This window comes from Stenella coeruleoalba (genome assembly GCF_951394435.1).
Source record: "Stenella coeruleoalba genome assembly, chromosome: 19".
Taxonomy (NCBI): domain Eukaryota; kingdom Metazoa; phylum Chordata; class Mammalia; order Artiodactyla; family Delphinidae; genus Stenella; species Stenella coeruleoalba.
The window spans coordinates 53,842,546-53,963,338 of record NC_137165.1 but is presented as its reverse complement, the minus strand read 5'-3'; the positions used below and the strand labels follow the sequence as shown (position 1 = coordinate 53,963,338).

General features: G+C 54.5%; 5 protein-coding genes across 7 annotated transcripts; 4 read left to right on the top strand and 1 right to left on the bottom strand.

Annotated features, from left to right (window-relative positions):
- Positions 1-6,701: 6,701 nt before the first annotated feature.
- MYO15B (myosin XVB) lies at positions 6,702-38,772 on the top strand (the record flags this gene model as incomplete). The annotated part of the gene is given in 64 exon segments (XM_079905246.1): positions 6,702-8,740; positions 9,120-9,183; positions 9,418-9,527; positions 9,682-9,756; positions 10,084-10,257; positions 10,349-10,546; positions 10,671-10,732; positions 10,735-11,012; positions 11,128-11,289; positions 12,011-12,124; positions 12,238-12,296; positions 12,372-12,504; positions 13,618-13,713; positions 13,965-14,096; positions 14,852-14,977; positions 17,843-17,920; positions 18,110-18,225; positions 18,315-18,360; positions 18,499-18,623; positions 19,062-19,179; positions 19,420-19,577; positions 23,166-23,259; positions 23,925-23,981; positions 24,273-24,330; positions 24,524-24,654; positions 25,903-25,998; positions 26,102-26,337; positions 26,422-26,600; positions 26,815-26,887; positions 27,326-27,487; positions 27,727-27,827; positions 27,924-27,988; positions 28,114-28,198; positions 28,400-28,498; positions 28,647-28,768; positions 28,867-29,101; positions 29,253-29,435; positions 29,534-29,634; positions 29,679-29,971; positions 30,066-30,156; positions 30,271-30,490; positions 30,955-31,067; positions 31,291-31,350; positions 31,913-31,988; positions 32,122-32,240; positions 32,434-32,552; positions 32,623-32,764; positions 32,970-33,081; positions 33,171-33,325; positions 33,737-33,858; positions 34,027-34,090; positions 34,181-34,253; positions 34,653-34,729; positions 36,042-36,115; positions 36,217-36,332; positions 36,425-36,519; positions 36,621-36,698; positions 36,834-36,930; positions 37,110-37,255; positions 37,420-37,535; positions 37,795-37,928; positions 38,110-38,243; positions 38,349-38,489; positions 38,657-38,772. Coding segments are annotated over 64 exon segments (9,567 nt in total). The 3' UTR covers positions 38,717-38,772.
- Positions 38,773-39,110: 338 nt separating this feature from the next.
- Positions 39,111-77,157, bottom strand: RECQL5 (RecQ like helicase 5). Its single transcript, XM_079904464.1, has 20 exons — positions 77,023-77,157; positions 76,382-76,518; positions 75,420-75,541; positions 73,290-73,807; positions 72,588-72,691; positions 71,937-72,048; positions 70,376-70,538; positions 61,667-61,746; positions 43,482-43,700; positions 43,131-43,230; positions 42,960-42,996; positions 42,781-42,839; positions 42,620-42,693; positions 42,165-42,258; positions 41,773-41,907; positions 40,902-41,443; positions 40,650-40,743; positions 40,227-40,445; positions 39,930-39,999; positions 39,111-39,841 (listed from the first exon to the last, which is right to left on the bottom strand). Exons 2-20 carry the CDS (start codon positions 76,506-76,508, stop codon positions 39,741-39,743), a joined length of 2,970 nt encoding a protein of 989 aa, XP_079760590.1. The 5' UTR covers positions 76,509-76,518; positions 77,023-77,157; the 3' UTR covers positions 39,111-39,740.
- Positions 45,748-52,934, top strand: SMIM5 (small integral membrane protein 5). Of its 3 annotated transcripts, none has more exons than XM_079904465.1 (3): positions 45,748-46,124; positions 51,779-51,939; positions 52,387-52,934. In XM_079904465.1, exons 2-3 carry the CDS (start codon positions 51,813-51,815, stop codon positions 52,494-52,496), a joined length of 237 nt encoding a protein of 78 aa, XP_079760591.1. In that variant the 5' UTR covers positions 45,748-46,124; positions 51,779-51,812; the 3' UTR covers positions 52,497-52,934. The 3 variants fall into 3 exon arrangements, with proteins under 3 accessions (XP_079760591.1, XP_079760592.1, XP_079760593.1); XM_079904466.1 differs by lacking the exon at positions 45,748-46,124 and adding an exon at positions 50,393-50,679; XM_079904467.1 differs by lacking the exon at positions 45,748-46,124 and having other exon boundaries at positions 50,913-51,939.
- Positions 77,158-77,331: 174 nt separating the features above from the next.
- Positions 77,332-112,070, top strand: SAP30BP (SAP30 binding protein). The gene is made up of 11 exons (XM_079904086.1): positions 77,332-77,479; positions 78,917-79,026; positions 81,447-81,494; positions 98,017-98,059; positions 103,949-104,037; positions 106,164-106,255; positions 107,085-107,145; positions 107,526-107,577; positions 108,977-109,035; positions 109,846-109,930; positions 110,200-112,070. The coding sequence occupies exons 1-11, from the start codon at positions 77,374-77,376 to the stop codon at positions 110,379-110,381; spliced, it is 927 nt and encodes a 308-aa protein (XP_079760212.1). The 5' UTR covers positions 77,332-77,373; the 3' UTR covers positions 110,382-112,070.
- Positions 83,486-88,281, top strand: LOC307177511 (deoxycytidylate deaminase-like; the record flags this gene model as incomplete). The annotated part of the gene is given in 2 exon segments (XM_079904699.1): positions 83,486-83,725; positions 83,729-88,281. Coding segments are annotated over 2 exon segments (534 nt in total). The 3' UTR covers positions 84,023-88,281.
- Positions 112,071-120,793: the final 8,723 nt, after the last annotated feature.

Here is a 120,793-nt window from a genome sequence, read left to right as displayed (position 1 = left end):
CCGGGTGGGGGGCAGTGGGAGGCCCCTAGCTGCCCCTGGCTGGCCTTCCCTTGCTGTTAGGAGGGGAAGATGTACACAGTATCTCGGGCCCGATGGCTTCTTCCGGACTTCAGGGGAGGACTGTGGGGTGCTGCTGAGGCGTGGGGGGCAGTTAAGGTCTTTGTAAGCCCGGGGTTTGATTCAACTTGGGCTACATCTTTATTCACCTGTCTTCACTGAGCACCAGCTATATGCCAGGTGCTTGGGGTTCAGAGGTGGCCAAGACAATGTGATCCCTGCCCTCATGGGGTCCTTACAAGTGCAGGAAGTGTTAAGATGAGGGACATCTCGGGGCTTGTGAGAAATGTGCCTGGGGAGGTGACGTTAAGTGTGACGGGAGAGGTGACCAGGAGCTGGCTGGGCAGACTGTTCTGTGCAGAGGACTGGGGGCGGGGAGGTACAGCAGCACGAGAGGGAGTGTTCTGCTCTCCGTAGAACGAGTGAAGAGCTGAGGGTGGCTAGCAGGAAATGAGCTGAAAATGCCAGGGCCAGTCCAGGAGCCTCGTGAGGGCGAGGGCACCGCCACGGGCTGCAGGAACCCACCCTGGCCTGAGTGCGGAAAGGGCCTGTTGGAAGGACACGGATTACTCGGGGAGCAGAGGAGGAGCTGAGGCCCAGGTCCCAGGACGGACACACCGTGGGAGCATCCTCCGCACCCGCCCTCCGGCCCAGCACGTCCAGCTCAAGAGTCGCTGCGTTTTGGAACTTGGACCACTCGAGCATCCCTTGTTTCTCCTTAGAGGAATAGTGGGGGCTTACTGAGATGGAGCCCCAAGAGCCGCGAGGAGCGGGAGGGACAGCTCCCCAAAGGAAGAAAATGCTGTCCCGGGAAGAAGTGGAGAAAGGATGCTGGGCAGATAAAGACAAAGCCACGGGCGTGGGGGAGGTGGGGAGAACTGCACCCTCTGCAAGACAGTCTGGACTCCATCCTGAGACAGCGGAAGCCTTTGAAGGACGTTTTTCTTCTGCCGCGCTGCGTGGCACGTGGGATCTTAGTTCCCAGACAAGGGATCGAACCCACGCCCCCTGCAATGGAAGTGCTGGACCGCCAGGGAAGTCGCATCTGGAGGGCTTTAAGCAGGGAAGTTCCATGAGATTTATTCTTCTAAAGATTACTGTAGCTTCAACTGCAGCTACAGCAACTGAGTGCCACTCAGGCAAATTACTTACCTGCTCTGCATCAGCTTCTCCTGGGAAATGGGATAACAGTATTCCCTCGTGATCTGTTGCCAGGTTCCTATGAGACCTCGAGGTCAATGGGCTAATGATGGGGGAGGCCCTCTGTCAGGGTCAGGGAGAACATCTTAGAGTTTGATGCATCGGATGTCTTCTCTAACTCGGGTTGGCACTGGGGTCCTCAGTCTGTGGGTCAGAGGATCCTGCGCCAAAAGTGGGTACCAAGGAAGGAGTGGGAACATCACACCCAGAGAGCTGGGCTCCCCACCTAGGGAGACAGGTATGGTTTTGTGACTGCCAGTTTAGGGGGGCTTCCATGTCTTTTATCCAGTTGGCCTAAATTACCTCACACTAATGGACAAGCGACACGAAGCTTCCTGCCAAGAAACCAAGACTTGAAGATCACGGTAACGATGCAAACGCCAACAAATGAGAAGAAAACGGCAGAGCCAATACCTCCATGGCTTCGTGGCTGCCGCAATGATCCAGCTAATCGGCTCGAACAAGAAGTCAACAAGCGCACACACGCACCTGAAAATACCAAGAGGGCTCTTTGAAAGTGGATTTACCCCGCGCACATTAAGGACGAGATTTGCCTTAAGTACACTGTGCTCTGAAGCGTTAGCTTACATTGGTGGTTCAAATAGTTCAGAAGAAAAGTTCTCATATTAGGAGTGTGAGACCAGCCATTTTTATGGATAGGCGTGCTCTAGAAAGAGATTGACGGAAGCTGGGCTGGCCCCGAGGGAGAAGTGGGGTGTCCAGGGAGAGGTGATGGGAGTGGTGAAACGGACGTATTGAGAGGTTGAGTTGACCAGGATGGCTGCTAGATAGACCGGTGAGTGAGTGGGAGGGGTCACTGCCAATTCCAAAGGCCCTGGAGGGGGCTTCCCTGGTGGCGCAGTGGTTGAGAGTCCGCCTGCCGATGCAGGGGACACGGGTTCGTGCCCCGGTCTGGGAAGATCCCACGTGCCACGGAGCAGCTGGGCCTGTGAGCCATGGCCTCCGAGCCTGCGCGTCCGGAGCCTGTGCTCCGCAACGGGAGAGGCCAGAACAGTGAGAGGCCCGCGTACCGCAAAAAAAAAAACAAAAAAAACAAAGGCCCTGGAGACGTACCACAGGCAGCCAGTCTGGAGACTTAAATCTGAGGGCCTTCGGCATCCAGAGGTGGAAGACAGTGTTCACCTACATCTGAAAGTCGGGCGGATCCAACCCTCCATCACTGGCTTTGCCTGTGACCGGCTGTGTGACCTTGGATAGATGACCTCACTCCTGCGCCTTTGTTTACTTATCTCCAAAATGGGCTGTGATAACAGGGCCGACCTCAGAGGACTGAAAGGATTAAATGAGAATCTGTAACATCCCACAGCAGCTGGCTCCCAGTAAACACCCAACCAAAGGAGGTGAAAGTTACTGTGAGGTGGGTGAGGCCAGGAGAGGAGGAGATGGATCAGGAGGGAGGGAAGGAGTGTGGAGTGGAGTCAGAAGAGGGCTTGCACAGACCGGAGGAGGAGCTCACAGTCCTCGTGAGCAAAGCAGATGAAGGAATGAGTGGGAAGGAGGAGGCAAAGGGGAGAACTGGGCTTGGGGCTGGGGCCCCTCTGCCCTGCTATCAGGTTTGTCCAGGGGAGTTCCCCAGAGATTGTTGGAAATCACACAGCCAGGAAGTGGGACGGGGAGGGACCAAGCCTGTCTGGTTCTGAAGCCAATTCTCAGCAGAAGTGTCATGGAGCAGAATAGCGGGACCCGGGCTTCCCTGGTGGCGCAGTGGTTAAGAATCCACCTGCCAATGCAGGAGACATGGGTTTGAGCCCTGGTCCGGGAAGATCCCACATGCCGTGGAGCAACTAAGCCCGTGCACCACAACTAGTGAGCCTGTGCTCTAGAGCCCGCAAGCCAAAACTAGTGAGCCCACGTGCCACAACTACTGAAGCCTGCGTGCCGATAGCCCATGCTCTGCGCCAAGAGAAGCCACGACAATGAGAAGCCCGCGCACCGCAACGAAGAGTAGCCCCCGCTCGCCATAGAGAAAGCCCGCGTGCAGCAACGAAGACCCAATGCAGCCAATAAATTAATTAATTAATTAAAGAAAAAGAATAGCGGAACCCTTGAATTGGGTCCCCAATTTCTCACTTACTGGCTGTGTGTCCTTAAGCCACTTACCCTCTCAGAGCCGTTTCCCCATCTGTGAAATGAGACCATATCTCCCTCCTAGGGTTTTGGGGGGTTTGAATGAGATGAAGCTTGGGAAGAGAACTAACTGAGACTCAGAGGATCAGAAGTGGCCACGCCCACGGAGCTGAGTGAGATCCGAGCTCTGTCCTGGATCAACCAGAGGGAGAGGAGGGCAGGGGAGAAGGTAGGAGATTAGAGACAGGTGTGGAGCTCTCCCTCTGCCCCCAGAGCTCACAGGACACATTGTAATGGGCTGGACAAATGGAAGTTCTGTGTGTAGCTGATGGTAGCTCCTCACACATGTTCTTTTGCCAGGTCTTGGGAGCCAGACTGCCTGAGTGGGCATCCCACTTCTTTTTTTTTTTTTTTATATATAATAATATATTTATTTTTGGCCGCGCTGTGCAGCTTGTGGGATCTTAGTTCCCCAACCAGGGATTGAACCCAGGCCCTCAGCAGTGAAAGCACAGAGTCCTAACCGCTGGACCACCAGGGAATTCCTGGCATTCCAGTTCTGACACTCAGCTGTGTGCCTCAGTCTTATCGTCCATAAAATGGGAATCCTTACAGCACCAACCTCTCAGAGTGCTTTCAAGAATTAAGTGAATTCAGGGAATTCCCTGGCGGTCCAGCGGTTAGGACTCCGTGCCTTCACTGCTGAGGGCCTGGGTTCAATCCCTGGCTGGGGAACTAAGATCCCACAGGCCACAGGGCGTGGCCAAAAAGAAAAAAAAAAATTAAGTGTAGTGCTTAGAACAGTACCTAGCACATCATCATCATCATTATTATTAGTCCAGGGCAAAACAGTGAGCTCTTTCTCTGTTATCTTTTAAATTGTAAAACGCATACAGAATAGCACAAGTCGTAGGAGTACAACCTGATACACCTCCACCAACTGAACAAACAGTATCACCCGTGGAGGCTCCCTTGTGACCCTTCTAGTCACTACCAACCTCCCACCCCCCACCCCAGGCACGACTCTATAACTAGCTCAGTTTCCTCTTTTCGTACTTGATGTAAATAGACTCATACAGTGACTCTATAACTCTTTCTGGCTTCTTCACTCACCATTACGTTTGTGAAATAACCCATGTATGTTGCCGACAGCGCTGTGTAATTATCCACTGTGTGAATACATCACCCCACTTCCTGCTTTCTGCAGGTGAAACAAGCCCTATGAGTCTCATCGCCCTTTGCCTTGGTCAGTATTGGTGGTGGGGAAGCACAGCTTACAGACTTTCACAAAGGCACCAGTTTTATGAGCTCCATGGTAACTGATGTTACCCATGAGCTTGTGTTCCTTTGGGACAGCCGCTTCCTTCACTAGAAGGCTGCTTCCTTGGCAAAGGCCAAGTCACTTTCAACTCCTTGCTCAAACCAGGCCTCTGGGCTGTGAGTGGCCCTCCTGGGTAACGTGAGTGCTTGCAGCAGCTCCACACGGGTCTGAGGCTGGCTCCAGGAGATGTGCAGAGAGGTGGGTACAAGGCAGGTACAAGCCAGCTGGAGAGCATACCAAGGAAAGGGCCACAATCTGGAATGTTACCTCCCCCACTCTGATTCCGGGCAGGGCTGCTGGTGAGGAGAGGCCAGAGTGAGTGGTCAGCAGGGGCACGGAGGCCTGCGGGGCAGGCCACAGGCTCTGGCTGGAGATCTCATCTGACTCCATCTTGGGTGCCCCGGAGCCTACCCTGCAGCAGCTGCCTTGCCCTGGGGCCATCCAAAAAGGGCTCATGAATCCTGCCTGGGTTTAACTACAGTATAACCATCAAGAAAGAGATCCGCATCAATAAAAAGATGGGTAAAGAATGAGAAAAGACAGGTCTCAGGAAAAAGAAAAAAAGGCTGTAAGATGGAGGAAAGCTGCTTATTTTCACAGAGAAATGAATTTAAAAGACACTGAGATTTGTCACGTTTCAGAGTGGCAAAAATGTTAGGTAACACCATGCCTCAGTGCCATGTTAAAATGGGTGGTCTCCTATCTTGTTTGTGGGAGTGTAAATTGATACAGCCTCCGTGGAGGAAAATTTGGAGCACTCCAAATTACAAATACACATACCCTATGGCCCAGCAGTTCTACTTCTAGGAATTGATTCTGCTTGGACACAGGTGGAGTCAATGTTGTTTGTAACTGAAGCAAAAGCTGAGCTGAAGGCGTCCTCCGTTTCAGATATAAAAGTCTGTTAGCCTAAAGCAATTTTTAAAAGTCAGTTATTTTACCAGGAAAACAGGTTTATTCAAGAGCAGCAAAGAATTACAACACAGGATAGCAACTATGGCCAGCAACACGCAACCCTGCTAAAGCAAAGGAGAGGAAACTTTTTTATAGAGGAGAAGGGGAAGTTGGGAAAGGCTGTTATAAACAAAAAGACCATTGGAGGAAATTCGGAATTTGAAGCACAGTGGCTTTTCATTGTCTTAGTTTGACAGTTTCTCATTGGCTGAGCTGTGCCAGGCAAGGAGAAAATCTTTTTTCCTCCAGCTGGCTGTAGTACAAAGTACATTTCTTTCCCTTGGGATCTGCATTGAGGTGGAGGGGTAGGCGTGTAAGAGCTCCCCCTTCTGGCCTCTGGACTCCATTTTAGTAAGGTTTCCCTTGATTAATTTTCACACTATCAATAAAGAATTGGTTAAACTATGGCACGTTCATTTGCTGATTATGCAGTTGTAAAAAGAAAAGAAAAAGAAGATCATTATGTACTATTATGAAATCTCCAAGTTAATCTGTTAGATTGGAAAAAGCAGAGTGGAGAACCATGAGCTAGAAAAGCTTCCACCTGTGCTCAAAGGGAAAAAGAATACTTGCTTTTCTGTGCGTGGATAGCTCTTGAAGGCAATACAAGAAATGGGTAACCTGGACTTCCCTGGTGGCGCAGTGGTTAAGAATCCGCCTGCCAATGCAGGGGAGGAGGGTGGATTCCCCTAGAGACCTCAGGACGAGGAGGACGGTTCTTTTGGCACCCCCTCACGCCCTGCTGAAGAAGCAGTGAGGCGGGAGCAGAGCATGGGCCCCCTCGATTTGGCGTGGTGCCAGGCTGACCTGGCCGGCAGCAACTCCAGGTGGCACGGTTGCCCTGTCCACGGCCTTTGTCCGCAGTTGCAGCTCCTCTTTCCTGGGCGGCCTCCACTCTATTGTTGGCCGAGGAGGTCAGGACCCGCAGCCACCTGCATTATTGATGCTCACGCATAAAGCGGGAGATGCGGGGGCGGGTAGATTGAGCCTGTAGCCGCAACCTGTGATGTGCTGCCGAGGGCACCTGCGGGCAGCCAGCTCCTAGGGAAGAGGACAGGAGGGAGACGCCGGGAAACAGACCATGGTCAGGAGCAAGGGCAAAACGCCCCAGCGGCCGGAGGGACCCGGGAGGCCGACCTCCCGGGAGCAGGAATCCGGGTCGGCCAGCGCCGACAGCGCGCCCAGCCGGGAGCCCCGACAGGGCCGCGGTAAAGCCCACGGGGCGAGACCACTCTTGGAGCCCTGCACCGCGGGGGGCCAGGAGACCCCCGGTGGCCGCAGGAAGCCCACCGTAGAGGAGAACGGCGACTGCAGACGGCCAGAGGCTGGGCCGCCACCGGAGGCTGCGGGGAGACGAGGCAGCGCTTGGCGTCGGGGATGCGGGCCTAAGGAGAACCACAAGCCTGGGGACGGCCGTGGGAGACGCCTGGAGGAGAAGAGTCTCCTCGGAGGAGGAAGGACACGCGGGCGCGACCGCCGCAGGAGAAGAGGAAAAGGGCGGGGACGCTCGGTTCAGCGGGGCCGCCAAGAGACCCGCAGCCTCAATGGGGACACGTCGGATGGAGACGCGGCCAGCTTCTGCCCGGACAGCGAAGCCCGCGAGGCCCTGGAGAGCGGCAGCCAGAGCGGTGGGGCCCCAGAGCGGCGGCCCAACTCGGAGCAAACGGACATGGGCTCGGGAAGCACACAAACCGGTCCGGAGTCAGCGCTGGAGGCGCCGAGAGAACGCCCGAGCAGCGACGGCCTGGGCAGCGACGGCAGAGGCGGTGACAAGCCCCCCGCCGGGCCCCGGAGCCCGGAAGGATCGTCGGGGGCGAGGCCCCAGGGAGAGACCGAGGATCCCGAGACGGACACAGACTTGAGCCTTGAGGGAGCCGGGCCTGGACGGAGCCTACGGGCAGCCCCAGGAACGACAAGCGGGTCCACTGAGGCCGAAGAGGCTGACCCGGCCAGTAAAGCCGCGGCCTCCAGTCCCCTCGAGGGCAGCCGCGCGTGCGTTCCCCGGAGCTCGCGGGCTTCTCGAGACCCCAGGCCGGCCCGGGACGCGAGAAACAGTGGGGTGCAGCCCGAGGCTGAGCCGAGGGGCCCCGAGGCCGTTAGAGCCGAGGCCTCGACCGCCCGGGGTCAGCGTACACAGGTCGGAGAGGGGGTGGGGAAGGTGCAAGAGGAGGAGGGCGTGAGCGAAGCGGGGGCTGGAGGAGAAGGGTCCAGGGACCCAGCGCCGCTGGTCGCCCTGGTGGCGCTCGGCAGGCTTCGCGCGAGGCCCCCGCCAGGGCCCGCTCCCCAGGCCGCGGGTCCCTGCCGCTCGGGCCTCAAGGACCGGCTCCTGCGGGTGGCACGGGGCCTGGGCCTCCTGCGGTGGCTGCGGCTCCGGCCGCGGGCGGGCGAGGCGCGGGGCCGCGGGTCGGGGCTGAGCCGCGGTCTAGTGCTGAGCCTGGCGGGCGTAGAGGGGCTGGGCGGGCGACCGAGGGCTCCCCCTGCTGGCGGCTCGAGTTTCCCGCAGGTTGCGGAAAGGCCAGCCCCCGACGACCCTTCTGAGGACGCGGACCCGACTCCTGATCCCAAGTTTGCGGTCATGTTCCCCAGGATCCACAGGGCAGGGAGGACCTCGAGCAGCCAGAGCTCAGAGGAAGCGTCCGCGGACGCCCCCGCTGGGGAGGGGCACTTTTCGTCTTGTGCGGGGGCTTCAGGGGACAGTGAGGGGCGCAGGGCGAGTGGAGAAGGGGTGGCCGGGCGCCGCCACGGCTCTCTCGGCCCGACTCCCTCCGACGAGCCCCCACTCGAGAGAGGCTCCAGCAGCGAAGCAGAGCCGGAGACCTTGGGAGCCGAGGCTCCGGTGCACTGGGCGCAGGGCGAGGACCCCCGCGAGGACCCTGGGTTTGGCACCGAAGCACTGCTGCCCCGACTCATCTTGGAGACCCGCCTGCGGCGGGAGAGGAGCCCGAGCCCCTGCAGGTTCCTGAGGGATCGATGGGAGCCGGAGGATGAGACCGAGGAGGCGCTGGAGAAGGACCTGGAGCTGAGCCTCGGGCCGGGCCTGGAGGCGCCGCCCTTTCCCGGCGCCGAGGACAGGAGCCTCGGGGAAGGCCTGGAAGACACCGAGGACCTGGCCCGGCTGCGGTGAGCGGGCGCGGTCCCAAACCTGCCATGCCTGGGTCACACTTGCTCGTATCCCATCCTACCCCCGTTCTTTTATGAATTGTATCCTTACATGGGATTTTGCCATGCAAGGTCGTCTGGTTGGAAGGGGCAGGTGAGGGGTGAGAATCAGGTGCTCCTTCCTTCTCTAATTGGCACGAAGCTTCCCTCTGGGTCAGCAGCCTGGTCCTGCTTGTAGCGCCCACGGCGCTGGTAATTTGCTTAGCAGCCGGACCCCTGTAGTATGGACCAGCTCGGAGAGGGTGCATGACTTGGTGGAAGTGTCTCTGCAGCCAGTGGCAGCGCTAACCCAGGATCTTCTGCCCCCAACTCCCTGCTTCTCCACCCTGCTTCCCTACAGGCCGGTGTGCGACAGCTCCGTGCTGCTGTGTCTCAAGAAGAGGTTTTACCTGGGCCGGATCTATGTACGGGGGACCCAAGAGGGGATGGTGGGCCGGGATTCCCTTTCCTCAGGGATCAGAGGGCCCTCCGGGCACCCCTGGAGAGCTTTCCCCTCCACCTTTCTCCTCCCTGGGCTGGGTGCTGAACCCTCTCTGGGGTCCTGCAGAGCGGGGAGGGGCCGGGGGCATCAGAGCTCCACTCTATTTGCATCACCTGCTCCCTCCATGTTCTGATGAGAGCTTCCACTTTCCTCCCAGACCTTTGGGGGGCCCCTCCTGCTCGCTCTGAACCCCCGCCGGCCCCTGCCTCTCTTCTCACCTGAGGTCCTGGCCAGCTACCACCCTAGGAAGACCCCTAACACCACCCCGTACGTGAATTTGCCCCACCAGCCCTCTGCTCACCCCCAGCATGTCCCATTGACTGAGGTCCAGGGCATGGCAGGCACGACCTGCCTACGCCCAGGAGGCCCCAGATGCCCATCTCTGGTAACCTTCTCATCTGCTTCCACCCTCCACCCCCAGACACATCTTTGCCATCGTGGCAGCAGCCTATAGCCTGTCTCAGAGCACCGGGCAGGGCACCTGCATCCTCCTGGGGTGAGTGGTGGCTGCCCTGCTTGGCTGAACCTTCAGGCCGCGCTGAAGGCCAGGAGGAAGGGGATGTGAGGTCTGCATTTGAAACTGCCTGTCTGGTCCACTGCTGGGCAACAGCTCTGGACTTCCTGAGACTGTGCCCCTTGAACGAGGCATCTTGGGGACTTTTTTCTGTTTGGTCTCTATGCCCCAGGTCTATGTTTCTGCATTTCTGGGAGTCTCCTTTAGGGCAGGTATCACTTCCAGGTGGGCATATCCCCACTTTCGGGCTCGATGGGATTGTCCTATGTGCCCCTTCCTGGAGACCCTGCCAGCCTCTCCCTCCTGCAGTGGGCACAGCGGCTCTGGGAAGACAGAAGCTTCCAGAAAGATTATGCAGTTCCTAAGCAGCCTGGAGCAGGGGCAGACAAGGGACAGAGGATGTCGGGTGAGGGGCAGCTCGCCATTTCCCAGGGATCCAAGAGGGACCATGCTACTCCTTTGGGCCAGAAGGGTAGTCTTCAGGCCTCTGGCTTCCCCTCAGGGTCAGCCTGAGGCATTGCCTACTGCGGGGACAGGGAGGGCTGGGGTGACTGACCCCTCCATGGACCAACAGAGCTGCCAGGTACATAGTGTCCTCGGCCGGGATACCTGATCAGTGGGCACCACTGCTGCTCCCAGGGGTACTTGAATGCCCCTCCCCCATCCAGCTGGACGACGTGCTGCCCATGCTCAGCAGCTTTGGCCACGCCAAGACAGTCCTCAACTCCAACGCCAGCCGCTTTGGCCAGGTCTTAGGCCTCTGCCTGCAGCAGTGAGTGACGGGGGTCCAGGTGGGCGGGGTCACCCAGGATCAGTTTCCCTTACTGGGAAGCTGAGGCTGCTGCCCTTGGGTCCAGCCCACGGTGGGTCCCTCACTCAGTGTCCTGTGTCCACAGAGGGGTCATCCTGGGAGCCTCTGTGTCACATTACCTGCTTGAGACCTCGAGGGTGGTGTTTCAGGTATGACCTGGCCCGCTGCTCCCAGAGTGGGAAAGAGGGAGGGGCCGCTGCGAGCGGCTGTGGTCCCTCAGCCCCCAAGCCTGCCTTCCCCAGGACTTGTCCTTGCTCCCCTGGGGCACAGGACCAGGCCGTTGCTCCCCCTAAGCCAGTCCTTCTCCCCTGAGGCCCAGGCTGAGCGGAGCTTCCATGTTTTCTATGAGCTGCTGGCGGGGCTGGACCCCATGGCACGGGAACGGCTCTCCCTACAGGGGCCGGAGACCTACCACTACCTCAACCAGGTGGGGGAAGGCCCCCTCGGTGCTGGACCACGGGGACTGCCCAGGGGAGGGTCTGAGGAGAGGGAAGCTGCGGGCGGCCAGACTCCTCACCCCTCACCCCTGCTGTGCTCTGCAGGGCCGGGCCTGCAGGCTCCGGGGCAAGGAGGACGCCCAGGACTTCACAGGACTGGTGAAGGCCCTGCAGGTGCTGGGCTTGGGCACCGAGGAGCTGACTGCCGTCTGGGCTGTGCTGGCTTCTGTCCTGCAGCTGGGCAACATCTGCTTCTCCTCCTCAGAGGTGAGCTCCCTCTGAGACACTAGGTTGGTGGCGGCTTGTTTGCGTCATCACGAGGGCAGAAATAACAATGCCGAACACTTGTGTGTAGGAGACAGTAAGGCCCTGGGCCACCATCAGGGCCTCACCACTGCCCCCGAAAGCAGATGAACTCCCACCATACAGATGAGAAAACTGAAACCGGGGTCTTCTGCATCTATACCGATCCTGTCCCACTAAAGTGCCACCCTAAGGAGGATGCTTGGCATTAATTGAGCAGCTATTATGTACCTGGCACTGTGTAGATCACTCTACATATATTTTCTTTTTTTTTGGCCACACCGCGCAGCTTGCGGGATCTTAGTTCCCTGACCAGGGATTGAACCCGGGCCCCCGGCAGTGAACGTGCCGAGTCCTATAACCGCTGGACCGCTGAGGAATTCCCTGCATATATTTTCTAATTCATTGCTCCTGAGAACACCATCACATAAAAATTGTTCCGCCTTTAACAATAAGACAGTGGAGACTCGGAGAAGGAAAGAGGCTTGTCAGGGCCGCCAGTTAGTGGAGAGGTAAAGTCAGGATTCACACTCAGGCCCTCAGACTCCGGAGCCAGCTCCTACCTGCCCAGATCTACCTTTGGGCAACAGGGCACCTTGCCAGGCAAAGCAAGGCCCTGCCCCTGCCCCATGGGAAGCAGCCAGTCCACAAGCAGAGCTCTCCCTGCCCCCTCCCGCCTGTCCAGAGGGAGTCACAGGAGGTGGCTGCCGTGTCCAGCTGGGCTGAGATCCACACAGCAGCCCGGTTGCTGCGGGTGCCGCCCGAGCGCCTGGAGGGGGCTGTCACCAGGAGGGTCATGGTGAGCTCGGGGGTCCTGGGGAGGCGGGGGCCTGACCAGTCCACCCGAAGGCTTGGGGAGCACGAGTGTGGGCCTTGGGCCTGACGTACCACACGCACATCCTCTGCCCTCAGGAGACGCCCTATGGCCGGGTCTCGAGATCCCTGCCCGTGGAAAGTGCCATCAGCGCCAGGTGGCCCTGGGGACAGGAGAGAGCTGTGAGCAGGCCCGGCCCCTGCGGCACGAGGCTCACTCCCCATGCCCACAGGGACGCCCTGGCCAAGGCCCTGTACTCGCGGCTCTTCACCTGGCTTCTGAAGAGAACCAATGTGCGGCTGGCGCCCCCCGGGGAGGGAGGCAGCGTGGTCACTGTCACTGTCGTCGACGTCTACGGCTTTGAGGTCACCCCTGGGGGCGGGGCCCAGGACGGGGTGCCCACCTCATCCTGGTTATTTCTGGGGACCCCAGCAGCTTCCCTTTGTGGGGGCGCTCGTGCGCTGCCTGCCTTTCTGACCGTAAGATGGTCCACGAGACAGCTGCGTGCTCCATAGGTACAGCCACCTGCCCTGTCCAGCCCTGCCGTCGGCTCTGGAGAGTTCTGCCTGCTTGGCCTTGCAGAGTCTCACAGGAGCCCTTAAGACGATGAAAGACCCTCGGATGGGTCAGCCTCGCCTGCTGTGTACCCAGAGGAGAGGGAAGAGAGGGAATCCCCCAAATCACACTGAGTTTTTCATAAGCTCTTCACCCCTTTCCAGAACATCCTGTTTCCTCAAGGCAGGGAGGAGGGGCGAGAGCAAGAGGAGGTGGCCCCCACCTCAGTCCTTGGATGGGCGCTGTGCCCAGTCCCCTGCTCTCTCCTCCTCTCCAGTGTGTCCTTGGTGACTATCCGCTCTCTGAGGAGGGGATGACCGTTGCCCGTGTGTGTGTGTGCGCGCGTGCGTGCATGTACGCACATGCGTGCTCTTGTGTGTATTTTAGAACATGTCAAAACTCTGTGCAAAGCTACACGAAGCGGGGGCTCTGCTGGGCTTACTAGGAAAGTGCTGAGGGGCACAGAGGAAGGAGCCTGTAATTCCAACAGGAGGGATGCTGGAAGGCTTCTTGGAGGCGGCAGCCTGGAGCTCTGCTTACGAGGATGTGGCATTCTGATAGCCAGCGAGTTAGGCTGTAGCAAGAGGTGTCTTCTAGACCACAGGATGGCTATGATCAGAGGCCCGAAGGCTCACAGTGGTGCTAAGGCAGAAGGCAGGGGTGTGGGTCGTTGGAGGGAGGAAGCATGATCGAGGCTGGGACTGGGCTGAGGCGGCCTGCATGCTGTGCCAGGATCTTTGGACTTGTCGCTGGAGGAGGAAGCATCAGCCCTAGGGCACCACTCCCGCCTAGTGCTGGGGAGAACGGGGGCAGCTGTGGGAGGGGGATGAAGGGAACCAGGCCTGTGTGCTAGCCCCCCGACCAGCTGCCCTGTGCCCCCACCTCGTGTGGGTGCCCACCTCACTGCCCACGTGCCCCCCCAGGCACTGCGGGTCAACGGCCTGGAGCAGCTGTGCAACAACCTCGCCAGCGAGCGCCTGCAGCTCTTCTCCAGCCAGATGCTTCTGGCCCAGGAGGAGGTATGGGGAGCTGGGCATGGAGGCGGCAGGGGGACACCCAGCTGTATCCCAGAACAGAGGCCATCCCTGGTAAAGAGAAGGCACTACACCGAGAGCTCCGCCCCAAAGCCCCCTTGCTATGGGCCGTCTCAGTCCTTCTGAGGCTCAGTTTACTCATCTGTAAAGTGGGAGGGCCATCCTTGCTCTGGCTCAGATGAGGTCCCCCCACGAACATGGGTGGTCTCTGTAAACCAAATGCTGGCTGTTCCCAGGAGGAGTGTCGGAGGGAGTTGTTGCCCTGGGTGCCCATCCCCCAGCCTCCGCAGGAGTCCTGCCTGGATCTCCTGGTGGACCAGCCCCACAGCCTCCTGAGTATCCTGGATGCCCAGACATGGCTGTCCCAGGTGAGCCCCCAGTGTCGGGGACAAGGAGTGGGGGCCCTGGTGGCCAGGCCAGAGCCAGCAGGAACTCCCAGGGGAGCAATAAAGTGCTGAGGTCCTGGGACCCTGCCCACAGGCCCTCAGCACAGCTTGGGAAAGCAGCGGCCACACTGGCTTCAAATCCTGTCTCTGGGTGATCCTGAGTGAGATTCCCGACTTCTCCAAGAGTCCTCGCTGCAGAGGGGGACAGTTGTGCCTGAGGGGCAGGGTGGTGGGGACTGTGCAGGCCCCATGAGGGGCTGTGAGCCTTTCCCCAAGTATTTGTTGTTATAAGTTCCTTAGCACTATAAAATAATCTCTTACCGGATGGCTTTTTAAAAGTATCTTTGAAAGACTTGTTCAGAAACACGTGTAACTGTGAGACCAGACTCCCAGGAGTGATGGCTAAATCTGCCTTAAAGTTCCCCTAGCCCCATTTCTTTTAAATGATTTCGTCAAGGGTCCTCTAAGCCGCCAAATCTTATTGACTGAGGTGTACAAGGCTGCTGTGTTTTTTCTCAAATGGGAGCCAATTGTCCAAAATAGTCCCTGGGATAGAAGCCGTGCCCTTTCTAAGGACTCAGATGTGGAGTGACTCTTCCTGAAAGAGAAGTTTGGGGACCAAAACCAAAGCTCACCTTCTGTTCAGTGCGTGTGGTTTTGGGGGGCAGGGGAGGGAAGCACAGTCCCAGCAGGGGAATGGCACCTGCAAAGGCCTGAGAAGCTCTTCCTCTTCTCAGGCCACGGACCACACCTTCCTGCAGAAGTGCCACTACCACCACGGCGACCACCCGCGCTACACCAAGCCCCAGCTGCCCCTTCCCATCTTCACCGTGCGGCATTACGCTGGGACCGTCACCTACCAGGTATCAGGGTGAATCAGTGAGGGCAGTGTGACCCTGGGGAGTCACCTGACGGGTGAGAGGGGTAGGTGTGGGGAGGCCCCTTCCAAGGCTTGGCCATCTGTCCCCACCTGGGCCCTTGGCCTCACCTAGTGCATGACTTACTGAGTTCTGGGTGGGCATTATGGGGTGGGGGGGGGTCAAGGCCTTGGGACCTTCCAGTCCAAGAGGGGCAGAGTGTATGCATGGGACCTGGCTCTGATAACCTCAGGCAGTCTACTCCTCCTTCTGAGCCTCCATTTCCTCATCTGTAAAATGGGAATGGGAGTCCAGCCTATAGCATTGTCCTGAGGATTAATGCAATTACATGGAAATGGCGGGTCAGGTGCCTGGCAGATACTAGGTGCTCACTGAAGGGATTCTCCTCTCCCCTTTATGAGTTTCATGACTACTGCACACCTACCCAGGAGGAGAGCTGCTGAGGGGAGGGGGCCTGGTTTAAAGGCTAGGACCAGGTGACTGGTTTGAGGTGGGGCAAGTCAGGTAAGGCTTCCTGGAGGAGGTGACATGCTCTGGTTGTAGAAGAAAACATACAAACTACACAGGAGTTATCCACACGTGAAACACAAGGAGTATATGTCAATTATACCTCAAAAAAAAAAATCACATCTAAAAGAAAAAAGGAAGAAACAGAAGGAGATTGACTAAAGAAAACTATAAAATTGTATTGAAGGTCACAAAAGAAGACTTAAAAATGGAGGGAAAAGCCACATTCCTGTTGGGGAGCCCTATAATGTTCACTCTTTCCCAGTTAATCTAGAAAAGTCATGTAATTCCAGACAATACTCCAATGGGGCTTTTATGAGAGAAGGAGAGGTGGATTTTAACAAAATGATTCTGAAGTATTATATGGAAAATAAATGCATAAGAATAGCTAATAAGATATAAAAAGCAAATGATTATGGAGGCATTTGCTCTATCAGATATTAAAACATATTTTAAAGCTCTAGCAATTAAAAGGTTATGGTATTGATAAGGAGCAGACCCATCAATGAGACAGAATTGAAAACCCAACAAACAGACCCAAAAGTGTAACAAAGAACTGGGTATGTGACAAAGGCGGCCTTTAAAAAAATGTGGTAAAGTATACACAACATAAAATTTCCCATTCTAACCATTTTTAAGTGTACATTTCAGTGTCTTTAAGTACATTCACAATGTTGTGTAACCATCACTGCTATCCATTTCCAGTACTTTTTCATTATCCCAAACAGAAACAACTTACCCATTAAACATTAAGCTCCAATTCCCCCTTCCTCAGACTCTGGCAATATCTAATCTACTTTCTGTGTCTATAAATTTGCCTATTCTTATGTAAGTGGAATCATAACACACACACACACACACACACACACACACACAAAATCCTTATGTGTCTGACTTATTGCATTAAGCGTAATACTTCCAAGGTCCATCCATGTTGTAGCATGTGTCAGAATTTCCTTCCTTTTCATGGCTGAATAATATTCCGTTGTATGTATAGACCACATTTTGTTTATCCATTCATCTGCTGATGGACATGAATTGTTTCCACCTTTTTGGCTATTGTGACTAACGCTGCTGTGAACATGGGTGTACAAGTAGCTGTTTGAGTCGCTGCTTTCAATTCTTTTGGGTGTCTGCCTAGGAGTAGGTTTGCTGGGTCACATGGTAATGCTATGTTTACCTTTCTGAGGAGCCACCAAACTCTTCCTCAGTGATTGCACCATTTTATAGTCCCACCAGCAATGTATTGGGGGTTCCAGTTTTTCTACATCCTTGCAAATACTTGTTATTTTCCGTTTTTGAAAATTATAGGCATCCTAGTGGGTGTGAAGTGGTATCTCATTGGGTTTTTTTTTGTTGTTTTCTTTTTCATTGTGGTTTTGATTTGCATTTCTCTAATGACTAACGATGTCAAGCATCTTTTCATGTGCTTCTTGGCCATTTGTGTCTCTTCTTTGGAGAAATATCTATTCAAGTCCTTTGCCCATTTTTGAATTGATTTGGTTTGGGGTTTGTTTATTTACTTTTGGCTGCCTTGGGTCTTCGTTGCGACACGCAGGCTTTCTCTAGTTGCAGCGAGCAGGGGGCTACTCTTCATTGCGGCACACGGCTTTCTCACTGTGGTGGCTTCTCTTGTTGCGGAGCACGGGCTCTAGGTGTGTGGGCTTCAGTAGTTGTGGCATGTGGGCTCAGTAGTTGTGGTGCATGGGCTTAGTTGCTCCGCGGCATGTGGGATCTTCCTGGACCAGGGATCGAACCAGTGCCCCCTGCATTGGCAGGCGGATCCTTAACCACTGTGCCACCAGGGAAGTCCTGAATTGAGTTGTTTTATTTTTTTGTTGTTAAGTTGTAGGAGTTCTTTACATAATCTGCATGTTAAACCGTTATATGTGATATTTTCTCCCATTTTGTAGGCTTTTTACCCTCTTAGTACTGTATTTTGATACACAAAAGTTTTTCGTTTTAATGAAATCCAGTTTATCTATTTTTCCTTTGTTGCCTGTGCTTTTAGTGTCATATTCAGGAAATCATTGCCAAGTCCAATGTCATGAAGCTTTCTCCCTTTGTTTTCTTCTAAGAGTTTTATAGTTTCAGGTCTTACATCTGGGTCTTTGATCCATTCATTTTGAGTTAATTTTGGTACGTGGTGTGAGATGAGTCCAACTTCAAAGGGGGCCTTTGTAAAACATTTTTTTTAATGAAGTATAGTTGATTTACAGTGTCAAAGGTGGCCTTATAACTCAGAGGGGAGAGGCTGGATTATTTTGCAAAGGGACTGGCTTCCACACCCAGCCTTCTCTCCTTGGCTCCCCCCCCCACCCACGCCCACATTATCTCTTGCAGGTTCACAAGTTTTTAAACAGAAACCAGGATCATCTTGACCCTGCTGTGGTGGAAATGCTTGCCCAGAGCCAGCTCCAGGTGCCCCTGCCAGCCGCCCTGTCCCCCCATTCTGCCCTCTCCACCCTGACAGCCTTGCCCAAGGAGCTGGTCTTCAAGCCCCTGGCAACCTGAACCTTTGGCTGGCCCACCCTGGCTCCCCGGGGGTCGGGGTGAGGGGCAGGCTGGACAGGCCCAGGTGAGCTGGCTTGGCCCCCTCTCACCCCACAGCTGGTGGGTAGCCTGTTCCAGGAAGCAGAGCCCGAGTCTGGGGACGGACCAGGCAAACCCACACTGACCTCTCGCTTCCAGCATTCCCTGGGGGACCTCCTAGCCCGGCTGGGCAGGTGAGAATAGGGCCCCCCGCACTCAACCCCAGGGAGTTTGAATGGAGGGACCAGTCTGTGCTCAAGTGACCGCCCCTTCCACCCACCAGGAGCCATGTCTATTTCATCCAGTGCCTCAACCCCAACCCGGGAAAGGTGAGCTCTCCCAGCACCTGGCGCCAGAGCCCTCCCACCCCTGGCCGCCCCCCTCAGCCCTCCTCGGCCCTGCCCCACCTTCCCCACAGCTCTGAGCCCCTCAATTCAGCTCTCCTTGGCTCTGCCCCGTGGCCACAGCTTCCGGGCCTCTTTGATGTGGGTCACGTGGCAGAGCAACTGCGCCAGGCGGGCATCCTGGAGGCCGTGTGTACCCGCAGCGCCAACTTCCCCGTTCGCATGCCTTTCCAGGCCTTCCTGGCCAGGTAGGGGCCCAGGATGTGGGCAGCCCCGGGGCGCAGGCACCTCAGGGCCAGGGCTCACTAGGAAGGCCCCTGGAGTGGCTGGCGGACCTGGGGCTTTTTCGGGAGCGGGGGATGGACACACTTTCCCAGGGACCCTGGGCCTGACGTCCAACCCTCCCTCCTTCCTTTCTCTCTGTCTCTCCTTCTCTCCCTCCATCTGCGTCTCCTTTCACTGTTCGTTACCCGCACACCTCTCCACGCCTCTGTGCATTCACCTGCCCCTCGTCCTCTCAGCAAAACTCTCCTGAGTGCTTGGCACATAGTAGGTGCTTTCCAAATCATTGTTGAATGACTTATAGACTGAATAGACCCCGAGGGGTTCAGGGGTCAAATGAGTGTGGAGGGAGGTCCCCGCTGTGTTTGTTCCGACCTCCGCAAGATTCTCTGTCCTTGGGGCAGGTTCCGGGCCCTGGGGACAGAGGGACAGGAAGAGCTCTCTGACCGGGAAAGATGTGGCACCATCCTGAACCAGGTGTTTGGGGCTGAGTCGCCCCTCTGTCACCTGGGAGCCACCCAGGTGGGTGGTGTGTATGAGCAGGGAAGCAGCAGGTATGGCTGGAAAGTGGGAGGAACATTTTGGGACCAACTCATGATTTGGTGGTCCTTCTGGGTGGTGGGGAGATGGGGTGGGCCGGGTGTCCCGGTCACCCCAGTAGAATCAATAGTTTGGCAGAAAGGAGGAGGCTGAGGCCTCGGGAGAAGGGCAGGGTGGTCTCCAGACACCTGGCCTGCCCCCAGCCCAAACCTCTGCCCCCAGGTGCTACTGCAGGAGCTGGGCTGGCAGCAGCTGGAGCGGCACCGGGCCCAGCAGCGCGCCCAGGCCCTGCTCACCCTGCACCGAGGCCTCTGCGCCAGCCTCTCCTGTCAACGCCTTCGCCTCCTACCACGGATTCGCGTGCGTGGGCTCCAGGCCAGGTGTGCAGAGTGGGGCGAGACTGTAGGCCTCCTCACGGTGGCGGGGCAGGGTCGGGGGGGCGTAGGGCCTCAAGGCTAGTCTGCCTGCTTCCCATCAGCACCGGACTCTCCTTGCTGGCATCCCCACCATGCCGTCTCTGCTTGAATACCCCCAGCCACGAGAAGCTCATTACCTGCTAGGCCAGTCAAACCTGCGGTCTTGACTCCTTGACTGTTCTTTTCTCTAGTCTGTTCTCCACTCTGCAGCAAGAATACCCTTTTAAAAGCGTGAATCAGGTTGTGTGAGGCCCCGCCTACCTCTCCAGCCTCGACGTAGGCCGGACTTTTACACTCCAGGCTCTTTGGGCTTCGTGGTCCTACGATGCTCCCCTCACCCTTCTCGCCTCATTAGCTCCAGCCCCACTCACCCTTCACTGCCCGTCTTCACTCATCCAACAGCTGTTGGTTGACCATCTTCTCCATCTACCCTGGGCCAGGTGCTGGCAACACAGGGAGGAAAGTGCAAGCATCTTCACACAGGCACAGAGATGGTGCCTTCCAGGCTAGCTGGGGAGTCAGATGCAGACAGTAAACCAGCTTCCAGTCGCCCCAAAGGGGATTGTTTAAGGACTGAGAACAAAATGAGGGCAGTGCCATGGACACCAGGGAAGCCTCGGAGAAGGGGGCACCCGTCACCACTATATGTTTCCAAAACGTTTTCATCACCAGCGGGAACTCTATACCCATTCAGCAATGATGCCTCACTCTCCCTTCCCTCCCGCCCCTGGTAACCTCCAGTATGCTTTCCATTGCTGTGAATTTGCCTATTCTAGATATGCCGTCTAAGTTGACTCATACAAATTCCTTTTATACCTGGCTTACTGCACTAAGCATAGCGTTTTCAGGGTTCGTCCCTGTCGTAACATGTGTCAGAACTTCATGTCTTTTTTATGGCTGAAAATTGTTCCATTGTGTGGACGGACCGCATTTTGTTTATCCACTTACCTGTCAGTGGGTTGTTTCTACCTTTTGGCTTATTGTGAATAAGGCTGCTATGAACACAAGTGTACAAGTAACTGTTCAAGTTTCTGCTTTTGGTTCTTTTGGGTCTCTATCTGGGAGTGGAAATCCTGAGTTATATGGTAATTCTGTCTTTACCTTTTTGAGGAATTGCCAAACTGTTTTCCACAGTGGCTGCACCATTTTATATTCCTACCAGCAATGTGTGAAGGTTCCAATTTCTCTGCATCCTTGCCAATACTTGTTACTTTCTGCTTTTTAAATGATAGCCATCCTAGTGGGTGTGAGGTGGTATCTCATTGTGGTTTTGATTTGCATTTCTTTAATGACTAATGATGTTGAGCATCTTTTCATGTACTTCTTGGCCATTTGTGTATCTCTTTGGAGAAATATCTATTCAAGTCCTCTGCCTGCTTTTTTTTTTCCTTTGGGAATTTATTTATTTATTTTTGGCTGTGTCGAGTCTTCGTTGCTGTGTGCGGGCTTTCTCTAGTTGCAGTGAGCAGGGGCTGCTCTTCGTTGCGGTGCGCGGGCTTCTCATTGCGGTGGCTTCTCTTGTTGCGGAGCACAGGCTCTAGGTGCGCGGGCTTCAGTAGTTGTGGCACACGGGCTCAGTAGTTGTGGCTTGCGGGCTCAGTAGTTGTGGCTTGTGGGCTCTAGAGCGCGGGCTCAGTAGTTGTGGTGCACAGGCTTAGTTGCTCCGCAGCATGTGGGATCTTCCCGGACCAGGGCTCGAACCCGTGTCCCCTGCGTTGGCAGGCGATTTCTTAACCACTGTGCCACCAGGGAAGTCCCCCTCTACCTGCTTTTTAATTGGGTTGTTTTTTTTTTTTCATTGAGTTGTAGGAGTTCTTTATATGTTCTGGATATTAAACCTTTATCAAATGTGTGATTTGCAAGTAGTCGCCCATTACGTGGGTTGTCATTTCATTCTCTTTTTTAAATTAAAATTTTTTAATTTATTTATTATTCATTTTTGGCTGCATTGGGTCTTCGTTGCTGCACGCAGGCTTTCTCTAGTTGCGGCAAGCGGGGGCTACTCTTTGTTGTGGTGTGCTGGCTTCTCATTGCGGTGGCTTGTCGTGTTGTGGAGCATGGGCTCTAGGCGCGCAGGCTTCAGTGGTTGTGGCTCGCGGGCTCTAGAGCGTAGGCCCAGTAATTGTGGTGCACAGGCTTAGTTGCTCCACGGCATGTGGGATCTTCCCGGACCAGGGCTCGAACCCGTGTCCCTTGCATTGGCAGGTGGATTCCCAACCACTGCGCCACCAGGGAAGCCCTCTTTTCATTCTCTTGAAAGTGTCCTTTTATGTACAAAAGCTGTAGATTTATTTATTTTTTTATTGAAGTATAGTGATTTACGATGTTTCAGGTGTACAGCAAAATGATTCAGTTACAAATATATACATACATACATAATACATATATATACGCTTTTTCAGATTCTTTTCCATTATAGGTAATTACAAGATATTAAATATAGTTCCCTGTGCTATACAGTAGATCCTTGTTGTTTATCTGTTATGTCTAGTAGTATATATAGATTTATTTTTAAATATTTATCATGCTCAGGGCTCCTTCATTAAGGAGTCTGGTCTTTCTTATATCTGGAAAATTCTCAAAGATATTGTCTCTTCCGGGATCTCCTGTTAGACATCCAGTGAATGTTATTTTTTCATTTTTTAGAAGTTCTGCTTCTTAAATAATAATATGCCAGACTCTGTTCCAAACACACCTTTTAATTCATTTCATCTTATTGTGGGGCAGGCATTACAATACTTCTCAATTTAGAGATGATGAAAATAAAACACAGAGGTAAAGTAGGGAATTCCCTGGCGGTCCAGTGGTTAGGACTCAGCGCTTTCTTTCTTTCTTTCTTTTTTTTTAATACATTTATTTATTTATTTATTTTTGGCTGCATTGGGTCTTCATTGCTGCGCGCAGGCTTTCTCTAGCTGCGGCGAGCGGGGGCTACTCTTCCTTGTGGTGCGCAGGCTTCTCATTGCGGTGGCTTCTCTTGTCACGGAACACGGGCTCTAGGCACGTGGGCTTCAGTAGCTGTGGCTCGTGGGCTTTAGAGCACAGGCTCAGTAGTTGTGGCGCACGGGCTTAGTTGCTCCGCGGCATGTGGGATCATCCCGGACCAGGGCCCGAACCTGTGTCCCCCGCATTGGCAGGCAGATTCTTGACCACTGCGCCACTAGGGAAGTCCAGGACTCAGCACTTTCACTGCCAGGGCCGGGTTTGATCCCTGGTCGGGGAACTCAGATTCCACATGCCATACGCGTGGCCAAAAAACAAAAGCAGATAAATCCCAGAGAGGTAAAGTAACTTATCCAAGACCGCAGTGACTAAACGGCAGGGGAACGAGCCCGCGTGGTCGGCGCCAGAGTCCCAGATCTCGATCCTCGGGCACAGCAGCCTCTCAGTTTACCTGCTGGTCTTTCGAAGTGTCGTGTCCTTTCCCTGTTGCTTCCCTTCGGCAGCCGGGGGCTTCACTGGGGTCCGATTTTACATTCATGTCTTGGCTTGGAGGATTCAGGTATCGGGTGTGAGTTTGGACTCCTCACCAACGCCCTTCCCGGCCTCCAGGAAGTGGTACCTCCGGCGGCAGGCAGCTCTGGGGCAGCTGAACACCGTCCTGCTGGCGGGCCGGCGCCTGCTCTGGAGACAGCGGAGAGGGCAGGTGAAGCACATGGATGGGTCCTGCCCAGGGCAGCTCAGGGGAGAAGCCAGGCAGCCTTGCCGGCCACGTTGGCCAAATCCCGACAGTGTCCACCCTCCAAGTGCAGCCGCACGAGGACCGAGGCCTCGGAGACCATTGCTGGTGGAGCTCCTTCCGTCCCCCTCTGCCTGGCCAGGGTAGCCTGGGGCCTCCAGGAGGCTGTCGCCTTCCTTCATGCCTGCCCACTGCCAGGGCCTGGCTCTCCCCTGCTGGCTGGGGGTGCCTCCCATCCCCTCCAGGCCTCCCTTGGACTGTTCCCCTCTTGCCCTGTGACTCCAATCTGAGGGCCATAAAACAGCTCAAAGGTCAATGCCCACGTAATGCCCCACTCTCTGGCCCCTCCCTGGCTGGACTTTGTCCCTTGGGACCATTCCTTCCCTTCTTCCCTCCTCTTCCCGGTGCCCTGGCAGACGGGCAGAGACAGCCACAGCGCTAAGGCTAGTGAGGGCTCTGGAGGGCTGGGGGCAGACAGCTGGCCCCCTGGGTCTGCACCCCTTCCTCCACTGGTGTGGGGTCCTCCTGGGAGGAGGAGGGGCAGCTGGACTGCTGCGCGGGGGAGGGGCCTCTAGGGAGCTCCCGGTGGCGCCTCACGGGGGCATCGTCTCCTCCTGCATCTCCCCCAACAGCTTGGGCATCGGTGCAGCTGGCACGGCGTCGGGGCCTCCAAGAAGGGGCCAAGCATGGTAGGTGGCCTGGAAGCTGGGTTGTGAGCCCGCTGAACCTGGCCTGGCTTGAGGGGGAGCGTGGGGTTTCAGGGGTGCCGAGATGGGTCCTGTTCCTCAGGCCCATCCATTGTCCCCCAAGAAGAGGCCTGGGGTGCTCTTGGGTTCCCTCTGGGGGCTTTATGTGTTTGAGTGTCCAGGACTAGAATCCTTGGGCTTTGGAGGAGAAGCTTACAGCCCTGGGGGTGAGGAGGGCCCCCGAGTTCCCATGCCCCTTCCCTTAGTTCCTGGTCAATTGCTCCTCCCTGCTAGGAGCTGGGGCACTTGGAGATCCCGGCTGAGCTGGCTGTCATGCTGAAGACAGCGGAAGGTGAGTCCTGATGGGCGTTGCTCTTGCCATGACCCCCTCCTGGGCGGAGGCTCTGTCCCTGTGGTCCCTCCCTCTGATGCTCTGGGTCCCCCCAGCTCACTGCCCGGCTCCCTCTGCACTGGAGCTGGGGGCTGATGCTGAGAGGTGGAGGCGGCGCCAGAGCCAGGCGCCTTACCTGGGCGTTTCATCCCAGGCCATCGGCACACCCTGGCCGAGAGCATCACCGAGGCCATGCCCCCGGAAGTTCCCGCACGGCCCAGCCTGACCCTCCCACCCGACATCGACCAATTCCCCTTCTCCAGCTTCATCTCCATCGGCTTTCAGGTGGGCCCCCAGGCCTTAGCTCTACACGGCTGACGCCCACATCTCCCCAGACGTTAGCCCCCGTCAGGCAGAAGCTGTGTCTGTCCTTCTGTCTCCAGTCCCCTCCTCCCTCTCCTGTTGCGGGGCTGTGGATGCAACTGCGTTGCTCGGAAACCGGAAACGGTTGAACCTCAACGTGCTGCTGGTTACTTATCTGCAGTGCCACACCTTCATTACACCTGTGGCACTGCCCTGCCATTGAAGCCATGTCGTTAAAGCATGTTGAATGACAAGGCAAAGTGTCCAGGCTACAGTGTTGGCGGCAAAAGCGGGATTCAAAACTGCACGTAGAGTACGATCCCAATTTTGTTAACAGGGAGGGTGGGGAGATGACGTGTGTACCTACACGTAGAAAGTAAGATTAGAAACAAAGAGGCAGAAAATGTTAACTGTGGTTTTGTCTGGCAGTGGAATGTTAATGGTGGTTTTTATTCTTCATCCTTTTCCGTGTTTTCTGAGTTTTCCGCATGCACGAGCTTTAGTTTTCTAATCAGAAGGAGTGATTGAGAGTTGTTTTTAAATATTTATTTATTTATTTGGCTGCGCCGGGTCTTAGCTGCGGCACACGGGATCTTCGTTGCCTGTGCAGGATCTTTAGTTGGGGCATGCGGGACCCTTTTTAGTTGTGGCATGCAGGATCTAGTTCCCTGACCAGGGATCAAACCCCGGCCCCCTGCATTGGGAGCGTGGACTTTTAACCGCTGGACCACCAGGGAAGTCCCAAGATGTATTTTTCTTTTAATAAATTTATTTATTTTTGGCCGCATTGGGTCTTTGTTGCTGCACGCGGCTTTCTCTATTTGTGGTGAGCGGGGGCTACTCTTCGTTGCGGTGCGCGGGCTTCTCATTGCGGTGGCTTCTCTTGTTGCGGAGCACGGGCTCTAGGCGCGCGGGCTTCAGTAGTTGTGGCTCGCGGGCTCTAGAGAGCGCAGGCTCAGCAGTTGTGGTGCACAGACTTAGCTGCTCCGCGGCATGTGGGATCTTCCCTGACTAGGGCTCGAACCCGAGTCTCCTACACTGGCAGGCGGGTTCTTAACCGCTGCGCCACCAGGGAAGCCCCCCGAGATGTATTTTTAAGATGATTTTCCTCACTAGCCCCTCTCCCTCTCGCAGGGCGCGTGCTCCCTTGGGGCTCCCCCGCGGCTGTGTCTGGCAGGTCAGCACACAACAGCCCCTGCTCAGGCACCGTGTCGCCCTCCTTCCTTGCAGGAGCCATCCCTGCCCAGACCTGGGCAGCTGCTGACCAAACCCCTGACCCGGCTGGACAGTGAGAACCCTCAGCATGCCCTGGATATCAACAAGGTGGTGAGTGACACACTGGGGAGGGGCAGGGTGGGCCCGTGCAAGGGGTGCTGGCCGGGCACCGGGAGCCCCGCACGTCCTGCCTCCCCTCGCTCTGTGTCTGCAGATGCTGCGGTTCCTGGGGGACGCGTCCTTGGAGCCCTGGCAGGAGCAGACCATGGGCCAGTACCTGGTGCGGCAGGGGCAGCGCCGGCCGGGGCTGCGCAACGAGATCTTCAGTCAGCTCGCAGCCCAGCTCTGGCACCAGCCGGACGAGCAGCAGAGGCAGCGCGGCTGGGCCCTCCTGGCTGTTCTGCTCGGCGCCTTCCCCCCAGTGTCCACCCTGCAGAAGCCGCTGCTCAAGTAAGGGCCCCGGCAGGTGGGGGCCCCGCGGGTGTGCTCAGCGGGCCACCCCATACCCACGGCAGCCCTGTGCTGTGCCCGCAGATTCGTGTCCGACCAGGCCCCCGGGGGCATGGCAGCGCTGTGCCAGCACAGGCTGCTGGGAGCCCTGCAGCAGACGCAGCGGGCCCCTGGGTCCGAGCGGGCCCACCCACCCACCCAGCTCGAGTGGACGGCCGGATGGAGGCAGGGCCGCATGGTGCTGGATGTCTTCACCTTCACCGGTGACGCCTGCCTCCTCTCGGGCCTCCCCAGGCCCACGCTGCAGCCTGCCCGGCACTCTCGCCCTCCCTCGGCCCCCTTCCCTCCTCAGCCCTCCCCACGTGACCCTGACCTCCCTGCTCTCCTGCTTTCGGAACCGCCACGGGACAGTATTCCCTTCCCGTCCGGGTGGACCCTGCTGTCCCTCACTCTTGCCCCTACCCCTCGTCCCTGCAGAGGAGTGCTTCTCGGCCGAGGTGGAGTCCTGGACCACAGGGGAGCAACTCGCCGGGCGGATTCTGCAGAGCAGGTGTGCAGGGCCTGGGATGGGCGAGCGCAGCCCACACTGGCCATTGTCCCGTCCGCCTCCTGGTTTTCCTCATGCTCCCAGCCCGCTCTCCCGCCGAGCACCTCCTGCGGCTGCTCCAAAGCCAAAACCTGCTCCCCGGGGGGCGGGATGGGGGCGAGGGGGCGGGGTAGGTGGGCAGGGTCCAGCCAGTAGATTCAAGACGGAGAGCAAGTAGAGAGTATACCTGCTAGATCTGGTCCAGGTTCTCATCAAATTGAATGAATAAATGCATCAGAGCCACTGTAGAAGTAAAGGGCTGTGAGTTGCACTGGGTCCTCAGCCAGGTTCCTGTCCCCTTCCACAACCCCCTCCCCCCAGCCCACCCTCAGGTCCTTGTCCCTTCCGGATGGTCGTCCGCCTGGCTGACCACCCTCTGCTCCATGCCCTTGTCTCACCCAGAGGCCTGGATCCGCCCCCGCGTGGCTGGTCTGTGTCACTGCACTCTAAGGACTCCTGGCAGGACTTGGCTGGCTGCGACTTCGTGTTGGACCTGATCGGCCAGACCGAGGATCTGGGGGACCCGGCCGGTCCCCACAGCTACCCAATCGCCCCCCGTGGCGTGTAGGTGCCACCCACAGCGCCCCTGGCCTGCTCCTGTCCCTATCCTGTCGTAGGTGACCCCCTCAGCCACCCTGTCATCCGCGGGGGTTCACAGGTGCTGCCACGGGCCCAGCCCGCCCGCCCCCAAGCCTCCGCCCACCGCAGGGGGATGAACCCCGACAGCAGCTTCTACGCTTTGCCTCAACCCGGGAAGCCCCCGGCCAGGGCATCTCCTCAGCTGGGCCCACTATCTCCTGCAGAGCCGAGGACATCCCCCCGGCCCCTGGCATCCAGGCCCCCTCACTGCCCCCAGGTCCCCCTCCAGGCCCAGCCCCAGCTCTGCCCAGCAGGGGTCACACAGGTAAGGCTGGGAGTGGGCACACTGAGGTTGGCAGAGCGCTGGGAATGGGGGTGCCAGAGCCCCACGCCCCAGGCAGGTGACAGTAACCCTCCACAGGTGAGTCCCGGACCTCAGGGAGTCTGGATGGCTTCCTGGACCACCTCTTCTCCCCGTGCCTCAGCGTGAGTGTCCTGCATGCAGACCCCACCCCACTGCTGCCCCTACGCCCCTGGGGCCTCTGCTGCCCCTCCCATCCCTCCTAGGGCTCTAGCTCTGACCTTGGGACCTGTGACTTTTGTCCCTTTAGGATCTGGAGCAAGGCAGGGCTCTGAGCGGCCGCATGAAGGGAGGGGGCGCCATGGGGCCCATGCAGCAAGGCAGCTATCCCGTGGGTGAGTGCGGGGCTGAGCACCCATCCGGGGCCTCCCTGCCCAGCAACACAGGCAAGCATGGCCTGGGATCCCCACGCAGCTGCAGTCAGAGCTCTGGCCAGCACCCTGGTGGCCCGTACTCTTCTCTTTGCCTGGGGCTGAAGGGAGGCTGTCTGTGGGCCCAGGCAGGGACCGACCTGGGGGGGGGCCCTGTTCCCTCAGTGTACTCAGGGATGATGCAGATGCCCGGATACCAGCCAGCCATGATGCCTGCACCCGTGCCCATGATGCCAGCAATGGGGGCGGTCCCCGCCATGCCAGGTAAGGCTGGACTATAGCCACTGTGTCCCTTCTCAGGTAGGGACTGGAGGAGGGAGGGTGTTGCCTGGGGCCTAGAGGGCACAGTGGGCAGAGGGCTGGGAGCTCAGCCATGGCGCTCGGCCACCCTGACTGCCTGCCATACTCGCAGCCGTTGTGGTGCCGCCGCAGCCGCAGCCGCAGCCGCAGCCACAGCCCCTGCTTCCCAGCGTGGACGCGAGGCAGCTGGCAGTCCAGCAGCAGAACTTCATCAACCAGCAGGCGCTGATCCTGGTGAGGGTGGGCAGGGCCCATGGATTGCCTAGTGGGTACAGACCTGTGGGGCGAGGCTAGGCCAGCTCTTACCTGGCACACCACCCTTCCCCCGTCAGGCCCAGCAGATGACCACCCAGGCCATGACCTTGTCCCTTGAGCAGCAGGCAAAGCAGCGCCAGAGCCAGCCCCTGGAGCATCATGCCCAGGCCCAGGCCCCTGGAGCTGCCTCCCTGACTCCACCCCCAGCCGTCTCCCCCAAGCCCAAGAAGACACCCACCCCCCAGAAGGAGCCAGAGCGTGACCTGGAACTGGTAGGTGCCTGCCTGAGGGTGAAGAGCCGAGGCCACGCAGGTGGCAGGGCGGGGGTGGGGCAGAAGGCTCCAAGGCCCCAGAAGTGGGAGACATGGCATGGGGGTGTGGGGAGATGCAGAAAAGATGCTGCCAGGCTCCAGCCCCACGGATCCGAGCGGGTTTGCTCTGTGAGTGGCAACTTGTCTGGCAGGGCAGCTCCTTCTCTTTCCCCTCCTGCCACAGGAGACCTCAGAGGAGGCTGAACACAGGCCCCGGCGGCCCAAGAGCTTCCAGCAGAAACGGGACTATTTCCAGAAGTTGGGTGAGGGCCCTTGGGGTGGCAATCCCACACAAAAACTCAGCCACCGCCCCAGCCTGGCCAGGGGACGGCGGGGTGCACTCTCTTCCTCTAGGTCAGTGTGGCCTGTCCAGGAGCCCAGACGGGCGGGCCAGGTGGAGAGTAATAGCGAGGGCCATTTGGGGCGTTTACAGGGCAGCAGCAGATCAAGGTGGAGATGATGAGGCCTCCGGCCAAGGTGAAGATCCCCCAGGGGGAGGAGCAGGAGGAGGAGCCGGAAGAAGAGGAACCGAGAGCAGGTGGTGGGGAGCAGGGTCGGGGGGCAGGCTTTGTGGTTCTACAGAGGGTCTCACGTCTTTCCTCTCTTTCTGGTCAGTGCCGTCACCTCCTCCTCCCCCAGTAGTGAAAAAGCCACTGGCACGAGATGGGGCCAAAGCTGCACAGGAGGCTGAGGCGGAGCCAGCCACAGAGGCGGGGCCTGGCAGTGGTCGCCGGCCGGCAGAGGGCAGAGCCGTGGTGCGTAGCTCGGACCCTAAGCCCCGGCGGGCAGAGCCCAGCAGGGAGATCCGCAACATCATCCGCATATACCAGAGCCGCCCAGGCCCCGTGCCCGTGCCCGTGCAGCCGCCCAGGTGCACCCCGGCGGTGGTGGGGAGGGGGAGGACGGCCAGGACTGCCCGCTGCCCAGAGTCACCGTGTGGACTCCCGACCTCTTCCTTCTCTCAGGAAGCCCCCCCAGATCTTCCTGAAGAAAAACAACCCTAAGGATGAGGCTCTGGCTAAGCTGGGGATCAGTGGTGCCTCCTCGCTGCCCTCGGTGAGGCCCCGTCCCGACCAGAGCGCGCTGCTCCGCGCCAGAGCCCTCCTGAGGCTCCCCGGGGGAGACCTGGCCGCTAGTCACAGCCTGGGTGTATTCTCCGTGCCTCACCAGACGCTGTCCCCCAGCCCAGGGAAGGGCCCCCCACCAGCTGTGGCCCCTCGACCCGAGGGCCAGCCACGGCGTGTGCCCTCCAACTCCATCAAGGAGAAGCAGGGGCCCCTTCAAGAGCTGTTTGGCCAGAACCCACCCACTGCCCAGAGTCCCCCGCCTCCGCCAGCACCTCCACTGCCTCCACCCTTGGACCCAGCGACCCCTCCAGCTGAGCCGCACAGTGAGAAACCCCATATCCCCGGGCGGTGGGCTTTGTGGGGGGCGGGGGCAGGATTCCTAAGGGCCTCTCAGTGCTCACGGCCGAGGTCAGCTGCTCGCGCTTCCGGACTTTGGAGCCGTGGGTGAGGAGCCCCAGCTTCCGCGTTCCTGCGGGGGGCAGGGCGCGGGCACCCCTGGGGCCTGTCTGGCACGGAGGGACCGTCACGGGGCGTGGGCCTCGTCAGGAGTTTAGTGACCCCGCTGACGTGGTCGGGGGGGCCCACGCACGTCAGGGACAGTGGGGAACGTGGGAAGCTGGAGATGGAGGCCGGCGATGGGACGGAGCGGGGGGAGGGAGGCAGCAGAGGTGGACTGAGCTGGGCCACGTGGGGCCCTAATGGGCCGAGGGTCTTCTCTCTCCGTGCCTGCATCATTCCGGCTTGGGCAGCTCCTCGCCTGATGCCCTTCGGCCCCTCTATCCGCCAGGCTTTGTGGAGACCATGGGGGACCAGGGGATCTCCACCCAGCTGCTCGTGCCCTCGGGCAGCGTGTGCTTCTCCTACGCCAGCGCCCCCTGGAGGTTGTTCCTGCGCAAGGAGGTGGGCGCGAGGGCGGGCCGCAGCCTGGCCTCCCTGGTGGGGGACGGGGCGCTGGCTGTAGGGGCGCCAGCCTGGGTCCCCAGGATCTCCTCTCCACACACAGACACTGGGGGCTGCTTCCCCAGCCCCACCTCCTCCGGCCCGGGAGGCAGAGGTGGGGCGGGAGGAGGGCTGGCGGGGGCACCATCCGGGCGCACTCTCACTCGCCCCTGCCCTCGCCCAGGTGTTCTACCCCCGGGAGAACTTCAGCCACCCCTACTGCCTCAGGCTCCTCTGTGAGCAGGTGAGAGCCCAGCCCACCTGGGACCTGTACCGGCAGACCGCCCCCACCCCAGGCAGGAGAGCAGCCCCGCTTGCGGGACGCTGGTGTGTTTCAAGCCCTGCCTTCGTTTATTTAATCCTCCCAACATCCCTCAGAATAAGGGCCATTTTTGACTTATGACGAGGATTAAAAATAAAGCGTATACAGCACCCAACACAGGCCTGGCACACAGCAGGTGCTCGCTCGTGCTTGTCCCTTTGCCACCTCTAGATGCTCCCAATGCTTGTGTCTGTTCTCCCCAGTTCTACAGTAGCTGCCCCCCTCCCCCTCCCCCAAGTCCCGTGTTCCTTCAGGGAAGCTTATCTCAGCTGACAGAGGAGCAGCAGCCCAACTAGTGCCGGCAGCTTGGGGGAGGCAGGTGGGAGCTCCGGGTGGACGTGGCCCTGGGCTTGGAAGGCCAGGCATCCCTCCCTGCTCCACCCACGTGCCTATGGGGCTCTCTAGCTTTTCCTCCATGCGTGGCTGCTTCTGGGGTGGGCTGTGGCCTCAGGACCTGGTGGTGACCGCCTGGCTTTGCCCCCAGATCCTGAGGGACACCTTTGCGGAGTCCTGCATCCGGATCTCCCAGGACGAGAGGCACAGGATGAAAGACCTGCTGCGTAGGGTCCAGGGACCCTGGAGTCAGGGAGCCAGAGTGCTGAGGGTTGGGCCTGCCCAGAGGGAGGGAGTAGACTCCGGGGTCCCCGCTGTGAGGGAGCCTGAGGACGGCCTGGGGCCACTTCTGCCCAACAGGAGACCTGGAGGTGGGCCTGGACTCCCTGGACACAGCTGAGGACAGTGTCAAGAAGCGCATCGTGGTGGCCGCCAGGGACAACTGGGCCAATTACTTCTCCCGCATCTTCCCCGTCTCGGTCAGTGAGGCTGGGGATGGTAGCGCCCAGGGCTGGAGGCCAGCTTGGCCTTCCGCAGCAGGATTAGAGCTGGGGGTGGGCTGGGCCCCAGTGGAACCAACGCAGAATAGCACTGGCCTGAGCAGCCCCAGGGTGTCTTGGCCGGTGGCGGGGAGCCCGGAGCCTGTCCGTGAGCCAACCACCTTCCGGGCAGGGCGAGGGTGGCAGCGACGTGCAGCTGCTGGCCGTGTCCCACCGGGGGCTGAGACTGCTCAAGGTGACCCAAGGCCCCAGCTTCCACCCCGACCAGCTGAAGACTCTCCGCTCGTACAGGTGAGCCTGGGCTGGGGTGTGGCGTGGGCCGGCGAGACGGCCCCCAGCTCACGCCCCACCCTCTGCGCAGCTTTGCTGAGGTACTGGGCGTGGAGTGCCTGGCAGGCTCCACCCTGGAGCTGTCGCTGAAGAGTGAACGGCTGCTGCTGCACACAGTCCGGGCGGGAGCCGTCAAGGCCATGGTTGAGCTGCTCCTGAGCGAGCTCAGGAAGGCAAGTGCGGGCTGGCAGGGCGCCGGGCGGGGGGCCTCCAGCACCGCTGCGTCGTACCCCGTGCCGTCAGCCAAGCTCCTTCAAGCTGCCTGGGGTGGGGCTGGAACTTGGGGGCGCTTGGTGGAGAGTGACGCCAACGGGGGAGCAGGTGGGACGGGCAGGACGGAGTCATAAGCAGGCTGGCCGCTCTCCCGCCCGCCTGCAGGACTCCGGCTACGTCATTGCCCTGCGAAGCTACCTCACTGACGACCACAGCCTCCTCAGCTTCCAACGGGGGGACCTCATCAAGCTGTTGCCGGTGGCCGCTCTGGAGCCAGGTATCCCCGGGGCAAGCAGGGCGGCTGGCACCCGGCGGGCGGGCAGAGGGCCCAGGAGGTGAGGCACCGTCCTTGGATGCTTCCCGCAGGCTGGCAGTTTGGCTCCACCGGAGGCCGATCCGGACTCTTTCCTGCTGACATAGTGCAGCCGGCTGCTGCTCCGGACTTTTCCTTCTCGATGGAGCAGAGGAATGGCCGGCACAAGAGTCAGCTGCGGCACGGAGAGTGGGATAAGGCGTCGGAGGTGAGGAAGGCGGGAGACGCCGAGGCGAGGCCTAACTAGGAGTCGAGGAAAGAAAGGGCTCGACTGCCCCAGAGCGGCGGAGGGCCACCCCACGCCTGGTGGGCAGCGCTTGGTCTGATGCCGCCTCTCTGCCCGCTCCCGATGTCTTGTCCTGTCTCCCCAGCAGGGCTGGGCGGTCTGCCTCTCGTGTGGCCCTCGTGGTAGCTAGTTCAGCGCCACCTGGAAGGTGCTCAATAAACAGCTCTTGACTGTCCCGGCTTCTGGTGGTGTGCTCACTGCAGCTACTCTGCCTGCTTCTCTTGGGCTGGGCTGGGGCGGGGGCTTGGGCAGGGCCGCTGGACAGGCCAGGGGACACTCAGGTGGCGCTAGGTCTCCTGTGCTCCTAAGTTCCCCACCCACCCCTGGAGCCAGGCACACAGTGACAACTTGGCCACCAGCCCGTCCCCGTCTGTGGCCTGCGTCACCCTGCCCACGGACTCCGACTACACCATGCAGGAATTTGCCCTGCGCTACTTCCGGAAGCCCCAGACTCTGTGAGTGCCCTGGGCCCGCCCCATGCCTGCCCATCCTCAGTGTCCCTGAAGTGGGACACTCCCTGCTCAGAGTCACCGGGCCAGGGCTCTTAGCACCCTCCCTACCCAGCCTGGGATGGGGGTGGGAGGGCTGAGCAAGCGGGGCTGTCCTCCCCTCCGCCCCCTCAGGCTGGGCCAGACAAGTGAAGATGCCAAGAGGAAGGCCATGGCCAGCCTGGTGCAGTACAGCAAGGTAAGGGGGACGGTGGGGAGGAGCCGGGACAGCAGACCTGGCCCCTGGCCCCCATGGCCCCAGACCCACAGGCAGCCTCTTTGGCCGCAGGCTCCCATCCAGGCATCACTCATCAGCATCAGTGACGAGGACGTGAACAGGCGGGCCGTGGGAAGCTTCCAGGGTAAGTAGCCACGGTGTCCTGGGTCGCCATGTCTGCAGTGCCCGGGACCCAGGCACCTGGTCGCCTTCTGTCCTTGAGTTCACCGACTCGGGGAAGCTCACCGGTGTCTCCTATACCACGTGGCCCTCACCCACTTCTACTCATGCCCAGGGGGTGTGGGTTGTGTGGAGTCTGGGCTGGAAGGCAGCGGTAGGTCTGGCTTGCTGTGCGCTTGGTGTAGCCCTGGGTGGCCACAGGGTCTCTCTGAACTCTGTCTCCTCGTCGGTACAGCTGAGACTGCTGCTCCGCCTGGCTCACACGCATTCTGAGAGCAAGGCATGAGATGGCCCCGCACAGCAACAGCACGAGCCAGGGCCAGGCCCCCAGCCCAGCTCACCGTGCTTTTCATCCTGCCCGCAGCTCTGATGCAGTTTATGGGGGACCAGTCCAAGCCCCGGGGCAAGAACGACCTGGATCTCCTCTACGGGCTGCTGAAGGTAGGAAAGTGAGCCGGAAGCTGTGGGGAGTCAATGAGCCCTGAGGGCCCCTTCCTGTCCTCCTGCCTGGGCCTCCATGGGACCCCGTGTCCCCTGGTCACTATACATTCAAAGAATCCAAAATTAGTTATCGAGCACCTACGTGCTGGGGGCAGGGCAGTGCACCAAGCAGGCCAAGTCCCTGCAGAGCTTACAGCCTGGTTAGAGGAGACACTCAGTAAACCCTGAGGCAACGTGTCCAGGGCAAAGAGTGCTGTGCAGAGTGATAAAGCAGGGGAGGGGCTGCTTCAGTGCAGAAGGCTTGGTGACAAGGTGACCCTGGAGCAGACCTGAAGAAGGCCAGCGAGTGAGGCACGTATGCATGGGGGCAGGGCATGGGGGCACGCACACAGGCAGAGGCGGGGGTGAGCCTCGGCCCCAGCAAGTCCAGTGTGGCTGGAGCCCAGTGAGCAAGGGGGAGAGTGGAGGCGAGGACCAGGAGGGACAGAGGGTCCGGGTCACGGGAGGCCTTGTGGTCCACTGTCAGGACTTGGATTTTTCGAGATCTGGGAAAACACTGGAGGGTTTTGAGGAGAGACGTGGCTTACATCTCGTGGGGTCGCTCTGGCGGCTGTCTGCGATTCTGGGAGTTTAAGGGCAAGGGGAGGGTTCCTGCCACAATCCCAGGTGAGACGTGGCTGGCCCAGGCCCAGAGGCAGCAGCAGAGGGGAGAAGAAGGACCCCAAGCAGCAGGGTTTGCTGTGAAGTGCACGTGGGGTGTGAGAGCGAGGGGCCGAGGGGGACACGGGGGCCTAGGCCAGAGCAATGCTGGTCGCCACAGGAAGCCTGAGTGAGGATGGGGCCAGCCTGGTGGAGGAATCTGTTGGGGATGCATGAAGTCTGAAGTCCCAGTCTTCCAAGTGGAAGGTCTGGGCTTCATGGGAGAAGTCTGGGCTGGAGGCAGGCACTGGGAGTCATCAGCAGACAGAGGCCCAAGGGCACTGCAGCCCTTAGGAGTCAAGGAGATGAGAGGGTCAGCAGAGATGACTAAGACAGAGGGACCAGAGAAAGAGGACAGGGCCGAGCACGGCCTGGAAGCAGGTAAAGACGGCGACTTAGTTGAGTGGCCAGTTGTGCGGATGCTATTAAGCCGAGTGAAACCGAGGCCGAGAGATGACGGTGGCCTGTCACCTCTGTCACCCTGACTTGGCCCCCAGCCCACGCCACTGGCAGGACTTCTCCGACTTCAGATCCCACGCCATCCCTCACTCCACTGCACTGCACTGCAGCTCTGCCCCCGACCCGCTGCCCCCTGCCCTTCCTCTCCCCACAGCTGTGCCAGGAGGAGAACCTCAGGGATGAGATTTACTGCCAGGCCATCAAGCAGATCACAGGACACCCCCGGCCGTGAGAGTGGGGGACGGGCGGGGGTCGGTGGCGGGCCTCTCAGGGGCAGCCCAACGTGCTGCTGCCCGGCCGGCCCAAAGCCCAGGCTCTCTGCCCTGCAGGAGACTCTGCGCTCGAGGGTGGACTTTCCTCAGCCTCCTCACAGGCTACTTTCCCCCATCAACCTCGCTGATGCCCTACGTGACCAAGTTTCTGCAGCATTCAGCCCTGAGCCAAGGTGCCGGGGGGAGGGGCTTCCAGGCTGGGGTCTCGGCTGCTTGGGGAGGGGTTTGGGGATGCTCATGACCCCAGCCTGGCTCCTCTCTGCAGAGCTGGCCCGGCGCTGCCAGGGGCACCTCCAGCACACAGTCAAGTACGGGGGGCGCCGGCAGCTGCCCTCCCCAGGCGAAATGCAGGCTTTCCTGGTACGGGGGGTGCAGGCGGCTGGGTGTTCTGGGGCTCCCTCTGGGTGGGGGGGCCGGGGCCTCTGCCCACTGGGGGGCTGACCCCGTACCTACTTTGGCAGAAAGGACAAGTAGTCCACCTGCTCCTAATTCACCTGCCCGGGGGTGTGGAGTACAAGACCAACACCCACACTTTCACGGTGAGCACAGGGACACAGAGGAGGGGCTGGGGAGACCCAGGGAAGCCATGGGCATCAGTTCTGGGGACATCCCTCCCCTGCTGCAGCCTCCTTCCCTCCCCAGCACCCCCGTCACGGCCCTGTCCGCATGTCCAGGTGGCAGCAGAAGTACTGGAGGAGATGTGTGGGCAGATGGGCATCACGGACCCCCATGAAGTGCAGGAATTTGCCCTCTTCCTCATCAAAGGGGAAGGTAGGCCACCTGGCCTGGGGAGGAAGCGTGGCCCGGCTGGACTCAGGGACGTGGCCTTGCCTGCCAAGTCTGCTCTTCTGGCCACGGGGGAGGCAGCTCCCACACTGGGGCTGGCAGGGTTGTGGGCGGGGCTGGCCCCGGGCGGCAGGGCAGGCTGTGGACCCAGGCTCCCCGCGCAGGCCAGCTGGTGCGGCCCCTGTGGCCCCGGGAGTACCTCAACAGCGAGGTGGTGGGTCTGGACGTGAGCCTGCACAGCCGGCGGCTCGGCTGGGAGACCCCGCTGCACTTCGATAATCCCACCTACGTCAGCACCCACTACGGCCAGGTCAGCCCCACTCGGCCCCGCGCTGCCGCGCCGCTGGTAGTTGGAACCTCGGCTGCAGCTTGAGGGAGAGTCCCTCCCTGGGTGGGGGGAGGGCTTGAGGCCCAGGAGCCACCCACTAGGTGGGGCTTTGGGGCACAGCTGCCCCCTCACTGCTCCCCCCTCAGGTGCTGCGGGACTACCTGCAGGGGAAGCTGCTAGTCAGCGCCCAGGAAGATGCCCGACTTGCCAGGCTGGCTGCCTTGCAGCACCTCAGCAGGAACCACGAGGAGCCCCCCTCAGAGTGAGTGTGAACACAGCCCTCACACCTCCTGTCACCCCACCACCCCTACCCCCTCCTCCAAGGTCAAGGCCACTTGTACCCTTTGTGGCCCTAACCAAATGGGGGCTGGGTACACCTGCCCACCCCCCCACGCTCCTCAAGGGCAGAACCCACGCCTCATTCATGTGTCTGGATCCCCGGTCTCACCCACGGTAGCCACTGGTTCATCTACTTAGCACCTGCTGTATGCCCAGCTTTGACTGACCAGGCTGTGTCCTAGGCAAGACCTACTGGCTTACTTGCCAAAGCAGCTGCAATGCCAGATGAACGTGGCCGCTGTGAAGAGCCTGATGGGCCAGGAGCTGCGGCAGTTGCAAGGATGCAGCTCTCAGGAAGCGCAGATCAGCTTCATAGGTGGGTCTGGGGCTAGGAGGCAGCTGGGGCAGAGGCGGGAGCCCCAGCAAGGAAGGGGAGAGGGTGGAGGGGCTGAGGAAGCTCTCCACCTGCCCTGCCCTCTCCTCTGTCCTGGGGGCAAAGTCCGGCAGGTCCCAGGGCCCCAGCGGTCAGAACTCCTGCTCTACCCCTCCATCCGCAGAGGCCGTGAGTGAGCTGCCCCTCTTTGGCTACACTGTCTACATGGTGCTGAGAGTGAGCAAGCCAGCCCTGCCCAGCCCTGGCCTGCTGGGGCTGAACCGCCAGCACCTCATCCTCATGGACCCCAGCTCTCAGGTGGGCCAGGCTCCTGGGCCACTTGTCTCCCACCACCTCCACCGACCCCTCCCCCAGAGGAACCAAGCTCCGCTCTCTCTCCCCGTCCCCCCTCCCCGCCCCCAGGACCTGTGCTGCTCCATCGCCCTGAGGGACCTGCAGCAGCTCCGCGTGCTGAGCCCACTGGGGCCTGAGGACTCCCCTGGCCTGGAACTCAACTATGGCTCGGCTGACAACCCCCAGACCATCTGGTTTGAGCTGCCGCAGGTGGGTGGCCTCTGCGCCCTGAGAAGGTGGCAAGCGCCTCACCCAGGCCTGGTGTGCCCGGGAGCCTGGGCCCGGGCCTCTGCCCACTGCTCCGGCGTGGTGGGGCTGGGGGCAGAGGCAGGGGGCTGGCTGGGGAGCCCTGGCCTCACATGCCTGTGCCCGCGCAGGCCCAGGAGCTGAAGCACACCATCACCTTCCTGCTGGACCGCAACTCTCCTTCCACTTAGTGGCCGGGCTTCACCCAAGAGGAGTGGGGGAGGGGCAGAGACGAGGACAGGAAGCCTCTCTGGCCAAGTCTCACCCGGACAGTCTCCTTTGGGTGCTGTCAGGCCAGTCTGGCCTGGACTTCACCGCTTGGTTCTGGAACCTGCTGCAGCACAGCCCAGCTGGCCCATGGGGAGGGGCTGCTATAGTGACTTCAACTGGGAAAGAGTCATGAGACTCCCTCTGGGGTGGGCCTGGGCCTGAGCCTGGGGTGGGCGCTGCAGGAACTTGGCTTGGGCGTCCGATGTTGCCCAGTCTGGGGGAGATGCCCACCTGGGCCCTGGCCCGACACGAGTATGAGCCCAGCCCCGGGAGCAGCAGCTGCTGAGGAAATAAAACTCCTGAGAGAACAGGGCTGTGTGCGTGTGCACGAGAACCAACAGGACTTTATTCCCCTGGTAACTGTCGAAGCCCCGCCTGGCCTTCCCGGCCAGGGGCTGAGAGGGAGCAGGGCCTGGCTGCTGCCCGTCTTCCCATGAGCTCTGCACCTGGGTCGGGCTGGAGGCTGGCATCGCGAGGGAAGACGGTGGTGGGGGCGGACCTGGGGCCAGCCCGGGCTCTTTCTGAGTAGGCCCCAAGGCCTCGGACTGGTGGGCCTCGCCCCCGGCTGAAAACATGCTAAGTACACGAGGTGGAGGGACCTTCCTTCCTTCTGTTCCTCTGGCAGCAGCCACACCACCTGTCACTTTCTGATCTGTGGATCTGGCCCAGAAAACCCAGCCACGAGGGCCGGGGAGGCAGGGAGGCTAGGAGAAAGAGGACCTCAGGCTTCGCGAGCAAAGAGGAAAGTGGGCTGACCTCTGACCTTGATTTGGGAGGTGTCCAGGCCCATTTCCAAAGCAAGGCATGGCTGGAAGGGTGAAGAGCCTGAGAGCAGACGATGTCCCAGCAGCAGCAGGCCGCCCACCTTCCCCGTCACTGAGCGAGGCCCGGGCTGGGCTGCAGTGGAGTCCGGGGAGGACACCGGCCCCATTGGGCAGCTCTCGGTCATCTCTGCAGGCCACACAGGCCGTGCCAGTCGGCTTCACTCTCGCACCGGGCTCGGCCGTGGAAAAACTGCTTGATGACGTTCTGGGCCTCTTCCTTCACTGGATTCGGGATGGGGGAGCGTGAGAGCCAGTCTCCCCACTACAAGGCCCCCACAAGCACCTCCCAGCCAGTGACGCAGGCACTCACCGCTCCTTCCCGGAGACGGATTCTGGGTCAGCGAGTGTGAGAGGTGGCGGGCGAAGGCTTTAAACAGCTCCTGGGGACAGAGAGTGGAGAGGAGCAGAGTGCGCAGAACCTCACCCTGCTCTGAGCGACCCACAGCTGCGACCCAAGAGCGAGGCAGACCCAGGGAGCGGGAGCGGGCCTCTGGACTGGCCTGCTTCCGCCCTGCTTTTCACTGGGGCTCACGCTCCCTACCCACCCACGCACTGCACCCAAGTGCCCCAGGCTCAGGGGAGAACAGAGCCCATGCACCTACCCTACCTTGGACGCAAACTTGCCCTCCTTGTAGAAGGGGGTCAGACACTTGACCACGATGTTCGCAGCCTCCTTCAGCGAGATGCCAGGAGCCAAGAGCTGGCAGGAGCCTTGAGGCTTCACGCTGCCCCGATCGCTGGCTGAGACGCTGCCCTTGGTCTCAGCTAAGATGGGGACCTTGGCTGAGGGGCATGGCCTCTTCTGAGCCTGGCTCTCTGGGTTCTCCTGGGCAGGGCCACAGTGGAGGGTCACTCTTGGGCTCCCTGTTACTGGCCCCTCCCCTCCTGGAAGACTGGGCCTCAGTACCTCCTGGCTCCCTCTAGCCCAGCCCATCTGCCCTGGGATGTGGAAAGAAGACATGATTTTCCCAAACCCCTACCCAGAGCAGACACCAGCCTGGTAGACAGGTATCTTCCCCCCTCTCAGTACCTGCTGGGGTCTGGGCCGCTTGCCTCTCTGTGCCTCCTTTGTGGGGGTGGGCTGGCCTTCTGGGGGCCTCTGGTCTCTGAGCAGCAGGCAGGCACTGGCCGGAAGGGAGAGCAGGCGTCAGAGCTCCAGATGCCAGCCGCGCCCTCAGCCCAGGTGGCCCAGTGAAGCCCATCGTGGGAACAGGCCCCGAGATTCAGAGGCCCAGTTAGCAGAGGGGATTCTAGAGGATTCCAGGACTGCCCGTGACCTCACCTTGGCCCCTCCTCGGAGCACTCCTCGGTCTGGGGGTGGGCAGCCAAATGTCCCATGGCTCCATCCTCCTCCCCTGTGCACTTCTCTGGGGCCGTCAGGGGTCCCCGCGCCCCGTCACGGGAAGGGCTGGCACCTTCTGCCCCTGGGGCTGAAGTGAGCGGAGGAGAGCTCTCGGTCCTTTGGTAGAAGAAGCGGGCAATGTTCTGGGAGTCCTTGAGGGCCGCTGCGGCCAGGAGTTGCTGCTTCTTGCCGACCCGGGCCTTGGCAGTAGGACTGCCCGGAGAAGGGCCTTTTGCCTTCTTCTCGGGGGAGGACGCCCCACAATGAGCACCGCTCCCGGGGGCCTCTGCTCTGGGGCCAGGGAGGGGCTCAGCGCGGTCCTCATCCTGGCGGCCACGGGGCTGGCCGGGCGGCTCCTGCTCGCCTCCTTGCACCGGCCGGGGGTCTTGCTCTTTGAGCCGCGTCTTCTCCATCAGCTGAGGGGCCGTCTGGAATGTGCAGGAGCCTTTCGGGAAACCAGCTCCCACCCGCTTGGGTTTGAGCTGTGAGGAGGAGAGAGGCTTCTGACCCCAGGTGCCTCCAGGGCACTCTCTAGAGGGCCCAGGGATGGCTGCGTGGGTGGGGCTCCTGGGAGTGGGGGCGGGAAAAGCTGGGCGGGACAAGGCTTGGGGGTCGGGCTGGCGAGACAGGCGCTGTGGGGGGCTGCAGAGGCGTAGCTGGCAGAGTACGGAAGCGCGAAGGCCTGCCCTGGGGCGCCCTAGGGCCAGGGCTGTGATGCCAGGAGAGCAAGGACTATGCCCTCGCTGAGGGCAAGGGGCCGTGGCGCCTTTCCTGGACCCAGGTTTGGGGGGGACACCAGGACGCCGCTCACCGAGTACACCTGGGAGGCCGGCCGGATGTCATACTCGGTGGGCTCTGGGGGCTCGGCCTGGGCGCTGCAGCTCCTGGCACCACCTCCCACATCGTAGAGCTGCCCATCCTTGGAGGCTTTGTGGATCTCAGCCACCTGGGGCAGGGACAGGGGGGAACGCCATGGTCGGCACCCCTAGCTCCCAAGAGCCCCCAGCCCAGGCTTCCCACGAGTGGGTTCCGCGGCACCTGGGCACTAGACAAGTTCTAGTCCACACGGGGTTGGCTAGAAATACTTCCAGCCGGGAAAGGAGGGAAGTCGGGCTCCCCCGGGAATAAGCGCGCCCTGTGTGGCAGGCTGCCTCTCCCACCCAGAGCCCGGAGCACGCCCCACCCACCCCGCCCGGTGCCCACCTTCTTCAGCACGCTGGCCTTGTACAGGTTGGCCACCTTGGCATTTCGGAATGTCTCGTGTTCCAGGTCCACTGCCTTGGCCTGGAGGTCAGATCTGAGGGTAGGAATGAGGTTAAGGTGTCAGGTAGACCTGAGGCCCCCTCCCTGTTAGATCCCCCCTGGGGACCCTGGAGATGGCTTCAGGAACGGCCTGGCAAGAACGGCCTTGGGCACAGGGATTCCGACCTGGACTGTCTGCGCCCCCTGTGGTTTACTGTCCCTCAGCAGCTCCTGGCAGCCCCTCGCTTGTGGCCAAGCCTGCCCCCTGGTGAGGCTGTGGAGACTCACACCCCCTGGGAGTAAGATGAGTCCCAATTTGGGGAGGGGTGCCCAAATAAGCCACGGGGGCTGGGGTTCCTGTGGCCTCCAAAGGAACAGGAGCCCGGGGACCACTCCTCGGCCCTGACGACACTCACCCATCAGTGGAACCTGCGGCCTGGCGGTTGCTGCTCAGAGCCTCCTCCAGGAGCCCCAGGCAGTGCTCACGGGCCTGCACAGGGGAGGGAAGTTGGTCAAACAGTCTCAGGTTGTGGGGGGATCCTGGGGGGGCAGGTGTGACGAGCTGCCCACCTCTTACCTTCACAGTGAGTCTGGGGATCTTCCTACTAGAAGCCTCTCTCAGGGGACAGTCTGCATCTGGGGGGAGCAGAGGCAAGTCCTGCCACTCTACTTTCTGCTCTCTGGCATCCCCAACCCCCCAGCGAGGCATCCTCCACCATACCCTGAGACCAGCCCAGGGGGCATCTCTGTACTGACCTGGGGGTACGAATTCTTCTATCTTGGGGTCTTTGCCCTGGAAGATGACATGAGGGCCCGTAAGGCATCCTGCCCTGCAGCAAGACAGCTCCCAGTCCAGCCCCAGGGAAGGGGCTGAGAGGGTGTGAGCAGGGGGCCACCTGGACCCCACTGAGCCCCCATCCCCTTCACCTTGCGCAGGCGCATCTGCTTCTGGTAGAAGAGATTCCATTCCCGCTTGTGGGCCTCGTCTCTGCCCTCATCCCCACTGCCTTCAGAGCCTTCGTTGTACCTAGAAGACAGGCTGGGCATGAGCAGTCCTGGGTCTGGGCTCTGCCCTCCTGTCACGTGTCTGCTGGGACAGTGATGTCTCTGAGGCCCTGGCAGCTCATGGGCAACACCGAAGTCCTGGCCCCAGTGTGGCCCTCAGGGCTGGGGGGTGGACTACGGCACTGTGTCGCCTCTGGTCTGGCCTTAGCATCAGGGAGAGAATGCCAGACTATTTCCAGTGGGTTGGGGGCCCCTGGCCTCATGGCCTCTCACCTGCTAAAGCCCCCATAACCCCTGCGGCCTCCCTCATACAGCTCAGGGTCAAAGCCGTTCCCCTGGGAGAGCGCAATGGAGGTCTTGCTCCAGCTGCAGCTTTGCTCCAAAGCGTCCAGCTGCTTCCGCACAGCTGCAGGGTTCTGGCAGTGGTCACAGCCTTTGGTGCAGGCGGGGGGCGCATCCCCGAAGTACTTAGCGATGGCAGCGTGGCGGCACCTGGAGCAGGCAGCATAACACAGGCAAGGGGTGAGGGACGCACGCTGGCCAGCGTTCGTTCACCCGATCCCGAAACTCTGGTTGAGCACAGCTACATGTCTGGCACTGTGGTAGGCATCTCATGCGAGCCTCACAAGGCATCGCTGGGGTGCCCATTTTACAGATGAGGGCAGTGAGCTGAGAGCTTTCTCAAAGTCATGGAACACACGTATCCAGAGGAGCCAGGGCACGGACCCCATTCTGTCCTGCTTCTCTATGGAGTACTCCTCCGGGCCCCAGCCCCCTCTCCATCCTTCGGCAGTGGGGCACCCTGGAAGGAGCACGGACTCTGGGTGCAGACGCTGACTCTGCTGCTGAGGCTGTGTCCTTGGGGACAGCATCTGACCTCCTGAAGCCTACGTACTCCTGCCTACAAGCCGGTGCAAGAGGAGCACTGGCCCCTTGGGCTGCATAAGGGCCAGGATGACGCTCTGAAGTAAGCTGCACAGTGCCCAGGACACGGCTCTTATTATCACTCTTCACTTTTTTCTGACGGGGAGGGAGGGAGAGAACAGCAGGAAGTGGCCCTACCCCACCTCAGCACTCTGCTCTGCTTCTGTCTCCTGGTGACCTCTTCCTTGTTGTCCCCAACAAGCCTGTGTGTACCCAGCCCAGTGTACACAGCCCGGGACCAGGGGGACTGCCTGAGAGCAGGAACTGGGCAGCTCAGGGCCAGCACTGTAGAGCCGGCACTGGTGAGGGCAGCGAGGAGATGCAGCCGTGGCTGGAGTCTTCCTCATCGTACCTTCCAGGCTGGAAGAATGAACCCCCCCAGGCTGGGGGCACAGTCGGTCACCGGGGCAGATGCAGAGGCCCGGGGGGCCACAGTTCTATCAGGGCTGTTACAAACAGCCATTCCTGCAGCAGGAATGTGGCACGGGGTGGGGGAACCCGAGGGGAGATGCCAGAGCAGAGGTAGGGCTGTCTAGTCACCACATCCCAAAGACCAGAAGAGTGGGCGTCACTGCTCTAACCAGAACACCTCTCAACGTGAGCACTGCCTGGGGCTGCAAGAAACACTTTGAGGAGCCAGGACCCCGAGGGCCAGCCTCCAGGAATGACAACAGGTTGCGACACAGCCCCCAGGAAGCCCGGGCTGGCTGCCTTGTTTAGCTGAGGAGAGAACGGCTGGAGCCGGCAAGGAGGGCATGGAGGCCACCAGAGGGCGCTATTCCCGCCACACCCAAAACCGATGTGTAACTCATTCCATGGCTCAAGCCTGTGCGACCGCACAGTGGCTGCCTGTCCGGCCTCTGGGAGGCTCTGGCATCCAAGTGGTGCGGCCACAAGGCTGGCTTCCTTCCCCCCGCGCCTCCCCCAAGCCCCAACTCACTGGCGTTTTGTGCTCACACTCAAAGGGCTCCATTGACAGCTCGCAGATGCGGGCTGGGGTCGGCTCCTGTCCTGCTCCGGGCACAGCCTGGTCTGCTGGGGTGGCACGACCAGCCAAATGTCAAAGCAGCCAGCCCCTGGGCTCTGGAGCCCGGCCCGGACAGCCGGGCCCGGAGTGTGGAGACAGCCCCAGCCGACACTCTTTGGCAAGAACGAGATCAGCAGTGTCCTCTCTCCTCCTCCAGGGGCCGCCCCCAGGAACAGGCTAAGGCCAGGCCACTCCCAAGACTCCCAAGTTCTTCCCCAAGATGCCTCCCCAGAGGGCTGACTGCTTGGGTGGTCCAGCAGCTCCCCCACTATTTACTTTCCTTCCCAGGAGAAAACAGAGAGGAACCTGCCAGGGAGTTGCCTGAGGGACAGGTTGGGGGTTGAGGGACATGGGCCCAAAGGTGCTCCTGAGGGCGGGGCGGGAGGCAAAGAACTGGGAGGGGTGCAGGCCCCCTCCCTCGCTCCCTCCCTCCTGACTCCACCGCTCAGGTGGAACCTCCCAGGGGTCATCTTTGCCAGGGAACGTGAGAGCCGACCTCCTCTTTCATCAGCTCACAGCCCAGGCCCAGCCCACACCCGCCAGGAGGGAGGAGAGAAGAGGAGGAGGAACAGAGGAGGGCCGTGCAGACCTTCGGGGCAGGGAGCAGGCAGGAACCTGCAGCCGCAGGACCAGTTCCCAGCAGGGATTCCCTCGCCTGCGGGGGCAGCGGTGGCACTGGCTCCCTACTTCGGCAGCCGCCCCATGTAATGTGACACTTGAATCTCCAGGACGACCAACAACAAAAAAGCTAAGGCCGAGACAGCAGCTGGCTGTCAGCAGCCAGGAGCTCCGCTGCGCTGAGCAGAGGCACCCGGGGAGCAGCCGCGGGTCAGGAAAGAGGCGTCCGCAAAGGAAGGAAGAGGTGTGAGCCCCGCTGGAGGGGAGGCCGGAGGAGAGGCACGCGGAGGCTGCTGGGCTCCCCAGCACCTGCGGTTGCCCCCCAACCCCAGCACCTGAGCTCCCAGGTGAGTGGCTCCGCTCACAGATGAGGCGGGGACGAAGGGAAGGGAGCCGCCAGGGTCCCCTGTCTCAAGGGTGGAGGGGCCACAATCTACCACAAGCACGGAGAGGAGGGTCCTGGGGGACACGCTTGGTTGTAGTCTCTGGAGAGCCTCCCTTTCGAACTCAGGCTCCCCCTTCTCTTGCTGGGACCCAGCACGGGGCACAGGCCGAGGCTGCAGCCCTCTGCTGGCTTGCTGAGCAGGCAGAGGGGCCTGGAGTGCCTGCTTACTCGGCAAGTTAGTTTAAGCTTTTCCTATTCAGGGGGCTTAAACGAGGGATTTGGCTGGCCTGGCCTAGGGGAGAACCATCGCCTGCCCACTGAGCCTCCCTTTTTCCGGGGATCAAGTCCCTGCTTTCTCCCAGGCAAGGAGGCTCAGGGCAGGGTCTGCCCGGCCACCTCGCACCTCCCAGGATGCGAACCTGTGGCAGCTCTGCCCATCGTGTCCTGGACAAAAGCAGCAGCTGCCGCCTCTCATGGGGGTCTCGGAGTTCTCAGCTCGGAGCTAGGCCCAGGTGCTCCTCCCTGGGCCCACAGAGGTCCCCAGGATCCCCCAGATCTCCCTGAATGCCACGCCAGAAGCATGAGGGCCCTAAACCCAGGGTGGGGGGGGGAAGTGAGGCTTGGGGAGGGACTGCCCCGCCCCGTACTTGGCCCTCCGCCGCCATCAGAATGCTGATAGTTCTCGGCGCACTGAGATCAGCTCCCGTGGGCAGGGCCCCGAGAGTCTCGAGCCGAGGCTGGCTGCTTACCCCTCCTGCCTCCCTGTCCTCACGCCAGCGTTACAGTCCCCTTCCCCAACCCCCCAGATGTTCTCCCCAAAGCGAACAAGCTAGTGTCTACTTAGAAAAACAACCACCCAGGTTAAAGTGGAAACCAGGGATCAGTCGACGTGTTCTTGGCTCGGCAGAGGCTGTGGGATCTGGTCTGGGTTGGTGGCTGGGGAGACTAAAAGCCCAGCAGCGATGAGCAGTGATGGCACAGAGGGGACAGACGCCGGGTGAGGGAGGGACGCAGTGATGAGCCCATGGCTACCCCTGCCGGCTCTTATCTGTAAGATGGCCCAGGCAAGCAGGCAGGGATCAGAGTCCCTAGATCCAGAGGACACAGGTGGATGGGGACCCCCAAACACAATCCCTGTGCGGGGACAGAAGGGTGATGCCCAGCTTCTGGGGCTGCAGGAGCAATCAGCGGCAACAGGAAGTGCTTCCTCCTGCCCGGGAAAAGCTAAGGGGCTGGGGAAGCGGGGGCTGCCGAGGGTCCAAGTGTCACTGGACCCCACTGGAAGGCGGGGCCAAGGCAGAAAGCGCGGCGCACAGTGGGCATCTCTGCCTTGCTGGTTAGGCCACCGGACCCCGCAAGACTCCCCCAACCTTCAGTTATGCCTCATTCTAGTTCTTTCTCCAACAAGACATTGCCCAGGGGGCAGGGGTGGCTGAAACCCACCTTGACAAAATAACAGGGCAAGGCAAGAAGCCCTTGGGCCCTGAGCCATCAACACACCCTTATCAGACAGCACACATCCGCTGCCTGGGATCTCCCCACGCAGCTGCATCTGGAGTTGGAGTGTCAGTTCTGCAAAGAGGAAACAGGGACGCTTCAGTACCAAGTGGCAGTTGTCGGGCCGGCAGGCGGCCTGCCTGCTCTGTTGCAAGGTTCTCTGTGCCAGGAGGTGCCACACAAAGGCATGTTTTCTAGTCCCTCCAGCTCTGCCAGCCTTCCCTTCAGCCCAGCTCACCTTCCCCCTCCACTGGCTGCCACTCCAGCCGGGGAGCACCCTCCGAAGGTGTCGAGAAGGGCCATGCAGGCAGCCAGGCCGGGGGAAGCCACCACTTGCTCTGGCTGCTTCTAACCGAGGTGCTACTGAGCACGGGGTTGGGGGAGATCCTCATTCACAGGCAGAAAGTACAGTTTGGGAAGGAGTGTGGTGGAGCTGAGATAGAAAGACTGGAAAAATATATAGAGAATTACCAGTAGCCCCACTGGGCTTCCCTGCCCTCCACTCTCCAAACCTGGGAAGGTTAAGAAAACAAGAGGCAGCCAGCCCTAGGATGCCCACCCTCCCTGGGCCACAGCTGGGAACACTCAGGGCTCCCTACAACGCAACAGCTGGGGCACAGGCCTCACGGTCACCTGACGATGGCTGGTTATATCGGGCACCAGGCGTCAGGCACCCCTTGGCCTCGCTTTAAATAGCGTGCTGGAAAGCCCGCCTGGGACCTGCTGGAATGTGCCTCCGCCCTCTTAGGAGAACAGGCCCCTCCCAGCCCCCCACAGTCCCCACTAAGGCTCCTCTGCTCAAGGCCAAGCTGGAAATGATAAAACAGCAACTGAAAAGCAAAGGGGGCTTCAGCCTTTGGGGCAGAACAGCCGTGTCCAGCAGCCCCACTCCTGCAGACAGGATGCAGTGAGCAGCCCTGGGGCCAATCCAAGTCCCTAGAGGTCCTGGCTGTCCACGTCCGTGGCCCGCTGGAGTGGACCGACACTCTCCCCAGAGTGGGGCCCGGGTCCCCTGGGCGTGAGTCTGCAGCTTTCAGACTTCCTAACCCCTGGAGGACGGCTGACTTTAAAGGCGAAGCTTCGGATCAACAGGCCCCGCCTTTCTGGCACAGCAGTTCAGCCCGGCCCCACCTTCCCCCTCCCTGCTCTGGAGATCACGCCCCAACTGACCAGGGTCTCCACGCAACCTCTCACTCACAAGCGGAGGCGCGCCCCTCTGCAATCCCTCCTGGGTCTTTGGGCGTGGGGGGCACAGGTGAAAAAGCCCCCCGCCGACCCGCTCGCCTCCGCCTTCTCTGTGAAGGAGTGTCTCTGATGGCTACATTAGGCAGTGCAGGCCCTGGGCCAATCAGGCTGAAAAAGCCAGGCCAAGTAGCCGAAGAGGGGAGGGGAAAGCAGCCCAGCTCCTGAGCCCGGGGCAAGCTCCCCCTCGGCTTCGGTTGGCCCACCGGTCCCTCGGTCCCTCCTCCAGGAATGGGACCAGCGGGCGGGCTCCCGTCCTCCTGGAAACCCGGGGAGCGAGATGCCCGGAGGCCCCAGAACAAGGGAGGGGACCACCTTCCTGTGCACACCTGCTCCACTGGTCAGTGGGAGGAGGTCTGTTCGGTGTGACCTGAGGAGAGGGGTCTTATGCTTGGGAAGGAGTTCACGAGCCTGAGACGGAAAGACTCGCAAGATCTGCCTTTGGTGACAAGTCACAGGAGGTTCTCAAAGAGCAAGTGTGGCCTGGTGAGTGATGAGAGCTGTGTTCCAGACTCCCGTGTGGGGTGGGGCTGATCACGCAGAGCCCTGGTCCCTGTGCTGAGCCCATCGCATGGGCCAGGCCCTCTGTGGGCTGCTCCTGGGCCGACTTATCTTGCCCGTCGAAGAGCAGGCTGCCTGAGACAGGCGCCCACGGAGGGATGGCGGAGGCAGCGCTGCCAGGCCCCACTCCTGCAGTGTGACCGTGAAGTCCCTTCCTCTCTCTGGTCTCAGTGTCCCCATATGCAAAAGAAAGGAGGCAGGAGTGGATGACCCATGGCATTCTAGAATTCTATGCCTCCTAGTACACTGGAAAACTGGGATCCTGATCTCCTTTGTAGCAATGTGCAGACCCTGGGGTGGGGCATGGGAGAAGCTGGGAGGCTCTAATTTCAGGAGCTCGCCCTTTGACAGGAGACCATCTAATCCTCCACGGAGCCATCACCTGCCTCCTACCCCCCATCATCACTTAAAACATAGCCCTCCCATCTCCAGCCGGCCCCCCACCACTCTCCTTCACCTCATACACCACAAACATCCCGGGCATGAAGGACACAGACGGAACTCCCCAAAGGTGTTGGAGGAAGGTCACTGACAGCGAATGTGTGGGGGTGTGACAACCCCCAAAGGCCGCCTGGCCTCTGCTGCGCTGGCCGGACCCCGCCCAGAGGGGAATCACATGGGCTGGGTACTCCCGGAGCCCGGCCCTGTGCTCAACCCTCCCGACAGCCTCGAGAGACGGGCACCTCATCTTCATGGAAAACGAGAAAAGGAACAGACTCAGAGAAACGGAGCCACTCCCGTGTCACAAAAGCAGGAAGAAGGCTGGCAGTATTCAAACCCAGGATGATTTGAATGCTATTCTATGGGGGGGGGGGCCACCTGACCCGACGAGGGCAGTTATCCTGTGGGGAAGGAGATGCAGGAGGAATCCACGCTGGCCGTCCAGGCCCTGGAGGACCGTGAGGCGGAAGGGGGCGGAATTGGCCTGAGTGACCACAGGTGGGACTGACGAGGTCACCAGGAGATCCCATCTTCTAACGATCAGAGCTGCCCAAGAAGGAATGGGCCGGGCTGGGCCGCAGGGGGGCTCCCCACTCGAGCAAAGGCCGCATGCCAGAGGGAGGGCAGGGAGCCAAGTGCGGCGCAGAGGACTGGAGCGGATGACCTTCAAGGTGGCTCTAAGGACGCTACGCTGTGATGGCGGCGCCAGGAGTGACCAGCCTCACAGACCGCAGCCACCTGGGGGCGAATGTGCCTGGCTGAGGGACGAGGCGGAGGTAATGAGAGCTTACAGTCTGGCTCAGGCCCCTGGCCGCCTGCAGCCCTGCCCTGGCTAAGAGCTGCCTCGGGGAACAGGCTGATTCTGGGTTGGCACAGGCTGTCCCTGATCCCTCTCTGAAGAGGCGCTGGCTCCCTCGTGCCCACCAGGGAGGCGGAAGGGGAAAGAAGGTCTGTGGCATAATGTGTTCTGACTCACTGACCCGGCCTGGACCTTCACCTTCGGCCCCTTGGGCATGACAGACAGGAGGAGGCTCTCGGTCCTGGGGCCTGTAGGCTCAGTTGCCCCTCACCTGGGGCCGGGGGCAGGGGGTGTTGGGGGAGGGGGGAGCGGAGGGGACTCTCTTGGTCAGCCAGAGAGGCAGGTCCAAGCCAGCAAGAGAGGGAGGCTAAACGCCCCCTGGGACGCCTGGTCCCATCCTGAGAGAGGACCCCTTGGGGAAAACTAGAAGGACACGGTGTCACCTCCACCTTCTCACAGGAAGACACGGTATGAGTAAAGAAATGAGGCTGGTGGGAGAGGTGGGGGGCCCCAGGGGGGCTCAGACCACTGCCCCCAGTCAGCTCTCAACTACGGCCGACCCCGGCCAGAAGCCCCCATGAGCCTGCTCTCGGAAGAAGCCGACCCTTCTGTCCCCACATATGATGAAAAGCAAGGGTGCCAGGCTGGCATCCTGGAGCCCCATGTCCCCACCAGGGAGGCACTCAGGGGCCGCCAGGGGAGCCATGCCCATCCGAGGCACCCTGGCAACACCTAGGAGTGGTGTCTAAGACAAAGGAGCATACAGTCTCCTTCACGGTCAGCAACCGTGGCTGACCTCGGCCGGCTGGCAGACCCCTCCTGCGGCAGGGTCTCCGGCTCACTGTCATCCCCAGCTTCCCTCGCCCGAGCAGTGCCAGCTAGGTGGGGGCTGAGGGCCACAGCGGAGCGGTAAGCAAGGGGCCCTGCCGGCTCCCTGCCTCCCTCGTGAGCTGTGAGCCACCAGGGCTGTGAGGGGTGAGACCTGACAAACTCGTTCTGCAGGCTGGGGTAGGTGAGAGGGCAGATTCTCTGGAGGCAGCTCCGTGGGGACTCCAGGTCCTCTCCCTGCTCTGCAGCTCAGGAGGAACCCCGGCAGGGACCCGGCACAACATGGCAGCCTCCAACCTTGCGCTGGAGATGCGCTCCATAGGGGAGAGGCTGCTGCACAAGCTGCAGATGCTGCCCCAGGCCGAGCCCGTGGAGATCGTGGCCTTCTCGGTCCTTGTCATTTTCACAGGTAAGCTGGGGCTCCCAGAGTCTCCTCAGCGCCCATGGCTCTTCCTGGCATCCAGGAGAGACGAGACCATGGTACCAGCCACGGGGCTGGCAGAGGTGGCTGGGTGGTCCCCCAGACAGAGGAGGAGAAGCAGATGTCCCCTGGGGGGAGCCAGGGGATCCCCCCTAATCCTGACATGCTGCTCTAGGAAACAGGTGTGCTGGGCACCAGGGCCCAGAGGTGCCTCCGGCACCCCAACCCACAGATGGAGGGAGCGAAGCTCTGGGGGCCGGCATGGGGACAGTCACACCTCTTCCCAGACTCTCGGGTATTTCTGACCACTAAGCCAGGGCTTTGGTGAAGGTCCTCCAGGCCCCCAGAGGGGCCTCTTTGGAAGTATGGCGGGCGTTCCTTTCCTCCTCGCCTCTGAGTTTCCGGCGCTCTCTGCTCTCTCCCCCAACCCCCCAGCCACCGTGCTGCTGCTGCTGCTGATGGCCGTCGGCTACTGCTGCTGCCGGTGCTGCCGCCCTAAGCGGGGAGGCAGGAGGGCCCTGGTGGGACCCATGACCCCACCGTGAGGGCCAGGGCGGCGGCCGAGGAGGAGCCGGAGAGGAGACCGCCAAAGCCATGACCCAGGGCATCAGCCTGGCCCTGCAGCCCTCAACCCTCAAGACAAAGATCCACGGGCCCAGCCCTGGCCTAGCCCAGGAACCCAGACACTGACTGAGAGCTGGAGGCTCGTCAAGGAAATAAGGGCTGTGCCGACCACAAAACTCTCACCTGACAGTGAACACAGGGTGCCGAGGAGGACTCGACTGTTTCTAAGACAGAAAACCACCGGGGATTCTGTGCCTACCTGCGCTTTCTAACAAAACAAAGAAGTGGGGTCCCCACACCTGGAGAACAGCCCACACGTGTGGGGAGCTGGCTCAAGGCTCCCACGCCAAAGAGGAGCAGGCCAATCGGAGAGGGGCTTTGCGCGGCAGCTCCTGTGTCCCAAGCTCCCCCCGAGCACACACACGTCTGTGTTCCATTCCAGTATTTGCCTGTTTCTTTCCCAGTAAAAGCTTTCTGGTTATGTGTGTCTGTGGTGCCAGACTCCCTGGGCTGGGTTACATGCATCAGGTGGGCAGCGTGCCAGAATTCCAGGGACATGGCCAGTGACCGTCCCTGCCAGGCCTCTGCTCTCCCTGTGCTCTCGGAAGCTGGAAAAACAAGCAGGCAGGAATGCCACGCGAGAGGGAAGGCTGCGGAACCAGGGGAGGGCTGCGGCGCCGTTCCTGCCGAGCACCAGCTGCTAACAAGCTCCGCCCTCCCCAGACGCCTGCTCGGCAGTGGCGGAGGCTGCGTCTGCCCCAGGCAGGTGCCGGGCTCAGGAAAGCCACGCCACGGTCACCACTGCCATTAACCGCAGCCAGCACACCCCGTCCTACCAGGCTCAGGCCACTGGGTCTTCCCAAACTTCTGCAATAAGAGAGGTGAGGCCCCTACTATTGTCCATAACCTGCATCCTGACCGCTCCGTCCTTTCCCCACCGTGTGCCGGACTGTCTGCATTCAAATCCTCATGCTCCCACCCCCGCCAGCTACGAAACCGGAGGTCAGTGACTCAACCTCTTCAAGCCATGTTTCCTCCCCTGTGAAATGGGGCTAATCCTGGTCCCCACCTCCTGGGCTAAGCCTGTGAGGATAAACCGAGATGACCCTGGCACAGTGCTGGGCATATCCTAAGACCTCCACTGATATGAAGCATCATTATCTGCCCCTCTAAATAGGGCGCCAAGCCAGAGCAATGTGGACTCATTTTAAAAACTGGGCCTGCTGACATGCAACACTGCTTGGCCTCTTTCCCTTCAGTTTACTTTCTCTCCCACAGAACTTTCCAGGTAGAGCTACAAAGCCAGGAACGAGGGCAGGGGAGGCAGAGGCTCACGCGGTACCCGCCCCGACACACACATACAACCCTGGTCCGCCGGGGCCATAAAGAAGTCTGCGTTTTTTATACGCCTCTGTCATCTTGGCCTGTGCAGCCCATGCCCTGCCTGCCTTGAGGCAGAGCTCCATCTACTCAGAAAACAGGGAGTGGAGAGGGGATGCCAGCCCTGCCACTCCCCTGCGGCCCCACCATCTCCAGCTGACAGGCAGGCAGGAGAAGCTCTCTCTCTGGTTGGTTTCACTTCCTGGTGCCCAGGGACTTCTCTGACGGGTTTGGTTTGGGTTGAAGACCCAGAGAAGAGTGCTTCCATAGAAAATAAAAGAAATTCAAGAATCTGTCTGTACTCTCTACCACCCCCACCACACCACAAAAGAATGGGACTCGGAAAAATAATGATAACCATAATAATACTTGCAACAATGGTGAGGATAAAGATATACGTAAAATTCACTGAGGACTCATCCCCGCTCAGGCAGTGTCTTAAGCATTTTGATGCAGATAAATTCATTTAGTCATGATGACAACCTCAATGCCAAATGTACCATTATTATCACCATTTTAAAGATGAGGAAATAGGTAACTTCCCTAAATTTGACCAGCTGAAAAGTGGCAGAGCCAGCCTCTGGGCACCCCCCACCTGGCTCCAGAGCCCCTGCTCACCACACCCGGGGCCCCAGGCCTCCAGCTGTAGTACTGATAAGGCTCTCACTCCATTATCCACCACCTACAATATCAACCCTAGATCCCAAACAGCTGCACCCCAAGCTCTTCTCAAAGTAACCTCCCTATAAGCGGGTGTGCCCTCAGAGTTAAGAGCTGGGGTGGGGCCCAGCTATGTCTCCCACCCAGAAGAAAAACAGAGGGAGGGTGGGAGGATGTGAAGCCCCGCCCTTGCCAGTCCCAGCACCAACAGCTGGCGGGTCCCCAGGAAGCCCTCAGTTCAGGAGAAGCTCCAACGGTGCAGCAGCCTGATCCCCGTGTGACTTTTCCTTACGTGAGGTACGTCGGCATCAAGAACATCCTTCCTCAGTGAGGCTGAGGCTGAGCATCTTTTCTAGAAAAGATTCAGGCTCCCTGGTCCAGCTGCCAGGAAGTCGGCAGACCTGGGCACCGACAGGTTGACAGGAGGTTCATTCGCATTCTCCTCCTCCAGGCCAGGCAGTACTTAACTGCTGACCCCAAATAAGATTCTGTCCCTCCCCTTGGAGGGCTTACGGGGGCACGCTGAGCCCCACCACCAATGGCTCCCCCCTCCTGAAGCTGTCACGCCAGGTCCCAGGCAGGCTCCAATCCCACTCGGATCAACCAACCAGATCTGCCCCAGCACAAGAGCAGCCTGACATACTCTGGCTGGTCCTCTGGGGAAGATGGGCATGGAGAGGAGGCAGCAATTCCCCCATCACGGCAAAGAATAAACAGGTACAGCAAGGCAGGTGGTGACCATGGAAGGGGCGGCCATCAGGCCGTCTGAGCCCCAGAGAACATCTGGCTGACTCTGGCCGCCACAGCTCTCTGTTCCCACCGCCATGCCACCCTGGAACAAGCTACCAGCAGCGCCTGCCTGCGGTCACTGCCCCAACGTCCCAGCCGGTCTCTCGACTGTGGTCTCACGGTCCCTCACGAGGGTTTCACTCTACACCTCAGATCTGTGCAGTTTAATGTACATATGTTACGCCTTATTGGAAACTACAGTAAAGCCACCGGTGCAAGAATCTTATTAGCAAAACTTGGCAGAGCAGACAAAACAGTTTTCTCCTGTTTTCCCAAACATTAACATTTGAAAGCAATCTACAGATAACAATCTTCAATACGACATATTTGCTTGTGGGTAATAACAAATTACAGACCATAAAAAACTGAGGACAGGGTGTTCCCTGGTGGCCTAGTGGTTAGGATTCTGGGCTTCCACTGCCATGCCCTGGGTTCAATACCTGGTCAGAGAACTGAGATCCCTCAAGCCGCACGGCAATAACAAGATAATAATTAAAAAAATAAAAGTTAAAAAAAAAAAACTGAAGACAAATTAATTTTGCCCTTAGGAAAAGTCTCCTCGCTCTCCTTGGGAACCGGCTGCATACCCTGGAACACTGTCTCCTCATTCTAACTCCTACATCGGCTTCCCATCTCAACTTCAACATCGCTCCTCCCAGGGGAGTCTCCTCAGGCCCCAGGCCAGACTATGCCATGGGCACCAACAGCATTCTCTACCTCTTCCCATCACATCATTCCCTTCGTGGTGATCATTTCAGAAGGATTTTCCGATCAGGGCCAGAAGTTAATTGAAAAAGTCAATTAAAGCAACGTTTGTGTACCCGAGATGTACGTTCTCTACACCTCTCATTTGAAATGGAAACATACAGACGCACATTCCTTGGTCAATCTTTTTGATGCAGGGCCGAGGTCTTTTCTCCAAGTGTGGGTTTGCCGACCAGAGTTCCTGAATTGTCTATTTGCTAATTTCGATTTCTTTAAGGCGGAATAAGAACTTGAAGACATCTGCAAGGAAACCTGAGTGTGAAATACTTCTGCATTTTTAGGAAATGTTTACAGTTGTCCTGTCCACATCTATTTTTGACAGGAACAGCTGGGTCCAAACCCCAAAGCAGTAACTTCTTAGCTATGTGACCCTGGGTAGTTATTTAACCTCTCTGTGCCTGTTCCCCAGTTGTAAAACTGGGGTTTCAGCTATTATCACCACTTCATTTTTATGTAATGTTAAGTGCAATTACGTAATTACAAGTACAACTGCCACAAAACAGGTTTGGGAACAAGCAGCTGACGCTTAATAAGCATCCAACTAAGCTAATGGAGCAGAAGTCCGAGGGTGTGCTGAGACCAGCCTGCTGGCTCTGAGCATTCAGCAGGCCAAGGGCATTAGTCAGAGTGTTTTACAGAAGGAAATGCGAAGCGGCAGGTAAGCCAAGGTCAATTAAGCCAGGATAGTTAAGAAGGACTTCAAGGAACTTGCCCATCATCTCCTCCAGCCCCGGCTGCATGTCAGAATCACACGATGATGGCTTCCCTGGTGCTGCAGTGGTTAAGAATCCACCTGCCAATGCAGGTGGATTCTCAAACACATGTTTGAGCCCTGGTCCAGGAAGATCCCACATGCCACGGAGCAACTAAGCCGTGCACCACAACTACTGAGCCTGAGCTCTAGAGCCTGCGAGCCACAGCTACTGAGCCTGCCTATCACAACTGCCGAAGCCTGCGTGCCTAAAGCCCGCACTCCACAACAAGAGAAGCCACCGCAATGAGAAAGCCGCGCACCGCAACGAAGTGTAGCTCCCACTCGCCACTAGAGAAAGCCCGCGTGCAGCAACAAAGACCCAACGCAGCCAAAAATTAAAATAATAAATTAAATAAATTTTTAAAAAAACCCACTAAATTGAAAAAAAAAAAGGAGAATCACCCAACAAGGTTTACCAAGCACAGGGCTCTGACACGCCCAGAGGCTGATCTCTGTGCTACCAGGTGGGGCCTGGGCACCGGCGTTCAGAAAAGCTCCCGGATGATTGGAACAGGCAGGGTTGAGGACCAGTACCCTATAATGTAACCCCTGGGAGGGCAGGGCCTGCCTCTCTCGCTCACGATTGGACACGCAGCACCTGGCGCAGTTCTTGGCCACCGTGGGTACTCGACTCCCGTCTTTCAAGGATGGAATGGCAGCCACCAGGTTCCACGAGAAGGGACACAGGCCCCACTCCTGCTTCCCGGCTGCCCCATCACACCAGGGGGTGGGAAGCCACACGAAGCAGCTGCGGCCGGGCCTAAGCGGCACACAAAGACACCAAGGGGGAAGCTGGGCCTCCACAGGAGCCTGGGGCCTCAATGGTGATAAACACCCACATGCTGGTTCCAGGAGGTGCCAGCTGGAGCTGTGGTTAATCATCAACCCGGCGCCACAGGAAGTGAGCGGCCATGCATGGCAGCCCCAGCCCTGGGGCCTCCCGAGCTCTGGGCAGGTCCTTTCAGTAGACGGGTCATCCGGACTGAGAGGAGGGGCAGGACCCAGCCACAGGTGAGGTGGACGGGAGGCCTGGGGCAAGGGCCCCGGATCCAGTCTCTTCCCCCACCCACCCCAAGTCTGACCTCTCTCAGCCAGGACACCTCAACCCACGCCCCTGAGCAGCCCCCCAAAACAGCATCACAAAAGGGCAGAACGCGGCGGAGCGGGTAAGTGTGAAAGGCTGAAAGAGAACGCGGTTGCTAGGCAATGGGCCCTAGCCCACCTTTGTTTGCTCTGGTGACAGCAAGCAGGTCTGGTCAGGGGCAGTCAGCAATGCGGCCACCTTTTCCTCCCACGAGTTGCTTCTCTGAGTCACAGTGCAGCTCTGGTCACCTGGTGGCTTCTTCAGCTCAGGCCCCCAAGGCGTGGGGCCTGAAGGATTACCCTGACCTGCCTGCCCTCGCTTAGGACACAGGAGTACAAACAGCAGACCCCGGTAATGGCTCCTTCCTTCTCCGCCTTTACTCCCTTCAACTGGCTACAGACTCACAGCCTGCCCATCTCAGCTGTGTTTCAAGATTAGTTAGTCCTTCTGTTTTCACCTGCCTCTAAGGAAGCCTACAGAGGCCTCAGCTTGAGACCATCCACTCCTGGGCTCCTGTGCTGATCTCTCAAAATGCTTCCCAAATGTTTGGCAACCGAGGCAGGAAACCCAGGAAGGGTCTAGAGCGCTGCTTTTTAGATCCTGGCTGAGCAGTTCTCAGGGATGGGAGAGAAAGTCCTGCTCACAGCAGGGCTGTTCAGGAAAGGACTGGAGAAGACAGAGGCAGCCTCCAGGAAGAACTCAAGGGACCCCCCCTCTCTTGGTGCCAGTCCCTGCTTTTGCTTCTGTGGAGGAAGAAAGCCCATTTGTTGCTTGCTGGAGGCATTGAGCCCAATGACCCACCATCCCTTCAATGCCTGCTAGCTACAGAGGTGGCCGCCGTTCTCTGAGATCGCACCAGAGGGTGAAGTTGGGGGCAGGGAGTAGCACCTGGGACAGGGCCTTGGAGAAGCCCCTGCACTCAGGGCCTCTGTCCCCACTTTTCCAGGTTCACATGGACAGACTACTAACAAAACGCACCTGGAAGGATGAGTTCTGGCAGAACCCCTTCGACCAGGGGGGCCTGGTAGTGATCTGCTTGTTCATCATTACGGTCCTGTTTCTCATCTTGTTTGCTATTGTGTTTGGTTCACTCCCCGCACTCGATAGGGTCAACGAGTGTGAAGAGTCGTGACCTGACTTTCTGTGGGCCAAGAAGGGGGCCACTGTTATACACTCTCAAAACGCCATGTACCTTTTCTCCAAAGCCCTTCTAACAGTCTGGAATTATACATTTTTCATGTGATTATCTGATAAGTGCCTGTCTTCCCCACTGGTCCAAGCAACAAAAAGCAGGGGCTGGGTCTCTTTCTGTTCCCAGTTGTACCCCCTTTTCTGATGTGCCCTCGCACAGAGTCAGTATCAATCAATATTTGCTGGTTGAATAAATGAATGAATGAACGAATGAGCAAATGAATGGATAAACAGAGGGATGCTGGGCCATTGGCTCCCCCAGCCTGGAGACCCCAGGAGTTGACAGAGCCCAGTACAATCTAGGCCTAAACCAAAGCTGTTTTTCCCATCTCAGGGTCCAGAGGCCTCTAGGCTGGAGGAAGGTTGCTTTGAACCTAATTACTGTTCCTTTTACACGCAAAGGTAAATTTGGCCCTGTCATAAATAATCAAATGCATTTCACGGCCACGCTCAGAGAAAGTAGCTGCACGCAAAGAAGAGAGGAAGCCATCTGGACGCCCCACGCTGGCCTCATTCATGTGACCCAAATGTCTTTTCTCTTGGTCCCAGAGATGCCCAGGTATCCCTCACAGGGTCCCCCAGCCCCCATGCACCCCAGACCCTACAACACAGCCCTTGTAGAAATGTCCCCGCCTCTGCCGAAGCCATCAAGCAGGCCTGTCCCTCGCTGCCAAGTGCCCTCCCTTTGCAAATAGCTGCTTCAACGTCAACCTCAAACCAGGCTATTCTCAGAAAAAGGGCAAGTATCTGGTGAGGAAGGGGCTTTGCCTTCGTGTTATATACCATTTATGCAATGAAGAAACATTCCTTTCTACTCAAAGAGCAATTTCAAATCCAGCCATACCAGCTGTGTTCACTCCGTCCCAGGGTCTGGAAGTCCTGGAATCTGACGCCCTCATGTGTAGCAAATGAGATAGAAGAGATGAGGCTGCACACGGGGCAACAGGAGGCCCACTGATGCCCAGACCCTTGACACTCTAACAGGTCCCAGGTCTCTGGTATGAGACAGAAAGCAGAGGGCCCTGGGAGGACCTGTCCTCTTGCCTGGTGAGTTGCTGCAGCCCAGAGGGATACGGCAGAGCTAAGCTTCCAGACAGCTCCACAGAGCCTCATACTCACCCCAAACAAGAGTCCAGCCAGGGTGACTCCAAGCAGAGGGGACTCTGACAACTAGCAAGGACACTGAGCCCTTTCATGACAAGCGCTTTACTCAAGGAACCAAAGAAGGCCTAATTTAGCAACTCACTATGTTAGTGCCTGAAAAGGGCTCTGGTTGCAATGGCTGTGGGCAAGGGTGCCAACCACCTCTGCTGGGCGTGGTCTTGCCACAGAGGCCAAATGAGACATGGCAGCTTAGAGAAGCAAGTAGCTTCAGCCTAGGAGCCACAGACTTGGTGAATAGGAGGGGGTGGGAATCAGAACACATGGCCCAAATAAGTGCCTCTCTGGTTTCCAGAAGAAAGCCCCAAACATCTGGTGGGCACCACCAGTACCATGCACCTAATCAACTCCATGCTTCAAGAATCCAGTCTTACAAAAACCAAGATGGCATGTGTGTATGAAAATGTGCATATCACTGCAAACTGGGAAATGGGGGACTAGTGGCATCCATGAAGGATCTTAGTTCCCCGACTAGGGATTGAACCCCGGCCCTCGGCAGTGAAAGCACCGAGTCCTAACCACTGGACCGCCAGGGAACTCCCAACCACGACCTCTCTGGACAGTGGTCTGTTCATCTCTTAAGTCTGAAGCAATCAATTCTGCCTCATCTACCTTACAGGGTTGTCCAGCGAGATCTGACCAGTGAGAGCAGAGGAATCAAACAGGTTTTTCGAGCAAAGGGCTACACAAATGCAAGTGCTCCCAGCTTGTCCAGAATGCTCTGGATGCCCCTCATACAGTGCGCCCACAGCTGCTCGTGCCCAGGGCTCTCCCGGCCACAGTCTGCCTGTTGCTGAGCAGCTATCAGGCTCTTTCATGGCCCCCACCACCAGCAGATTCAGATCAAATAGATAAGTGGGTTCCAAGTAGGCAGGCTGGTGTTATGTTAGAAAAGTTGATTTCTCTCCAAGCACATTACCGCCCCTGCCCTCCCAAGACATAAACTGGGCCACACGTCTCTGCTTGGGTCTGGGATGAGAGTGACTACTCCACAAGTGAAGCAGTGGTACAGCGCAGTGGCACATTATCACCACAATGCCAATGGCTCGGAACTGGTCACATCTCTCGGAACTGAGTCACCCAGGGTGCCAGCCACTCCAGAAGTGGGTGGAGTGGGATGGGTGGATGACCACCCAAAATACTCAACGAATCCTCACAGTGCCAAAGTTTCTGGGGCCTTCCACAGAAAGGTGGGAGGGTACCAACTTCCATGCTCCGACAGGAAATATTCCCACACGATGGCTTTCAGCAGGCAGGGGTCCCTTGGTGGCCCAAGAACTGTCCTATGTTAGCTTGTTAACTAGCAGTGCTGGGAGAGGAAAAGATCTCACTAACACTTGTTTCCACACACAAGATAAGTCACTCACCCCGATTCTTCACAGAAGGCCACCAGGGCATCAAAGGCCAAGACAGCAGCTTTATCGGATGCTTTGTTCCCTCTCTTTTCCTGGAGACAAGAAACGACCATTCAGTAAAAGTCTTACATAGTTGGACTACAAATGTAGTAGCCCAACAAATGGTGAGAGAGAAAAATATCAAATGACACTAATAAAGCCATTCACAAAACAGAGTCCCCACACCTGACCATGCATCGGAATCACCTGGGTAACTTTAAAAGACCTGAGGCCCAATTCAGCAAGACTACTGAATTGAACTTTCTGAACCTGGAGCTCCAGGGAGTTTATATTTTCAAAAAGCTGCTCAGGTGATTCTCATGCAAAGGGCCCGGGGAATGGCATTTGGGAATCACTGTATAATATGACCTAATTTAATAGGGGTTAAATACATACACGAGTGTGTGAAGGAACATACTAACCTCTGTATGTGTGGAAGGACATACACTAAACGTTGACAGTCATTACTTCTGAGTGTTGGGATTATACGTTATTTGCCTTTTGGTACATGGCTATTTGTTAAATTTTCCTTTTAAAAAACTGTGAAGGGGCTTCCCTGGCGGTCCAGTGGTTAAGACTTCGCCTTCCAATGCAGGGGTTGTGGGTTCGATCCCTGGTCGGGGAGCTAAGATCCCACATGCCTCGCAACCAAAACAGCAAAACGTAAAACAGAAGCGATACTGTAACAAATTCAATAAAGACTTTAAAAATGGTCCACATCAAAAAAAAAAATCTTAAAAAAAAATTGTGAAAAAGTTTAAAATACAGAAGAGCCAAGAAAATATAGCAGACACTAATACCCAAGACATTCTCTATTCTTTCTGCTTCCGGAAGTTGAATGGTTCCCATCTCCCAAACACACAAATCCACATACTTCCTCTACTTCCATTCTCCCAATATATTTATATCACGATTTCTTATCACATCACAATTTCCCTTAAGGTGATTCTTCAGAGCTAACCGCTTGATTATATTTTTACTATTTCCCATGATCACATATCCTTCGACAACGTTGTTTCTCCTGAAATTAACAGCTGACCTGTTTTTTCATTTCCTTAGATTTCAGTGCATCACGAATACCCCCCCAAATGTTCTGATGTAATGAAAAATTCACTTCGGGAAGCGGGGGCCAATGATGGCAAGGTCCACTTTTATCTTTGGAAACGTCCTTCCTGGTGCCTTCCATCCCCATGTTCCACCTGGGCCTCTGCTCTCCAGGCCTGGTGCACAGCCGAGACTACCCTTCACTCTCGTCCTAGGACACTCCCTTTGCCTCGCTCCTGGGTCAGGTCTCCATCTTCCTTTCCTAGTTGACAGCCTCTGCAGTGGAGAACATCCTTTAGTAGCTTCTCCAAAGGAGAAAGTTTCTTAAAATCGTCTGTCTGAAAATGTCTTTATCCTACTTTCACACTAACTGATTGGCTGGGTAGGAAATTCTAGATGGGATGGTTTATTTAGCATTTGGAAGCACTGTTTCTCGTTTCGAATATTACAATGGTGAAAACTGGTGCTCTTTGGACTCCCCGTCCTCCATGTAACACCTCTCTGGAAGCTTTCTGGATCATCTCTTTTTTATTTATTTTTTATTAAAAATTTTTTTTCCACTGCATTGGGTCTTCATTGCCATGCACAGGCTTTCTCAAGTTGCAGTGAGTGGGGGCTACTCTTCATTGCAGTGCACGGGCTTTTCATTGCGGTGGCTTCTCTTGTTGCAGAGCACAGGCTCCAGGCACATGGGCTTCAGTAGCTGTGGCACGCGGGCTCAGTAGTTGTGGCACACGGGCTTAGTCACTCTGCGGCATGTAGGATCTTCCCGGACCAGAGCTTGAACCCGTGTCCCCTGCATTGGCAGGTGGATTCTTAACCACTGTGCCACCAGGGAAGCCCCTGGATCATCTCTTTATCTCAAATGATCTCAAATGTCTCAATGATGAGCCCAGTGTGAGTTCTTGTAATTCACTGTGTTAGTAAGTTTTAAATAAATACCTTATACCTAATCACCTTACTGAAATCTTTTCCTTGTCTAATTTGAACTTCAGACAAGTTAATCACACTCCCTTAGGTCATGGCAAACTATCATCCTTGGTCCTCGCAAGACCTCTTCATTCCCAATCGCTACTTGCATCCACCTTCTCTCCCGTCATTCAAATTTATTCATTTATTCAATAAACACTTATTAAGCACTAAACTACATTCCCAGCACTGAGCTAGGCATTAATTACAGCTACACAGGAAAGGTTCCTGCTGTCATGGAACTTACATTTCAATATAGCAAACCTATAAAGTGAAACAGTAATAAATATGATTTTTATAAAAAGGAAGATACGAGACTTCCTGGGCCCCCAGCTATGCCTATTACCCTATGGGGAGTATTTACTATCATTTCTTTTTCACTCCCTATTGCTAGATATTTAGTTTGTTTCCGATTTTCTGTCCTCATGATCAATTCTACCATTCAAGCCCTTGAGCACATAAGGGCACACTGCCACTTTTATTTACTTATTTATTTTTGGCTGCATTTTTTGGTCTTCTTTGCTGTATGCAGGCTTTCTCGAGTTGCAGCGAGCGGGGGCTACTCTTCATTGCAGTGCGGGGGCTTCTCATTGCGGTGGCTTCTCTTGTTGCGGAGCACAGGCTCTAGGGTGCGTGGGCTCAGTAGCTGTGGCACACGGGCTTAGTTACTCCGTGGCATGTGGGATCTACCCGGACCAGGGACTGAACCCACGTCCCCTGCATTGGCAGGCTGATTCTTAACCACTGCACCCCCAGGCAAGTCCCCACTGCCACTCTTATTTCAGGTGATTTGGTTCCAGAAATAGGATATCTAGGTCAAAGGGTATCTGCATTTTAAAATTTAAATAGATATTGCTAGATTGCTTCCCCACAAAAGACTGTAACACTGCATTTTTCTCTTGGCGAAGTGTAGGCACTCTTTCCTTCACGTGCCCACTAGCAACAGGAGTTTGAGCTCTTTTACACACGTGTCAAATCATTTTACTTTAATTTGCATTTACCTGATTACTACCTAATTTGAACATCTTTAGACGAGCCATTTGGATGAGCTTTTCTGGGAACTTTCCTTTCATATCCTTTGTTTTTCTTGTCAGTTGGTGAAAACTCTCTATTTATTCTCAACTTCAACCTTTTGTTTGCGTTTTATATTGAATATTTTTCCAGATCTACAGTCTATTTGTTTACGGTATCTTTCACCACGTATATTTTTTCCATAGGTTCAGGATTTATAGAAACTTAAGATTTTTTATATATTCAAATATTTGGTTTTTTAAAAGACAGCATTCTGGATTTTTAATTTTCATTACAAAAATATCTTCACCATATTTCCAGCCCTAGGTGGCACACTGGACTAAATTTTGTTTAGTTTTTACATGAGGTCCTTAATCTGTCTTTTATATAAGGTGTCAAATGGGGCACTTTTATTTTATTCCTGCTGTGTCAGCACCAGCTATTAGACAATTCATTCTTTTCCCATTAAACTGAATTATCAGCTTCATCAATATTAAACGATGTATTCTAGGACCTTTTTTTTTTTGGTTTGTTTGTTCTTTGAATTTATTTTTTATACAGCAGGTTCTTATCTATTTTATACATATTAGTGTATACATGTCAATCCCAATCTCCCAATTCATCCCACCACCATCCCCCCTGCCACCTTCCCCCCTTGGTGTCCATATGTTTGTTCTCTACATCTGTGTCTCTATTTCTGCCTTGCACACCAGTTCATCTGTACCATTTTTATAATAAATCGGTGTTGAATTTTGTCAAAAGCTTTTTCTGCATCTATTGAAATGACCATATGGTTATTCTTCAGTTTGTTAATAAGGTGTATCACATTGATTGCTTTGCGTATATTGAAGAATCCTTGCATCCCTGAGATAAATCCCACTTGATCATGGTGTATGATTCTTTTAATGTGTTGCTGGATTCCGTTTGCTAGTATTTTGTTGAGAATTTTTGCATCTATGTTCATCAGTGATGCTGGTCTGTAATTTTCTTTTTTTGTGACATCTTTGTCTGGTTTGGTATCAGGGTGATGGTGGCCTTGTAGAATGAGTTTGGGAGTGTTCCTCTGTAATTTTTGGGAAGAGTTTGAGAAGGATGGGTGTTAGCTCTTCTCTAAATGTTTGATAAAATTCACCTGTGAAGCCATCCAATCCTGGACTTTTGTTTGTGGGAAGATTTGTGTTGCTGTTGTTGGAAGATTTTTAATCACAGTTTCAATTTTATTACTTGTGCTTGGTCTGTTCATATTTTCTATTTCTTCCTGGTTCAGTCTTGGAAGGTTATACCTTTCCAAGAATTTGTCCATTTCTTCCAGGTTGTCCATTTTATTGGCATAGAGTTGTACTAGTCTTTTATGATGCTTTGTATTTCTGCAGTGTCCATTGTAAATTCTCCTTTCTTATTCTAATTTTATCAATTTGAGTCCTCTCCCTCTTTTTCTTGAAGAGTGTGGCTAAAGGTTTATCAATTTTATCTTCTCAAAAAACCAGCTTTTATTTTTATTTTTTAATTTATTTATTTATTGGCTGTGTTGGGTCTTTCATTACTGCAAGCGGGCTTTCTCTAGTTGCGGTGAGCGCGGGCTACCCTTCGCTGCAATGCACGGGCTTCTCATTGTGGTGGCTCCTCTCGTTGTGGAGCATGGCTCTTGGCATGCGGGCTTCAGTAGTTGCAGCACACAGGCTCAGTAGTTGTGGCGCACGGGCTTAGTTGCTCCGCAGCACGTGGGATCTTCCTGGACCAGGGCTCGAACCCGTGTCCCCTGCATTGGCAGGCAGATTCCTAACCATTGCGCCACCAGGGAAGCCCCAGCTTTTAGTTTTATTGATCTTTGCTACTGTTTTCCTTGTTTCTATTTCATTTATTTCTGCTCTGATCTTTTGATTTCTTTTCTCCTACTAACTTTGGGTTTTGTTTGTTCCTCTTTCTCTATTTACTTTAGGTGTAAGGTTAGACTGTTTATTTGAGATTTTTCTTGTTTCTTGAGGGAGGACTGTATTGCTATAAACTTCCCTCTTAGAACTGCTTTTGCTGCATCCCATAGTTTTTTGTTTTTTTTTTTTTTGCGGTACGCAGGCGTCTCACTGTTGTGGCCTCTCCCGTTGCGGAGCACAGGCTCCGAATGCGCAGGCTCGGTGGCCATGGCTCACGGGCCCAGCCGCTCCGCGGCATGTGGGATCTTCCCGGACCGGGGCATGAACCCGTGTCCCCTGCATCGGCAGGCAGACTCCCAACCACTGCGCCACCAGGGAAGCTCCCCCATAGGTTTTTGATCATCGTGTTTTCGTTGTCATTTGTTTCTAGGTATTTTCTGATTTCCTCTTTGACTTCTTCAGTGATCTCTTGGTTATTTAGTGACATATTATTTAGCCTCCATGTGTTTGTGTTTTTTACGTTTTTTTTCCCCTGTAACTGATTTCTAATCTCATAGTGTTGTGGTCAGAAAAGATGCTTGATATGATTTCAATTTTCTTAAATTTACCGAGGCTTGATTTGTGACCCAAGATGTGATCTATCTTGGAGAATGTTCTGTGTGCACTTGAGAAGAAAGTGTAATCTGCTGCTTTCAGATGGAATGTCCTATAAATATCAATTAAATCTATCTGGTCTATTGTGTCACTTAAAGGTTGTGTTTCCTCATTAATTTTCTGTCTGGATCATCTGTCCACTGGTGTAAGTGAGGTGTTAAAGTCCCCCACTATTATTGTGTTACTGTCAATTTCCTCTTTTACAGCTGTTAGCATTTGCCTTATGAATTGAGGTGCTCCTATGTTGGGTACATATACCTTGATCATTATGCAGCGTCCTTCCTTGTCTCTTGTAACATTCTTTAAAGTCTACTTTATCTAATATGAGTATTGGTACTCCAGCTTTCTTTTGATTTCCATTTGCATGGAGTATCTTTTTCCATCCCCTCACTTTCAGTCTGTATGTGTCCCTAGGTCTGAAGTGGGTCTCTTGTAGACAGCATATATATGGGTTTTGTTTCTGTATCCATTCAGCAAGCCTGTGTCTTTTGTTGGAGCATTTAACCCGTTGACATTTAAGGTAATTATCGATATGTATGTTCCTATTACCATTTTCTTAATTGTTTTGGGTTTGTTTTTGTAGGTCCTTTTCTTCTCTTGTGTTTCCCACTTAGAGAAGTTCCTTTAGCATTTGTTGTAGAGCTGGTTTGGTGGTGCTGAATTCTCTTAGCTTTTGCTTGTCTGTAAAGCTTTTGATTTCTCCATCGAACCTGAATGAGATCCTTGCTGGGTAGAGTAATCTTGGTTGTAGGTTCTTCCCTTTCATTACTTTAAATATATCGTGCCACTCCCTTCTGGCTTGTAGAGTTTCTGCTGAGAAATCAGCTGTTAACCTTATGGGAGTTCCCTTGTATGTTATTTGTTGTTTTCTCTAGGACTTATTAATTCTCTCTTATTAATTCTCTCATCTGTTCCAATGACTGTTACTGTATTACATGGATTTGATCGGGGTAGCAGCACAGCATATTCTGATGCTGGGTTAAGCACACCCCTTTCATCATTCTCCTTTTTCATACTTTTCCTGGCTGTTCTTGAGCACTTATTCTTGCACATAAATTCTAAGATTCTACTTCCCAATAGAAGTCTTTTGGGATTTCAATTGGGACTTCATGAAATATTTATATTAACTTTGAGGAGAAAAGACAGTTTTAAGTCTTCCCAATCACTTTTCTATCTGTACAGAGTTTGTTTTCTTTCAATGAGGTTTTAGTTTTCTCATCTAAATCAGTGGCTCTCATCCCTGGCTGCATATTAACATCAACTGGGGAGGTTTTAAAAAAATTCTCTTGATAAGAACCTGTAACATTTACTTCTAGGTATTTTATAAGTTTTATTCTTGCAAATTAAACACATTTTCATTTCTATTCCTAGGTATTTACAGTAATGTTTCTCTTATGTTCAGCCATCTTGCCAAGTTTTCTTATGAATCCTAGTAGATTTCTAGTAGAGCCTTTGGGGTTTCCTAGGCAGACATTTGTTAAAATTTCTATCTGCTGGTGTCTTCTCTCCTTGTCCCTGTGAGTTTATATACTTTTCATCCTTTTATCGTCCTTTTGGTGGGGATCAGGAATAAGCCCTTGTGTTCAACCTTTCTTATAAGGAAAAGTCGATGTGCATCCTTTTGCAACGTCACACATTATGTTTTGGGGGGGTTTAATCCATGTTGATTCATGGAGAGTTACTGCTTCATTTTTAACTGCTCTGGACCATTCCACTGTGTGACTAGCCCACTGTTTACTTACCCCACACCCCACAGAGGAAGAGTTTTTATTTCCCCACTGTGTTGCTGCAGCCAACATCCCTGTATACCCTCATACAGTCCATCATGTGCACTGACACCCTGTCTACCTAGATGTGGAACTGCTGAGTCACAGTGCACCAGGCCCCTCCACGTACACGTGTCACCTCGTCTCTCTTCAAAGAAGCCGTTCTAGCTTATAATCCTGACCATGTCATGAGCTGCCCTCTCCCCACACCCTTGCCAACAGTGACTATGAAGATGTTTTACACTTTGGCCAGTCTGATGGGTATAAAATGATAGCTTGTCATCTGATTTGCATTTATCTGATTCCTAAGTGAGGCTGAGCATCTCTTTGTATGTTTTTTTTTCTCTTTGTATGTTTATTAGATATTCTGGCTTCCCCTTCTGTGAAATCCATCCTTTTTGCTATGTAGCTGTTTGCCTTTTACTGTTTTACCTGCAGGAGTTCTATACAACCAGCCAATGATGTCTATCATGATGAAATCCCCAAATGGCTCATTTTTTCACTTTGTTTATGGTGTCTGTCACTATAAAGAAATTTTTAGCTCGAATTTAGTCAAACAGATCAAGTCTTCTTTGATGATTTCTGCTTTTAAAAATCTTGACATAGGGACTTCCCTGGTGGTCCAGTGGGTAAGACTCTGTGCTTCCAATGCAGGGGGCCCAGGTTCGATCCCTGGTCAGGGAACTAGATCCTGCACACATGCCACAACTAAGAGCTCACATGCCGCAATGAAGATTCCACATGCTGCAACTAAGACCGGTGCAGCCAAAATAAATAAATTAATTTAAAAAATAAAATCTTGACATACTCTTCCCTTCCTCAAGGCCATGAAATATTTTCTCCCCAGTTTTACAGTTTTTTGAGGTCTTTAATCCACCTGTAATTCATATGTATATGGCATGGGAGGTAGCGTTCTATTTTATCTTTTTCTAGAATAAATTATTCAACAGTTCGTCATTTTCCTGTTGAGTTCTAATGCCACCTATCATACACCAAGTTCTGTTATATTCCTGAGTCTGTGTCTAGGTTCTCTACAAAGAATATGCAACCAGTTTTTTAAAAAGGCTAAAATCAAAGAACTTACAACAATATGGGAAAATGCTTATGTAACAATGCTAATTTAAAACAAGGCAGGATTGATCTTGACTATGTAAAATAACACACACACACCAGACTGTACGAAGATCAATTAAGTATAAAGAAAAAAGTCTAACCTAGTTATAAGCTATCCACCAACCCCCATTCCCCACCTTGCTGTACCTTCTAGCCTCAGGAGCACCCCTCCAGATTACAGAAGCTCCATCTGGGTTCGGAAATTGCAGAGCGGTGGGTTCGGACAAGAAGGGCTCCTACTGCCCAGGACTTACCTGGAGTTTTGCTACTTCCTTCCTGATCAGGAAGCTGACTTGGTCCCGGTCATTCCTAGAGTAATACAGACGGCACCAGGAAGGCTTTCCGTCTCTGCCCGCCCGGCCAGACTCCTGGTAGTACCCAGCCATAGACTTGGCAATATTCCAGTGGGCGACAAACCTGTAAGATCCAAGGGTCAAGCAGCATGAGATGTGGCAGAAAAGCTGAGGGGAGAAGTGACTCCCAGTCAGCGGAGCAGGGGTCTCCACAGGGACCAGGAGTAGGAGGCTGGCAGGCAGAGAGGCAGAGATAGGCCCCAGAGTAAGCATGGCTAGGACCCTGCAGTCCTTCAGCAGGCCTTCTCGCCATGGAGCAGCTCATGGAAAAATTAGTGGACTTAACGAAACAAGATTAGGACACTTATGAGCTGGGTAAGTCCTTTATAACATCTTTGAAGAGGAAAAAGGATAATACTTATGAAGTACCTACTATGAGCCAGTGTATATATTTGTCTTGTTAAATCATTACAGTGGGGCTTCCCTGGTGGCGCAGTGGTTGAGAGTCCGCCTGCCGATGCAGGGGACACGGGTTTGTGCCCCGGTCTGGGAAGATCCCACATGCCGCTAGGCCCGTGAGCCATGGCCGCTGAGCCTGTGCGTCCGGAGCCTGTGCTCCGCAACTGGAGAGGCCACAACAGTGAGAGGCCCGCGTACCGCAAAAAAAAAAAAAAAAAAATCATTACAGTCACCATCATGTGAGGTAGTCTCATTTTATAGACAATGAATGTGGGATTCAGAGAGGTAAATTTGTACAAGGGGACAGCAGAGCTAGGATTTGAGCCTAGGAGTGTCTGACTCCAAAGTTGATCTGTTATAAGACACAGCTGACCCAGGATTCAAACCCTGATTCCAAAGTCCACGTTATCTCAAGTATAGTTCACAGTCTAATTCCTACCCTGACCAACTCAGGGTCACTATCAGGCTTAACAAGACCAGGTATGCAAAAGTGCTCTGTAAATCACACAAGGCATTACTGTTGGTGTTAATCAGAGCAAAGGACTTCAGGCAGCAGCCCAAAATGTCTCCGGAAGGTCAAGCATGCCTGGAGGTAACAGACTTCCCAACAGTGGCCAGTGTGGGGCTAGGAGGCTGGGATGTACCCATCTCTTCTGGACTGTCCAGTAAACAGTAACAAGGAGTGACGGGAACGAGATCTTTGCCTTCAGTTTTGCACAGGGAGCAGTTTTAAGATAGTTAATTCCACCCCCTCGCAGGCTCCAGATGCTAAGGTGGGAGTGAGCGGGGCTGTGTTAAAGGGTGAGCCTGATGGTCTGCATGCTGCCCCCTCTTCTGGGGGATGGAAGAACCGTGCTGTGCCATCACCAGGGAGCAGAGGAACTGTGCACAGAACCTGTCAGCGTTTGGACTATGTACCAGGGACCCTATCCTGGGGCCTCCTTCCCCTCTGGCCCTAGAAGGACACACGGACCTGGCTCCCCAGACAGAGCACCAGGAGGCCCACCCCCCTCCCCCGGAGCCAGGCCCCAACTGGCAAAGTCAGACAAGAACAAGGGCTCACCTGACATTGGCTTTGTCCACTCCCATTCCAAAACTAATAGTTGCAACAATTACAGGGACCTTCTCCTCCATCCACTCGTTCTGCACCAGCGTTCTTTCAGGAGCCTTCAGTCCTAGAAAAGAGGGGAAGGTGAAGAAGGGAACTTGCATTTCCCTTGGGTTTCCCCTGAGGTCTACCTGGGGTCTGACACTGTGCTGGGCACAGTACACACACTGAATCCATCACTTACCAGCTGTATGACCTCAGGCCAGGCACTTAACCCACCAAGCCTGAGCCAGTAAACATAGAGACCCAGGCCTGTGTGTGGCACAGACCACTCCACAAATGTGACAGCCAGGATTCAAACCCAAGTCCATTGGCCTCCAGAGCCTGTGCTCTTTCCATGATACCAATACCTGGGCTAAAAAAACTCATCATCTGCTGCTGGGTGGGCACAGGGTGACAATAAGAATTCAGGAGTCACAATTCTCCTTTTAGATCTCATTTGGGTCTAGACTCCTTTTTGTGAATATAAGTGAATCACTTTAGCTCTGCCTGGGTATCTGGAAAAAGATGATGGACCACCTGATTATCCAGGATTCTTAAGGAACAAAAGACCAGCTAAGAGGCTTCTGAGAGTAAGGAGGGCCACGTGGCCCAGGTGCCCCTTACCTGCGTGGTACGCCTTGGCATTCACGCCCCTGTAACTGAGCTCTATAGCCAGCTGTTCACAGGCCTCCCTCGTCCTGCAGTAGACAATGCCGCAGCCGGACAACAACTGAAAGGGGAGACACGGGAAGAAAGTAAGCATTGGGAAGAACAAAACAACCCATCGCACTGCAGCCTGCTCTTTTTATTTATTTATTTATTTACTGGCCGCATCACGCGGCTTGTACGACCTTAGTTCTCTGACCAGGGACTGAACTCACGCCCCAGCAGTGAAAGAGCCAGGTCCCAACCACTGGTCCGCCGGGGAAGTCCCTGCTTTAAAAGCAGCTCTAACTCTCTCTCGTCAGGCTCACAGTCTCCTCTGAGGCAGACCACCTAGCACAGCCCTGCTACTTTCTAACAAGGCAGGACCAAAGCAGCTCAAAACCCAACTTTTCTAACCCTTGCCTCCTCCCCACGAGCCTTGGATAGGTCTCCAAAGGCCCCCCAACAGGAGAACTCCGGGACACGGGAACCCCAGTAAGGGGGACAAGGCCAGGAAACCAAAGGGACAACTCTGTGCACGAGTTTTAAGAAGCTATGGCTAGTCCTGGCTGAGGAAGCTAGAAAAGCAAAGAGCCTGGAAATGAGAATCCTTCTCTAGGCCGCACACAGCAGCCCGCCGCCCCTGATGTACCTCGGCCCCCCAACCTCAATGCCCTCACCCCTTTATCAGCCTTCTGTCCGAGAGCCTTAAGGCAGAAGTCCCTCAGGTTCCCATAGGGATCAGGAAGCAGTTCCTTGAACTGTACATCATAGAAGAGGTTGGCCCGGAAGCAGGGAGTCTTGAAGGTGGCAACTGGCTGCTTCAGCTGCAGGGCGGCAAACACATCCTCTCGGACCTGCGGGGTGGCTGTGGCAGTGAGAGCCACACAGGGGGCGTGGGCCAGGCGGGGGCGCAGGGCTCCCAGACGCAAGTAGTCAGGACGGAAGTCGTGCCCCCACTGGGAAACACAATGAGCTTCATCTACCACGAGGTAGGAGAGCAGGTGGCGAGACGCCAAGGAGTTTAGGGCGGGCTGGAAGGAGGCAGAAGCCGCCATCTCTGGCGTGATGTACAGAAGCTTGGTCCAGGGCTTTTCCTGCTCCAGGTCACAGAGCAGCTCCTTCTTCTGCTGTGCCGAGAGCTTTGAGTTCAGGGTACTCACTTGGACCTTCAGGGCCAGCAAGTGGTCCACTTGGTCCTGAGGGCAGAAGCGGGAGAGGGGACTATAAGTGGCCCTCAGGCCTCAGTGGTAAACGTCACTGTGACTCCCTGGGGTGTTTCACAGCCATAAAACATCCTTCTCCTACCCTCTAACGTGTCTTCTCTTTGCATAAAAAGAAGTACAGAAGGTGAAGTGGTTGATGTGTGGAGCCAGATAGATGTGGATTTAATCCCGGCTCAATTACCACATGCTCTTCAGCTGGTTCTTAACCTTAACCTTTCAATTTTCTCACTCTCATTCTTTCACTTTGCTATAAAAAGAGTAAAACTACCTAATAGGATTGTTTTAAGAATTAAATGAAAATTTATACTTGGAAGGTACGTTAATGCCCCTAAACACTTAGCACAGAGCCTGAGACTAGGACACACGCACTAAGCATTGTTACTGTTGTTCTCTATCCTCTCTCTCTCTCTCCTTTTCTTCATGGTGGATGGCTCTTAACCAACGGCCACACTTCCTCATTTCTGATTCTATCAGTCCATCTGCAGGCCTTAAATATAGTCAGAAGCACAGAACAGATGTTAACAACATCCCAATAAGTTTCTCATCTTTTTTTCTGTCTCATGGCTGTGCTCTCGCCAGAATAAAGCAGAATATACCAGGGATTCCCCCATATTGATTTATACCTCTCTATCCACCTGCATCTTCTATAACATCAAGAGTGCACATGTGGGCTTCCCTGGTGGCGCAGTGGTTGAGAGTCCGCCTGCCGATGCAGGGGACACAGGTTCGTGCCCCAGTCGGGGAAGATCCCACATGCCGCGGAGCGGCTGGGCCTGTGAGCCGTGGCCGCTGAGCCTGCGCGTCCGGAGCCTGTGCTCCGCAACGGGAGAGGCCACAACAGTGAGAGGCCCACGTATCGCAAAAAGGGGGAAAAAAAAAGTTTATGAAGATTGAAAAAAAAAAAAAAAGAGTGTGCATGTGTACATACGAGAGTGTGTATGTGCATACACATACAGTTCCATATTCCTCCAGGCAAAAAGTTACAAAGGAGGGTGAGAGACCTCAGGCCATCAAAACACAGAAGACTCATTCATAACCCACCAGAGTGATATGCACTAGTGGAGAACCCCACATTTGGGTGATTCAGAAACCCAATACAGAGAGGGATATAGGCAAATCAAAGAAAAATAAGAGGCAAAAGACCAAAGAAGGGTGGACTTCCCCAGTGGTGCAGTGGTTAAAAATCCGCCTGCCAATGCAGGGGACACAGGTTCGATCCCTGGTCGGGGAAGATCCCACATGCTGCAGAGGAACTAAGCCCGTGCGCCACAACTAGTGAGCCCATGCGCTAGAGGCCGCAAGCCACAACTACTGAGCCCACGTGCCACAACTACTGAAGCCCGCGCGCCTAGAGTCCAAGTACCACAACAAAGAGTAGCCCCCACTTGCTGCAACTAGAGAAAGCCCACGTGCAGCAACAAAGATGCAACACAGCGCAAAATAAAATAAATTAATTAATAAATTAATTTTTTAAAAAAGACCAAAGAAAGGAGAAGTAAAATTTCCAGCTATTAACCACTCCCCCCAAAAAAAACACCTTCCTCTAAACTTTCTGGGCTGCCACCTTCATTCCCCTGAGCCTCACCTGAATCAAAGCAATGAGAGGAGAGATCACGATGGTGATGCCTTTGGCCAACAGAGCAGGGAGCTGATAGCAGAGGGATTTTCCTGCCCCTGTGGGCATGCACACAAAGACATCCTTGTCGCCTGCAAAAATACAAGAAGGCAACATCTCAATGCTTCCTGCCTTTTAATCTCTCCCCTTCATCAAGGCTGTTGAAAATTAAACAAAAATGTAGGAAAAACTCCTCGCAGAGTGTCTGGCACGTACAAGGGTCTCAATATAACCTCAATTCTCTTCCCATCCTTTCTACGAAAAGGGAAGCGGTCCAGGGAGATCTGGCAATGCACACAAACCATTTCCAGTAGTGGCAATAACAACTACAAGGGTAAGAAGTCTGAGTCTGCTGGGCTACGGATGATTGAACTGAACATCCATGAAAGCTGAATACTCCTGGATGAGTGGGCATATCTGTATAGACATGGAAACAACGTCACTTAGAGGGCTTTTGTTTATAAGTGTTATAATGTAATTAACATGACACTGCTGCTCCCCTTTGACAACAACCATTTGTCAACATATCTCAGTTTTATAATATTATTACTCCTTCCTTGCCTATTTGGGACCCAGACCACTCAATCTTCAACACAGGAATTACCTAGAAGGTGACTGGTTTCGGCTATTCCTGCCATGCCCCCACCCCACCTCCACCTCACTGCCTACACAAAAAGGAGAAAGGAAATTTATGAGCTGTTTTCAAAGACAACCTTAGCTTTGTCTACGAAATATCAGAACCAGAACAGCTGGGTGGTTCTGCCAATAAAACTGCAAGTTTTGGGTGACAGATCTACAAGAGCTCCAAAACCAAATATGGCCCAAGGGTGGGGAGGAAGGAAGGGTCAGAAGGAAGGTGTTCTTCCTTCTGTAGTGGCAGCGCTATGGTATAGCCAGCACAAACATAAATGCAGGTAGTTCGGCAACATTACCTTTCACTACAGCCATGGTTGCCCTCTCCTGCAAAGGCGTCTTAAAAGAGTCAAACCCAAAGACCTTCTTCAACGTGCTCCGGACTCGACGCTCAGGGTCAAAAGGAGAGGAAGAGTTGGTACTCATCTTGACGACAGTGGCCAAAGGTTAAGGCAAAGGTGATGATCATATATGGTTGCAAGGAGAACCCTCTGTTCTGCTTTTCAAAGCCTACTTATTTTTTCTATAAGTTTGCTTTATTACACTCAAAACTATATTATTTTCTAATAATATAGCTCCAGGTGAACAGCCTCAAGCAATACATTCCTGGGTAATTATCTCCAATTTTATGCTCGGTGAAAATAAAAACACCCAACTATCCCAGGCCACGGTATAGCGCAGAGCTAGAAATCAGATCACGAGAAAAAACACAAATGTCTTCAGAACAGTTTGGAGAAGATGGAATTTTCTTCTAAGATCCACCCTCTGCTCTATAAGCACAGCCATGACGACCATTCTTCCCCCCAGGACCCCGACCCCTTCTCCCCCCCAACGACCCCCGCGCCCAGAGGAGAGCTCTTCCCTTTTCCTCCTCTGAACCCTAGATCTGTTCTTTCCTCCCTTCCCCAGCCGAAGCCTCCCTCTCTTCACCCCAAGATATCAGAGCCGGCCGTGGGCCCCAAGGAGCGAGGGGCTCTTGTCGGGCAGTTGCTGCCCGCTGGCTCGGGAACTACTCGAAGACCCCCATAAGCCACAGGTAACTCTCAAAAGCCAAACTGCTGGGAATGCAACGTCAGGTAAACCCACACAAGCTTGTATCCGTCGCGCAGTGATGACGTTGCGCAAGCGTTGGCGCGAGGGGCGGAGCCAGACGCGGAAACGGCCGTTTTGATTGGTTCTAGGTCTGAAACGGGCGCGGGGTCTCCTGGGATCCGGAAGTAGTTGCCTTTCCGCCCGGAAGTCGGCTCTTCGGAGTCATAGGAGTGAGCCACGCCGGGGCTGTGGGAATAAGATGGCGGGGAAGAAGAGTGTTCTGTCGTCTCTGGCAGTTTACGCGGAAGATTCAGAGCCCGAGTCTGACGGCGAGGCAGGAGTTGAAACGGCGGGCGGCACAGCTGGTGAGGCCCGAGTAGGAAGCTGGAAGGGGAGAATCGGATGTCTGCTCGGAATGCTGCTCCCCTAGCAGGCGGGAGGGAAAGAGATGGTCATTGTGCCCCAAGTATCGGGCTCTGGAGCCCCGAAGGGCGTTCAGGGTCCTGGGATAGTCGGAGCGTTAGATGCTCTGTAGCAAGAATGGACCGTCTCCTTCTTTTGATTAGATTATTCTTCCGAAACTTACTGAAAGTCTTCTCCCTGCTGGGTATCGTGCTGGGCAGAAGGATGGACGAAAGATGGAGAGGGTCCAAGGCTACTGAACCACCACCTATTTTCTCCGGCCTTGTTGTTTGGTGGGGGAGAGCGAAACTTTTAATTAACAATATGCTTTAGCCATATCTTGGAGCTTTTAAAAATACATCCATCCTGTCTCCACTGCGAGGGAGTCTAAATCAGTAGATCTGGAGAAGAACCTGGGCATTTGTGAGCTTTCCAAGGCTTCTTGGTGATTCCATTACTTTGTGAGTTGTTAAAGCCCATCGGTGATTTTGTTGCTCCACCCTGGTTAAGAATCACAGTGTTAAGAAATGGGAACAGATCTATATGGGGACGTAGAGAGGCAGCAAGTTACCCAACGTGCCTGGGCCTTGGTTTCCTCATTTGGAAAGTGATGGGGGTCGGGGGGCCTTGGACTGGGTTAACTCCTCTCAGTTTTCTGTGGTCTCTGCCTGTCTGGAAGTTCTCTGGTGGTTTCCCAGTAATTTGTTTTTTTGGGGGGCTTTGTTGTTGTTTTTGTTTTAAACGTAGGAAAAGATTTTGTTTCTCAAGTAGGTATGATTGGGAACCTCTCCAGGTGCCCCCATTTAAGGTCCTGTTCCTAGGGGAGGACACACAAAATCGAGAATGACAGAGTCCTTGTCTTGATGAGAAGACAAGTTCATTGGTGCCTATGATACAAGGTAGACATATGCAGATAAAAATAGATGGGGTTTTTTCTGGAATTTTATTTTATTTTTTATACAGCAGGTTCTTATTAGTTATCTGTTTTATACATATTAGTGTATATATGTCAACCCCAATCTCCCAAGTCATCCCACCCCCTCCACCCACCCCCACCCCACCCCCACCACTTTCCCCCCTTGGTGTCCATACGTTTGTTCAAAAGAGATGTTTAAACAACATGGTATAATTGTTCAGAGAAGGGAAGGCTTCAGTTGGCATAATAGGCGGATTGGAAGCATTAGAAACGGAATTTAATATTACTTGGTTTTCTTCCCTGTTCTTTTAATGAATTCATGCACTAAATTCTGTGATCTTCCGAAAAGCAGAATCTGGGCCTAAGGTCACTTACATGAGATTTAGGTTTCCTTTTCTCTTCAGAGATAGTCCTGGCAACTCAGGTGGGGTTTTTTTGCATTCTTTTCCCCATTCATTCATTTTATTTTTCTCTTCTGTTTAAGAGGAGAAGGGCGGATTGGTATCTGAAGCCTATGGAGAGGATGATTTTTCTCGCCTCGGGGGTGATGAAGATGGCTATGAAGAAGAGGAGGATGAGAATAGCAAACAGTCGGTAAGTAAGTCTGTTCCCAAATCCAGAGCTGCTCAGAGGACCATTTATCAGAAACTTTCTGACCTGTACCAACAGTGTTCCATTTCATGCCTAATTTCATCCCCTCCCCCACTTTTATTTTCTTAAGTATCAGTTGAGGAAACTGGGTTGGCTATCAGTAGTTCTATTTGAAAATCAAGTTCGTTTTCACCTGAACCATTTTGTATTAACCTTTGAATTGAAACTTGGGGGAAAAGATAGTGGACAATTTTATTTAACACAGATATCCATGGGTGTTTTATGTTGGTTTTCCCTGTTTAGATAATTTATTCCATTTGTAACAGTGCATTCATCCTAATTGGTGTATCATTTATATCTGCACTCAATTCTGTGTTATTTGTAATCTTGGTTGGGGTTCATTCAAATTTTTCGGTTTATTAGAAAGACGAGGAAGGACAGTTATTTGTGCTTTGATCCTTGTTAACTCCTTTCTTGACTTTTTACTTGGCACTTTTTATCAAAGTGTTCTTGATCACAAATCTTGCCTGATGTTTAGTATGTGCTGACTATCAAAGGAAAGAGAACTTGCATCTTAATTAATCAGAAAGACTTTAGGTACACTGTCACCTGAGCATCATGGGCCAGAATTTTAAAGTTTGGAGAAAAACAAGGATTCAGGCTGGTGCTTAACACAGAGACATACAAAGTTGAATCTCAATATAAAATCTGGTTATTTAGCAACAGCTCTAATTAAAACGCTCAGTGTTCTATATTATTTGTTTGAAAATTTTGTTACTCGTTGATACTTAAATGTTAACATTAAAATGCTTCACAGGGAATTGCCTGGCGGTCCAGTGGTTAGGACTCTGTGCTTTCACTGCGAGGGCCCAGTTTCAGTCCCTGGTTGGGGAACTAAGATCCCACAAGCCGTGAGGTGCGGCCAAAAAAAGCGGGGGGTGGGGGGAGGGCGGGGATAAAATGCTTTACAAATTAAACAAAAACGCGTTTTGTATTTTCTGTTGTTTTGGAAGACCTTTTTATCCCCTTAGGCCTCCCCTCCCCCATGATTGCTGATAATTCAGAATTGACTAAAATTGTTTAGAAAAGCTTTGTAAGTTATTTCATTTTTTTGCTTTTCTTAAGTGCGTACGTAGTGGCTTAACATCCATAACTATTTTCTTCAGCAAATTTGCACGATGTGTGTTTTTGAAGTGTTATTCTGTATTTGCTTTGCATAGAATTTTTACCAGATTTAAGCTTTATTTCAAATTTTAGTAAAATCCTCGCATCCAATCCCAATATAGACATTCTAAAATGTGATTGTACTTGGCTGAGCTACATCTCTGAGTATTTGGCCTGATGGGTTTCATTTGGAGGAGATTTTGGAGATTGCGTTTAAAACCTGTGGCTCACTGCTGCCTTGCAGGACGATTAAATCTCAAAGCCATCAGTGTAGTTCAGGTCTCTCAGGTGGTGTTTATATTAACATCTGGCAGGCTTTTTAATTCGGGGGTTAAAGTGATTGAAAAAAGCAGTTTCAAATGAAACCGTTTTCTGTTGGATGTTAAGTCATGGCTCCCGCGTATTGGGGTGTGCTGGGTAGTGGAACGGATATGGATTATAGCTACCTAACAGGGTAGCTGGTCTTTGACCTTCGTTAGCATGTAGTGGAATGGTGGGCTAGCTTGGGTGAGGTCAGGGCACACTTTGGAAAATGCCTTGCCCGCGTGGTGCTTTGTGTCAGGCAGGCCCTTTGGATAGGGAGCAAGGCTGGATGGAACGGGTCACCGGCAGTTCTGTGAGCGCTTGCATGGAGGCAGGGCCCACTCAGCTGGGACCCAGGACAGGCTGGGCGTTGCCCTTCAGTCCTGCCTTTCCCCGCTCACTCGCCCTGGTCGTTTGATGCCTACCTTCCTACTGTTCATGTTGGTGCAGGTGTTGCCGGTTGAAGCGCTGGGGTATAGCGTGTGGGGGTCATGGCACTCCGGGGGCGAACAATGTTATTGGAGCTCTGAGTCTGATGTATTTGTGTACATGAAAGACAAAGAAGGAAAAAAAGACTCATACCGGGTTTGAAATCACCGATACTTCACTGGAAACGCCATTTCTGTTTTATCCTGTGGCGCCCGATCTTATCCTTTTCTCAAGCATATTGCCACCTTTCTCCATTTTTGTGTTTGTGGTTTTTAATCTCAGACATTTTCATTAATATAGGCTATGGCACTGCTGGCATAACAACTTTGAGCTGCCGTTGTCGTTCCCCCCCCCCCGCAACATCTCTTTTTCCCCTTCTCTTTCTCTAGAGCCTGGGTCATATGGTAGGGGAGGGGTTCTTGGTGGGACAACCCAGGCTGGGTAGATTTGCTCCAAACCCTGTTATGCATGTGAGAACCTCAGGCCCAGTCCTTTAAGCTTAATCCTCTAAATTCTTTGTCTTGTAGGAAGATGACGATTCAGAGACTGAAAAACCTGAGGCTGATGACCCAAAGGTATTTGGTGTTGGCTGTGGTGGGGTGGCTGGATACGAACAAGGCATTTTTAACAATATGGCTCAGTTCGTGTGTCTAGTCAAGATCTGTCTCACTAACATACTGTGTAACCATGTGTAAGTCGAGGGAGAGAAGCCTGGAGGCTACCCTGGACTGTCCTGAGGCAGCTCACTTTCCAGCCTCGCTGCCAAGGTGAAAGGCTGGGCTGAGTGCAGCAGCCCACCTCTGCTCCAAACCCAGGTGGGCTCTGGGGGTCACTGCCCCTGCAGGTGGGTCAGGTGTGGGAATGTGTTTAGAATCAGGAAGCCGTAAGGGCTGCCTCATGTACATGGGCTCTCTTTAGTCGTCTAGATGTGAAGAAGGGCATAGGGAGCCAGACGAAATGAGCCCTCTCCCGGCTACGGGGGATGCTGAGCCTCAGCCTTGTTTTTCCAGGCTTGTGCCCTTCCACTCTCGGGTAAACCACACACAATGGCTTGTTTTGAAACAACATAGTCATTTCTTCTTTTGTTTCCATCCCAGTAGCAGCTGAGAGTAATTTACATATCCTTGACCCCATCGTGATGAAGGTTAAGGCACACACGTATACATACATACACACACACACACACACACACACACACACACACACACCACCACCACCACCACCACCACCACCACCACCACCACCACCACCACCCTGTCCCCCCAGTGTTGGGTACTGTGTGCTGGGCATTAATACAAATGTGCCTGTTGAGGAAGCATTCTTTGGGGGACAAACTTTTTTTTTTTTCCCAAAGAAAAAGAGTAATTCCATTACTCTGGGCCTGGGGAATAGGGACCAAGTTTTGTGTCTAAAAACTGGTTTAAAACCAGCTGAGGCCTTTAAGGTGTCCTAGTGGAATTTAGGAGAACTATCCCCAATTATAAGGTAAAGCAGGGGTATATCCAAAAATATAGCATGAGCTGTTCCAAATTTGAGCTGATTTTGTGATTGGCTAGAACTGTGCCAACCATTGAAATAAACCCACGAAGAGCTGCGGATGATGCAGATAAGAAATTTTACCGAGAAAGAACGTTTAGGCACCAGCATGCAGGAGAAAAAAGAAATGTTGTCCTACAAACCACAAATGCCAGCTCCTTTCTGTGCCTAGTGAGGAATGCAGGCTTCGGAACCTGGCCAAGCATTACTAGCAGGAGGGTAGACCCGTGGCCTGCATCAAGGACTGTCCAGCTCTGCTTGGGCTCACAGAAAGAAAATGGTCAGTAGTGTTAGTGTCCATCTTCTGTCTTAGTGTTTGGGGTATTTGGGCCTTGGAGCCTGTGCATAAAATAAGCCTTGGGGGTCGCCAAGTGTCAGGGCTTCAGGTGTAGACAGAAAGGAGGATTTGTGGGACCTGGAGCCTTTATGTGTACAGCTGCCAGCCTTCGCCTGAAGCTGAAGCCTCCTGGGGAAGTTGGCTGGAGAGCAGGGTGCATGCCCTTAACTGTCACCCCTTCTGGAATACAGCAAATCCCCTGGGAATGACATTCCTGTATGAGAGAGGAAGAATGGCCAAGAAAGAGAGGGGGTAGGATGGGGAAGTTGGTTAGTGTCGTTTTGTGTTCAGCCTCCCCCTTCTTGGTCCCATGTGGAGGTTGACTGATGTGCGTTACTGTATTTCATTCAGTCGTGTGAATTTCCAATCTGTGAAATGAAAAGTCCTCAAGGAACAATTTCTGTTCCTGTTAGGGAGCCCTCAGAAATGAGAACACAAAATCCAGCCCTCTTTCCTTCCTGGGAGGGACGGCGGCGGCAGCGGGGACGGGCGCCGGCCTGCAGGTCGCGGGCCGGGAGTGGAGGGGCGGCCGGGGCAGCGGGCGGCCGCGGGGACGCCCCCTCCCGGTCCAACGTGCTGCTGGGGAAGCGGCGTGGGGCCGGCAGCACTTGGTCAACCTCGCGGGGCACGCGGTGGCCTCCGGGGCGTCCGAGAGGAGCTGCTACGTGGGCGGCAGGGCCGCGTGGACCCAGCATGAGCGAATTTCCCTGTAAAAAACGTGATGACTATTTGGAATGGCCTGAGTATTTCATGGCAGTGGCCTTCTTATCAGCACAGAGGAGCAAAGATCCAAATTCCCAGGTGGGAGCCTGCATCGTGAATGCAGAAAACAAGATTGTGGGCATGGGGTCCAATGGAATGCCAAATGGATGCAGTGATGACCTCTTGCCTTGGAGGAGGACAGCGGAGAGTATACTGGATACCAAATACGCTTAGGTGTGCCACGCCGAGCTGAATGCCATTATGAACAAAAACTCAGCCAACGTGAAAGGCTGTACCATGTATGTCGCCTTGTTCCGGTGTAATGAATGTGCTAAGCTCATCATCCAGGCCGGGACAAAAGAAGTTATTTTCATGTCTGATAAATACCACGACAGCAATGAGACAATAGCCGCGAGGCTCATGTTTGAAATGGCCAGGGTTTCCTTCAGGAAATTCACACCAAAGTGCAGCCAGATTGTCATTGACTTTGATTCAATTAACAGCAGACCAAGTCAGAAGCTCCAGTGACTTACATCTCATTAAGTCTCCAGAAGATTGGATTATCCTCTTCTAAGCAGCTGCTGATGCCTTTCATCTTAAAGTTACACATAACTTTTTTTTTTTTTTTTTTTGCGGTACGCGGGCCTCTCACTGTTGTGGCCTCTCCCGTTGCGGAGCACAGGCTTCAGATGCACAGGCTCAGCGGCCATGGCTCACGGGCCCAGCCGCTCCGCGGCATGTGGGATCTTCCCGGACCGGGGCACGAACCCGCGTCCCCTGCATTGGCAGGCAGACTCTCAACCACTGCGCCACTAGGGAAGCCCAAGAGGAGAGTATTTTGATAGCCCTTCAAGTACTTGTGGATGTTTGATGCTTCATCATAACTCAACAGGTGGTAGTTTCCTAAAGGTTAGTTGCAACGAAAATGTGAATCAATGAACTTTTTGGACTCTGCTTCACTTAAATCCACGGGTCTCTCGCACTTTAAATGGCTCTTTTGCCCATACATGATATTACATCATCAGACACTAGAGATTTGGACAATGTTGGTTCACCGAGTTATGCAGGTCTCCTAAATGTTGACACATTTTGTTCTGTAGTATCCAAAAAAAATCTTATTTGTTAGTGACATTTCTGATCTCATCAAACAAGCCATGAAGTATCAGAAAGTTGTCATGCTCACAGTGGGAAGTATGTATTTTCCCAGAGTCTAATTTTTGCTTGAGGACTTGAATTTTATCGTTGCCAGTAAGTAATACCATGAGAGTTTTCCCTGAAGTTGCGGGCTTTGTTGTTAAGAAAATGCCTGCCAGCTACGTAAGTCTGAATAACCATAGTTTGTCAGTTATTCTTTCAAGTAAAAGTGATATTCCATGGAGAAAGCAGCTAGTTCAGCCTGCAGCTCAGTCACACAAAATGTTAAAATGTACTCAGTGATCAAGGTGAATCATTTTTACTGCTTCAAGGATATTCTTAAGTGAAATTTGCTTTTTTTAAACCGAGAGTATGACTACTGCTAAATTTGGTGCCGCTGCTTTGATTTATTCTAAAGGGCCAAGAAGTTTACCCATTGTTGCCCCTGTAAATGTAACACAGCGAAAGGGCAAATAATGTCTTAGTATTACACAAATAGTTTTGACCTTGCAGACCCACCAGGGGTCCACAGATCAACTTCAAGAACTACTGTTCTTCAAAAACAAAACTCTTGGGTTGGTAATATTAATTAACTATTTGATAGCTGCTTTCATTGCCCTGTACTTGTCCATTGAGCTGTTAGCCTTATGGGGTCTTGAGCCGTATTGGAGGCAGTAGAGCGTCTGGAGGATACCGAGACCGCATAATCAAATCTGCCTCGTTTGTTTTGTGACGATTCACTGAGCATGTGTAACGAATACTTAGCTTACTGGTGTCTGGCCCGTCTGCATTCAGTAGCGTTAGTTGCGACGACCAGTGCCCCCTCAGCACGCTTCCCAGGCTGGTCGTACATGTCAGTGGGTCTGTTGTGGGGTATTGGATTCTGCATTTTAAACCGGACTGTGCTCCAAGGAGAGCAGAGGTGAGGAGACTTAAAGCCACGTCACGTGGGGGAAAGTTAAGGAGCTGGGAGTGGGAAGTTCTGTCTGCTGTTTGAAGGTCTGGTGAGGGAAGGGCGGTGGCAGCCCCACACAGAACTCAAAGCAACGAGGAGATGTTTGCCTTCGCATAATGAAGAGCTGCCCTTCGTCTCTGGCCAGGAGTGAGTCGAGGTGCCACAGGAGGTAGTGAACGCTCTGTTTCTGGCCTTTTCAGGAACGAATGTCCTAAAAGAAATGTGAGGGTGGGGTTGGACTAAGACCCCCAGGGTGTTTCTGGGAAAGGACTTGGCATTGTGGATAAGCAAAGTTGAGTATTCTCCAACTGTATCATCTGTTGACTTTAGGAAGTACACATGTAGAGTACAAAGACTGGAAATTGCCCTTATTTTTATCACTCTGATGTTTGGGGTTACCTATGAGTGCCAAGTCCCATATTTGGGAATTGGAGGAAGAGATGAGAACTCCAGACCCCCCTCTGTAGGGAGCCTTTGGTCCTGATCCATCAGCCCGGGGTGGCAGGGATGGGGCCTTCAGGTTGCTGAGTTTGCCCTAAACTAGGGAAAAGGAGCTGGAGGACGTGGCAGAGTGTCCCACAGGAAACAGTGCTTCAGCATTTCTGTTCCACCATATCTTGTTCTCTGACTTCAACTTTCTGGTCTCATCTCTTCAGTAAGCAGCCCGACTCAGATGTTTCAGTTACTCAGCAGAAGGTGGCACTGCTGTCCTAGAAAAAGTCGGACTAGGAGTGGCAGTCGTCTGTCCAGCTCCTTAGCACAGGGCCAGGGGCCCGAAGGCTCAAGTGTTTCCTCCATGTGTTTGCCCTTGGCCTGTGAGCTTCCCTTTTCACCACTCTCCTTTGTCCTTGTTTTACCTCAGTTGCCCTGGAACTTTTCCCCTTGTTTATTTTTTTCCCCACTCCCACAGTTCCCGTGGATAAAGGTATTTACACTCACTCACTGTCCCTGACACACTCTTCCTTTGCAAATAAACACGGGCACTGATGAACTGGCACGGGCAAGCTGGAGCAGCCCATTGCCAAGCTGACTGGGAGGCCCGGCTTCCCGGTGCGGGGTGGGATGGCCGGCCCCCTGAGGCGCTGTGGTCCAGGCTTTGACCCAGGGAAAGAATCCTCTCAGCCCAAGGAGCAAACATCTGTCAAAATAAAAGTGTCTCTGGGTCAAAGAGGTGACATCGGGTGGGGAAAAAATTGTGCCAGCATTTTTTAAAAGGCGTGTACAACCCCAGCTCAAAGAAAACATTTAAAAAAAATCCTTCGAGCCCAAAAGTAGTGCAGAAATGTGGCGTTCACAACTCAGAGCCGGTCTAGTGGGTTTGGAGTCAGAAGACCTGGGTTGAGCGCTGGCTCAGCTGCCCTCCAGCTGTGGCCATCAGGCACATAACTTAAACTGTGCTCAGCTCGGCTGAAGTCCGGGCCATGATACCCACTGTTCCAGGTGATTGTGGCATTGATAGGAGAGAACGTGTAGGAACAAGTTTTTCTCAGCCTAAGATGCAGCTGTGAGCAGTACTCAGCCTTCTCACCCAAACACAGTCTGATTCTACGCCCTCATCCTGGAGGTCAGAAGTTGCTACAGTTTGTCAGTTCACGGCACCCTTGGTATCACAGGAAGTTTTCACAGAACTCCCAGGCCCAAAGAAATGACCTAACAATTCTGTTTATTAAGTAATTTGCTGCCTGTAGTCAGCATCCGTGTCCTCACAATTTAGTAGCCACTTGAAAAAAATAATACATAAATTAGTGTGGTATCTGACAGATGTCAAGTAATGCTGTTTCCCTTGAAATTTTTAATTTTGTCGGGTGGGGGGGCCTGGGGGGCCTTGATGGACAGCTTGGGAACTGCTCTGGTAGATAGTCTTAGAGTCCCAGAGCGGTGGGGCTTGGTGAAGGCCTCGCTCAGCGCGGTGAATGGGCCTCTGCCTTCGGTGGCTGCACGTACACACCTGAATTCCCTCAAGAAGGTCGAGCGTCTTCATCGGCATGTGTTGTTAGTTGACTCAGAGTTTAGATGAAGGATTTGCCTCGGGAAGAACTGACTCGGTAATTCCCAAACTTCCTCTCCTCTCCAGCCCTTCCCCACCCCCCTGCCCCGACCCAGCACTATTATTGATCTTTTAAAATGTCAGAATCAAAGATCTGGAGACCGAAAACAGCCCGAGGAGCTTGTTTCAACAACAGGAGTCTGTTGTTGACAACTGATTCTAGGAAGAACTTTCGGGAGCCTGCCAGCCATTCTCTTATTCACCGCGAAAGGGGAGAGGCTGCCAGTTTCCGCAGGATCCATGCAGAGCAAAATGTTTTCCTCTTTGGGCTTTGGGTGTGTTTGCTATACCTCCAGGACTCCGGAATCGGAAAAGAGGAGATGCTAAGCTTTTCACAGACAAGCAGCGTGGGTTCTACTTCAGAGGGCAGGTTGGGGGGTGCAGCAGAGGAACCAAGGCCCTTTCCAGCGAGTGGAGATGGGTCGTTGTGTGCCTTTGCTTGGTGAGCTTCTGGGGAACCCTCACTTGAGGAATGTTCTATGGAGAATTATTTTTCAGGATGGGACAGCAAAGGTTATCTTGTTAGAGCTTAAACTTGGACTTTTTCTTAGAGGTCTTTGACATGGAAAGGGTCATATAGCACTTTTTCTAGTGGTTATCTTGTCAGGGTTTTGTTGTTTTTGTATTGTGCCTATTTTATTGTCAGCCTGTTAGAGAAGCAAGATTGAATATTTAAGAAAAGAAAAAAAATCACCTAATTCCATGATCCTAACAGTGCAGCCATTTTCATTCTTCCGTCTTTTTAGGTTTACCTGTATAATAGCATATATATTTTGTATCCAGTTTTGTTCTCATTTGTATTATCAACATCTTCACTGTTGCTATAGTTTGGGTAATTATATAATAGCATGACACAAATGAAAAAAATAACACTTGAAAATTAAGTGGTGGGTTATATCTCAATAAAACTGCTGTAGGGAAATTTTTTGTTTGATTTTCTAAATACCTCCAAATGGGGAATGATGATGAAAAGATTGAGATTCACCAGCTTTTGTTCTAGCAGTAATACCAGTCAGTAGCAACACACTTCTTCACATCACTTCCCTTAGTTCTTCTCATATATTCAGCTAGCTAAAATAAAAATCCAAAAATGGCACATTATAGTAGCAAAATGTATGTTTTTGTAACTGTTATCGAATAAAGTGTTATGTAGGCAGTTTCTTTCCAGTGAGATTCCCTGATGGACAGGAAGTGTGCCGTGCTCTTTACACAAGTCAAAAGAAAGAACTCATTCTTTAAAATTTGAGTTCTCATTGGAAGTCTGCAGGATTGTTCGCCCAGTAAGGGAGGCTGGCTTCGTAGGATTCGGTTTTGGTAGCATATTTTCTGTAAGCCCCCAGGAAATCTCTAGGCTAAGGACAGGGGTGGCAGCACCCACTGTGTATATGATTAAGTCCTCAGGACCTTGTCTTCCGTTCAAGTCAACTCAGACATTACTCGCTGGGGCACCATGGATTCTTGAGCTCTTTCCCCTGATCGGTACAGTTAAAAGGTAATAGATCTGGCCGTCTTCCCCTTAAGTCAAGGGTTTAACACCTGCTTTGCCTGTGATCTGCTATGGAGTCATTCCTGGAGAGGAATTTTTACCTCCTTGGTCTTCGATGTTGGCTTCCCCAGTGGTTGAACCAAGGGCTTCGAAGAAACTGTGACTATTCACAGCCTCCTGGTCTCAAGGGAGGAGGTGAGAAGTTGGGAAGTGGTATCTCTAGGCTTTGGAGTCAGGCTGGAGCTTGAATTCCAACGTTGCTATTTATTGGGCAAGAAACTGCTTCATTGTATTTTGCTTCAGTTTACTCGTCTGTAAAAGGGAAATAATAAAATCTGCTTCATGGGGTTATTATGAGACTTGAATAACGTATGTTAGCTTTTACTGAGTTCTGTTTAGAGTGTGAATATATGCTTGGTCCCTCCATCTTGGTTTTATTTTCCTATCTGCCCCCCATGTTCCGCACCCTCCATACCCCATGATCCTTTGAGTACTTATTCGAAGAAAAAAAAAATGACAGCATGACTCACCTAGGACCAGAGAAGGAAATGACCCTTGACCATTGCTGGCTTGTGAGCCATCCACTCATTTTTTTTTTTTCCGAATTTTGAAAGTACTATATATTTATTGTGATTGAGTTATATGTACATTTACAAAGAGATAGCCAACCAGATTACAGGCTACAGAATCCTGGCAACAGCCCAGAAAGCCCCTGGGAACAACTGAACATTCAGTGGAACATCTCGCCTGTGACTGCTAGACAGCCACTCAATTTAGTGCATATGCGTGTGCGAAATTTATGGAAAAAGCTGCACTCAGCCAATATGCAACAGATGAGCCACATCCACTCTTAACTTCTGGCTATTGTAATTAGGCCTTTGAACTGTTGAAAATGCCCAGGCTTATTTAACATTGGCATTTCCTTGCTCTCACCGCAGTGAATAGCCACGTGGCCTTCTTTAGGCCTGGTCTTTAGCAAGGCGGGGGTTGCCCTTGCAGAGTGAGTGACATAGAATTTCCATGCTGGGGAGAACCCACCCACCCCAGGCTGGGGTCTACAAGTCTGTCTGGGTGGTGATCTGAACTGAGCAGCAGACAGAAAGACAGAGACAGGGCAGGCTGTGGAAGTAGCTGTCTTGTCCAGATTGAAAGAAACCCAAGGTAGGTCCTTTGTCTTGACACCTCCCTAAGAAGGCCTGGCTATATCTGTAGCTGAACACCGCTGGGAGAAATGTTGTGATTGCTGGAAGTTGTGGTCTCCTGCAAAGAGCGAGAAGGACCATTATTCTCCCTCTCACCCCTACTCTTGGCTGCACCGCAGCTGCCATCAGGGCCTTCTTGACCTGCACTCGCTCCCAGTTAACTGAAGCCCCAGAAGCCCCACCCCGCCTCTGTGCGGTTCTCCTTCCGAGAAGGAGCCGCTACGTGCCCGGTCCGCCTGCCCATCAGCCGTGCAAGCCCTGACAGACTTCCTTCCCTACGGGACTACATGCCACGGATTACTAACCAAGGCGTGGCTGGGGCCTTCCCCAGTGATGATTTATCTTTTTGAAATTTATGATGCAGAAGGCAAGCTGCCTGTCTTTAGGGATCCAGCACTTCTCACCTTCGTTCTGTGTTTCAATCCATGTCCCTTGAGATGTTACTGTGTGATTTCTGGATTTGACAGGAATTTACTCGTTTGTATTCTTAACATTGGGATACAATTGAAAACTAAATTTTCCCTAAGCAGTGCCTTAAAGATTCTGGCGTTCCCTCTGGCCCTGCAGATAGTTAATCCTCTTCCTACCAGTATGTACGTGAGGACCAGTGTGCATGTCCACACTCCTGGCTTTCTGGCATCTCACTGCTTTTTGCCCCGATGTTAATCTAACATTGCAGCTTGGCAGTTGACCCCCCAGGCAAGATAATGCTTTCGTAATTGGGTGGCGCTGTCGAAAAAACTTGGCTTTGCTGTCCTCAGCCTCACAAAGCTGTCTTCTTTGTCCTTGTCTGGCTCCAAGCTCTCCAACTCAAAGCATAGAGACACTGTTTTTGTGGAAAACCCTTAAGAAGAAAGTGCAACCTGGCCTCACCACTGAGGACTTGACTCAAATCCTTGACGTGAGGTAACCTCTCTGCCCAGGCACGACCCACCTGACACCCTGGGCGGGAGAGAGAGAAATGGAATGGCCCTCTCTGAGCATCTGCTACAGCTTTCAAGAAACTCAGGGTCTTCAGGGGTCTTGAATCAACTCTGTGGTTACGCTTGCTGTAGTCAGATAATAAAGTATCCCCTTCAGAAGTGGCTCCAGCCAGAGCTTTGCCTTCACGTGAATTCTGGTTGGTTCCACGTGACAGAGCATCAGCGCCATGCTGAGCCCTGTGGGCATCGCTGGAGGCAGGATTTTCAGAGAGAGACTGTTCCTCTCCCCTTGCCCTCCTTTGCTTCAGTCTGAGCTGGCTTAGCTTGTCTTGGCAGCTGCCTGTTTAACGCTTTTCCTGTAGAAACCTTTCTGCTTGGGGAGCTGAGCCTTCCCGGCAGTGAGCTGGGAGTGAAGGCGAGTCCACTGCATCCAAAGTGGCCCCACCGACTTCCGCCCATTTTTGTGATAAGTCGAGTGTTTCCATCCCCAGGCAGGCAGCCTGCCGTGGCAGTGGCCCAATCCTGACCAACAGGATACAGCCGAAGGAAATGTGCGGGTGATGGGCTTTCTCCAGGGCTCTCCTGGGTGTGTGGGTAGAAGAACCCACACCAGGCATTTGTGCCACGGGTGGGCTGTCCCCCACGCGGCACTGGGTTCAGTGACTTCCACTAAGTCTTGGGTTACTGCCACTCTCGATCCACGCCCCCAACCGTGTCTGTCAAACGACAGTAATTTTATTCTGGAGCTTGGAGGTATCTCAACAAAAGTTCCAGAGTTGCTGCTTTCTTGGCAACCTGAAGTGACTCACATGTGCCTCCGAAAACCTCGTTTGACCATCAGCTTGAAGCTTTCAGGAGGGCTTCCTAGGCGCACCAGTGGCTTCTGGAGCAGCAGGATTGTCTGCCCACGATTTCATGAGCCTGTTGTGAGAATTAGATGAGACCTTTCACTGAAGTGCTTAGCGTGATACCTAAAATTATCCCCCTAGACTGAATTTTGTTCATTCCACATGCCCAGTATTTGGCCCATTGATTGCCTGGTACATAATAAATGCTTGATAAGTTATTTAAGAACTATACGGTAATTCTTTTTTTGTCTTAAGATTAGGAGCAACAAGGTAGATTTAAGGGTTTTTTTTTAATTCAGCATTGGTGCCTCTACATGCACACCTTCCTGCTTGTCCCATATCAACCTTTATTGCAGCTCTAGCCCCTTTATTTAGCTCCTCCGCTGGCCTCCCTTTCTTTTCTTTTCTTTTTTTTTTTTTTTTTTTTTTTTTTTTTGCGGTATGCGGGCCTCTCACTGTTGTGGCCTCTCCCGCTGTGGAGCACAGGCTCCGGATGCGCGGGCCCAGCCGCTCCGTGGCATGTGGGATCTTCCCGGACCGGGACACGAACCCGTGTCCCCTGCATCAGCAGGCGGACTCCCAACCACTGCGCCACCAGGGAAGCCCCTTTTCTTTTTCTTTTTTTTTTTTTGCGGTACGTGGGCCTCTCACTGTTGTGGTCTCTCCTGTTGCGGAGCACAGGCTCCGGACACGCAGGCTCAGTGGCCATGGCTCACGGGCCCAGCCGCTCCACGGCATGTGGGATCTTCCTGGACCGGGGCACGAACCCGTGTCCCCTGCATCGGCAGGCGGACTCTCAACCACTGCGCCACCAGGGAAGCCCGACAATGGCCTCCCTTTCTTATATCGACTCCACACATTGAAATTAACTGTGGACTTGTAAAGGTTTGGAGTCTGGGGGTTAATGCACTACAGATGATGGTGGCTTTGAAACCCTAAACTGGACTGGAGAAAAACTGACCACTGGGCAGTTAACCGATTAGAAAGGAGAGAGAGAGGGAGAAAGTTTGTGTGTCTGTCTGTCATCAGTGTTTGAACACCTGTTGTGGGCAGGGCACTGACTATTGCAGGTGCTGGGAACACAGTGGTAAACAAGACAGTGAGAGCACAGAATAGGGCAGATGTCTCGTTGGCCAGATGCGGGTGTGGTGGAGGAAAGCTTCCTTGAACCAAGGTCTGAAGTCTGAATGGGGCTTACTAGGCAGGAGTGGGGAGGGGGTGATCCAGGGAGCAGCTTTGCCAGGATCCGGGTGGGGGCAGAGTGCTGAAATGGCCGGCAGGGAGCCCCCGGCGCCTCAGGCCACAGTGAGGGTTCATTTTTAAGTGGGTACCCTGCTCATGAAGTGAGATGTCATTAGGGTGTTATAACTCCTGGGGCAGCCCCAGGTCTGAGAGGACAGAAGATTTGGGAGGCTTTGTTTTGCTAATCTGCCTCCCCAGCTGTCCCCTAGTTTTAAGATGCAGGATTACATCATCCAACAGAAAACATAAGCCTGTAGCATTCTTTCCCCTGGAGCGGGGAGAGGCTACCCTTTGCCCTCTGCTCAGAGTGCTTTCTCTGTGCCTAGTGCTCCCAGAACTGGGGAGGAAAGGCGACATTGAGGTTTGGCAGAATCCAGCTGCCAGAAGCTATGTTGCTTTGTCTCAAGTTGGACCCGGACCTTTGAGTGCCCTTGGTGGGCCTGGTTCCAGGAAGGGTTGACGAAGCATTGTTGGCTGTAAATAAACGTCCATTCTCCCCACTAGAAGCTGCTACTCCTCTGCTGAGTAAATCCTCCCAGCTCACATGGCAGCTTGTCCTGCTTCATGGAGCCATGTTGTTTTTCCTTCCTTCCTCTGCTCCAGTCATAGTTTTGCCGGTGGCCGGACTTTTATATTCTCTGCAGGGGGAACCACATTTCAGATTCTGTAATTCCTGAGGACAAGGCCCCTGCCATGGCCGTTAGATTCTTCCACATCTCAGGCACAGTTGATTAAGAAGTCAACGGTGTTGGGTTCAGACCACAGTCCTCCAGGGACGACCCCCAGCCCGCAGCAGCCACTCGTGCCCCGGTCGGTGGGACTGAAATGAAGCCCAGGGAGGTTGGAGGGGTGCAGACAGTCTGAAGAAGCCTCAGAGCTCTCTTTCCTCCCCTCCCTTTCCCGTCTTCTCACTAGGCTTCTTAGGAAGATGTGGATTTTGTTTTGCTTTGTTTTTCCTTGTGTCTTAATTGGACTTGAACTAGAGAGCAGAAACGATTTACCTGGTATTTTCTCCTAGGAACTGCTACGTGAGATGCTCTCCTAGGCAAGAAAAGCGCTCAGCCTGCTGTGTCTGGGGGGCGTGTGCTGTCACGTCCAGGTCTGGCCAGGTCTCTGGGCTGTGGGCTTCATGCCTCCCGGCTGACGCAGACATCCAGCCGTCTGGTAAATAGATCTCCAGGCTGAGTTCATTTCTTTGAAGAACTGAATATCCACCTGGAGGCCAGGGAGGGTGGATTCACGCAAGTCAGGACAGGTGTCCTGTGTGCCTTCGGAAACACCGCTTTGGGGGAAGAATAGGAAGAGTGGGTTCTTGTTCCTTTTTACTTGTATCCGCTTTGCTGCTCCCTTTCTGCCTCTTTAAGGATATACTGAGACTCTCTCTATAGCAGGTTTTGTAAAACCAGTTTCTTGAACTACTGGCAGTTTAATGGTGTGAACCTTCCATCTCCTTAGCTCTGTCCTTTTAAATACTTCATCCATTGTTTTTTCTGACACCATGGCTGGCTTCCGAGATAACTATCATGGGGTGCATTGTTCATTTTTGTGCCGAATTCCTGGTATCCGAGGCATGACTGTCTCTCTGGGTCTTTGTCTTGAATGTGGAACCCCTCTCCTCCCCGCAAGGCTGCTTTCATTGGATGAAACTTGTTTCAATGGACAGTTGAGCATAAATGGTTCTAAAAAGCATCTTTGGGGTATTGGACCCCTGTCTTCAGTGGTCTCACTGGACACCCCGACGCTCCTTCGTTGCTGGGCTTTCGTCAGCATCACTTCAAGTCCTGCACCCAACTCCATTCCAAGAGCGTGTGATGCTGTGGCTCAGGCCCTTTGGTGTGGGGCAGAGCCAAGCCCTTCTTCTCGGGGTCAGGGCAGGGGGTGGGGGGTTAGGCTGCTTTAGGATCCGGAAGTACCGTACCACACCACATGCCCAGGAGCTCAGCAGGCCCACGGCCAGCTTGTTCACGTCAGAGGGCGGAGGAATTCCATTCTAAAGTGTAACGAGGTGTGGCCACCAGGAGTCACAGAGTCCCATTGTTTGTTTCTCCAGGGCCTTAGGAGTCACACGTGACACGAATGGGGGATCTGGACAGCGACAGATTCCAAAGTCTTTCCAGGAGACCTTTGTGCAGAATTGTATGGCGTCCAGTCTGTGGAGGCTAATTTATACGTTTAGCTTTCGGGAGTCTCTCAAGGCAGGAGAATCTTCTCGCGGTTGGGTCCATGGTCCATTGGTCGATACTTTGCTTGGGGATAGTGTGGAGCTGGATTCCGCTGCTGGGAAGGTGGGGTGGGACTTCTTTCTGTGGGTGCTGGGTTTGGGATTGAATAAGAGGCCATAGCCCCAGGGGACTTGGGGTGCACTCTGGGCACTACCCGCCGCCTTCTGTCCGTGTGTCTGTGTGTGTGTGTGCACCCTGTGAGGGCAGAAAACCAGAGACTAGACTAGTTGGCAGATTGAAACCAACTACCCAGTTAATTTTTTTTTGTTTTGTGGCGTGCGTAGAAAGATAAATCTGGGGGGAAATGAGGAGCTGAGCCAGAAGAGAAAAGACTGAAAGCAGTGGAGAGAACTTCCTGTTTGTGACTCTGCCCCATCATTTCTTTTTCTCCCAGAGACGTGACTAAACAGACCTCGGCTAAGCCAGGCCAGGGCCTTGAGAGACGCAGGAATCCCCACCTCTCCCTCCCCCTCCCCCTCCCTTCGCTGGGGCACGGGAGAGCCCCAGGGAGCCTCACACCCTTTAATCTCACTGAGGAGCCCCTGGTGTGAACAAGTACTTTCCCCTTTGAAGAGAAGCTGGCTGTTTGGCGACTAACTTCCTGTGCCTCTGGAGCAGATGTGCTGAATTCCCACGTGGATATCTTGCCTCTTTCCTCGCTGCTTTGCATTTTGGCCACGAAAGGGGCTGGGGCAGTGCTTTGGGAAAGAGCTCTAGGGGGCCTTTGAAGAATTAATGGGTCAGTCCTGTACGACCAGCCAAATGGCCCAGGAGGGGAGGAAGGATGTACCCAACTGATGCTTTCCCACAATTAGCACCCAGAAAGCTGTCCCCTAGAGGGAAAATTTAAGGAACTTTTACCGTCCAGCGTTTTGTTACTGCCATGCTCGTTAACATTGGTTCCTCCAGAGTCACAGCTACGGAGGGACTGTCGTGGGACCCGGGGAGAGCGGCTCTCTCTGGAGAGCAGCTGATGGATAACCAGCCTGAACTCGGCACGGCAGCCCTCGGGTGCACCTCCGCTTTGCCCACCTGATCGGCGGGGGCGGGTGGCTGGAGGAGACGTTTGCTAAGCAACCTGGCCTGGGCATTATGCCCATCCAGGTGGAATGAATAACTGCAGTGTGCCGAAGAATGAGGGGGTTTTGGCCTGTCCCAGAACCAGAAGGGACTTTTTGGAGAAGGGGGCTAAGAACTGCTGCTCTGGTCTTGGCGTGGAGCCCGGGGTGGGAGGGTGGTCTTCCTGCCCCTTCCCTTCTGAGACGTCACCTCAGTGTAACATTGCTTCGTGTCAGCGGAGTGCACAGAGCTCCACGGCCGTTTCCACGTGCCCATCGGGTCCAGAGTTTTTACTGTCTTATCTCCTACCTCACCAGCCAGAGGCGGGGGTGGGGGGGGGGCGTGAGATCCAACAATCTCATGAGCACAGCTTCTGCCACTGTGATCATTACCGTGTTATGGCAGTTGAGACCCCTGACCTAACTGTGTTTGAGGGGCTCGGTTTCCCCAGAAATGGGGAAAACAGGTACGTTCCTGCCATTGCATTTGGGGCAGCAGAAGCAAGGAAAGGCCTTCCTGCCCACGGTGCCCGGGTGTGTGACCACGGCTGGGACGGTGCCTTCTCCGGGCTGATTTGGTTTAGATGAAGCATTTGCTCTGAGCGGTGAAATCCAGAGCAAGTCCAGAGCAGTCCGATGAGAAACATCTGCTCCTAGGGCTCTGCACGCCGCCAGAACTGAAGGACGTGTGGGAGTGGGTGCTGGGGACCGGGGTTTGCAGGAAGGGTCAGTGAAAGCTTTTCTTTGGCAGGACCGTGAGCCAGCGTAAGGAGGGCTGACAGGTGGGCCAGCGAGAGCCAGAGCGAGGCTGTCTCCAAGCTGGGCCTTCCTGGGGCCAGTGCCGTGACTTGTTGAAGTCTCGCTGCCTGCCTGCCCCCGGGTTCCACGAGCTACCCCCTTGTGATAAAGCCTCTCTTTTTTTGCTGAAACTGAGAGTAAGAAAAATCTCTTGGGAGCAGACAGTCTTTTGCGTTTTGGTCTTGCGATTCTCGTGTTGTAAAGTAGCCGCCTCTTGCTTCCTGGGCACCAGCTGGAGGCGCTGGTGTTCTGGGGCGGCTGGCCGGGCCCGGGGAGAGCAGCGAGCAGGGTCCATCCAGATGGGCAGCTGTCGCATGGCTGGTGTTTGCTCTCCTCAGCGTTAGGGGTACCGGTCACTGCTGGAGGCCGTGGAGGAGAGACTGAAGCAGGTGTGTGGAGCATCCCAGCTGCTCTGATAAAGGAAGAAGGGGTATTCGGAGGTTCAGGGGTCCCAGGATTCCCCGAAGTGTCCGCTCACTCTTGGGGCTCTTCACGGTGCTTTCACCTTTTCTCCTTCCTTAAAAGTCCTGAGTGGTGTCAGTGAGGAGAGTGACTGTGGGTCAGGAGGCCCGGGCTTACTCCTTGTGTTTCTGTTTTTCTTTTGCAGGATAACCCAGAAGTAGAAAAGCGAGATCCCCAGGAATTAGTTGGTGAGTATCCTGGTGCGGGGGGCGGGGAGCCTCACGCAGAGCCAACCGGCTTCCAGCCACGCAGGTGGCTTCTCTCTGCTTCGGCCAAGGCAGCTGCTCTGCTGCTCTCACAGGGCCTTTGGCATTTTCTAAGACGTCTGGATGAGACACCCAGGGAACAATTCTTCTTTGACAGTCAGATTCACGGTGCGTTTCACTGGGCTTTGGTCAGTTGCCAGCGTTGTCAAGAGGGATTCAGGGCCCCCTTCAGCTGGGAGCTCGTTCCCCTTGTGCCCTGCGTCCGTCCTCCGGCCTTGCCCCCCCACATCCCCCTCTGCTGGCATATTCACGGGCTCAAGGAGCAAACATGTGGCCTCTGCTGGCACCCTGCTCTGTCCCCAGGAGGGAACATGCCTCACAGCCCTGGGGTCTGGGGCCCTTTGTGGGACTGGCCAGGGCAGTTACATTTCTGGAAAATGACACACGTGTCATCCCAGGTTCCGTGTTAACCTCAGCCTCTTAATCCTTTTAGGAAGCCTCTCAGCCCCTTCAGTTTGGCGGCAGACTTTGTGAGGGGTCTCCCAGGGCCTGGCCCGGCCTCACGGCGAGGGCATTGGCCCTCCCTCTCTGTGGCGACTGTACCCGCCTCTCTCCACCTGCTCCACTTGTCTTCACAAAGCAGGTTCCTGCTTCTCAGGCGGCCTGCAGAGCCCGCTCCTCTGCTTCCAGACGGAGCCTTTGAGACGTGCTTACTCTGCCCTGGGAAGCCCTGGACTCCGCCTGGAAATGCTGCTTCCTGCAGCCCCTCCAACCTGACCTTTCTCCGGATAGGATCCCTTCACCGGTGATGGGAGATAGGGACCCATTCTGGTTTTCCGGACTGAAAGAACTGAAAATTGTTCATTATATTTGTCTTCTGAGGAAGGATTGGGTAGCAGCGTGACCACACTGAGCAGCCCAAGTGCTCTGTGGGATCCTGCCTTTATCTCCGAGTTTTCTGATGAGTGGGGTATGAGTCTTTCCTACCCTATAAAAACCCAAATTTTCCTAAAACCTTAGAGTTTGCTCTTGGAAAATGGCGCTGTAGGGGTGGCCCAGTTGGCTTCACGGGCAGAGAGAACAGAGCACAGCCTCACCAGGCAGCCCGTGGCCTTCTCCAAGTGGGTGATGGACTGGAGCCTCGGCCTCCTCTCGCCTCCAGTCCCTGCTGTTCACCACCAGGACGCTGGGGGTGGAGCGTGGGGTCAGGGGCGCCGGCCCAGGAGCCCAACAAGGCAGCGCCCACTCTCGCAGGCGGCGCTTGGCGAGCGGTGGAATGTGTGTGGGCACCAGCCATCTCAGCCCCGACTTCTTCCACAACCAGCTTTCACTTTTCCTCTCCTTGTCACTTTTTGAAAATAGCTTTGTTGAGGTGTAACTTGCATAGAGTAAGATTCGTCAGCTTTTAGTGTTAACTCCCACCACAGTCGTGACGTAGAGCATTTCCATGACTCCAAAGTGTTCCCCCGTACCCCTCCCCTTGCAGACATTTCCTCCCTCAGCCTCAGGCAAGCAGTGATCTACTTTCTTCACTGTAGTTTTGTCTTTTTTAGGATTTCTTATAAATCAGGATTTGTTGGCCTTGGCACGATTGACATTTTGGGCTGGATAATTCTTTGCAGTGGGGGCCTGGCCTGTGCACTGTACTGTGTTTTAGCAGCATCCCTGGTCTCTGCCCACTAGGTGCCAATCGCAACCCCCTCGTCCTGCCAGATATGACAACGAAAAATGTTTCCAGACACTGCCAGATATTGCCTTGGGGGGCAGAATTGCCCCTGGTTGAGAACCATTGATACAAATGGAATCACAGTTTGTTGGGGGGGTTTCTGTTGCTTTTTTGTTTGTTTGCTTGTTTTTTCTAGTTTCTTACACTTCCCATAGTGTTCTGTGTTTTTTTTATAAACTTCTTAGACCTTTTTTTTTTTTTTTTTTAAAGAACTTCACATTACCTTTTTATTTATTTATTTTTGGCTGTGTTTTGGGTCTTCATTTCTGTGCGAGGGCTCTCTCCAGTTGCGGCGAGCGGGGGCCACTCTTCATCGCGGTGCGTGGGCCTCTCACAGTCGCGGCCCCCTGTTGTGGAACACAGGCTCCAGACACGCAGGCTCAGTAGTTGTGGCTCACAGGCCCAGTTGCTCCGCGGCATGTGGGATCCTCCCAGATCAGGGCTTGAACCCACGTCCCCTGCATTGGCAGGCAGATTCTCAACCACTGCGCCACCAGGGAAGTCCCTCCCATAGTGTTTTTGAGACCCATCCACGTCCTTGAGAATATCCATAGTTTTTTTTTTTTTTTTGATAATATTATCTCGTTGTAGAGTTCCACCGCAGTTTCTTGAATCCAGTCACCCACAGAGGACACAGGTGGAGCTCTAAGCCTCAGAGTTTGGATTCCTCTTCCCATTTCTCACTGAGGAGGTAGTAGTTGACCTGTGCAGAGTGGCTTCTGCTCATGGGACCGTCATTGTCAGCCCCTCTGCCTGAACTCAGCTCCTTTTTTTTTCTTCCTTTAAATTTTATTTATTTATTTATTTTTGGCTGCGTTGGGTCTTCGTTGCTGCTTGCGGGCTCCTCATCACAGTGGTTTCTCTTGTTGCGGAGCACGGGTTCTAGGTGCGCGGGCTTCAGTAGTTGTGGCACACAGGCTCAGTAGTTGTGGCTCACGGGCTTAGTTGCTCTGTAGCATGTGGGATCTTCCCGGACCAGGGCTCGAACCCGTGTCCCCTGCGTTGGCAGGCAGACTCCCAACCACTGCACCACCAGGGAGGCCCCTCAGCTATTCCTTTTTTTTTTTTTTTTCCCAGCTCCTTTTATTCATGCCTCTGGATGTGGGACTTGGGTTGCTCTGCTGGTGTGGGCAGCGTTTTCGTATGTATAGACAGCCCCAGGTTTAATGGAGCAAAGGAAAGCAGAGAAGCTGGCCCAGGGCTCCCCAGCGCTGTAGCTGCCTGACAGAGCTGAGCCTGGGCGTCCTGCCATCCCCTCCAGTTGCCCCACTGGTGCCCCGTGGGTGGGCCTGGAACAGTGGCCGTGGGTGGTAAGCCAGTTGGGTCTCTAGTGAGCCAGAGACACTCTGCTGCCTCCTGCTTCCAGCCCCACAATACCTCCAGGCATCCCTTCACTCCTGCCATTCCAGAAGCCCAGCTGACTAGCTACTCCTTCGCAGATTTATACCTGGCAACTCTGGATACCAGCACTGTTCTGGGACTTGGGCACGCACGCACCTGGGGTGAAGCGTGCTGACGGCAGGCTTCTCGGATCCTGAGTGTGGCTGCCTGCCGAGAACACCCCAGGCAGACCTGGAGAGCCGCAGACGCGAGCTGCCCCCACGTGCCTGGATACACGTCTCGGTGTGTTTCCAGGGAAGGTGGTTTGAGGCTGGCTGCTCAGTCGCCATATATGTGGGTCTGATGTCTTCTGCTTTCGACTCATTTTGAGACTTAGGAGAGGCAGAATCACAGAAAGATTGCTCCTGAAATCTGTGAGGTAAACTTGTACCGAGTTTCCTGAAAGTATCTCTTCATTTGCCGGCTACTCCCGAGGAATTTTCTCATTCCTAGCCCAGTTCCAAGCCTACAAGCTCAGGAGGGGCTCTCCCTCTCCCTGTCACACTGTATTCCATTTGAGCCCAAGTGTGGCTGGGTTGCTAATGGCAACAGTGCTACACCCTGTTTTTCCAAAAGGCTTTCCTGGCAAATGCCAGAGGGCACTCTTTGTCTTCTCTGTCACATGCACACACACTCTCCGCCCCAGGGAAGCCTTAACCCTCTTTGCTGCGGCCCAAAGCCTGCCCCAGCCCCCCTTGCTTCTGTTGCTGATGCTTAAGAAATGCGAGAACCAGCACACCCCAGCTGGTTCCGCTCTCCGCCGGCCTCTGCAGCCTGCTTGAGCCTCAGGCTTTGACCTCCTGCCTCTCCCAGAGCTGGGAGGAAGGAGGAAGTGAGGATGAGATTGAACTCCTGCCAGATCTGGGTGTCCCTTGCTTCAGGAGACAGGAGACAGGAGGAGGGTGCTGGGCAAAGAGAAGCGCATGGTTCTGTGGTGAAAACTGCTCCCGGGCTGCACTGGCGTCTCAGTCCGCAGCAGGATATGTCACCCAGTCTCTGTCCTCTTCCCTTCACTCAAAATGGCAGATCTAGTCCTCTGTTCCTGGGGCACGTCCAGTGAGAATCCACCAACAGTGAGAATCGGCACGTGTATCCAGGTTAGGAGACTGTCCCTGGGCTTGGGCCCCAGCCTCAGTGTTTACAGTGTGTGCAGGCTCCTTGGGCAGCAGCTGAGGCTAGTGAAGCTCGAAGCAGAAATCAAAGCACCTTATCTGCTAAGAAAATATTAACCCAGCTTTGGGAGAGAATGGGAAGGCTCGCTAGGCCATCCCCAGGCAGTCCAGGCAGCCACTTGGGGCTTAGAAGTCTCGCCTGGGGCCAGGCACACGGGGTACCCAGTCAGTACTTGCGGGTGTCACTGGTGCTGGATTCTGCATTCTTTGCTTTCATCCTGCCCCACCCCACTCCGCCTGCTGTTTGCTCACTGTATAGTCCTTTTCATGAGAGAACGTTTTAAAAGCACATACAGAATCTTACAACAAACAGCACATTGTCTGAGTGATCCAGAGCACAGCTCTGCAGTCGCAAGGGTGGCCAGAGGCAGCACGGCGGGGAGTGGAGAGAGAAAGACGCTTGGGTGGGCAGGGGCAGCACGGAGGGGAGTGGAGAGAGAGAGAAGCTTGGGTGGGCAGGGGCGGATCTGCAAGGGAATTGCCCCCTGGGAGTTGTGGTTCTTCACTTCAGAATCAGACCTTTTGTTCCCAAGAACGAAGTGGACCAAGAGCGGGTTGATTGGTTTTACCATTAAAGGGCCATGGACTGCCCAGGTGGCGCAGTGGTTAAGAATCCGCCGGCCAGTGCAGCGGACATGGGTTCGAGCCCTGGTCCAGGAAGATCCCACATGCCGCAGAGCAGCTAAGCCCGTGCGCCACAACTACTAAGCCTGCGCTCTAGAGCCCACGTGCCACAACTACTGAGCCCGTGTGCCTAGAGCCCGAGCTCCGCAACAAGAGAAGCCACCACAATGAGAAGCCCGCGCACCGGGACGAAGAGTAGCCCCTGCTCGCCACTACTAGAGAAAGCCTGTGCAGCAACGAAGACCCATTGCAGCCAAAAATTAATTAATTTAAGAAAACATTAAAGGGCCCTAAGCTAATAACCAACAGGTCCTTTTGTAAATGTCATTTATGCACAAGGCAGTATTGAGTGCTTTGAGTCCCGAAGCCTAGGGAACCCTGAACTGCTCCTGTAGCCTCGGTAGGAGAGCCTGAGGTGAGAAGGATGGCGCCAAGCAACTCTGAGTTTCCGGAATTCTGGGAGGGTGTTTCAGGGGCAGAGCCCCTGGGGGGCTGGATCTGGTCACGTTATGAGCCAGCGGTGTGCACATCTCTTCCCAGCCTCAAGTTCAGCGACTTCACTTTGGTAGCTTGACATTAGCCGTGGGGAGAATTTACACCACAGAAATGGGCAGATGCTGCAGGTCGTGGCTGTGCCCCTCCCCACCTCCCAGCTGGGTGTTAAACATCCACCAGCGCACCCCAGGACATAGCCTTTGGCCACACGCCATCTTTATGCTCGTGCCCTCTGCCTGACCTTCTCTTCCCCTGGGTTGGCACGTGCCGGCTCCTTCTGGTCAATTGATCTCAACTCACATGCACCCCCTCGGAGTGCTACTCCAAACACCCTGTTCTACTGTTTCATAGTGTGTATCCCTCCTTGAAAATGTTTTATCGGCCTTTTTTTTGCGGTGGGGGGTATTGTCCATGTCTGTCCCCCACCCTAACCCTCCCACCCACCCACAGAATTCTTCTCTGTTCTTTCCACAGCCTCCTTTTCTGAAAGAGTCCGGAACATGTCACCTGATGAAATCAAGATCCCGCCCGAGCCCCCCGGCAGATGCTCAAATCACTTACAGGTAAGCACAGTGCTCGACTGCTGAGGCCCATGTAGCCCAGGAGGCCTGGGACAGGTGTCTGGCTCGGTCTGACTTTAAGAAGCTTCTGGATGGCCCGAGTGGGAAGGAGCCTGCAGTCCTGGTGACCTCCCTTAGGCTGCTCTCAGGAGTTTGCACTGTACACAGCGCCACCCTCTGCTGCTTCAGCCGGGGCCCCTAGCTGCCCTAAGTGATGTCCTTACCAGAGAAAACAACATGCCTCTTCTGGGCAACCCTGAGCCAATGGGACCGTCTCGGAAGGAACTTTGCTAAGAAACTGAGGGATTGTCAGAATGTAAAATAAACAAATAGAAGTGCAAAAGCACAAGCACGGATATGCATAAACTTCAGTCCTCGTTTTCCTAAAATGCCAGTTCACTGGCTTCTTGTTTGACGAAACCTGGTGCAGACCTGACCTGAGGAGATGGAACGTTGAGTGCGGTCACTCCCTTGGGAGCAGGACCTCAGGGGACAGCGGGATTACACCTCCTGGTCAGCCTCGGTGGTTGTTTCTCCCTGTCCCTCTGCACGTTCCGCTGTGAAGGAGACTTTGTGACAGTAGGGCAGACATGCACGGCTGCCCCCAGAGTGGTGCCCGGTCCACCTGCTCTACCTTTGATCCTGTAGGTTCTACTGGTGCCTCTGGCCACACCCCAAGCCCCCGCAGCACGCTGATGGACGGGTGACTAAAGGGACCTGGGGCTGGAGATGCGGCTCACTGTGTCTTCTCCTCCCGGAAGTCTCCTGCCTTTGCTGAGGTCGTCCCCCACCACCGCCACCTACCACCCGCCCAGCATCGAGTCACCCCTGCGCCAGGCAACAGTCCACAGCCTGTAAGAGCTCTCCAGCAGTCCACCAGGCGGAGACAGGCGGCCCAGCCTTCAAGACCAGAGTATTTCTCCTTTTTCGATCCTCCTAGTGGTAGAAACCATGACACTGAGCAAACGTTTTAGTTCATCTGAAACAGGAGGACCCGTCTGACGGCCCGGGAGACACAGAAAAGTCTTGTGTAAAATACAGATCTTCCTCCATCTGCCAAGTCTTCTGGATAGGCTGCCCTCCGTCACCCTTAAAGACATAATGTGGAGGCGTGGCGCACCCGGCTTCTCCCTGCCCTGGTAAATGTGTCACGAACTTCTCTCTGCAATTCAGTGCTTCCTCCAGCCATTCTTGGCTTCCGACAGAGGGAGTGGGTCACCTCTCCTGATGTGCCCAAAGGGCCTCGCTCAGGCCCTCCCAGCCTGCCCGCCTCCTCTTGCAGGTGAAGAGTGCCCCAAATGTTTTCCTCCTGGACGGTCTGTGTTTAGCTGCTGCTAGTGGGGGAGGCGGCCGAGTGACCCTTACCTGGGCCAGCGCCAGCCTTCCTGGGTAAGACTGCTCCTCAGAGGTGGCTCTGCCCTGAGACCCGGGTTCCTGGGGCCTCTTCACGCGCCAGACAGCCCTGATGCCATCTGTTGTGGACTTCATCTCTGTGGGCCTGGGGACACTTGTGGCACTGGCCCAGATCACTGCCAGGTGGTTCTTCTGTTTCCCATTGAGTCAGGGTAGGGGCCTGGAGGGGAGTTTGGATGAAAAACGACCTCTTGACCCCTGACAGTGCCTCTTGATAGAGTGGTGGGGACCGGCCATCTGTGAGCTGCCCCTCAAAGGACACTGGGGAGGCTTGTGACACCTCTACTCCCGCCTTCCTGGATCTCCTGCTGAGGACTCATCCCCATGGTAAAATTAAATACCAGCCTTCAGCCCTGCCCATCAGCACTGAAGCCTGAAACCTCTTCAGGTGATTCAGGAACTGATTAACCAAGTGGGGATTTGCTCACTGTCTTCGCTGTGGCTTCTCTGCCTTGAGCTTCTTATTCTTCCCTCTACTAACCACCCAAAGGGGGTCAGAAGAGAGCAAAGCAAAAGCAGACTGGTCTCCATCTATCTTATCTGTGCTCGGTGCTGGTCACAGGCTGGGTGGTGAAAGACCGTATGGCCAGAGCAGGGCTTCACGTGGCTCTGTGGCTCTCCTGGGTCCTCATGTCCACACAGCACGTGTGACCACAGACTGGGATCATTAGGCGGTGGGGTTCTGTCATAGTCATCCTTCTGTTTCTCTTCCACAGGACAAGATCCAGAAGCTTTATGAGCGGAAGATAAAGGAGGGAATGGATATGAACTACATTATCCAAAGGAAGAAGGAATTTCGGAATCCCAGGTGAGTTTCCCACAAGCCTGCAGGGTCAGTTGGGTGGTTGATATTGGACAGGGGACGGGGGTGCCACCATGGAGGTGGCAGGGAGAGGCCCAGCTCAGATCACACCTGAGCCCAAAAGCGCCATCACCCACTCGGCATTACCCTCGCCGAGGCTTACCGCTTACCGTGGAAGAGCCAGATCGAACACGCAAAGCAGAGTGGAAGCCGAGAGGCCTGGGCTGGGCGGGGGCGCCTGGCTGGGTTCTCGCTCCCACGCTGCTCCTAGAGCATGTGGCCTCTCGAGGCCTCAGTGTCCGCTGCTGTTCGATGAGGGGATTGGACCAGATGATCACCCCAGGTCCTCCCACCTCTAGAAAGTGGTTGATTCTGTGCGCAGGCGAGAGGTTTGAGAAACAGAACTGTGTCTGGGTCTTACTCCGTCCAGTGCTCAAGCAAGTGACACACCCAGGAAAGAGCCTCGTGTGCGGATAGCCGAGACCTGCCCTGGCCCCTGTGGGCCTAAGTGGGGTGGCCCCGACCAAACCACACACACTGAAGGTCAGCTGTCTGGTTAAGAACAGAAACTGCAGCCCTCACCTCGACACCATATTCTTCCTGGCCACTGGCCCCAGTCCTTCTCTCTGGGAGGCTGGAGGGCCAGAAGTGACTTTTAATGTCAAGCCAGTGGACATTTCCCCTTCCATCCAGAAGCTTGCTTAGAACAGTTCGGCCGGATTTAAAGGCTTCACCTGAGCCCAGGCACCAAATGGTTCTGATCTCTTGAAATCTGGTGCCACACAGGGCCCCGGGTCTCAGGCCTGCTCAGCGCCTTGTGGTTTTCCTCTTTCAGCATCTATGAGAAACTCATCCAGTTCTGTGCGATTGATGAGCTCGGCACCAACTACCCGAAGGTATGTCCCACCCGCAGAGGCTGAGGGTGAGAGAGGGTACCCAGGGCCCTGTGCTCATCCCGCTGGATCCAGCCTGGCACCACGGAAAGGTCCACACTGCAGCACTGCCAGCTGAGGAGCGCAGTCCCCGTCTCTCTTGTCTGAGTCCCGGGGCCTCTGATTGGCTAGGGCCTGAGCATGGACTCGCTGTGCCCTGTAGAACAGCCTGTGCACAAATGCATCTTTGCCCTCATAATCCTAAGGAGGACTGGCTAGAGACCAGGGATAACAGCTGAGCCCCTGTGCCCGTGAAGGCAGGAGACTCCAGGCCAGGAAGATCCATGGAAAGACCAGGGAAGGCACTTTAACCTTTGCTGCAGCTTTAACCTTTTCTTTTTCAGGATATGTTTGACCCCCATGGCTGGTCCGAAGACTCCTACTATGAGGCATTAGGTGCGTAGCTGTCCGTCTGCCTGCTCACCCATCCGTCTGTATATCCATCCAGTCATCAGGCAGCACAGATTTCAGGGTCTCCTCCATGTCCGGCCATGTCTGAGGAGCTGGGTATACAGCCTTGAAAGGTCCAGACCCCATCCCTGACTTATGAGGCTTACAGTACAGCGCAGAAGACAGGATTAAAGGAGTGATCCAGTGATGACAGGTGTGGGGATGGTGGGCGTGCAGGCAGGGCCACCTAATTGGGCCAGGGGTGGGGCGGCCTCACTGAGGAAACCAGGTCTGAGGTGAGGTTTGAAGGTGCAGAGACTGGCCGAGCAGGTGTAGACGGTGTCGCAGGCAGGGGCCAGTGGGAGTGCAGCAATCTCGGAAGGGGCGCATCTGGGAGAACTGGGAGGAATTTCAAAGGGCCCATTTCCTCGGATGCCTGGTCCCAAACCAGCAGCCTGTGAGCCAGATCTGGCCTGTAGGTGTGTTTTGTTTGGCCCATATGAGTTTTGTCTTGCTTTAATTTGAATTAGTTGACAACGTTTTATCTAAAAATCTAGGGACTTCCCTGGTGGTCCAGTGGTTAAGACTCCGAGCTTCCAATGCAGGGGGCGTGGGTTCAATCCCTGGTCAGGAAACTAAGGTCCCATGGGCTGCGTGGTGCAGCAAATACATACATACATACGTACATTAAAAAAAACATTAAGGGGCTTCCCTGGTGGCGCGGTGGTTAAGCATCCACCTGCCAATGCAGGGGACATGGGTTCGAGCCCTGGTCCGGGAAGATCCCACATGCCGCGGAGCAACTAAGCCCGTGCGCCACAACTACCGAGCCTGCACTCTAGAGCCCGCGAGCCACAACTACTGAGCCCACGTGCCACAACTCCTGAAGCCCGCATGCCTAGAGCCCATGCTCCGCAACAAGAGAAGCCACCGCAATGAGAAGCCCGCGCACCACAACAGAGTAGCCCCTGCTCGCCGCAACTAGAGAAAGCCCATGCGCAGCAACAAAGAACCAACGCAGCCAAAAATACATTAAAAATAAATAAATTTATTTTTAAAAATACATGCATAAAAAAATGCATACATTAAAAAATAAAAATCCAAGGTTCTGGCTGCTCTTGGTCGCTGAGAAGGTAGTCACGCTAGGCCAGCACTCCCAGCCAGCCGAAGCTGGGAACGGCTGACCCCTCCGGACGGCCGTGCACAGCCCCAGCCTCGGGGCCTTTAAGGCTGAGGCCCCTGCTTCCTGCTGGCCGAGCGCTGGCGCTTGACTGTGCCCATCACAAAGGGATGCTTCAGACAAGAGCCCCAGGGAAGCAGCAGGTGCTAGTCCTTCGGCCTGAAGTACCTCCTCGTGTGGGAGTTGTTTCGGCTGCTTGTGTAACTGCCCGTCTTGTCTTCATAGCCAAAGCCCAGAAGATTGAAATGGACAAATTGGAAAAGGCCAAAAAGGAGCGAACCAAAGTAAGTGGTGGCCGGCAGTCCTGATGAAGAGAGCAGCTGTTTGGAGCGCACGGGTCCTGCTGGCTAAGCCCTGGGACGTCCAGGCTGCTCTCCCCACAACCACTGGTTCATCGCCTGACGATGCGCTGAGCAGCCTTAGGTGTGCCCTGTGCTGGATTTGAAGGCTCCCTAAGTCAGCTTGAAGACGCTTTCCAGTTGCTTCACACACACACACACACACACACACACACACACACACACACACACACACACACACACACACACACACACACACACACGTTACAGCCATAGACCCCTGGGGGCTTTCTCCCTTTGTCGTCATAGGTTAGGTGTTCTTGGCCTGAACGGAGGCAGAGATTTCCTTCCCAGAGCGCTCTGCTGTGCCTTTCTTGGCTTCCAGAGCTGACCTCTGCAGCCTGCCTTAGTGCTTCCCTGTAGGTCTCATGGCCCGGCGACCCCTCCTTTTAGGATCCTGAGTACGCTGCTTCCCAAGCAGCACCGTCTCCCACGGAGTGTGAGGGCGGGGGCCTGGGCCTGAGGTGGGGCAGCGGGCAGGGGTGCCCAAGCGCAGAGACACAGTGGTGCTGGGAGGGGCCCGATGTCTGTTGGGGAAGCTCTCTTCAGGGGATTAAACCCCGTTCGAGTGCCTCCCCCACACCTCTCCTACCCCTGGACAGTCAGAGCGAGCTGATTTTCAGTGCCTCCTGTGTGGTGCCAATCTCCTGTCCCCTGGGAGCAGACAGGTGGCAGAATGACGTGGACACACAGCTTTACACGGGTTTTAACGCTTGTCTCTCTTTCGCCCTCTAGATAGAGTTTGTGACGGGCACCAAGAAAGGGACCACGACCAACGCCGCGGCCGCCACCACCGCCACGGCCAGCACAGCTGTTGCAGGTAGACGGCGGCTCCGCTTCCCGGCTGCTCCGCAGACGGGGCGAGGGCTTCCCTCCCTTGTTTTGGGGAACAGGGCCTGGCCTCGCTGTGGTTTGTGCTGAGCCCGCTTTGGAGCCTGGGGCGGGGTCCCCGTTCACTGGCTGCCCCTTGGCTTTCTGAGACTAGGGGCCCTGCAGTGTCTGCCCCCTGGGCTCTGACTGCCGGCCTACTGGGAAGGGCCACTGCTTTGTGGTTGGAGTTGATCTGGCTTCTCTCTTGCCTTACCCCAGACGCCCAGAAGAGAAAGAGCAAGTGGGACTCGGCCATCCCGGTGACGACGATAGCCCAGCCCACCATCCTCACCACTACGGCCACCCTGCCCGCTGTCGTCACAGTGACCACCAGTGCCAGTGGCTCCAAGACCACCGTTATCTCTGCCGTGGGCACCATCGTGAAGAAGGCCAAGCAGTGACCTGAGGGACCAGCTCGAGGTGGCTCGGACATTCTCCTTTCCCTCAAGGGGAGGAGCCACTCTGGGGCTTGACGAGACTGTGCAGCCCGGTGACCTATGCCCACTGGGAGGCGCCACTTTGTATATTTCAGGACTGGGACCTGCTCCCCGGGTGCCACCCCGAGAGGAGACTCCATGCAGCCTTCCAGCTGGAAGAGACGTTGCTGCAGCAGAGTGGGGCACTGTGGACAGTGTCCTCCATGCTGTGGGGTCTGCCGCCTGTTAAAAGCACCGTATCCTTACATCTCAGCATCTCGGATGCACTGGCCTCTTCTGCAGTCTGTTTTCAGGCAAACGTGAAAGCTCAAGCGTCCTCCCCATCTTCTTGGCTGGGATTGTCAGGGTTGACGGGGATGACCAGAGCCTGCGGGGCTGCTCAGAGAAGGTGGCCCAGGAAGTCACTGAGGTCATTCCCAGTGAACGCCTCTTGGCGTGGGCGGGCAGGGTCCCGAGAGCAGGGGAGGCCCCAGTTCCCACTGTCTGCTACCCTGACCCTGCAACTCAGCCAGTCCTCAGGCAGGAGCCCAGGCCTCTACTCCCTTGGGTGCAGTTGAGCCCTCCTCAGATCACTTCTTGGACACACCCCAGCTTTTGAAGTCAAGCTAGTGACCAGGAGGGCTGGGGTTGACCTCCAGCCCATGCAGGGAGGGGGCGAGGTGTGAGCAGGCCCAGTGTGGGGAGATGAGTCACCTCCTGGCACGGCTGAGCAGCCGCTCATTGTTTACGTGAAACCCGGCTCCTGGGAGGCTCCCGCCACCCCACCCTTCCTGTGCCGGTTATCTCTGCCCCACAGCAGCACCCGGGCAGCGCCAGTGGCCGCCGGGCTCCTTCTGGGGCCAAAACAGATTTCCCAGCCGCTGCCAGGCCTGGAGGCCAAGGCTGAGGCCGGAGAGAACGGGTCTGCCTTTCCTGCGCTTTGGCAGCTCCCTCCTCCAGCGGGAGGGCTTCGCGTTCAGAGAAGGAAGCGGGGCCGTGAAGCGCAGGGTTGCTTCCCTGGGGCGGGCGGGGGGTTAGAAAGGTGGTCCCGAAGTTGTGCCCGATACTGTTGCATGACCAGAGGGGTGTGACAACCCTGCCCTGTGGTCCCCAAAATAGAGATCGAGTCACACTCGCCCCCTCCCCACAAACACACACTCGGCACCAGAAGAGGTTGGTTCTCCTCCTCTCCTCCTTTGTGAAGAGTTTGCAACCCTGAAGGGAGGGGCTGCTGTCCCCCGGGTCAGAAGGGACTTCCTGCCCTGCAGCCTCCTCCGACAGGGGCCCCTCATTCCACAAGGGCCCCGTGGAGCTTGTGTGGGTGGCAGCGTGGGACCGTGGAGACAGCAGGAGCGGGGTCAGCACCTCTGCTCTGGGTCCCAGTTTAAAACGAGTTTGAGTCGTGTCTTGGGCCCTTACTTCTGTAAGCCTTCTTTGTCAGATCACGGTAATAAAGCTTCTTAAGGTGGTTGTGGAGAATCAATGACATGATTTATGCAAAAGTTGTATTAACTATAAAGTACTCTACACATGTCTGTTGTTGGCCAATCCAGTTCCTTCTTGATTTAGACCAAGGAGGGAAGCAAACTCGAGAGATGATAAAACTGGCCAGGGTCCTGGCCTTTGACTGTGCTCTGGGCACCCCCATCCTGGCCGTCAAGCTGTCCTGTGGGATCAGTAATGACTGTTTCCCCCGCGGGGCCCAGCCGCTGGGGCCCAGCCGCTGGGGCCCTGGGGAGTGAACGCAGTCTGGGGTTGGGCAGCCCAGAGTCGGCAGCTGTTGCACTTAAAAGCCTTGTGAGTGGGGTGAAGGTCTTTAAACAGGATTGGTGCCTGCCCACCTTAGTTCCCCTGGGGGTGCCACAGGGGCGGGCTATCAGCTTTCCCTGGGGACTGTGTCCCCAGCACGCAGGTCCAAAGTCCTCTGTCCCTGCTTGCAAACCGCCTGTCCAAGCTGAACCCTACTCCCACCCACCGATACATCCCCTACCCTCCTCCTATAGTCCTCATCTTGGGTGATGTCATCATGATCATCCAGGGCTCACAGCTGCATCCTGGACCCCTGTGCTCTACCCCACAACCAATGGGTCACTTCAGAAACCCCTCCCCCACCATTGTTATTGCTGCCTCAGTTCACTGATTGCTTCGGCCTCATCTGCTGTCTTTCTCACTCTCCCACTCCCGTCCAAGCTCCAGTCCGGCTCTGGGGAGCATCTTCCTGCACCCCAGCTCTGGCCACGTCATGTGCCCTCCCGCTGTCCTCAGGAGATTCCACTTCAGCCTGGCAGGCAAGGCCACCAGCATTCTCATCACCTCGCCAGTCTCCCCCCTCCACACCCCTCCCACCGCTGACCCTGCCCACACCCCCATCCTTGGCTTCTCCCAACTTTCTCACCATTGCCCTTGTATCACTCCCTACCTGTGCACAGATACCTTCAAGATGCAGCTCAGATTTTCTTAACCCCTTCCTGACTCTCCTGGGCGTTAGTTGCTCCTTTCTCAGGGCTCCCACATCTCTGATAACACTACTGCCTTAACTCTTCTGTCCACACATTGGGCTGAGGCACGGTTCTCTTATGAGCGGAAACAACACAATCCAACAAAGCTGTGTCCCAAGTGCTTGGTGTGAGATAAGTGCCCAGGTGTTTGGAGGGATGGAGGGAGCAGTGGTCCCTGCCCCCATGGCCACTGGACTGAAAATTCCAAACCCATGTGCCAACCTCACAGCATCCCGCTGCACATTGGCCACATGTTGGCAGTTGATAAGGCTCAGTGATGGGTACTCTCTAATTTTGTGGGTTTGTTTTTTTGTTTTGGAGAGCACACAGAGAAACTTTTTTTAAGACAGAAGCAAGGCAGAGATACACACCCAGAGAGAAAGGGTGTGGGCGTCCTCCCTAATGAGGAGGAGCGCCTTTATGTATGTTTAAAATCTCTATAATAAAAAAATTTAAAAAGTAAGGCCCTTTGAACCATAAAGAATGAGGAAGGGGCTTCCCTGGTGGCTCAGTGGTTGAGAATCTGCCTGCTAATGCAGGGGACACGGCTTCGAGCCCTGGTCCGGGCAGATCCCACATGCCGCGGAGCAACTGGGCCCCTGAGCCACAACCTCTGAGCCTGCGCGTCTGGAGCCTGTGCTTCGCAACGGGAGAGGCCGCGACAGTGTGAGGCCCGCGCACCGCGATGAAGAGTGGCCCCCACTCGCCACAACTAGAGAAAGCCCTTGCACAGAAACGAAGACCCAACACAGCAAAAATAAATAAATAAATAAATTAGGAAAAAAAAAAAAGAATGAGGAAGATCTCTGTGGCCAAATTTGGCGTGATATTCAGGAGAGAGAAAATGAAAAGGGCAAGGTGCCGAACAGTACATAGAATATGCTTCTGTGTAAGAAAGGGAAGAAATACAAAACAAAAAATAGAGGAAAGAGACACAAGTAAAATCTTTCATTTTAAATTTGAATTGGAAACATCAGTATGAACTCATGATTCAGGGACTAAGTATCTTGGCAGGAGCTAAGAATCCGCCTGCCAATGCAGGGGACACATGTTCGAGCCCTAGTCCGGGAAGATCCCACATGCTGCGGAGCAACTAAGCCCGTGCACCACAACTGCTGAGCCTATGCTCTAGAGCCTGCGAGCCACAACTACTGAGCCCACATGCCACAACTACTGAAGCCCGCGTGCCTAGAGCCTGTGCTCTGCAACAAGAGAAGCCACCGCAATGAAAAGCCCGTGCACCGCAACGAAGAGTAGCCCCCGCTCACCGCAACTAGAGAAAAACCCATGCGCAGCAATGGAGACCCAATGCAGCCAAAAATAAATATATTTTTTTAAAAAAAAGATGATGAACTCACGATTCAAAAATAAGAAAAAAGTCCCAGCTATGTCCTTTGAAAGGACCCAGAAGCAATGGCCGCCAGTAGGAATGAGCACATGTAGCGCCCAAATCTTGATACCTAATACCATTCCCCACTAAAAGGAGCCAGGGCTCCTTGGAGAGAAATGGCTGATCTAGAAATCTAAGTGGGACTGGGCCAGTTTGTCCCAGAAAGCAGGGAGGACTGCAAGGAGTGTTTCAAAGGTCAAAGGAGCAGGTTTGAAGAGATCTCCCACTGGCCAATTATTGTGAAAAAGGAAAAACTCCCTTGCTTCCTATACACTGCTACTCACAACATCATAAAACGCTTCTGACACCAAATGTATGGGTTTTCCACAACCAAGCAGTTCTGACACCAGCTGCCTGGAGTTAGCCCAGACCCCACAGGTCTGTCCCACAAGACTGCTCCCTACTCAGAGGCCAACTGCCTGTCTGGGCCTCCCCTACTCCTGACCAACTGGTTATAAATTGGAGGTTCCCATGACTCCTGCTTGGGCTCAATAATTTGCTAGAATGGCTCCCAGAACTCAGGAAAACCGTTTACTTACTAGATTACTGGTTCATTACAGCAGGATACAACTCAGGGTCAGCCAGAAGGAAGAGATGCATAGGGAACAGTATGGGGTAAGGGGTGTGGAGCTCCCGTGCTCTCTCTGGGCACACTACCCTCCCAGCACTCCATGTATTAGCAATCTGGAAGCAATCTGAACCCACTTTGATTAGGATTTTTATGGAGGCTTCATTACTAGGCATGATTCATTAAATCGTTGGCCATTGGCGATGAAACGCCATCTCTAGCCCATCCCCCTTCTCTGGAGGTGGGTGGAGGTTGGGGTGAGAGTGGGGCAGTGTTGAGGCTGAAAGTTTCAACTCTCTAATCACATGGTTGGTTCCCCTGACAACCAGTGCCCCCCAACCTTAGTGGCTTTCCAAAAGTCACCTCATTAACATGAACTCTGGTGTGGTTGAAAGGGGCTTGTTATGAATAACAAAGACTCTCCTTTCACCAATTATTGCTCCGGAGCTGTTCGAAAAAACCATGGACGAAGACCAAATAGGTATTACTTATTATATCGCAACATCACAATTGTAAACTATTGAATAAATGAAAATCCATGCATGCATCGTATTTGAAAAAAGAAAGGAAAAAATGTATTTGCCACCATTTGAGTTGAATATATCAACTCTACTCTGAAATTCATAGTTAAAAGAATTAAGCCTTGCACACTGTTGATGGGATTATAAAATTATGCAATTGCTATGGAAAACAGCATGGTGGTCCTCAAAAAATTAAAAATAGGACTACCGTGTGATCCACCACTTCTGGGTTTATGTCCGATAAAACTGAAAGCAGGGTCTGGAAGGTATGGTGCACACCCATGTTCAGAGCAGCATTATTTACAATAACCAAGAGACGGAAGCTACCCAATGTCCACCAACAGATGAGCGGATAAACAAAATGTGGTCTATACATACAATGAAATATTATTCAGCCTTAAAAAGGAAGGACATCCTGCCACATGCTACAACGCAGACGAACCTTGTGGGCATTATGCTAAGTGAAAAGCCAAACGCAAAAAGACATAGTATATGATTCCACTCACATGAGACACTTAGAGTAGCCAAAATCGCTGAGACAGAAAATAGAATGATAATTAATCAGGGGCTGGGGGGAGGGGGAGATGGGGAGCTGTTTAATGGGTATAGAGTTTCAGAGTGCAAGATGAAAAAGTTCTGGAAATCTGTTGCCCAACCATGTGTACATATTTAACACTATTGAACTATACACTTAAAACAGATTAAGGGAATTCCCTGGTGGTCCAGTGGTTAGGACTCCATGCTTTCACTGTGGTGGCCTGAATTCCATCCCTGGTCAGGGAACAAAGATCCCGCAAGCCCAAACATTAAAAAAAAAGAAAGAAGGAAAGAAAGAAAGAAAGAAAACTAATTAAGATGGTAACATTTATGTAATGGTGGGGTTTTTTGTTTTGTTTTGGGGTTTTTGGCCGTGCCGCTCGGTATGCGGGATCTTAGTTCCCCGACCAGAGGCTGAACCCGTGTACCCTGTGGTGGAAGCACAGAGTCTTAACCACTGGACTGCCAGGGAAGTCCATATGTTATGTTTTTCGCACAAGGTAAAAACATTTCTGGGGGTTGCTTTTTTTTTTTTAAGTTTATTTATTTATTTTTGGCTGTGTTGGGTCTTCATTGCTGCACGCAGGCTTTCTCTAATTGCAGTGAATGGGGGCTACTCTTCATTGCGGTGCGTGGGCTTCTCATTGCGGTGGCTTCTCTTGTTGCGGAGCATGGGCTCTAGGTGTGTGGGCTTCAGTAATTGTGGCACACGGGCTCAATAGTTGTGGCTCGCGGGCTCTAGAGCACAAGCTCAGTAGTTGTGGAGCACGGGCTTGGTAGCTCCGCGGCATGTGGGATCTTCCAGGACCAGGGCTCAAATCTGTGTCCCCTGCACTGGCAGGCGGATTCTTAACCACTGCGCCACCAGGGAAGAAGTCCCTTGGGGTTGCTTTGTAGCAATCATTGTAATTTTTTAAAGTTGTGTAACTCAAAAAGGAAAGAAGCATTTACCCTTTGTGTATGTGTATTTGGAGGCACATAATTCACTCCCAGTTGATGAAGGAAACCTCTTTTTTTTTTTTGCGGTACGCGGCCCTCTCACTGCTGTGGCCTCTCCCGCTGTGGAGCACAGGCTCCGGACGCGCAGGCTCAGTGGCCATGGCTCACGCGCCCAGCCGCTCCGCGGCATGTGGGATCTTCCCGGACCGGGGCACGAACCCGTGTCCCCTGCATCGGCAGGCGGACTCTCAACCACTGCACCACTAGGGAAGCCCTATTTTTTTTTTAAATTAGAAGGATACCTTCTATTAAACGTAGAAATGGAATATCACTACTCTTCAACCCCCAAAGAATAATTGATTCAAGCAAGGATCAACAATGGATGCTAAAACCCATTCAGTTGAAAGTTTGTTGGGAAACGGGCGGGGTGACAAAACATCATTACCCCCTCTTAATTACTTTTTTTTTTTTTTCGGTACGCGGGTCTCTCACTGTTTTGGCCTCTCCCGTTGCGGAGCACAGGCTCCGGACGCGCAGGCTCAGCGGCCATGGCTCACGGGCCCAGCCGCTCTGTGGCATGTGGGATCTTCCCGGACCGGGGCACGAACCCGCGTCCCCTGCATCGGCAGGCAGACTCTCAAGCACTGCACCACCAGGGAAGCCCTCTTAATTACTTCTTAATCATAAAGTGAAAATGTATTTTTACAGTGGAGAGAGATGGTGGTCACTTCCTCAATCATCACTAATAGGGGGCAGCTGACATCACACGCCACCCAATGAAACACAGCACCACCTCTGATCATCCTTGACAAAAAAGTTTAAACTGAATCTAATCAGGCTTTTAGACTTAACTTCCAGTTTACAGGAGGCTAAAAAATCAAGTCCAAGGCTTCCCTGGTGGCACAGTGGTTGAGAGTCCGCCTGCCGATGCAGGGGACACGGGTTCGAGCCCTGGTCCGCGAAGATCCCACATGCTGCAGAGCAATTAAGCCCGTGCACCACAGCTACTGAGCCTGTGCTCTAGAGCCTGCGAGCCACAACTAGTGAAGCCTGCGTACCTAGAGCCCGTGCTCCACAACAAAAGAAGCCACCACAATGAGAAGCCCACGCACTGCAATGAAGAGTAGCGCCCGCTCGCCGCAACTAGAGAAAGCCCGCGTGCAGCAATGAAGACTCAACGCAGCCAAAAAAATAAATTAATTAATTTTTAAAAAAAAAAATAAAAGGTCAATTTTTTGGGGGGTGGGTGGGTCGGGGAAAGACTGTTTTAGGAGTAAGAAAGATAAAACAATCAGATGTAGTGGGGGTTGATACAAGGTCTCTAGACAGCTCACCAAACTGTTCTGGTCACACATCCACTGTCTATTTATCATTTAAGTTGTTTATTTATAGAAATGGGTACCACTCTGCCAATAAGTGATGTACATTGTCAAGCAAATATAGTGGATCACGTGGCATATCCCTGGAGAATATGCAGCCTGCTTTGGAGGTCCATGGTTTAAACTGAGCTCCGTGAAGCAAGCAGGTGGTGTGTATCATTCCTCTGGGGATCCCCAGCACCTGGCATAAGAGCCCATTAAATGCTTGTTAAATGAATAAACGATTGAACTAATGAGGGAGCAAGTCTGGCCTGCCAGAGGCCACAGGATGAGACAGGCAGGTAGGAGGTGCAGTCTGAGGTTCTTGGGCTTCTCCATCCTGTTCCAGGAACCTCAGCTATTTGGCAAAGCCTGCAGAAGGAAACTCCACTACATACCGGGCTCACTCTGGCCCTAAGGCTGCAGAATGAGACAATGGGGTTTTTTGTTTTATTTTTTTATAAAATTAATATGTAGTACAATGCTCCTTAACCCTTTGGGGGCCAGTACCCGTTTGGGAATTCAGTGTAAGGGAAGGATCCTCTTGCCAGCAAATCCACATTCCAGTGTCAGATACCTTGAGTTTTGCACGTGATCTCAAATGGTTCATGGACCCCCAAGGTCCACACACAGGTTCCAGGTAATGAAACTCCAGACTCAAAGAAACCTGAAGAAACTCACAGCTTGGACTTCCCCGGTTGTGCAGTGGTTAAGAATCCACCTGCCGGGGCTTCCCTGGTGGTGCAGTGGTTGGGAGTCTGCCTGCTCATGCAGGGGACACGGGTTCTGAGCCCTGGTCTGGGAAGATCCCACATGCTGCAGAGCAACTAGACCCGTGAGCCACAACTACTGAGCCTGTGCGTCTGGAGCCTGTGCTCCGCAATAAGAGAGGCCGCGATAGTGAGAGGCCCGCGCACCACGATGAAGAGTGGCCCCCGCTTGCCACAACTAGAGAAAGCCCTCGCACAGAAACAAAGACCCAACACAGCAAAAATGAATAAATTAATAAACTCCTACCCCCAACATCTTAAAAAAAAAAAGAATCCGCCTGCCAATGCAGGGGACACAGGTTTGATCCCTGGTCCGGGAAGATCCCACATGCCGCGGAGCAAGTAAGCCCATGCGCCACAACTACTGAGCCTGTGCTCTAGAGCCCGTGAGCCACAACTACGGAAGTCCGTGTGCCACAACTACGGAAGACTGCGTGCCTAAGCCCGTGCTCTCCAACAAGAGAAGCCACTGCAATGGGAAGCCCACGCACCGCAGCAAAGAGTAGCCCCTGCTCGCCGCAACTAGAGAAAGCCCACATGTAGCAACAAAAGCCCAACGCAGCCAAAAATAAATAAATTGATTAATTTTTTTAAAGAAAGAAAGAAACTCACGGCTTCTCTTCTATGGGCCTCCCAGGGGTGCATGTCTCATCTCAGCAGATACCAGACTTCAGCCGCCCTAGTCATTTTTTTTTTAATTAAAAAAAATTTTTTTTAACTTTTCATTTTTTGGCCACACCACATGGGCACGTGGGATCTTAGTTCCCCGACCAGGGATCGAACCCCCAGCATTTGAAGCTTGGAGTCTTAATTACTGGACCGCCAGGGAAGTCTCCCTAGTCATTTTTAAAAGGGTCTGGAATGAGGAGAGGAAGGGGCTGCTGAGCCCAGTGGGGTCTGTGGCATTGTTGCCTCTGGGCCAGGGTCTCCTTCTCTAGGAGGCTGTGTCAGCCACCCCCCACAGTGGGGTGCATATCCCCTACCCCAACCTTCTAATGGGTGGTGTCACAGGCTGCTCTCTGAGCCCGTGTTTTCCAGCCTGCTGGAGTAACTCAGGTCCACAGGGCACAACCTGGGTACCCCAACCAAACTGGGTCTCCTGCCACAGAGCTCTCGAATTCAGGAGGCAGCCTCTCTGAGCTCCTGACCCGTGCAGAGCAGATCTCAGATGACTGGGCAAGGTGGCCGAGTGGTGTCTGTGGCTCGCCCAGTGGCAGTGAGCACTTGGTGTCCACAGCCCGTCCACATCCAGTCCCAGCTGCTCCCATGGTCACTCAGAGTTGGTGGTGTATGCGTCTGTTTACAGATGAGAATGCTGAGGCTCAGGGAGGCGATGTGGCAATCCCATTTGGGTCAACCACATGTTTATTGAGCACCTGCTACGTGCTAGGCACTGAGGTAGGTGCTGGGGATCAAAAGATGTGCTAGACTATGTCTGTCCTTGGGGTTCACAGTCCAACGGGGAAGAGACCCCTAAACAGATCATTTCAAATCAATGTGGCAAACTACATGAAAAAAAACATGCCCCAGGGGTACGCATAACATAATCCAGCGCGCTAGGAGGTCAAGGAGGCTCCCTGGAGCATGCGACATCAGCACAATGCCTTCAAGGATAAGGAGGATAAACCAGGCTGGGCTGGGGGTGGGAGGATCCCAAGCAAAGGGACCAGCCTGGTGCAAAACAGCCCCAGGTTGCAAAAAGCATGCTGGCTTGAAGCTGCTTGGTGGCTGGTGGGGGGCTGCCAGCAATCGGGTTTTGTCCAGCATTGTTGGTGAGGCCAGAGAAATACACCCAGTTGAGGTCAGGGAGCAACTT

What these genes read in the sequence shown, in the direction of transcription:
- RECQL5 (XM_079904464.1), bottom strand. Translation starts at nt 76,508, where the DNA reads ATGAGTACCAACTCTTCCTCTCCTTTTGACCCTGAGCGTCGAGTCCGG. An exon ending in TGCTCCGAGGAGGGGCCAAG is followed by an intron (nt 40,744 to 40,901) that starts GTGAGGTCACGG and finishes CCTTCCGGCCAG; the next exon opens with TGCCTGCCTGCTGCTCAGAG. An exon ending in AGCGGCCCAGACCCCAGCAG is followed by an intron (nt 40,446 to 40,649) that starts GTACTGAGAGGG and finishes GGCCCTGCCCAG; the next exon opens with GAGAACCCAGAGAGCCAGGC.
- SMIM5 (XM_079904465.1), top strand. Translation starts at nt 51,813, where the DNA reads ATGGCAGCCTCCAACCTTGCGCTGGAGATGCGCTCCATAGGGGAGAGG. An exon ending in GGTCCTTGTCATTTTCACAG is followed by an intron (nt 51,940 to 52,386) that starts GTAAGCTGGGGC and finishes CCAACCCCCCAG; the next exon opens with CCACCGTGCTGCTGCTGCTG.
- SAP30BP (XM_079904086.1), top strand. Translation starts at nt 77,374, where the DNA reads ATGGCGGGGAAGAAGAGTGTTCTGTCGTCTCTGGCAGTTTACGCGGAA. An exon ending in CTGAGGCTGATGACCCAAAG is followed by an intron (nt 81,495 to 98,016) that starts GTATTTGGTGTT and finishes TTTCTTTTGCAG; the next exon opens with GATAACCCAGAAGTAGAAAA. An exon ending in CTCCTACTATGAGGCATTAG is followed by an intron (nt 107,578 to 108,976) that starts GTGCGTAGCTGT and finishes TTGTCTTCATAG; the next exon opens with CCAAAGCCCAGAAGATTGAA.